This window comes from Coccinella septempunctata, chromosome 3, assembly GCF_907165205.1.
Source record: "Coccinella septempunctata chromosome 3, icCocSept1.1, whole genome shotgun sequence".
Taxonomy (NCBI): domain Eukaryota; kingdom Metazoa; phylum Arthropoda; class Insecta; order Coleoptera; family Coccinellidae; genus Coccinella; species Coccinella septempunctata.
The window spans coordinates 23771994-23916172 of NC_058191.1; the positions used below are offsets into that span (position 1 = coordinate 23771994).

General features: G+C 36.0%; 4 protein-coding genes and 1 long non-coding RNA gene across 5 annotated transcripts; 3 read left to right on the forward strand and 2 right to left on the reverse strand.

Moving 5' to 3' along the window:
• The first annotated feature begins 5465 nt into the window (after positions 1-5465).
• Positions 5466-7172, forward strand: LOC123310374 (zinc finger MYM-type protein 1-like). Its single transcript, XM_044893841.1, has one exon. It carries the CDS (start codon positions 5466-5468, stop codon positions 7170-7172), a length of 1707 nt encoding a protein of 568 aa, XP_044749776.1.
• Positions 7173-15504: 8332 nt separating this feature from the next.
• LOC123309690 (protein SPT2 homolog) lies at positions 15505-19282 on the reverse strand. Its single transcript, XM_044892915.1, has 4 exons — positions 19154-19282; positions 18898-19068; positions 17927-18407; positions 15505-16798 (listed from the first exon to the last, which is right to left on the reverse strand). The coding sequence occupies exons 1-4, from the start codon at positions 19208-19210 to the stop codon at positions 15765-15767; spliced, it is 1743 nt and encodes a 580-aa protein (XP_044748850.1). The 5' UTR covers positions 19211-19282; the 3' UTR covers positions 15505-15764.
• A 706-nt stretch (positions 19283-19988) lies between these two features.
• LOC123309697 lies at positions 19989-20700 on the reverse strand. Its single transcript, XR_006537279.1, has 2 exons — positions 20554-20700; positions 19989-20358 (listed from the first exon to the last, which is right to left on the reverse strand). It is a non-coding gene; the product is annotated as an uncharacterized LOC123309697 (long non-coding RNA).
• Positions 20701-54036: 33336 nt separating this feature from the next.
• On the forward strand, positions 54037-87864 carry LOC123309696 (serine/threonine-protein phosphatase rdgC). The gene is given in 14 exon segments (XM_044892921.1): positions 54037-54185; positions 54898-55135; positions 59938-60065; positions 63764-64045; positions 70500-70667; positions 71524-71690; positions 71778-71814; positions 79882-80031; positions 81142-81219; positions 81273-81458; positions 83901-84156; positions 84217-84377; positions 87012-87114; positions 87173-87864. Coding segments are annotated over 13 exon segments (2598 nt in total). The 5' UTR covers positions 54037-54185; the 3' UTR covers positions 87817-87864.
• A 7774-nt stretch (positions 87865-95638) lies between these two features.
• Positions 95639-110710, forward strand: LOC123310375. The gene is made up of 3 exons (XM_044893842.1): positions 95639-95978; positions 101718-101993; positions 110436-110710. The coding sequence occupies exons 1-3, from the start codon at positions 95639-95641 to the stop codon at positions 110708-110710; spliced, it is 891 nt and encodes a 296-aa protein (XP_044749777.1).
• Positions 110711-144179: the final 33469 nt, after the last annotated feature.

The window sequence follows — 144179 nt, forward strand, 5'->3', positions numbered from 1 at the left end:
ATATAAATTTCCATAAATTTTCTGCCCTAAGTCCCTATAAGTGCCCTAGATTATTTCCAAAAAGAAGCATTTTCATAGATATAGGCAACCAATGAATGGGAACGCTTGGTCCTATTGAGAGCAAGATCACAAATCGTTTCATTTTTCAATGGGGATATATTAAAACAGAATTTCAAGACTTCAGTTAAAAATAGGGCTGATTAAGAGCAGAGTCAGAAACGACATCAGAGACGTTTCTGCATTATGCTGTTGAATTCTGCTAGAAAAAGATTTCGAATTTGTTCGCAGAATGATGGTATTCAATTTGAGAACTTTTTATGAGTTATATTTATACATTGATTATGGAAATTCTGCTTGATATGTATTCAAATTGAGTATAACATGAATCACATGATTTTATTGAATTTATAGATGTTACAGCTAACAAATGAAATTCTAGTTTTAATCTTAGAACATATTCTAAGGTTTTAATTCGTATCATAGAGATGGAAATTTATTGTGAGTGGAAATTTTTGTGTTCAATGGTTTCATAGAATTCTGTCGAAAATGGGAATTTTGCTCTGAGTATAGAAGTAATATATGGACATATTATATATACAGGCTCTACCAAGTTTGAGGGCCTATTAGACGTTTCTGGAGAACTGGACCTATTTGAAATCTGAAAATTCGATTTATGATATTGTTCGACATAATCTACTGACCTTAAATATTCTTGAAGCCTAAGCACTTTCAGTTATATAGGGAATGGAAATAAATTTTTCCAAAATTTTTTTTCTCAGTTTTTTCGTTTTTGATATGATACAGTATTCAATTTTGAATATATTTCTGTTCAAATCGTTGCATTCGTCCAAATTGTTTTTTTTTATAATATTGAAAAAAATAGAAAAAAAAATAAAGATATGCTTATTCATTATCATTGTTCGATATCCCTATTCTAAATAATCTTAAGCACAAACCGTTTTCACATTTTTGAAGTCGAAGAATGTGGAAATATTGTGCATTTTCTGAATTTCGAAAAACTTTTCACAGAGTGTTCCGAATACTGTGTCAAAAATGGGAATCAAGATTTGCCCATATAACTTTCGTTTTTCAAATTAGAACCTTAATTTTTTATGATTGCGTTGGATTCTGCGAAGAAAAATAATGACAGTGTTCTAATATATATGTCAATGCTCTAAAAATGAATAATTCCTGATTTTCTGAATTTGTGTCGTACGTAGAGTTAAATTAATAAAATCTGTTTCATATCAATAATGCATGGTCATAGATGATCCAGTTCTCCAGAAACGTCTAATAGGCCCTCGAACTTGGTACACCCTGTATATTTTCGAAAAGCTATTTATTTTTTGCATAATAAAAAAAGATACCTTCCGTATTCAAAATAAAGAAGTTTTTTTTCAGCCTTAGTAGAAGATATAACAAAAAATTGAATATGGATCCGTATTCCCAGTGAAAAAGTTTTGATCTTCTTAAGATATTTTCGAAAATAAAGAAGTTATGACACTTTTTAAATCGACAAAATATCAAAATTTGGTTATATCTTCAAGACAAAGGAAGATATTGTTAAAATGTTTCCACTAATGGACTTTTCGCACAAATATGCAACACTGCAAACAGGCGCTTAATTATTTTATCTTTTCGAGGTTGTAGAGTTATAGCACCAATCCTTTCGATACTTGAATCTGTTTAAAAAATTATAGGTGAGTTTGGAGCAAAAATTGCCAAAATAGGAGAACTAGACGAATATTTCTTTCATTTCATTGAACGATTTTTCACAGGCATCCGTCCACTTGAATTCTATATTTTTTCTCAGTATATTTTGAAATGGTTCTAGAATTGTACACTGATTGGGAATATATTTATGATGAAAATATATTTTTCCAAGAAATTGCCCGATATTCTTTGTTTTTGGACTGAATAATTTTTCATGGCTTTCACGTTATCATAAATCGGACGAATGGTATTATTTTCTATATATCCCAGGTATTTTACTGAATTCAGAGTAAAAGCTATTTTATACCTATCTTTCATTCTGATAGGAATCAACGAGAAAGCCGAATTGATATCTAACGCTGAAAACTACTTACAATTTCTAGTTTTTTTTATCATCTCACCAATTAACAGAAAAGGTTGATTCATTTTCAGGGAGGTTGAGATTCCGGAACAACAATCTTGTTGAAATATCGGAAATCTATTGTAACGTTTTCTTCGCTTGATTAAAACGTCCAACTTATTAAAATTATTTATTTACACTTAATACACACTTATAACTGACAAACTAACTATCACACTACTATTTATTTCCACTCTTGTTTATTTACACTAGTCGCTTGCACCGTTACTGTACTTGTACTTGTCTACCTGCTCCTCCGCTGGGCTTATATAGGCGCCGGAAACATTCAGGTACCTTCGCGAACCTTTCTGGAATTTCTCGACCGCTCTGGTTCTCGAAAGGTCCGACCGCAAGGGCCGGACTGGTTACACTGTCCCCTCCTTAAGCCTGTTCTGTCCCAGAACAGATTTAGTGAATTCCTCCGAGGACCGTGGCGAAACTTGCAGTCATCACCATTCCTACAGTAGCCATTCTGATGGAAGTAGCACTCCACAGTTTTTCCAGGCTCCCTGCCCTGCTTTGGGTTGAAACTGCACACCAGGATCCTTATACCAGTCCCCTGAAATACCACCTCCAGCATGCTTCGCACAACTCGCCAATTTAGCTGGTCCAATCCACAACCGAGCTTGGGAACAGCTAATTTCCTAACCCCAAAGCGTTGAAGGTCTTCTTTCAAGCTATGCAGTGCCGTCCATAGATTCTGATAGGTTGGCTTCTGATAGGAATGTTGCTTCGTGACTAGGTGATAAATGAACCGACCTTCAGCCTTCAATTTCAAAACTTTTCCGATTCTTGGCTGCTGTCGCAATAGTTGTTCCTGACGTCCAAATTTATTTCTGAATACTCTTGCTATTCCTTTGCTCATACGAAGGTCCTCCGCTACGCAATGAGCGAGAGAGTATTCCTTAGACACGGTAAAGAGATCTTGATGTACTTCCTGTGTAACGCCGAACCGTGCAACGCGTGTCTCACCATAACAATCCATAAACTTCTGGTAATCACTGCTACCTTGCATCGGGGCTTCCACAAGTCGTACTTCTTCTTCGTCCTGCGCGTACGGGGCTAATCGGTTGAAATGGACAACCTTTGGTTTTCCTCTGGGGAGCTTCCTTATCCGGTAAACTACATCATTTATCCTCTTGATTATTTCATACGGTCCCTCCCACTGTCTCTGCAGCTTTGGTGAAAAACTTTTCTTCCTTTGTGGATTATGTAGCCACACCAGATCCCCAGTGGTGAATCCACCTTCAATAGCCTTGATGTCGTAGCGCATTTTCATTCGGTCACTTGCTTGCTGCATTTGATTGCGCACCTTGCCATGAATGTAATCCAGCTTGTTCCTTAATTTACTAACGTAGTCCTCCCCAGCTACGTCTTCTCCAGGCTTACATCCAAACTCTAAGTCGCAAGGCAGTCTTATTTCTCGGCCGAACATTATACTGGTTGGAGTTTCCTTGGTAGATTCTTGAACCGAAGATCTATATGCCATGGTGAATAGATGTAAATATTCATCCCAATCCCGCTGGTGATCAGAAACTACTTTGGCTAGATGTTTTCCCATGGTCCGATTCATTCGTTCGACCATGCCGTCTGATTGTGGATGAAGAGGTGTAGTCCTTGTTTTGTGAATTCCCAATTTGCTGCATACTTCTTGGAATAACTTCGATTCAAAATTTCGGCCTTGATCACAATGCAGCTCCAGAGGTATTCCAAATCTGCAGAAGAATTCTCTGACCAATTTATCAGCTACCGTACTTGCCTCTTGATTAGGAATACCGTAGGCTTCCACCCATTTCGTGAAATAGTCCATCGCTACCAAAATGTACTTGTTTCCATGGTCTGTTTCGGGAAAGGGGCCAGCGATGTCGATAGCTACTCGTTCCATGGGGGATCCGACGTTATATTGCCTCATTGGTGCTTTCCCTTTACCATAAGGTCCGTTAGCAGCAGCACAAACCTTGCATCTTCTACACCAATCTTTAACGTCTCTCTTACAATTTAGCCAATAAAATCGCTGCCTGACTTTTTCCAACGTCTTGGTTATCCCGAAATGTCCACCTGAAGTTCCATTATGTAGTCTGGTCAGAATGTCTGTCACACGGCTCTTTGGCACAATCAACTGAAGTCTCTGCTCAGTTCCATCTTCATTTTCCCAACAACGTTTCAGAAGACCTCCATCAATCTTCAATGTTTCCCATTGTGCCCAATACGACTTTACATTCTGGCTCAGTCTGGATACTTCTTCCCAAGTAGGTCGTCTACCGCTCTTCTTCCAACTCAGGATTACTTTCAAGTCGTTATCTTCCTCTTGTGCTCTTTGAATTTCTTCAGGTAGCCAGTCGTCTTCGATTACGGTGGTCCGCCTTAAATCGATCTTTTCTTCCAGGCGCGAACAATGGCTGCAATTCTCGGGACAAGGTCTTCTAGATAACGCGTCTGCATTGCGATGGCTAGCAGGGGCGGCTCCTGTACGAGAGCTGCAGAGCTGCAGCACCTGTTTCGAAAATTTGAGAAAAGAAAAATTTTTCAACTTTCCATAGTGTATTTTTTGCAGAACAAAAAATGATCAATTCTTATATTGCTATTCAAAGGAACCCTAATTGTGATAGCGATCGCAAAATAAGACAAGACGTGGTCGAACGCTTTCCGCAACTTACACTTCAATGCCCTGAAACAGATTTGTTTTTTGTGTTGCATACAATGCATGCTGCATGCATCGTATTGCTTCTAATGCGAGATACGCGTCATCATCTCGGGGCACAGCACGGTTGACCTTGGGCTGACCAATCAAAACTCAGATTTTTATTCAAGTTTGCAATTCCTAATACTTTCAACGAGGATGACGACGTACGCTTCCCGTGCTGCATTTGAATTTGCCCGGCCGTTTACGACTTGCGTATTTGCGTTTTGTGCAATTAGTTTTCGTCTTTTTGAAATCGAAGAAAGGAGAATGGATTTAATTTCCAAATTTATGAACTTCAGTAGATTGAATATCGATGAAAAATTAGAAATTAAACGTAAGGGACGTCCAACGCCAGATCTCAATTTCGAAGGAGCTTCTACAAGCAGAGGAAAAACTTATAAAAGAAAATTCAACAGACAGATTTATGAAAAATACGGGTGGATTTGTGGTTGTGCGATTAAAAACAAGTTATTTTGTTTTGTGTGTGTACTTTTTGGTGGCGAAAAACATTGGACAGTAAACGGTGTTGATGATTTAGCACATTTAGCTGAAAAAGCCAAACTGCATGGAAATTCCAAAGACCATTTGAAGAATCAAATGCATTTTACATTATTAGGTAAGGCTAATATACAAGAGCGGCTCGACACAGCATATTGGAAAAACATAGCAATGCATAATGAAAAGGTTGCTAGCAACAGATTCTTAGTCTCGAAAATTGTAGAAGCCATTAAATTTTGTGGTACATTTGAGCTCGCACTTCGAGGTCATGACGAAAGTGAAAATTCTGAAAATCCAGGTATTTTTCAAGGTCTTATCAATTATACTGCCGAAATAGATAAAACTTTGAAAGACCATTTAGAACGAGCAACAGTATTCAAAGGGACGTCGAAAGAAATCCAAAATGATTTATTGGATTGTATTTTTGAGGTGTATCAGGAAATTGTTTCGGCAGAAATAGATAATGCAGAATTTCTTGGAATCATGGCAGATGAAACTACAGACGTTTCCTCGAAGTTACAAACGGTTTTGATTTTTCGGTATTGCAAAGATGGAAAACCGGTGGAAAGATTTTGGGAATTTTTTAAAAGCGAGCAACAAACTGCTGAAGTTCTTAGCAACCTAATTTTAAAAGCACTTGAACCTTTGGTGGCTAAGAACCCTAATAAATTAATCGCGCAGTCTTATGATGGTGCAGCTGTAATGTCTGGAAAACAGAGTGGTGTTCAGGCTAGGATTAAAGAAAAATATCCTGTAGCCCATTTCGTACATTGCTATGCCCATCAATTGAATTTGATAATGAGCCAAGCATCTTCTCAAAATAATGATGTACGTTTATTTTTTGGAAATCTGAGTGAAATTCCAGCATTTTTCTCCAATTCTTGTCAACGCGTTGCTTTCCTAGATAGAATAGTGAAAAGAAAAATACCTAGGTCTGTTCCTACAAGATGGAATTTTAAAAGTAGAACAGTTAACGTAGTATTCGAATACAAAGAAGAACTCATAGAATGTATGGAGGAAATTGAAGAAAGTCCTGGTGTAAATGTATCAACCAAAACTCAAGCCGGTGCGATCAGAAGGCTTCTTCAAGAAAAATCATTCGTGTTTTGGCTCACATTTTTTCACTACGTCATGCCACATGTCGATATTTTTTTCAACGAACTACAGAGACGCTTAATTGACTCGGTACAAATAGGCAAATGTTTGAAAAAATTTAAAGAAAGCATAAGCAACATAAGAAATGAAAAACTATATGACATTTTGAATGAAGCCAAAGCTCTACAAGTTACTGAAACTAAGAGGAGAAAATTGAACGAGGACACTTGGAGAGCATCTGCGATAGAAGTTTGTGATGTCATAATCAATGTGGCAGAAGATCGCTTTGCTTATACCGATCAGTTGAATGCGGCAAACTTGTTTATTTGTGAGAGATTCGAATTATATGATCGTTCATTTCCAGATGATTATTTCAAAAGGACTATCGAATCGTACCCAATGCTTGAGAAGAACAGACTCAAGACAGAACTTACTCTTTTATATTCTAGTGCAGAATATCGGACTTTTTCATCATGTGCTGTGCTTCTTAGTTTCATAATCGACAGTAACCTTCAGGAAGTTTTTACCGAAACTATAAAATTGCTAAACATACTAGTAACAATGCCAATGACCACTGTAGAAGCAGAAAGAAATTTTTCCTCTTTAAAGAGAATCAAAACGTTCTTGAGAAGTACTATGTCACAAGATCGTCTCAATGCGTTAGCCTGCTTATCAATAGAGCAAAAATTAATTCGATCTATACCGGACTTTAACGAAAAAGTGATTGATAAGTTTGCTTTGAAGAAGGATAGACGTATCGACTTGGTATTCAAGAGAAAATAATATCTTATAATAAAAACCCTTCAATGAAAATTATGGAATTTAAAATAAAATATTTTATTTTTGCTTGATAATATTTCTCTGAATAAAAATTATAAATGCGGTGATATTTTGATTTAGTCTACATTTTGCAGCACTTGCATCTTGGTAAGTCACGAGCCGCCACTGATGGCTAGTCCCCGCTCTGTGTTCAGTGTCAAAGTCATACTCTTGCAGCCTCTCAATCCATCTAGCCACTTGTCCTTCCGGGTTCTTGAAACTCAGGAGCCATTTCAAAGCAGCATGGTCCGTTCTTAGTAAGAATTTCCTTCCGTACAAATATTTGTAGAAATGTTCTACGGACTTGATGACTGCTAAAAGTTCCCTCCTGGTCACGCAATAATTCCGTTCTGGTTTGGACAACACCTTGCTGAAGTACCCGATGACTCTTTCCTGTCCATCCTGGACTTGCGATAGAACGCCGCCAATGGCTGTATTACTGGCGTCGGTGTCGAGCACAAATTTACCTTCAGCCCTTGCGTAACTCAGAACTGGAGCTGTGACCAGAGCCTTTTTCAATCGTTCGAAGGCTTCAGCGCAATCATCGGACCATATGTACTCCTGTCCATCTTCCGTCAATTTCGTCAGTGGCTTGGCAACGTTGGCAAAATCAGATACAAATCTTCTATAATAAGTGCAAAGGCCTAAGAAACTCCGCAACTCACTTTTGTCTTTCGGTATAGGCCATTCCTGCACTGCCTTGATCTTATCCGGATCAACTTTCACACCTCCCCGTGAAACTACGTGTCCCAAATATTTCACTTCTGTTCGAAACAGATTACACTTTTTAGGACAAAGCTTTAGGTTGGCATCGCGAAGTCGCTGGAAAACCTCGGATAGGTTGTGTAGGTGATCTTGGAATGATTTTCCCACCACTATCACATCATCCAGATACACCAGACAAGTTTTCCAGGAGAGTCCTCTCAATATTGTCTCCATCAGACGTTCAAATGTGGCAGGAGCATTACATAGACCGAAAGGCATAACTTTAAACTGCCACAGACCTGTTCCAATACTGAAGGCAGTTTTTTCTTTATCCTTTGGATCCAAGCCAACCTGCCAATATCCACTCTTCAGATCCAAGGTGGAAAACCAACGTGATCCCGAGAGTGTGTCCAGGGTATCGTCAATTCTCGGTAAGGGATAGCTGTCCTTTTTCGTGGCCTGATTGAGCTGCCTGTAGTCTACGCAGAATCTAGTGGTTCCATCCTTCTTCTTCACTAATACAACGGGCGATGTCCAGGGGCTATCGGAGGGTTCAATTACACCTTCTCTCGCCATGTCTTCAATAATTCTTTCAGCTTCTTCTCTTTTTGCCAGAGGGAGACGTCTAGGATGCTGTCGGATAGGTTGTGCATCACCCGTATTGATTTTATGCTGCACAACATCGGTCTTCCCTGCTCTTCCGTCAGTGGCAAAAACGTCGGAGAAGGTTTGAACCAATTTTCTCACTTCGAGTAGTTGGTATCGGTCGAGCTCCTGACACTTTGAAGTGAGGAGAGACACCAGTTCTTCAGAATTCCTTTGTGACTTTGAGATTTCTGCAGTACTTATCCCACCCGAAATATGGTACACTGGTACACCACGTCCAATCAAGGTATCCTTCTTCAGAGTGACTGGAAACATGTTGACATTGAGCAATCGGATGGGAATGCTGTCTCTCACCCTTACCAAGGTCTTCCCAAGTAATAGTCCTTTAGCTAATGTTGTATCGTCACAGGGCTCAATTACTCTCACGCAGCCACTCCTCGTTACATCGTCACATCTACCAGTCACTATGCCTTCAGTTCGCCCTGGCAACGTGATGTCCTCGGTCAGTCGGATCCGATATATCTTGTCCTCCACATCATTGAATGGAATCTCTTCACTTCCTAGCCGAAGTACATCACTCTTCATATCCAATTGGCATCCAAGCTTCTTAACAAGGTCCAATCCCAGTATAACTTCTTCCGTGATTCCAGCTACCAGAACTTCGTGGCTAACCGTTGTGTTTCCTAATTCAATAGTGGAGACGATCGATCCATAAGTCGGTATTTCTTGTCCAGACGCAGTTCGAAGTTTGATCCTAACTGGGCGAGTCTTGAGTCCTTCAGCAATTTCTGGACGCACAATGGTTTTGGTCGAGCCAGTGTCTACCAGTATTTTCACATTTCGATCATTTATCTTTCCAGGGATAACTATGCTTGATAAATCCTTAGACATTATTCCTCGGATTATCACTTCGGGGGCATTTTTGGCTTGGGTCGATTTATGCCCCTTATCACCGACCCCTTTTAGTTTCCCTGCTGAGACTCTTTTTCCAATTCTGGACAGTTTCGCTTAAAATGCCCACTTTTGTTGCAGTTCCAGCACACAGCATCCTTTTTCTTTACTTGTGATATTCTGCGGATTTCTTCTCTGACAATGTCCTGAATAGATCGGTTTGTTTCTTGGACTTGTCTTACACGAAGGTGTCCTCTATGTGACGCTTGCTTTGCTGCCTCAATTTCTAAAGCCTGGGCTAAGGCATCATCAATGGTTCTAGGGCGTGCTAGTCTCAGGGCTTGTTGTATTTCACTATCCTTTATCCCATCCACGAATGTCTGGATTGATAGCTGTTCCAGGAAGCTATCTGGGGCAGATGGATAAGCTAGCCTGACTAATCTCGCCACATCAGCTTCAAACTCTTGGAGATTTTCCCCTGTTTTCTGCACTCGGTTCTTTATTTGTGCATGGTATACTTGTTGTAGATGAGCATCACCATATCTCATCTGAAGTTTCGATGTAAGAACTTCGTAACAGGCTTGTTGACTCTCCGGGATCGTCTGGAGGATGTTGAGTGCCTCTCCTCGTAGAGCTATAATTAATGCCGTGGCTTTTTCGTTGTCGTTCCAATTGTTTACCAGGGCAGCAGCTTCAAACTGTTTTTGATATGTCGACCAGGGTATTTTTCCATCAAACGTTGGAGGCTTGATCTTCATTCTACTACCTTCGCCGTCATTTTCCGCTTTCGCTGTGCTGTAGGGTGTTGAAGCCAGAATATCTGTTCTGTTTGACATTCTTTTCAAGGAATCTATCAACTTGGAATGATGTTCAATTATTCCTGCCATTTCTTCAAACTTTCCGTTAACCTTGTCAAACTTTTCATCAACTTCGTCAAATTTTCCACTCACTATATCGAATCTCTCGTCCACTTTATCGAATTTTCCATTTATGATTTCCAGTTTCTCGTCCAATTTGTCTGTAAGTTGACTCACCACATCATTACAATTTTCCTTAATCTCGTCCATTTTCTCATTCAACTTACAAGAGTTCTCCTCCATTTTCTCATTCAATTTTCGAGAATTTTCTTCCATTCTTTCGTTCATCTTACTCAAAAAGTCCATTACCGCTTGAGTCTCCATCGCGTTCTGCAGTCTTGTGGTCACTGGCATGAACTTCAAATATCCAAAATTATTTATTTAATTCGAGCGATGTTGAACCGCACACTTGACACCAATGTAACGTTTTCTTCGCTTGATTAAAACGTCCAACTTATTAAAATTATTTATTTACACTTAATACACACTTATAACTGACAAACTAACTATCACACTACTATTTATTTCCACTCTTGTTTATTTACACTAGTCGCTTGCACCGTTACTGTACTTGTACTTGTCTACCTGCTCCTCCGCTGGGCTTATATAGGCGCCGGAAACATTCAGGTACCTTCGCGAACCTTTCTGGAATTTCTCGACCGCTCTGGTTCTCGAAAGGTCCGACCGCAAGGGCCGGACTGGTTACACTATGCATAAACGTGATCTTCTGTTATCTTCTTCATTAAATTCATTAAAATTCATAAACTTCATATATTGTGGATCTATATAGTATATTTTCTTATTTATTTAATTTCTTCCTTTTTCTACAGAATTTTTAGGTTTTCATTTGGAGTTAAACAAAATTTTTCAATACGATCGAGACTGATCAACAGGTCATATTCAAAATACTTTTGTTTATAACAATAATTTCAATGAAATCCTCCACTATTAATAATCTTCCATTTTCAATCTTACAATACTATCTGTTTTATCGATACCACAAGTCGTTCTGAACGTGCTCCTATATTCTATCAATTCTTTGCCCAATTTTTTCGAAATTTTATAATTTACCATATTGCAATATCAGCTCCAGTATCATATATATACCTTCAATAATTTCTGGTTATTTACCAACACGTCGAATCAGTGGTATCTGATATCATTCCTATAGTTTTTTGAATTCGGTAATTCTGCATTATTAACTGCTTTTATTTTCTCTTTATTCCAACAAACGTCCTGTCTATGAAATCTGTTTGGTGAACCCAATTTTGCACAGATCTGACTAGCTTTTTTTTCCATATTCACTTTTTCTTCATCCCTACTGTCTTACGAAATTTTGTGTTCTCATCTTTAACTAATAACGTGTTTTTGAAAGGCAATGCAGCATTTCATTATTCAATTTATTCTGAATGAAAATTGGTAGACCAATAACGATTAGATCAATTAAAATATTCTCGAAATGAAGCTACGACAAACTTCCATGGATCTTGCCGACCAATTTTATATTGATCCATTATTAAAAAAATATACCATTTTATTACGAAATTTTGTTTTCAACTTGTTAAGAAAGGATCATAGAACACATTCCAACAGAAATAAATCTTAAGAAATTCGCTAAAATATCCGAAAACAGGAGAGAAGTACGCGGCATTTTTAGTCCCATAAGAAATGCATAGGGAATTCAGGGACCAGATCCACGGATGGATCGCGATTCAAATTTCCCGCCTAACCTCACTAATCTTCTAATATATAAAATTCCATTGAACTAAAGAAAGAAATGGAAGGGACTCTCGGGTCAGCAAAAGTGAGGCCGACTGAAATAGACAATTGGATGTATATCTTTCTCTCTCTGTTCTTGCGCAAGGGGAGATAACCTATTAAAGTTTGAATTTAAATTTTTGACGTTTCGTTTTTCTGATTTGAATCGTATTTTTTATCAAATCAGGACTTTTTCTGAGTTGATTATGCGATTATAGATAACCTCTATGCGATGTGAATTATATTTTTCATATTATTGTAGAAGGAATTTAATAATTTTTTTGCCAAACACCTGCAACAATGAGATGGGGATATCTGAAATTTTGGACCCGTTTCTCGAACTGTGATGATTGGAATCATATTTTTCATCAATTCAAGACGTTTTCTGAGTTAATTTTGCGACGTTGATCATATTTTTCAGAGCAGTGTAGACGGAATTTAATAAGTCTTTTTTTGTATGAAAAGAACAGAAATTTGTTCATTTTAACTAGATTAGTATATTATGAAAGAATGTAATCATGTGGAATTCATCAAGGTTTTAATCTACATGTTGAACATACATATTTTCCTTCTACTATAATGAATTTTAAGTTAATTAAGGAGCGTTGTCCAAAAAAAAACAAGTGTCAATTCTTTCTATATTTTTATTATATACAATATATAAAATAGTTTACATATATCTTCAGTAATAGTCTACAATGAAAAAGAAAATTATTGATTTCAAATAATTTAAATTCACTCGAAAACTTACATGTGCTCTGCTTCTCATCGGATTAGATTAGGTTAGAGGGATCTTCGTTTGCAATTAATATTACAAATGGTGCCGACAGTAATAAACAAATATAAAATATCACAGTGGTAACAACATGCATACAAACACAATAAAAATAAAAAACAAATCTCATCACATATTCTTTCTCGATAAGAACTTCTATAGAATATATAGTTTCATTTAAAAGCAACCTTTTCACTTCTCTCCTAAAGTTCATCTAGGACTTGTCATGAAACTCAGAAGAAAATTTATTATATAGTTTGGGGCCGCAGAAGTCCATGCCCTGGTGTATGCGCTTCAGATGGTGCACTGGAATCTGCAAGGAGTCTTTATTTCTTGTTTCATATGCATGATTTATAGAATTGGTCGGAAAGTTCTTCCAGTTCTGATGCACATAACACAGTGAGTTGTATATGAAGAGTGATGAAACTGTAAGTATTCCATGATCCTTGAATGTCTTGGGATATTATTGAATACACTTGGTACAGCATCAAGTTTCAATATTTTTCTTGTATAACTTGGATTATGAAGGTAATCTTCACATATTCTACTATACTTTGAGGGATACCAATTTTCCCTTCCTACAGCAGTAATCCAAAGTTCCAAAATATCTGGGCGTTTAAAAGGAAACCTAAAATAAAGTAACATATAATGCTTTAGAAGTCGCAAAAAGGGATCTCATAATGAAAATATTTAAAATAGACCTACCTGTGGAAACTCTTTGGCTCATTTTTGTTCGGCTCATTGGAGCATCCTTTAGCAACTTGTTACAACCATCGTTGTAACAAGAGTCTGAAATTTACCAATTTTGCGTGACTGCAAACAGTACTGATATTGATGGGGACAACAATGATTTGAGAAACACAAAAACCTATAAAATACTTTCTCTAAAACTTTATACCACAAATTTACAAACAACTTCAATTCTGAAGATTACTTACTTTGATTTTTTTTTAACTGTCCAGTTAATATCGAAAGAGGTCTTTTCAGACAGTTTCAACCCTTTTAATTCCCTCGGGTGGCCAGGTAAAGGTAATCTGTCCCTTCACTAGATCCATATTTCTCAGAAACCGAAAATCCAGATACTTAAAGGTTTTCGAGTGGGATTCAGAGATTCCCCGATTTATTTGAGTTTTTTCAAGTTTCAAGCGAATATTAATCGTGAGTTTTAGCATTCTGAACACTTTTAGATCTCTTTCCAATTGAACACAACCGAAATCATCCCAAAAACTAATTTAAACTGAATAATCAACAAAACCGTCAGCTGATTGATGTAAACAAAACATCTAAAAGAGAGAGAAGGGATACCCACCAATAGTCTTTCTCTCTCCCACACTTTTGGACACACTTTCGACCGATTTGCTGAACTGCGGGTCCCTTCCATTTCTTTCTTTAGTTCAATGTAAAATTCTCGTGTCATAGTTTTCGTTACCGTACTCCTCCGAAACGGCTTGACCGTTTTTGATGAAATTTTTTGTGCTTATCCGGTATCTATGAGAATCGGCCAACATCTATTTTTCATCCCCCTAAATGTTAGGGGTAGTCCACCCCTAAATTTTTTTTTGTATTTTTTAGACAAAATTTTTAATTTCTATTTTTTTATGATACAACATACAAAAATACATACAATCCTCAATTTTCACCCTTCTACGATCAACCCTTATTTTTTAATAGCCATTTTAGTAATTTAATCATTAGGAAATTATTTATATGGCAAAACAACGTTTGCCGGGTCAGCTATCTATGAGAATCGGCCAACATCTATTTTTCATCCCCCTAAATGTTAGGGGTAGTCCACCCCTAAATTTTTTTTTGTATTTTTTAGACAAAATTTTTAATTTCTATTTTTTTATGATACAACATACAAAAATACATACAATCCTCAATTTTCACCCTTCTACGATAAACCCTTATTTTTTATTAGCCATTTTAGTAATTTAATCATTAGGAAATTATTTATATGGCAAAACAACGTTTGCCGGGTCAGCTATCTATGAGAATCGGCCAACATCTATTTTTCATCCCCCTAAATGTTAGGGGTAGTCCACCCCTAAATTTTTTTTTTATTTTTTAGACAAAATTTTTAATTTCTATTTTTTTATGATACAACATGGAAATTATTTATATGGCAAAACAACGTTTGCCGGGTCAGCTAATATCTTATAGATAGAAAATATTCTGAGCGAAAATATCGTCATTATATTGCTCAGATTTTCTTTGGAACAGTCAGATAAGTAGTTTCCTCAATCTGGATGTCGTCAAAGAACAATATAGAGCAATCCGAACGGTCTGAGGTAATTGTCGAACAGGGTTTATAAAGAAATGAAAGACTTATGCAGTAAAATTTTTAAAATTTTGCTGCATACATTTTTTTGTTCTTTGATGGGACACAAAGAAGTTCATCAAGAAAAACTTGATGGTTGAAATATATACATATTATTTATTAAATAAAAACTAAGCACACGGATAATAAAAAAGTAGAGTTCAGTTATTAAGTATTTACAAGTTAGAAGACGATTTTAACAAACTGTACATCCCATAGATAGAAATATTCTGAACGAAAAGATCGTCATTATATTGCTCAGATTTTCTTTGGAACAGTCCAGATATGTAGTTTCCTCAATCTGGATGTCGTAAAAGAACAATATAGAGCAATCTGAACGGTCTGAGGTAATTGTCGAACAGGGTTTATAAAGAAATGAAAGACTTATGCAGTAAAATTTTTAAAATTTTATTTACAATATCACAATACAGCATGTGTTGATATCTACAATAAATATAACTATATATATTTATATATATATATATACATTAATATAAACTTTGCAAAGAATTCCCTCCAACTTTTTCAATGTGTTTCAGAGTAGTTGACTAAATTTCCATTGAATTTATATTGAATATTAGTGTAATATAAATGCAATGATTAAAACACTAAATGCATCTTGGTCACTGCGTGCGATCTTACTTTTAGCTACCGATTTTTTTCTTCATTAATGCTTTCCTTCGTTTGTGCTCTTCCTCTAGTCTCATATCTTCAAGATCTTCCATTATACCCAATTTTGTACTGATTTGCTCTTCTTTCATCTGCTGTGAAAATGAGGACTCCATAATATCATCATCTTCTTCATCGACTTCCACATATTTTGACTTGTTATAACCAAATATTTCTCTGATATATTTAGAGTAATCCTCTTCTTCTTCGGGACCATCATCAATGAAGTCATCCATTTCAGAATCATAATCTTCATCATCATCATCGATAATTCTTCGTTTTTTCATTTGCATTTGCATTTTATTAGACATGGGTTTTCTCCTCACATCAGCTGGAGGAAATTGTTTTGGCCTTAGATCATTTGGTGGGAACTGTTTTGGTTTAGACAATTCTCTTTGTGGCATTTCTTTCTCCTTAATCTTATCTAGCATTTTTTTGTCAGAGGGGCCTCTGCTGTTCACACTGATTTCTTTAGGATACCTTTTTATGTCCTTTGAAGGTAAGCCATTCTTAGTTGTTCCATTATTGCTTTTGGTGGCAATTTTTGTAGATTTTTCTGTATAATTTGATACAGATTTTCCCAAATCTTTCATGGGATTATTGGAGGCACTTGGGACTGGTTTTTTAATGTCAACTGGGGCCTTTGTTATGCTGTTCATTTTTCCAGCTGATGGATGTTTAGGACCCCAATCAATTTTTTTCCTAATTTCTGGTTCAGGATTTTGCATTTTATTATCAGCCTTATTAGAACTTTTTGTTAGGGCTGTTGCTAATATTGACTGATTTGGCACTTTTGCTATTTTCGATTTGGCAGTTTCTGCTTCTTTATTAATTTTCTGTTTGGGCTCGCTTGGGTCAGGCTTAAGTTTTTCTTTTTTTCTTTCCTGCCACTCCCTCATCCTTTCCATTTCTCTTCTCTGTTTCTTGGTAAGGGGACTTTCATCTTCTTTGCTTTTCTTCTCAATAATTATGGGTTCAAATTGTTTCTTTTCTGCTAGTTTGAGGAGCTCTGAAACAATGAAATCAATATTAGTTCTAGCAAATATAACATTATTCTTTTCTTATATACTAATCTACAAAACAGGTTATATGAGAGAAGAAACTACCCTGATCGGTTTTAAGAGACAGATCTTTCAACTGCTCCTGAGGCTAGAGCCATATTCAGTGAATGAATTTTTGCTGTAAAGTTTGACCCTATTTCACTTCGAGTATGTGTATGTACATTTTCTCTATTTGAAATAAAGACATATTATTATTATTATTATGATGAAACAAACGAGGCCTTTCTTTAGAAAGATCACTTACATTCCAGATATTTGAAAAGATGAAAAATTTTCCAATATGGTTCAGGAATGTGAAAAAAAACCATTTATATCAAAAAAATTGAAGTTAACACGTTGACTGTCCCCATTCTAATTTTTTTTTCACCCCCCACGTCCAACACATTTATCGAAAGAGAAGGGCTACTTTTGAGTGATAAAATATATATTCTATGAAAAATTAATTCTGCAGCCATTTAAGGAAGTGTTCTTGTTCAAAATATTCAAGTCCAATGGAAGGCTTGATGCTGACGTTTCTTGAATCACATATGATAAATTATGATTGAGGTTATCAATACATATTTCTACAAAATGTTAAGCCCATATGAACCGATCAAACTGCAGCGTTCATGAAAAGTAACCATATTTATCTTGAACGTCAAATGAATCAATGAATCACATACTACTCATGGACTCCTGGCGAAAATTTTTATGTATCATATGTGATTCATGGGACAGTCAACGTGTTAATATTACATCAATGAAGTGGCAGACTGAAAAAAATCTTTGACTATGCCACTGCAGTCTACATAAAAAAGTGCCTGTAAAATGTTACATATGTTTTTCAATATCATTGAAACTTTACAAAATAGGGGCACAAACTTAAGGAGCAGAAAAATGAGTTTTCAAAGGAAGATAAAGGGATGCGGTTTTTGCCATTATCCATCATCTGCAAATCGATGGCAAAAACCTGCCATCTATTTTGGTGATGCCATCTATATTTTTCTAGCTCTCATGCTTTCAGATTCAATATTATCGATTTTTTTCCACCCTTTGCCCCACTTCTTAATATAGAGATAAAAGTTGAAATGACTTACCATTGAAATTCATCGGTGGAGGCATTTTAGGTTTAGGTTTATCAATCTTCGGTTTCTTAGCATCAGGTCTCTCATCAGTAATTCTAGATGCCGTAGACGGGAAGTTGTCATCTGGAGATGAGAGGTCTTCTGGATCCTTATGTTTGCGTTTTCTCTTATGAGGCATCATTGCTTCTTCTTTCTCCTTTTCTAAAGCAGCTTTAACTCTATCTTTAGTTGAGCTCAGATTGGTATTAACTTTCTTTTTTTCTAACAAGAACTTTGGTGTCTTGTCTGGCATCTTACTGTACTTTTCCATCATTTTATTATAAAAAGCAGATGCTTCTTGTGAAACATATCCATAATCATCTTCATCAGGTTGTGCAGGCCCAACTAGAGTAACGGCAGTATTGTCGGAATCCACTGCATCTTGAATAACAGATTGATTTGCAGATTTGGTCCGCTTCAACATGACATTCACACGCTTGACAGCCTTTTTATCCTGTAAAAGATTCATAAGGAATTAGATATAAGCACAGTCAGGGGAAACTGAGAATAATTAAAAAAAAAAAACGAATCTTGTTATCTCAAGTTAATTTGGTTCTACATTGTAGTATAATTAAAAAAGCAACTATGAACCTTTTCTTTACTTAGTTTACAGCATAGGAAAAGCTTCGACAGGCCAACTGATAGGAACACTGTAACCTACCCAACACCTCATAAATCTTTCCCAATGATCAACAAAACATTAATGTAAGGAATTTTATTTATGTATCAAGCTAAAGCTTGGCAGGAAGAACTAGGTTGTTGGCCCTTCGAAACTTTGTTAAGTTCATCACTACTACTACTACTACAAGTTTAAAAGTGAAACAAAATGGCAATCTCAGTATTCACAGAGGTGCTGTAATTAGGGCACCATAAACTTCTACATTTTAAAACATATATTCATTAAATATTCAAACCAAATGAATGAGAGAAAATCATGTACTAACCTTCGATCTCAAAGCTAATAACTCTTCTTTTTTTCTTTGAGCTTCAAGCCTTTTTTGTCTCTCTTCTTCCTCCTTCTTTTCCAGAAACTTCCTTACATTGACTGATAACCGTGATTTATCTTTCTGCTCCTTTTTTGGTGGAGCAAACTTTGTGCTATAATATTTAATCGGCTGCAAAATTAAAAAGATATTCAGTATAAGATATTTAGCTCCTTTAATGGGAGAATAAACAATATGTTAATCTGTAATCACATACCTCCTTCTTAACTTCTTTATTCTTTTGAGCATTGTATAACAACGTTCCAAAATCCATCTTGACCGTAATTTTATAACACCAGAGGAAAACTGAAACTTTGGCCCAGAATAATTCAGAATATAAATATTCAATAACCCTGTTATGTGTGTTAAACACTGTGGTTAATCACGAACGACACGAACTGTCAACACATAGACCTAATAATACATGGACAGGCCTTCACGTGGTTTTCCCGTTCACCGCATCGAGGAATACCAACGAGAGAGAGGGGGGTGGTAGAAAAGAGAGATAACAGTAGTCCCTGGTAGTAAACGTCAAGCTGGTAGCTGGTAGAGAATAAATCAACGTTGCCGCTTCAACCAAGTTATCGAGTAAACTCGGGAATTCTACCAGTCCGCTGATCCTCCATGTTGCATTTTTGGGTGGTTGTCGGTAGATTTTCTATTAATTTGAAGCAATTTTTGTACTGACAACAGAGGTTGTCTCTGACTGAAATCAACTTCGAAAATGTTTTCAAATCAACTATATTTTTCTCGTATTTGAAACTTTCAAGTGCTGATAAAATAATAGATTCCGTATAAAAAAAATACTATCTGAAATTTTTTTTTCTGATTTTTATTGATGTAAAAAACTTGAGAGTTGTGTAAAACAACATTGTTATCTCATTCGCCAGGGTCTGATTTTATATACACTGAAATTACTCGTGATTTGGGAAGATAAAAGGACCCCTGCTTTGCGTTCTGGCTTCACAGAGAAAAATTAATCGTTTAAGTGAAATTTTCAAACATTTCACCTTCTCTGAGCAAAAACATGTGTGGTATAGAGAAAAGGGCAATAATTTTAAGTATGTTTATTGATACTTTCACAAATAATATGAAATTTCCTGCTGGGGAAATATTTATATGATGGATTAATCATTTACAATTTTTTTTTCAATTATTTTGATAGGTTTTGCATCAGGTGGTTTAGTTGCCCTTCTCTGGCACTCCTGGCAGTAATATTTTACCATAGAGAAAGGACACTGTATTTTACTGCTCCTGTTTCTTTATCGTGTGGCTTTCCAGTGTTAGATTTCTGTGACACTGATCAACAGAAAATATTGAGTTTTGAGTTTGCCGATGTGACACGGCTTACTGAATGATTTACATCTCTCCTCTTCCTAATATTGAATCCAGATTGGAGTTAAGTAATTTCTTCGGACATGCCTTGAAATAGAATGTGATGATACATATGTAACTACTTCGTTTAGAACAACATTCTTTATAATATTCAATAATATATCTACTATCTCGAAATTCAAGTCACCTCTACAAATTCTTGCTGTGGCCTTATGAAATATAGAAAATAGACTAGGTATATTCCTTGTAAATCTTTGTAAATCATGTCCTATATGTACATACATGAAATAAAAAAGAAACTCCTTTATTGGTCTATTATTTCCAAAAATAAATCACTTTCGCTTTATTAGCATGTAGCAGTCGATTCTAAAAACCTAGTTTTCTCTTAAATTGTTTGTGAGGAGAATGAAATATCGATTGAAAACACAGTAGCTGAACAGTAAACAATAAACATATGATTTTGACATTTTCTACCATATGTCCATCTCTTTCTAACCTACTACTCGTGACCTCTCTCTCTCAGGGCCTGTCCATATTTTATTAGGTCTATGTGTCAACACAAACACAAGAAAGTTCATAAACTGACAACTGACGTGACCACAGAACATAGATTATCTGTGGACGTGTCAATTTTGCAGTGTTGCTAACCGAGTGCCAAACCCAACTCAATTGAGTTCTTTTTCTTCTTCAACCTTATTTTTAGGCCATATTTTTTTAATCCTCTGTTCATTTATTTATTATTATTTATTATTATTATTAGTGTTTTTTCACAAGAACTGAAATGTCCTAAGCATTGAACTCTATGCAGAGATATATCTCTGACTCTATGGGAACATAGAGTTCAATGGTCCTTAGTAATCTGAGGTAACACCATAGACATATTAAACACATTAGTTTAATAGGGTGAATCTCCCTCTTCTATGGTCCAACCAAATAATTTTTTCTCTTGTCTCTGATCATAGACATAGAGACATGTCTCTATGTCTATGTCTCTGATGGCCGACATGAATTTCCGGTTGAAGTGACAGCGACGGTCAAAACCAAATTAACCTAATTCTTTTGGTTGACAACCTGTTGACGTTTTATAAATCATGTTTTTAAAAACATGATTTAGAGTTCAATGGTTGGAGCTTATAGACCATAGAAGAGAGAGTTTCACCTACATAATTCTATTGTCTTTATAGTTCTATGGTTTCACCCCCATGGATAAACCTAGGCTGTGGTCCGTATATACACTTTGGTTTCTTCTGGTTAGTAAGTGGGCGGTCCGTATATGCCGAATTCCGGACAATTCGGTTCAATATCGGTCACCAGAGTAACCGCTCTGGTAACTTTCGGTTACCAAATGTGTATATACGGACCATACGCCTAATCTGTATCATAGACCATAGAGTCTATGTCTCTCTATGTCTCTCTCTATGTCTATGTCCCTCTATGTCTCTGTCCTTGTGTCTCTATGACTACGTTCGGCCAGTAAACACCGGTCATAGACATAGAGACATGGACTGAGCAATGCCAGCATGAAATTGGCTATTTATTAGAAAGAGAGAAAAGCTCGTCGGGACATTACCTTTCCCTTTTTTGTTCACATAGAGGTGAGAGAGGTGAGTGTAGACCAATCAAAATTCTAGAAAAAGACAACTGCATTCCCGACGTGTTTTTCTCTCTGTCACTTTTTTTGACCGTATTTCATGCATAGATATGAAGGGAAGCATAGACATAGAGACATGGACTGAGCAATGCCAGCATGAAATTGGCTATTTATTAGAAAGAAAGAAAAGCTCGTCGGGATATACCTTTCTCTTTTTTGTTCACATAGAGGTGAGTGTAGACCAATCAAAATTCTAGAAAAAGACAACTGCATTCCCGACGTGTTTTTCTCTCTGTCACTTTTTTTGACCGTATTTCATGCATAGATATAAAGGGAAGGCACAGTCCATGTCTCTATGTCTATGACACCGGTACAGAGCGAGTAGAACTAGAGTTTTATCACAGATCAGCTAGGGCTAATGGAGCTTGTACAAATTGGCAATTTTTGAATGAACGAATGACAAATTTCAACCACAAAAATCATGGGAAAAATTTGAATTTGAATGCAATTTGTTCGAAAATGTATATGAATAGATAATTCTTAGTGTGGATTAAACGGAAATTCTACAGTTTTATGAATAGTTTGTTTATAAGTTGTTTTTTTATGGTTTGTCTCGTTTCATAACCCTACTTCTACACAAACTCCTTTCGCGCCCCACCTTGGGAGCTGGTGCTCATAGAGTTGATTCCGAAAACTCCACTCCGTCTAGAACGAACGACAACTACTGACACTTTTTGTTCTGAAACTGCGTGCCCGAACGACACGGAACAAAAAGTGCTTATAGAGTCTACTGGCCGAACGCGACATCTGAAACTTCGAGCCCGAACGACACGGAACAAAAAGTGCTTATAGAGTCTACTGGCTACTGGCCAAACGCTCCTTATGTCTCTGTCATAAAGTAAGTCAAGTGTCTGTTCTGTGGTCTCTGTCTATGTCTCTCTCTATGCCGCTCTCTATGTCTCTGTCTATGTCTCTGTCATAGACATAGAGAGTTAGTTAACTCTATAATCTTTGGCCAGCATGAAATTGGCTATTTTATAGAAAGAGAGAAATGATCGTCGGGTATTTACCAGGCCCGGATCTACGATTTTTTCTGACCGGGGCAAAAATTCATGATGGCGCCCCCCTCCCCCTCTAAGATTCTCAGGAAACATATAATTGCATATTCGTTATCGCGATTTCAACCCGAGATATTTTTTTCACTAATTCGAGGTCGTTGATTACGAATATGCAATTAGATTTTTCCTAAAATGAGTACTTTAGGAAAAAAATAACTCTTATTTTTTCCCGTTGTTCCATTAAAAGTTATTTTTTTCCCAAAGTACTCATCTTTGGGAAAATCTAATTGCTTATTCGTAATCTTCGATCACGAATCAGTAGAAAAAATGACTCGGGTTGAAATCGTTCGAAAAATAAAAAAGTTTGTTTTTACAAGAATGTCGTTTGCAACCCCCCCCCCCCTTCTAAGGTTCGTAGGAAAAATCTAATTGCATATTCGTCATCGCTTTCAACCCGAGTTATTTTTTTCACTAGTTCGAGGTCGTATAGATTATGCAATTCGATTTTTCCTAAGATGAGTACTTTGGGAAAAAAAACACTCTTATTTTTTTCCCATTGTTCCATCAGAAGATATTTTTTCTCATTATTCCTTTAAAAGTTATTCTTTTCCCAAAATACTCTCAAAAATTGCATATTCGTAATCTACGACCTCGAATTAGTAAAAAAAATGACTCGGGTTGCCATCGTTCGAAAAATAAAAAAGTTTGTATTTACAAGAATGTCGTTTGCAAATCGCCCTCGTCTATCGTTTTTACCCGCGCTTCATGAACGAAATTATTCCGAACAAAAATTTATTTTTTTAGCTATATATGTCGACCCGGATCATTTTACATATTAATTCAAGGTCGAAGATCACGAATATGCAATTAGATTTTTGGAGGATCTGTATTTTGAGAAATAAATCACTTTTAGTGCAAAATTTCGGAAATATTGGTCAACTTTGAGGAGCTGTAGCAGCTAGAAGAAAGGCACTAGTCATATGCTGTTTTTTTGGTGCTGAATTGGTTCTTTGCAAATATAAAAATCCACACTTCATTCATCTATCACGAACAGTTCAGATTTTATGAATTTTTCCGCGAAGGTCCAAAATTTCCGATTTTCCATCGACCATAACTTGAAAAATGATTTTTTTTTAAATATCTGTTTGCATATTCGTGTTCTACGCCCTCGAATTAGTGTACAGAATGAAGTCGGTTTTGATCGGAGACCAAAAATATTTTTCAAAAAATCGCCAACTCTGTATTTATTTCATTTTGTGACAAAATTTTAAAACACTCAATTTCGTGAAACTTTTGTATAAGACATTTTTTTGTACCTCTCTTAGTAACAAAGTTAAAGGGGGGCTCATATTATGGTGAAAAACTCGGTACATCTATGGAAAATTTGAAAAAATTTCAATCTTACCGATTTCCACCAAAATTGGTGTTTTTACTAAGGCATAGATTACGAATATGCAAACAGAATTATGCTGAAAGGATTAGTTTTCAAGTTATTGTCTATAGAAAATCGGAAATTTTGGCCCTTACTTCCAAATGAGAAGGCGATGAGTCGGCAGGCAAAGAAATTACTGCTTGCGACGCAGTGTGAACATATCAGATCTTTCAACCTATTTCACCCAAGTGTGGCGGTCATTCGTAGATGACTGAATAATATGCAGTTAATTGATCCCTCATTGATTTTAGGCATAGTGATGATATATCATGTTTCCATTCTACACTTTCCATTTTAGAACTAGGAAATTAATTTTTTCCGAGAAAATCAAAAGTAAAAAAATTTTAACCTCTGGTTGATTTTGGCGCCCCCTTGAGCTGGCGCCCGGGGCAAGCGCCCCGCTTGCCCCCCCCTAGATCCGGGCCTGACCTATCGTTTTTACCCGCGCTTTACGAACGAAATTATTCCAAACGAAAATTAATTTTTTCAGCGACATATATCGACCCGGGTCATTTTACTTATTAATTCGAAGTCGTAGATCACGAATATGCAATTTGATTTTTTGTAGGATCGGTATTTTGAGAAATAAATCACTTTATGTGCAAAATTTCGAAGAAATTGGTCAACTTTGAGGAGGTGTAGCAGCCAGAAAAAAAGCACTAGTCATATGCTGATTTTTTTGTGATAGATTGGTTCTTTGCGAATAGAAAAAACCACACTTCATTCATCTACCGCTACCAGTTTAGATTTAATAATTTTTTTCGCGAAGGTCAAAAATTTCCGATTTTCCATCGACCATAACTTGAAAACTTAATTTTTAAAAAATATCTGTTTGTATATTCGTGTTCTACGCCCTCGTATTAGTGTACACTACGAATTTGGTTTTGATCGGTCGGAGACCAAAAATATTTCTCAAAAAATCCATACAGTATGGAAAATTTGAAAAATTTTCGATCTCTACGATTTTCACCAATATTGTTGTATTTACTAAATCGAGGGCGTAGACTATGAATATGCGAACAGAATTTCGCTGAAAGGATTAGTTTTTAAGTTATGGTCCATGAAAAATCGGAAATTTTGGCCCTTAGTTCCAGTTGAAATGGGGATGAGTCGGTAATTCCCCAGGCAAAGAAATTACTGGCTCTATGTTTGCGACACATTGTAGACATATCCCATCTTTTAAGCTATTTCACCCAAGTGGCCCGGTCATTCCTAGATAACTGAATAATACATATACAGTTAATTGATCCCTCATTGATTTTGAAGATGTTTGGCATGGTGATGGTTTATCATGTTTCCATTCTACAGTTTCGATTTTAGCTCTAGGAAATTAATTTTTTCCGAGAAACTAAAAAAAAAATTTCAACCTCTGGCTGATTTTGGCGCCCCCTTAAGCTGACGCCCGGGGCAAGCGCCCCGCTTGCCCCTCCCCCCTAGATCCGGGCCTGGTATTTACCTTCTCTTTTTTGTTCACATGGAGGCGAGTATGGACTAATCAAAACTCTAGAAGAAGACAACTGCATGCCCGATGTTCAGTTTCTCTCCGTCATTTTTTTGACCGTATTTCATATATAGATAGAAAGGGAAGGCACAGTCATAGACATATTAAACACATGTTTAATAGGCCACAGTCCATGTCTATTTTTCTATGGTATATTAGTCTTCTAAAAAAGAAGTTCTTTCAGAGTTAAATGATGATAAAATGTATAATAGTGTTCTGTGGTAAAAACCATGGAGGTAAAAGACCTACCTACCTCCATGGTAAAAACGCACCATCGATGTCCCTTGGAACAGCCGAAAAAAAATTCGATAAAAGTAAGTAAATAAAAGTAAAGTAAAAGTAAGTATATAAAGATATATAGTCCATTCAGAATGATTGACATCTCGGGTGACTATGGAAAATCAAATTCAAGTTGGTAATAGCAAAGAGGAAGGACAGGAAGGTTAATCTTTGGTTATAGCCCTTAAGTTAAGATTTTGTGTTGCGGAATTTATGTTGGTATTGTGAATAAGCGGTGATCTGAAGACCTATTATATGTGAATCTATGCACCGATGATAATTTGATTTCTGTACTGCTGCTTATGTTCTCAATCTAATCGTACAAATTGTAAACATAATTGTATTAATTCTGAATGCCGATTAATATGCTCTGAATTCGAATATTTCTTCTTTTCAAATACCTTTCTGTGTTATATTTAAAGCCATATTTTGGCGATTAAGCGTCTTATGTCCAGTTTCATAATCATATTTAGGTAGAAATTTGATACATAAGTAGGACATTATTATTTGAAAGAGTATTATAGTTTATCAAATAATTTGATTATTTCTCTGCAGTGGCAATATGTATCATATTGTTTTCACTATACGTGTACCTCTTCATATTTAGTTTTCGAGATGTTTTTATCTGGGGAAGTACAGCGATTACATATATCAAATTTCGCATATGAGTCATTATTTACTGCTAATAAGGAACAAGTGATATCATAATAGAGCAGATTATTTATTATTCTTCAAGTGAGTATTTGTGGACGTGATAAGAATAAATTATCACTGTCTACCTCTGTATTAGAATAACTCACTGAAATTTCAACGACATTAATAAAGAGCCGTCTGTATATTTCCCTTCGGCCTTCGATAGTTTTGTTTTTATCACATCAAGAATTTGAGATTTTTCATTTACATGCATAGGCATAATTACCTCCAAAAACCTCCAAAAAATTTATTCATCTTCGGTAGTTAACAGCGAATTTATAGCCTTTTATGGAGAAAAAAGAAACATTATAGCATTTGCCACAGCCATCTAAAATACTATATTACTCTACTGCTGTGTTATTTATTTTAAAATAATTTTTGTCCAGTAATTATGTAACTGCAGAAGTTTATTTCCTTCACCGCTATCTGAAAAAAAAGACGGAAGATTTTTTTTTCAGCATTTAACCGTCGGTATTTATTTCTAACTATACAGGGTGTCCCAATGACCCAATGAAAAGGAGCCACCCCACCCATATCTCCCGACAATATATACCCATATTATAATGATTATTAGCATTCAGTACGATAGATAAGCAGTTCATAATTGTTGGTAGGAAATACATAGGATTATTATTTTTTGTAGTAAAAACAAAATTTGTGTATTTCACAGAATTGTTGTAATTAAGAGGTTAAGTAGAATAACTTTAGTTTTGGCTAAAGCACATTAGATAAGAAGTGGTTTATCTCACTTCTTTGGACTGAGGAAGCAGAAGCCAACTTCTGCGAAACGTCGCCACAGTTGATATAAAACCATAACACCTTCTATTTTTATTTTGTCCTATTTCCTGGGAAGAAAATTTCGATTATTTGATTATGGAGGACGCATTTTCTGGTATTTATTCTTTCCAATGTTTCATCTCATTATTGCGTGTAGAAATGTTTTCTTTCTATTCATTACAATTTATAGAAAAAAAAAAAAAAAAGAATTTCATGTTGGATTATAAAAAAACAAAGATGAAGAATAATACTAGTTATCTTATATAGGTAAGATCTCTTTGTTGCAATATTTCTCCAAAAAATTTTTCCCCACCAATACTGTATGTGTACAGGTAAATATAAAACAATATCTCTTAAATTACCACTCCAGTTCAGGCTTAACTAGTTCAGTTTGACTTTGTATGTCTTATATACATTAGTATGGCATGAATCATATGAATAAATGAAACAAAATCCATCATTCCCATATCGGAAAAAATATAACAATTTTACAAAGATTTTTATCCTGAAATTTTCTTTTTGAGCTCTTCTTCCAACTTTTTCCACGGATCTTCTACGAAAGAGGGATGTAAAAATGATGAAATATCGTCTGATTCTTTTGAATTATTCTGAAAGTAAAAAAAAAAACTATGTACCTACATTTTCAAAATATAAGTAGGTAATATAATGTATTTTTAATATTTGTATAGGTAAATGAATTCCTTCAATTCAATACTTACATGATTATTCTTTGCATTCTAGAAACAATTCGTGGTCATGACCACGAATTGTTTCTAGACTTATTGGAACTTCTATTGAAAGGACCTGAATACCAGAATTATTGTGGGACTGACTGAAACTAGAATTAAAGCTCTGATTCCATTAGAGAGATATGGAAGAAGCGTATAACGCCGACGTACGCTAATAACGTCTTGCGCTATCTGGCTCAGATTTTAGTCGTATGGAAGATACGAATTAACGTAATTAGCGTAGGTAACAGATGATCGGTAAATGTCGAAGTTTGTTGTCGATATAGGTTTCTAATGCTTTTTGAGTTGATTTTATGCTGTTTTTGTGGATTATGTGCGTTTATATGGATCCATATCAACAGGAATTTTTGTTTGTGGAGTTGGATTAAACTGTATTGAAAAATACCTGTTCACGGTGATGCTTTCATAATTTTAAAATTTATGGACATGGACCTATAAGTGGCCACTATAGTTACCAAGAAAGAATTGGAATATCACCTGCAGGATATGTAGAGATAACGTAGAATTATTTGTGTATGTGTACTGCTTTACTACCATCAAGCCATAAGCCAATGTCCAATCACATGTTTCTACTTTTATGAGTCTTATTAAAAAAAAACTCGAATTGAACACTTTTATTTCCTATTGAAAACAAGTTACATAGTTCATAATCATCAATATGGGATTGAAATAGGTACTCAGAATTAAACACTAGGATGGAAATTTCTATTTTCATTCGACTCTTCCTTTTATGTGACCCATTAAGTGAAGATATACACTTTTACCTTTGATTATGAGATTATTCTTGAGGAACTCATTGTAACGTTTATTGTTTTTATAAATTTTATTCATATATTTTTCGTTCCATAAAATGTTTGAGTCGACAATGGAATTGTGAAGCACCCTTTCTCATTTTGATTTTCGGCTGACTCGTATTCTTGTTCAATTCTTCTCGGTCCAATATTGAATATATTTCCATTTTCCGCCCCTCAAGTATAGGCAGTCAACAAAACTTCTCTTATCCGTTTTCACTAAACAAAAAAAACTTGTCCCATATTCCATCTGCATAAAACTAATGAAGTGAATTTAATTATTAGTATTTATCGAGTATAGCAGATAACTGTTTCCGATTAAGATTTTCTCTTCGACCTGTTGTGTTGGATAATTTGGAAAATTGTTGAATCAATTGGATTTTGCTGATTTTATTTTATATTGTTTTGGAAATCAAGTAAAATCTCCGTCTTGTACGGGATAAATCGACATACTTCGATAGAAAACTCTAGAAAAGCCGCCTTCCATCTTAGGTAACGAATAATTCATTATTCTTCATTTGCCTTCATTAGAGTTTATTGCAGGCTTCTTTTGATAAGCATACAATTTGGCGTGTTGGTTTGTGCAAACTGTTTCCTGAGACCTATAGGCACCCCCATACGAGGTGTTGGAACAACTTTTCTGGCTGGAAGCGGGAAGAAGTCAATCTTCATAATCATCTACGGGATCTCTTTCTCTGGATGAGTAGCATCTTTCACTTTCCTTATATAATTTCACAATCTGAACTATTTTTGTTGGACATTTTAGTTAAAATAATAATATTGGACCATATATCTATTGATTCGGAAATCTGAATATTCATATATTATAGTTATTTATCTTCTCTTGACATATAATAATAATAATAATAATAAATCCACTTTATTTACCCAACAGGAATACTCCCAATTATAGGGTAACATATATAGGTACATTTACAAGAAATCAAAACGAGATAAATTATTCAAAAAATAATATCAGTTCTCAAAAATAACCAACAATTATTACTAACTAAACATGCTAATCCTGAGTGTATCCACACTTTTACACATGCGAAATACCGGTGCACGAACCAACAAGTTTGTACGAGGTGTTGGCAGACGAAAAACATTTGCAGACCTGGAGGCCAGCCTTGGAACGGCAATACACATTTTAGACAATAAATACGATGAGTCGATGTCACCCACCAGTAGCCTCTGGGCGAACCTAGCACATTGGTATCTATGTCTTTCGGCCAACGACGATATTCGCAAATCCCTCATTACGGAGGAAAGATCAGCTCCACGTTCAGGATATATACCTGTTTGCCGAAATAGGACATACTTAAAAAACCTTCTATGGATTCGATCGAGCTGACTCAAGTGACATTCATACATGGGAAACCAAATGATACTTCCATATTCCAGCCTACTGACAACCAGTGTGAAGTAAAGACTTCTTAACACTTCCAGATCGTTGAATTCCTTAGAGCACCTGAATACAAATCCCAGCATTTTATAAGCGGAGGCACAAAGTTCCTCAATATGGGGTATGAAGCTCATTTTAGCGTCAAACAAAATGCCGAGATCGCGCATTTGATCCACACGGACGAGGAAATGGTCACCAATGCAGTAATTGCCAACTAAGGGATTCATCCCTCTCGTGAAAGAGATCTGAAAGCACTTATCCAAATTCAATGTTAGCCCATTCCTCAAACACCAATCCCATACCAAATGCAACCTGGACTGAAGGAGCCTTAAATCATTCACACTACGAATCCTCAAGAACAGCTTCAAATCATCAGCATACGCCAAGGCCATGTCCCCCAGGGAATTCAATAGGTCGTTTATGAATACTAAAAATAATAATGGACCAAGATTAGACCCTTGAGGAACTCCAGCTCCTAAAACATATTCAAAAGAAACAAAACCATTATAAAACACATAATTGATTCTATCATTCAAGTACGAACTAATTAACTTCAAGTAGGCAGGGCAAAAACCGAATGAAGAAAGTTTATTCAACAGGATGGTATGATTAACAGAATCGAAAGCTCTTGAAAAATCGGTATAAATCACATCAACCTGGCCACCATCATCCAAAGACTCGACAACAAACTGTGTTAGAGTAGCCAAATTGGTGATTGTCGACCTGCCCCTCACAAAACCATGCTGACTTGCAGACAAATGGGGGCGAATACCGTAATATAAACTTCTATACAGTACTTCCTCATAGACTTTTGCGAAATTGGAGAGTATAGATATGGGTCTATAGTTTTTGATTTCAGACTTATCACCCCTCTTGAAGACAGGGACAACACGTGCTCTTTTCCACAAACTCGGAAAATTAGAGGTTTTCAAACTCTTCGCTATGATGAGGTGAATAGGTTTAGCAAGAGCAGCGCTGCACCTTCTAACAAAAAAAGCAGGGAGTTGGTCATCACCGGTTGTGTTCTTATCAGGAAACGTTTCCATAATAGATTGAACCTCTTCTGCATTGATCCTGGGCAAGACAAAGGGGGAGGACCGAACGAATTCAGGCAGACCATCACCAGATGATGCGACATTCATTCCTTCAACATTAGAAAAGTGTACTGCAAATGAATCAACTATGGCTTTGGGATCTCTGTAATTGCAATTTTCATCCTGCATCATCCCAGGAATTCTAGTAACGCCTCTCTTCCGATTTATAAATCGCCAAAATGATGACGGGTCCGACCTGATCTCACCCTGTACCCCAGCCAAATAGTCTTCGTAGTCAGAAGAAACCTGAGACTTCACCAATGCCCTCAAACGCTTGAAATCTTCATAGTATCTACTGTTTCCAGTCAGACGCCACTTGGAACGATAAAAATTCTTCAAATGAATGTTTCGTTTAGTACTTGCATTGAACCACACCGGATATCTCCCTATCGAACCAGCCCTCCTAACAGGAACATGTTCCCCAATAATAGAAAAAAGTTTGTCATAAAAATGATCCAAGGCAGAATTAACATCAGTGAATGTATCCAAAATGCTCCAATCATAGGAAGAAAGAGACAGATTCAACTCAGAAAAATTGGCTCTTCTGAAGTCAAAAGATGATGTTCTGGAAACCCCCGGAAAATCCAATTGACGCGAATATGAGGATTGTACATATGTAATTATAATACACCTTTCTATAATTTTGAATACTTTTTGAAGATATTTTGATCACTGTGAAGATATTTGTACATGAACGCCGGCATTCATATATTCCATCCATTCACTTGTGGTGCACCTAATTAAAACTCATTCATAGATATATCTGAATTCAACTTCAAAATCATAACACTTTTTTCTTCAAAATCTTTCATTAAATTTGGTAGTTTTGGGAAATATAATAGAAAAGTAGGGACTGTTAATTGTATATTAAATATTTTTATTAAAACTATCTGGCGCCCCCCCTATTTTTGTTTGAGTTGATTATTTCAGAACATCGTGAAAAACTAAAGAAATCCACCCCTTCTTCACTAGAGCTAAGCCGCGAGCACCATATTCTCATTTTGTGTTACGATTTGAATTCATTTCTCTTGAGCAGAAAAAAAAAACGTAACATCATTTTGTCTCTTCTGCTACTATTCTCTTAAAAAAAATTCGTCATAGACATAATAGCTTTATTAAGTCTATGTCTCAATGTCAATTTAGAGGCCCCTGTTTCAAAACATAACCTATTTCTGTCAAAACAAACGGAAAAATAGTAATGCTTTCATATTAACGGTGTGAAAAATTGAATAATTTCCGTCACTAGACAATTTTGAAGGAATTTCCGAGAGAAGCTTTTAAAGACATTTTTTATACTTTTAATTTGAATTTATAGCAACATCATATTCAAAATTAGAAAAAATATTGTGTGAAACACGTTGGGAAACACTATTTTTCGTATTTCGCGTTTTTTTGCGCTCATTACGAAAAATAATTCTTTTCCCAACTGGTTGCACAAATAATTATTTCACCACTAGTAACAAGTAGAAAATATTCTTATTCAGTGGTGAAAAAACAATAGGTATGTAATATGAAATTTGGCTGCGGCACACTGCATGGAAATTCTAAATAAGAACTGCACCATAAATATTAAAAAAATATATATCATCTTAATGTTATTGGCGGAATCATTTACGGCAGTACGATAGTAGAATGAATAATGAATCTATAATTCACCTTAATTGAGTCTCAGTGTATACCACGATTTGCAGTTCAAATCTAAGTAGGATTCACGGTGCACTTTTCCTGGCGAATAACGTACGTCTGTTCGGCATTAGGGACGGCATTTTAAGTTTGGACGAAATAAATTCCCGTGTAAAAAAGTTCATAGCATCAAATGAATATCAATATCTAGTCGGAAAAAAAAAACTTATTAAGGATATAACTTATCAACGTTGTCGGCATTCTCTTTTATGAGCGTTATCCCATTACCGATCGTTTTTTGGTTTCGAGGTGGTTTCTTTGATATTTCTGAAAGGATTTTTATTTTCAATTCTCCAATATAATCACATCGTTGTTTTCCGAAAGGGGTGCAAGATACAACCAACTTTCCATATTCTTACTCTATATATATATATATATATATATATATATATATATATATATATATATATATATATATAGATTTGTTCGACCGCATATACAGACCCAAAACGGTATACTCGACCGACTTTTCAGTCCAAAAGTGACGTTGTCAGACCCGGCTCCGGGTCTGGTAACGTTCGACCATAGAATCGTTATAAGGGGGGTTAGGGGATGCTAGGGGTGAATTTTCAGGTGGGTCTGAAAAGTCGGTTATACTCGTTATTATATACAGAAAACTTCAGAGTTTGGCCAGTGCGAGGGCGCTTCGAGCGACATGAACTTGATGTATATAATCCGCATAGTTGACCGACGCATCTAGTCCAAAAATTTGGCAACGCTGCAGTTGAAGAGCTTGAGAATTTATTTTGTCATCTTTTCGATTTATACACCTCAAATGTACTATAAGAAAACTTATACGATCCCGGTATGATGAACAGTCGTCATGAGAAATATTCAATGACAATATTTTGAATTGAATTGAAGTGGTGTTATTGGATTCTTTTCGTATACGAACTATAATAGCACACGTATGGAAACTTATACAAGCCCGATTAAGTGAAGTGAGTCGACCTAATTTCAGGAGCACTGGCACGTTTAGGATCCTATGCACAAAAATTGTATTTTCACCACACCCTACTTAACCCTCTGTCGTGTTTACGAATTTACGAATTTCCTGAACATCATTGTAGTTATATTTGGTTGACTTGACAGGAGCTCTTTTCCAGAAATTTTTCAGAAGATCAATATACAAAAGCAATGGAGATTTTTTACTCCTACCACAGTGATAAAAAGGTTTTTTCAGTATGAAGTCCTTATATTCTTGAAAAACTATTCTTGAAAACTCTATCTCTGGTACAAGTATTCTTCAGCAACTTCATTTTTGTTTGAATCTTAGAGATGAAATATTGAAAATTACTAGAGTATCCCGAACTAAGAATTGGAAATTTTCAGTTCAGGAGGTGGAAGGGTATTCCTCAGTCAAACTTTCAATTTAATCATTTATAAAAATACACATAAAAATCATTATCAATTCAGAGGACTTTCAGTTACACGATTGGTTTTCGCCTATAGGTACAAGTTAATTCACAGAGTGATGTGATACCTAATATAAGTTTAATATAGATATTTGAATTAGCTTGAGCTGAAATGAACAGATGATATAATATACCAAAATAAATAAAAACACCTAAAAACTGTCTCTCACCAATTTATTCTAAAAGAACTACCGGTTTCGGGATGACTAAATCGCATCCCATCTTCAGGTTCCAACACCAGAAACGCTGTTAAGAGCCTCTGGACTTTAAAAACCTACTGGGATGTCAATAATTCTGGAAAAGACCATGGTGATTTTTCAAATTTTGACATTTAAATTGACATTTTCTGGAACTCATCTATGTCTTGAAATTTTTACTTCTCGTAACTACTAAATTATTTCGCAACTGTTGCTATAAACTAAAATTAAATACCTTCAGTGACGACTGAGACGATTTAAAAGGAATCTGCGAGGAACGTTTGACTATTGACGGCAGAGGGTAGAGTAGGGTAAAGTTAAAATTAATTTTTTTTTGGCGAAGATCCTGACTTCATCGGACGTTTATAGTTTTGCGGACGTGTGATAATCTAGTTTGCTTACGAAAAGAATTCGATAACACCACTCAGATTCTATTCAAAATATTGTGATAACTTTTTCTTTCAAGGTGTTCCAGACATAAAAATCCAAAAGCGTAAGGTCGGGGCTTCTTGTTGGCCATCTTACCGGACTGTACCTTCCAATCCATTGCACCCCAAAATATTGATTTATTTAGTCCCGTACATTCCGGCTATCATGAGCTGGGCAGCCATTCAGTTGAAACCAGACATTTTCTCCAATATGTCTGTCAAGATGCTTTGGATCAATCGGATCGGGAAATATTACTCGTCCGAAAAGTCCACCTCTCATGACTGCCAACCACACGTTGACCCTCAACCCATGTATGGAAAAGAGAAAACTCCCATGCGACCATGGTTTCTCATTTTCAACATGAGTTGAGGGTCAACGTAAGATGGCCACAAAGAGGCTCCGACCTTACGCCTTTGGATTTTTATGTCTGGAACACCTTGAAAGAAAAAGTTTATTAAATTAGCGTTCAGACTCGAGAGGTCCTGATCGAAAGAATAACATTGTGTTATGCTGAAATGCGTCAGAAACTTCGCAGGGTTGCAGATTCACTACAAAAACGATGTATAAAATGTATTGAACAAGGCGGTGGACATTTCGAGCAATTATTACGAGTATAAGTACTAGTAGTAATTTGTTTTCACTACATGTTTTCATAAAATCTATATCATTAAAATTTAGTTTATGCATTTGGGTTATTTGATTTTGCAGATAAATTCATGATTTCCATGTGAATAATTTTAATATTCAATCATTCAATCAAATTAAGGTTTGGAATGTGTCGAGTTTTTCGTTGTTATCTTGTTAGCCATTATATTCATATGTTAACACTTTCTCCTTAACCGTATATTTCACAACTGGAACCGTCTCCCTGAATGCGTAGTGCGATCGACCTCGGTAAACGGTTTCAAAAACAGTTATGACAGGTAGAAGTCCTCTCTGTGAGGAACTGTGGTGTTATATCTAATTTTTTTTTCTTTTTTGTATATGATATTTCAGTTTTGTATTTTTCGCTTTCATTTTCGTTTAACAAACACAGTTTATGTATGCATGTATGTAATCTATAACCTTCGAGTTTATAGGCTTGTCCTCTACTGGAAACAATTATGTAATAAATAAATATAATGGGAGAAGACTAGCAGCAAGAATAAAAGCTTATATGTCATTCGGAAGCAATCTAAATGGGGTATTTTTTGTTGAAAAGAAAACATATCCATAATTAATAATTTTTCATTGATAAAACCATTGGAAAAATAGGCTTGATTTTGTTCACTTCAGAATCGTGATATTCATCCCATACGCTTACCAAGTCCGCAATAAGAAATTTTTTCGTACACACGAATTCTCATCATGTAGCAGATTTATTGCTGTTTCCAGATATGTGGTCAGATTTAATTAGGCTACGAGATAACTGTAGTGTGATTGATACTATTAGAAAAACTGGGAATATTTCGTGAAATCAAAAAATGTTATTGTTGGGCAAAAGACTTGGATTTCAAAATGCGCGTTATTCCATGTGGTATCAGGAATCTAATTCGTTACTCCCCCCTCATCAAAAAGACAATTAGTCAGTAATGAATGACATTTCGCACAATCGACATATATACTGCTGCTTAACCGCTTATCGCTACGTTCTTAGTATTTCCTCGCTATTTTTCAAAACTATTTATTTTCACTGTGACTATAGTGAAAGTGCTGTGTTGCTAAGAATTCAACAGTGCTGTATTGCTGACTTCAAGAAGAGCTCAATCGACCGTTGGCACTGGCAAAATTGGAGCTACAACATCCAGGTGAGGTTTCTGATACCGCCGCCTTTTTTTTAATACAGTCCATTTTATCTCAACAACTTAAGAGCTATCATTTTCGCCAACATTTTGATCCTTCTGTAGCCGGATATAAACCATGTTTTCATCTTAAAATTCAAAATTTTCATTGCAGTTTCAGATTGATTGCATGTGCGTGGAGATCGCCAATCGCTCGTGTTCGGAAGGGTTACCGCTTTCAATAGAAGCTCGTCAGATTTTCCAATTATTTGATGCAGTTATTATAGTTCTAAGGGATATATTATCAATTTTATTGATTTTTAAATACAAACTCTGTAATTGAAATCGAACACCTGTTTCGCCATTTTCATAAGTTCTTCAGCATTTTGAAAACGCAGTGACCTTGATCCTGAAAATTCATCTCGCGCATCAACGCATGTCTGTTGACATCATTTTCCGATCAGCTGATTTCACTGTATTTCGTCTGAATAACGGAGCGCGATGGATAAATTAAAAAAGTCCAAAACATTTCGAAACAATTCGATTTCCGATATGAAGTCGCTTCATGTTCTAGCCCAGAAGGCTAAAACCGATAGAACTCAACACGTCTCATTCAAGGTACGCTATCAAGATATACAGACGATTCACGACGCATTTTTTGAACAATACAACAAGGTAATTTCCGCACTTTTGAATGATCCTGACTCCGATTTGGAACCGGAAAATTTGGTTCGAGAGAGTTTTCTTTCCGATTACTACGATGTGAAGACATGCTTTACCGAATTATTCGATGATTACGTAAGTTCGCCATCAGGACCAAGTCATAATAGTACAATGTTGGGTCCATCCACTAATCATGGAAATGTTCGATTACCTAAAATATCATTGATGAAGTTTAGTGGTGATTACAAAGACTTCACATCATTTCGAGATCAGTTTGATGCACTTGTGCACAACAATCCATTCTTAACTCCAATAGAAAAATTCACTTATTTGGTTAGTTCTGTTCAAGGCTCTGCACTTTCTTTAGTTAAAACGTTTAAAGAATGACCGATAACATTTCGATTATGTGTTATATGACATTTTTCGTTCCAAATCACTTGTATTATCTCATCATGAAGTTTGGCTCTTTTAAAAGTGGACACGCTGTATAAACCAACAATCAATTAGATTTCAACCTTGACAGTCGAAAATTAAATTTTCAACAGTATTCAATTGCAAAGCGCAGTATACAAGAGTTTCCTCTCCACATGCAGTATGTGGAATGTTCAGAACTTGGAGATAATATTCAACCTCGAATTTTTCAAATTGTATGGCCAATCACAAACCTTCTTTGTATATGAGAATCTGCAGTGATGATGATGATGCTCAGTTCACTGAAGATCATGCGTTTAATACTCCAGAGATCGAATAGTATCATCATGTGAAACCATAAGAAATACTACCGGGATATTCGAAAGAATACGAAGGTCTACGAGACAGAGGGTTGATGCATATATTTTAGCGAGAGGTAGTCATTTTGAACATTTATTATAGTTTTGCGTTATTGTATCTGAAATAAAATGAAAAGTACTGTTGTCAATTATGCTCATAATTCGAAAGAAATTTCAATTTGTTAAATTAAAATATTAGGGATATAATTTTCTTCCGGAAATTAGTAATTTAACCTTCAGAAAGATTCATAGAACATCTTTATCTCCCGTCATAGACATATAATATCTCAGAATATTCATTCTATGGAACACTTGTACGACGAAATGGAATGAACAGTAATCAGAACTGATTGCAAGTTCATATTTCTTCCGAGAAAGTATCGAATGTATCGAAACTTTGCAAGCGATTTTTTCTCCCGAATCGAATAGGAATCCATAAGAGAATTTTGTTTTTTGAATAGCTATCCCACGAAAACAATTTTTGAAGGAAAATCATAAAGGGTTGTTATGTTCAACCCTCAATAATGGAATTATGAGATCTAAAAAATTGTGTGAGTAATAATATATACTTAGTGCTTCATATTAAGAATAGTTTTATTGCTCAGTGTTTTTTAGAACCCGTAAAAAAATCAACTACTATAAACTCGTCATCGCCTTCCTAAGGCTGTATCTTGGATGGGAGGTCCATTTCGAAAAAAATTCATAGGAAATACCCCTGCTTATTTTCATCGAGGAATCATCTCCCTTAGTCCTTTGCATTTGTATAATATTAACTTTCCACAAAATATTTCTCCTGGCATGCCACAGGGCATGAAAATCGGAGAAACACATTTTCAAAGTAAGGAATGGCCTGGACAATACCTATCCAATTAAATGAATTGGTCCAGGAGGCCCAACTGGGAACCATGACCTTATAGATTACCAGATCTGTACCTTCTTTACAATTCCTTGTGGGTAAAATTGAAGGAGGTTCATGAGGAGGATATCCAGACGACGAGAAACCAATTGAATGCATTCAATTGAATGATGAATTTTTGTGATCTATTAAGAAACAATGGCAAAATGGATCGAAAGGCTTTATCGCATAGGAGAATTCAACGTGACAGATGTGTACAAACAAACGGTTCTCATTTCGCAAAACTTTCAAAATAATATTGACGGAATTTGAACGTCAGTAATCAATTTTTTCATTTTTGTTTGTGTTATTTCATTTCAGTGTTTCGCATTAATGAATGATTGTACCTATCGAGGAAAGCTTTTACGATTATTCTGGTCGTTTTAAAGCTTGTTATGGAATATTTCACATCTCATACCTATTCATTGACGCGATATTTATAGGAATTAATTAGATTTTGCTTCTTTTTTTATTTCAATTTGGAAAATACATTAGAGAAGGAATTCTGGGCTTGGCATGGACTTCTTGGAAAGTGAAACAATTATTTTCAATTCGACATATAGGATGATATGATAAAACTGAACACATTGAATTAGATGTGATGAGTCTATCTCTGGAATATTAAAACAATTCATATTTCGCTCTCTAGATATCAATTTTTTTCAACAGTGTTCTAATAAATTTTGTTGATTTTTGTCTCATTTTTATGATAGTTGGAGTACTTCCACGAATTTCAGGAACCCCCTTGTAGATTTCAGAAGGAAGCTAAAAATTAATTTTTCATATTTTATTACAATCATTTTATGTATACAGGCCTCCCAAGGTTATGTTATTAATGGATCAAAATTTGAGAAGAATCTGTTAAAAAGGAATTTGCTTCATGAGAATATTGAGAAAATACTTCTTTCCCAACAAACTCACACATATATGAATTTCTACCGTAACACCTACTTTTTCGCGTCATTTTATACATCGAAATTGTCGGCTCCAGTCCCGTCAAACTGGCAACAGCGCCGGGATCGTGAACGTTGGCCATATTTACCGCTGGAGTATATGTGGGATTGTAAAGTTGGTGCAATGTCTCGGGTTTGGAAAATATTATCGATTATGCTACTTTTTCAAATGAAGGAATTCTTTTCCCCTCTAAGTGTGCCTAAGGAGTTATTATTCTCATTAACGTTATTTCATCATATATACTCGAAGAAAACATTCGGATCATGTGGGTCTCAGGTCGCCTTAGAAACGTATCGGGGCTGGAAACGTCTATTAGACAAATATATATATATATATATATATATATATATATATATTCTTTTGAATGTCAGCAATACATTTTTAGGTATCAAACAATAAAGCATATGTATGAGTTTTAGCAAAGGTTAGTGTAACGGGGTACCATTCAATTTGGAGTATGATACAAGAGCTTAGGGAAAAACCTCAGTAAAAAAACCCTGTCTCCCCGTGAGAAGTCTAGTGATGAGAAATTTGTTCACAGAATAAGCTTTTAATACTGAAGGGCTTCCTTTCCATTGACATACAAATTTCTTTATCCTCTTTCCATTTCGAAATAATATCTGAAACAAAGAAATAGAGCAGAAAACGAGAAAAAAAGTGAATAATAAAACCTTCATCCAAACTTATTCCAAGACTTGATGATGACTGAAGAAAAAAAAATAATCATAGGTACATAACTTGTCCTTCAATTGCACTGGGAGGAATATCATCTCTACGTGAAAAATCTTCTGCTGATCTTGGTGGAGGATCACCCTCGTCGTTAGAAATGCCTTTAGTACTCAAATTATTAATAGCCAAATCTTGCTTTTGACTGGGAGGGTCTTTCGACCAGGTCCAGTCTTCCAAGTGATGATTCTTCTGTTCTTCAGTTGTTCGAGGAACGCTACAGGACCCTTATATTGGGGAATCATCTCCCATAGATATACCAGTGGTTATTCAGTAGAAAATTGAAAAAACAGGGAAGAAATATACGAGTGGCTCATAAATTTTCGAGATTCATATCATTTTATGCATTAATTATCAAAAAGAATTTTCGGATTTAATTATAATTGTTCGAAATTTATTTCTGGAATATGTTCCATGAAAGACACGTTTCTGTAATGCTACCGGGTCGCCTTAATGCTACCGGGTCGCCTGTGGCGCCCCTGGGCCTTGCCCATTCTGCCCCTGAGGGCGGCGCGGCCCTGATCATAGAGAAGATCTATCATCTAAGCACGATTTATTAATGTACTTAGAAAGTAATAAGTAATGGCTGGCCTCGACAACAGTGTTACGTCCCTTCGTTATCAATATTTTGTAAGCTTATGTTAATTGTTGGTGTCATTGTCATAAATGTGGAAATAATATCTGATAAGATAGATGTTTGCATTGTGTACCTGCCCTATAAATTTATGATATCTTTAAAATGTCTAAATGTTTTTAAGAAGTGCACAATATTGTTTATCGTAACTAGGTAATTTATTTTCATGGTGTGTCATATTGTATGTCTTATATGTAATATATTTTTGTATTTACTTTTAGCCTTGAAAAAGTAACGAATTTGTTTCGAAACGTCGGCATTGTCACGAAATAAACAATAGAAATCAAACAGTGTCCAATACTCCCAATAATTTTTTCTTACTCATTCTAACAACAATGGACGATAACCGAGTTATTATTAGTATTCAAATTATTTTCAAATATCTATTGACATTTCTCTGTCGAATTCATTGAACTCTAAAACACTTTTTCACTAGGTTGTATGATTTTCATTCCTTTCGTTTTCGGTTTTCGTATTTCTAATCATTGAGTATTAGGTAAAGTTGATAGATTTATGCTCAATAGTATAATAAAATGATGCATCCGAAGTATAAATCCCTGTCAATCAACGAAAAAGAAGGAGTAGAGAGAAGGGATTAGAAAATTAATAAATGTAAGTTTAGCATCCTGAGAGAAGGACGAGTACTACAAGGAAGGACAAGTACATACTACAAGAAAATTAATGTGGCAAAGCAGTTCGGAATTCCATTGAGTACGCTTTCTACTTTTTTTTAAAAACAAAGAGGAGATATGTTCTGCACAATCAAGTGCTGGAAGAAAGCGAACTACACGTGGGGAATTTCCACGACCCTTTTTTATCAACCAATATCATTCTCTCATTATTACGAATCTTTCTATAATTCGAAGTTTTTAACTTGTTATCGAGAGTACTCTGTATCTTGAAATTTCATCGAGCTCGGTGTAATCGTTCAGCTATGTGAAGCGGGCACCCCAAATGCGAGTTTTGAAATAAAAATTTCAGGTTCGTTTGTCCATCGTAGGTATATGTTTGTGCACCCTTTTTTTTTCATTTGTCCAGGTATCGTTCTAAAGATATCGAAAAAAAACCCAAATCGCAAAAACTTATTTTTGATGATACAGATCGTTTGTCCAACGTAAGTCCACTTTTGTCCACAGAACCATAGAAATTAATCTTTGAAAATTTTGGAAAGTGGAGGTTGGAACCCCAAATGAAAAATTTTGAACAAAAATTTCAGGATCGTTTGTCCATCGTAGGTCCATGGTTTGTCCACCTTTTATTTTCATTTGTCCAGGCACGGTTTGAGAGATATGGAAAAAGAAGTTGTTTAGGTGCATTTTCTGAGCGGCACATTCAAATTGCAGAAAAATATTTTTAATGGTATATAGAGCGTTTGTCCAACGTAAGTCCACTTTTGTCCACTAAATTTTTTCATTTGTCCACCCACAGAACCATAGAATTTAATCTTTGAAAATTTTGGAAGTTGGCACCCCCAAATGAAAATTTTTAAACCAAAATTTCAGGGTCGTTTGTCCATCGTAGGTCCATGATTGTCCACCTTTTATTTTCATTTGTCCAGGCAGCGTTTGAGAGATATGGAAAAAGAAGTTGTTTCGGTGCATTTTCTGAGCAGCTCAGCCAAATTTCGAAAACGATAGTAAATATAGTTTGTCCAACGTAAGTCCACTTTTGTCCACAGACCCATAGAAATTAATCTTTGAAAATTTTGGAAAGTGTGAAGTTGGCACCCGCAAATGAAAATTTCTGAACCAAAATTTTATTTTTATTTTTCCAGGCACCGTTTGAGAGATATGGAAAAATAAGTTTTTTCGGTGCATTTTCTGAGCAGGTCACCCAAATTGCGAAAACGATAGTAAATATCGTTTGTCCAACGTAAGTCCACCCAATTTTTTTATTTGTCCATCCACACAACCATTGATATCAATCTTTGAAACTTTCCGAAAGTGTAAAGGTGGAACCTCAAATGCGAATTTTGAAACCAAAGTTTCAGGATAGTTGGTCCATCGTAGGTCCATGATTGTCCACTTTTTTTTTTTAATTAATCCAGGCTGCGTATGGAAGATAATGGTGGGGTCAGTTGAAAATCCGTCAAGACCGAACGGTTGCACCTAGATGGATGAAATTTTCAGATTTAATATTCTGCAATTTGGGGGTGCTGCTCCAGAAAATGCACCTAAACAACTTTTTTTCCATATCTTCCAAACGGTGCCTGGACAAATAAAAATCAAAGGTGGACAAACATGGACCTACGATGAACAAACAATCCTGAAATTTTAATTCAAAAATTTTCATTTGGGGGTGCCAACTGCAAATTTTGAAAAGTTCAAACTTTTCAAAATTTTCAAAGATTGATATCTATGGTTCTGTGGATGGACAAATGAAAAAATTTGGTGAACAAAAGTGGACTTACGTTGGACAAAAGATCTGTAACCTACCATCAAAAATAAGTTTTTGCGATTTAGGGGTGCTGCTCAGAAAATGAACCGAAAAAAGTTCTTTTCCGATATCTCTAGAACGGTACTTGGACAAATGAAAAAAAAGGTGGACATACATGGACCTACGATGGACAAACGACCCTGAAATTTTTGTTTCAAAATTCTCATTTGGGGGTGCCAGCTTAATCGTTCGGTCTTAGCAAATTTTTAAGCGACACACCCCATTTTGTACCGGTGTGAACCTAGCAGACCGTTTCTAGCAAACCGTTCGACGGAAACAACCGAACGCGATGACCAGTGGCGTACAGCCGGAATCTAAAATTTATATGAAAATTACGTTGCAGCATGCTATAGATATCAATAGATAATGCATGCAGATCTCAGAGTTATTGAAATAAGAGTGTAATAATAGGAGGGGATAAAAAAATTTATCTTGGAAATTATTTCTAGGACTGGATGTTTTCATCCTCGAATGTACGTGTTTCACTATAACAGAAATTTCTAAGAGCAGAATCATATTTGGTATGTAGGATCGTTATATCGATGTGATTAACCACAAAAAAAATCAGCGACTCGCATAGGGATTCAGGGGGTGATTCGTCATCCCCTAAATTTCAAAATTTTATAACACGGAAAGTATTCGGCGGGGCATAACCATATTTGGTATGTAGGATCTTTATATCGATGTGATTAACCACAAAACAAAATCTCTGATAATGAAGTAGAGCATGACTTATGTCACTCCAAATAGATGCAGATTTCTAAACAGTTCAGTAACTCAACTTTGTGTAATACAAATACATATTGTAACGTCCGAATCCCCTGAATATACGCCCCTGCGTATATTCGCGACAGCTTTCGATGCTGCGGGGATGTTCTCGAACAGTGTCGTATCGATATAAAAGATACGCAAGGCGGATTGCAGGTCAGTTAGTGACCTGATGACAGTGCTGATGAGTTACAAAGTGCACTTTGCACTTTGTACATAAATTTATGTACGAGGACTTCCAATACTAATCAATAAGTGTAGTAGTTGTGTAAATAAATTAGAAGTTAGGAAAGGAGACAATTTAATTAACTCTGAGAACGTTACAATATGTACCTATAATTAAGCACATGCACGTGCAAGGATTGCATGCCTTATCAATAGTACTCCAGGCTACCTTCAATTTATCATTTAATCCATTTTCCTCCTTGTTACTTTAATTTCGTTATGTTCCCGAGAAAAACACATTAATAGAAATGGATACAATATTGGTTCTTTGTTTCTACTCTCACCTTTAGGTTTCGAGGTCACGCGGAAAAATAATCGATTATTAAACTTCTCCTGTATAGTTGGGGGTAATTGTATGTTATGAGCTCAACTACATTATTTTGAGCATGAAACATGAAAGAAGAATAATCCAAATCATTTGTAGGGACGATAATTGCAGCCTGAAGAATCCAGAGTGGCAACACTTGAACTAAAGAAACATGAAATTTAGTAAGTACAGGGTGTCCTATTTAAAGTGTCCCTATACCTTATTGTGGAAACTCTAGAAGAAAAAGCTAAATACAAAACTTGTCTGTAATAGATTGGACTTTTATTTTTTATAACCCACCTTAATACAGGGTGCCCCGTTTTTTCCCTGTTGGTATCAACTTTCTTATTTTGAATTGAACATTTCTGTATATTATTGCATTTTTTAATTTCCTGTAAAATTTTAAAGTAACTTTGGCATGGCATGACAACCATGGTCCTATATAGCACAGATTCTGAGATATTTGACTTTTTCCTAAAATTTTGCAGTTGTAGGTGCTCACTAAAATAGCTGATACTAGTTTTCTAATGAATATATCAAAACCAAATTTTGCCCAGCTCTTGTCAACATATTGGATCATACTTTACATCTCTATTTTTAGCAATCTCATATACAGGGTCTTCAATCAAGTTAAAAATTCATATAGAAGTTCAATCAAAACTTAATTTTTTCAAATGGCAAACTATTTTTTTCCTGTTCATCATGTAGAGCAGATTTTTTGCTCATTTTAACCTGCTCTTAGAGCAGGTTGTGAAAAATGTATTTGAACTTTTTCTGTGAAGTGAATAGTTTCAGAAAAATGGACGAAAAAGTTCATTTTTCAGTAAGAACCAACGATATTTAATTAATTAAGCTGATAGAATATGGTAACTATAGAAACCAGCACTTATTTAATTGTATTTTTTAGTTTTCTTTTGTGTTGTCAGAGAACTACTAGTTTATTTTGAGAAAAATGTATGTGTTAGTTGAGTCTCCCTTTAAAATTGACATAATTTAATTTTATTGGGATCGAGTATTGGTTATGAGTAAAATAGTTTTTTTATCTTCCTTTCGCAATCTAGTTAATTGAATTCATCAAAAAATCAAAGCCAACTATATACAAGCAATACTAATTAATAATTATCGTTGGTTCATACGGGAAAATGTACTTTTTCGTCCTTATTTCTGAAACTATTCTTTTTACAGAAAAAGTTTAATAACATTTTTTGCTCATTTTAACCTGCCCTTCATGATGAATAAGAAAAAACATAGGTTGCCATTGGAAAAAATATTAACTTTAATTTCTGACCCTGTAAATCAGATTGCTAAAAACAGAAACGTAACGTATGATCCGATATATTGACAAGAGCCGAGCAAAATTTGGATTTGATACATTCATTAGAACACTAGTATCAGCTATTTTAGTGAGCACCTACAGCGGTCAAAATTTTAGGAAAAACTCGAATATCTCAGAATCGGTGCTATATAGGACCATAGTTGTCATACCAAAGTTACCTTAAAATTTGACTAGAAATTCAAAATTGCAATAATATACAGGGTGTTCCATTTAAAATAAGAAAGTGGATACCAACAGGGAAAGAACGGAGCACCCTGTATTAAGATGGGTTATAAAAAATAAAAGTTCGATCGATTACAGACAAGTTTTATATTTAACTTTTTCTTCTTCGAGTTATACGATGTGGTGCAGCGCAGCCCGCCATAATATTTACAATCGTTTAGAATATACAGAGTGATTAAAAAGTAAAGCACAAAATCAATATCTTTGGTATTTAATATTTTGTAGAAAAATGCCTCAGAGACTGCTGCAGAGTATCAATTTCAAACAAGCAATTTTATGGGGGGGAAGGGTAAAGGGCTGTTGAGGTATTTTAAATGGCAAATCCATTCAACATAATATGTACTACATTTGCTGTATTATTCAGTTTGTTTTCGTGAGCTAAAATGTGAAGTTATGTAAAAAGAAATGGAGAGGTTAACTGAAAATGAGGATCCCTATTTAAATACATGTCAGTAAGCTGACAAGCTTCTGTGGAAGACATATCAAAAACAGTGAGCTGTAGACCGAAGAAAAAAATCACTTGATAACATTTCACTGTCATGTTTACGTTTCCTGGTGGATGGATCGCTAGAAAAGGACCTATAGAGTGGCTTGCTCGATCAGTTGATTCGATACTAGATTTTTCATGGGGATTTATAATAATTTCAACATAACCGTCTCATATTTGCTAAAGTTCATGAAGATCCTGTACTGGCATAAATTTTATTACATTTCATAGTCTTTCAGCGTTAAACTATCTTCATTATCCTTAAAGCAGTTCGACAGTCTGACTGAGTTCACATTCTGGTGCTTGTAATGTGAGTGCATGACATTATGTTAAGAGGAGAAGCAGAGGAATAGAAGAAAACTGGAAACTTTCACTCATCCTTGTTTTTGTTTTTGAAGACAAGTTTTACTAGCAGGTTGTTTCATTTTCATTCATATTATATATACATTAACCTACGGTATAGCTAACCTATAGAGGAGTCCAAAAAACGTCCTATACATATATGAATCTTATCACTTTTATCAACTCCATAGCCGAGATACCTGACGGCAACACGGATCTCATTCATTTATTCTGTTGTTTCATAGGGAGACTTGGGACAATGTCGAATAGATACAAACGGCGAATTGGCAGCAGGAAATATGCCGATTTTTCGCAGGATATTATCATTTACGTTTTTTCCACGAATAAATCACCAAAGAATGAAAGAAATCAAAGTTCCCTTGTTTTGTTGAGTTTTTTTACATTTGAGTTGCAATATATTTACTTTGGCTGTAATAGGGGTTTATCATTTACTTTCCTTACCGAATTTCAACTATATAATCACAAATTCTAATTTTTCAAAACTATACACCGTCCCAAAACTCACCTATTTCATTTGAGGGTTGAGAAATCAATAGATTTCAATTTGTGTCCCAAGCCTCCCAAATCGGTGGGTGACTTGGTATAAGTTTATTCTATTTTTTTCAAAATTTATATCCGAATTCTGAAGCATGGTTTATATCCTAATCAATAGTCTGAGTCTTCAAGCATATTCAAACCTCTTTTTCAGATAAAACTAGGTCACTATTTTGAAAATATGACAAGTTGAATTCAACAATCGTCCCAAGTCACTCGAATCTACGGTAATATGGATTTTGAGTAATTTTTCTCAAAATGACCAATCCTGATAAAATGAATAAACAAACAATTATCAAGACTGTAGGTAGGTGGATTTTCTTCAGTCTATATTCATGCAAATTTCTCAAATCGAACGCTCTATCCCTCGGAAATATGGCTTATCGTCATAGAAACCATGCACGAACGATATATCAGCATATTAGGTAACTCTGCTGCATCCCACTATAGTCTATCCAAATCCGAGAGGCCAGCGTAAACAAACTGACTAACGCGTGATCTTATTTGAGGTACTCCTATTATTGGTCAAAGCTTCAGGAACGCCATGTGTGCGGGCGGAAGTAAGAAGCACTCTCCGCAGAACCGCATTACGTTTGATTCATTGATTGTATGCGAATTGTTGTGCAGAACTGCAGAGGTCATTCATTGTTTTTTCTTTCGTAAATTGGTTTACAGTTGTAGCAAGTTATTCAAGTTACAAGCATTTAAGATAATGTCAAGTACTGATACTGCTGAGGAATCGCGTGTTGACTTAAGTCCTCCAAAAAAGAGACGTCTGAAACGACACTTCAGTGCCGAGATAAAAGAAATGATTTTAAATACTTATAAAATTGAGATTATTCAAAATGCAGGAATGTGTTTTAAGGACGTAGAAATCTGAGTTGCTGAGAGACTTGGCATTGAAGCTCGAAGTGTTAGGAGAATTATTTCCGAATACATAAATTCCAGTGTTCTATCACAGCCGGCAACAAATCAAAATCGGACCACCAAATGGGAGTCCTTATCAGATTTCGATAAAAATGTAATACGGCGAAAAGTTCACGAGTTTTTCTTCAGAAATGAACACTCGACTATAGAGAAAGTATTAAAAATAGTTAATGAAGACTCGAACTTGCCAAATTTTAAGAAGAGTACCTTCTCTATTATATTGAAAAAACTTAATTTCAAATATGGACGTCGCCAACGCAACAGTTTTTTAATGGATCGTGACGACATTAAATGTTGGAGAAGAAAGTATCTCACGAAAATTAGGGCCTTCCGTGATGAAAACAGGAAGATTTACTACTTGGATGAAACTTGGGTAAATTCCGGTCATACTAAATCCAAAGTGTGGACCGATGAAACGGTTACATCTTCTCGGCAAGCGTTACTTGCTGGACTATCTACTGGATTGAAAAATCCGTCTGGTAAGGTCTTGAATTTTGAGTTTAACCCTCGTTTCAACCTCGGTTTCATAAAGCTTGATCAGAGAATCAACGATAGATTGACGGCTGAACGTCAATTAGATTTCAGTCGATAAGTTGGTCATAAGCATTCTGAATATCATTCGTGCACCAAATAATTATCTATTCACGCCCATTTAATGATTCTCAACTGCTACTCCTCCAATATATTCGGAAATATGAAAGTTTCAATGATTTCCTTCGGGAAATCGAATGCCAAATCGTTGATCGAGCAATCAAAGTTTTGTGAAACAGGATGTAAGTACCTTTTTGGTGAAAAACAATTTCAACATTCTTTTTCAAATGAAGTGAATATATTTTTCCAGGCAAAGGGCAGAGAATTATAGTATGTCATATTGGCAGTGACACTGGTTTTTTAACTGGAGGACTCTGGACTTTCGAATCCAAAAAAACGAAAAGTGGTTTGAGGGTATACTTCCTAAATTGGAGGAAAATTCTATAGTAGTTTTAGATAATGCTCCTTACCATTCAAGGAAAATGGAAAAAATTCCTAACTCACAATTCAGAAAGAGTGATATCCAACAATGGTTGAGGGAAAAAAATATTGATTTCACCCCTGACCTCATAAAAGCGCAATTGTTGGACATAGTCAGGCAGAACAAAGAAAACTTTGAAAAATACATCGTGGATGAAACTGCAAAGGCCCAAAATATTACTGTTCTTAGATTACCGCCCTACCACTGCGAACTGAACCCTATTGAATTGATTTGGGCCGATGTCAAGAATTTTGTGGCAGATAAAAACACCACATTTAAAATGGCTGACGTCCAAAATCTTTTTCAAGAGGCTCTCTCACAGGTTACTTCCGAAAGATGGAGAAAGTGTGTGGAACATGTCAAACAAAAAGTTGAGGTGAACATGTGGAAATTGGATAATATTATGGATGATATAACACCAGTCATCGTCAACTTAGAAGAAAGTTCTGCATCTTCTGACGACACAACGGACTAGTCACTTTTACAAAAAATATTGTTACACATTTATATACATAGTATGTATTAAAGTGGGAACTTTAGATTAATTGTTCATTACTGAGACTCGTAGATAAGCATAGGTAGATATTTTTCACCGGAACTGGAACACATAAAAAGTTTTTAAATATAACGCTCTCCGAATAAAATTTATTAGTACACCTCTGCGTTATCACATTCTTGACGCGTGATCACTGCATGCTGCCATGTTTACGGTTGGCCTCTTGGATTTGGATATACTATAGTGTTAATTCAAATTCATGTGCCTGTATGAAAATTGCACGAATGTATTCCCTGCATAATGGGACTCTTAAGAGTTTCAGTGAGGAATTTCTTTGATGAGCATTTTCCAAATACATATGTGGATAGGCAGAGGTGGGCTGCATGCAAAGCACTCTAGATCACCAGATTTCAGTCCTGTTGATTATGTCGTTTGAGAATATTTGAGATTGTTAGCATCTGAGAATCGAGCTGCCTGCAATAATATAAGGTCCTTGATGATTCAGAAATGATAAGCTATAAGACATTTGAAGAGAGCAAAACCGTGGCTCTTTTAAGCATCTGTTATGATTTCTTTCAAATGTCTTACTTGATTATTTAAGTATTTTTCCACTGTTGATCATTTTGAATAGATTATCCTTAATCCATATTCTCATGGAAAATTCTTTAAATAATTCATTAGGATATCAAAAAATTCAAATTTTCAATTCAGTCTACGTAAAAAAGTGCCTATGGAAAGTTCAAGTTTCAGATTTGTAACTTCTGAGACAAAGAAGTTATGAGAACTTTACGAAATTGTCAAACTCAAAAACGAAGTATTGTAGGAGGCTGCGGTTTTCACCATTCTTTGTTTCTCCGAAAATGAGCTCGAAAATGTGTCATCCGTTTTCTTCTAGCTGCTTTAGTTCTCGAGATTCTCTCGGTAGACAACGAATTTAGCCCATCCTGTTCACATTCTCGAGCGTGGTGGATTTTTTCTTATTTTGAAGCTCATGATTCCAGAATATTGGAAAAAATATAATCGGACAGTTTAAGCAAGCCGAAACGCCCGAAACAATAAAAATTGGACATAAAGGTCTCAAAAATCAGGTTTCAACGTTTTTGAGATACTTATATGGCGATGAATGTATATTAGACTGGGTTTCTACATTGACCTTGGCCTTGGCCTTTCGCATGTGTGGCTAAGCTCCTCGCCCTTATCGCCCGCTTACTCGAAAACGGTTAGGAGTATGTAAAATTGCTTCAGACAATAGTTGTATAGAATTTTATTATTTACAACTTTAATGATGAATACAGAAACGATAAGAACAGGAAGGGGGATATGTATTTTAAAAAAATGCCTTGTTACCATCTTTAAACTGTCAGATTAGGAAAACCCCCTGATTAGTATCAGATTAATGGGACAACACGTCTGCAGAACCGAGATTAACCATCTGTATAAAAATCTGACACGCTCGAGTATGTACAAGTAATAGTTATTTTCCTATCAAGTGCGGAAAGTGATACTTGCCCGCACGAAACTGCCGTTGCCCGAACGATGCGAAGCAGAGTTCGGGTAAGCAGTTGAGTGCGGGCAAGACAATTTCCGCAAGAGTTAGGAACAATATTTTTTCTACAAGCGCTTGAAATATATAAATATATCCATTTCACGAAACAGATCATATCTCATTTGATTAATTCATATATAATGACAGACGTAATTCTGCATGTCATTACTATGGGTTTCTCATCGTTGACGTTCTATGCATAGAAACATGATAGAATTTAATTTACTCTATAATATTTGCGTGCGGGAAAAACCCCTGCTAATCCATTCCCGCACGCAAATGCGTGCGGGAAAGAAATAGCAGGCGTTTTTCCCGCACGTTTTGGGAAAGTGACTCTTTGCAACTTGGAATGCGTGCGGGAAAAAGGTTGAACGCGCACGCTTGTAGAAAAAGATTTTTTTTTGCATTTTCGAAGGACTGCTGTGACTTTGCGTCAAGTCCGAATTGTCAGTCTCTTGAAAAGTAGCTTCCTTTGGGTCCACTTAATATATTTTCTGAAACTTTTTAGGGTTTTCACTCCCAATCTCTGGAACAAAATCAATTAAAAAATTGAAATAAACGATTTGTTCCTGGGTAAATTCTTGCACTAATTTGTCAGGAGCAAATAAAATAGAAAAAAAATTGTTGCCTGACATGAAACCCTAAAAAGTTTCAGAAAATGCAGAATCATCCCAGAATGAATTTCAATCGATATCCAATTAAAATATCCTCAAAAAATCTGACACGCATGAAAATTTTTTTCAGCATTTTCAACTCTTCCGTACGACTGACGACTGGTCCCACCGCGCAAACTGTCAGATTAACAGGAATTTATTATCAGAGACACGTAGGGCATCTCGTACAGTATCTTAATCTGACAGGATCGAGGAAGTACACCTGACGATTTTTTTCACATCTTTGAAAACCTGCAGATGTTTTCCCCATCGCTGAAAGTGCACATATACATCATAAAACCTTTTTTTCTTTCTACCATATAATCTTCAAAATCTACTAGGTCTCCACAACGCTCGAGTAAATCACGATTTAGCATTGTCGACTCCCCAACTACTACCGATTCCTATAGAAAATTTTCTGCTCTTTGCGAATAATCTAATCAAATTCCAATATTCCGTCATACAGGACATTGAATACTAGCTTGTGAAAAGTCCTATCTTTTTCTAATACGCACAATTTTTTGATGGGTTCAAAGATTGATCGACTGACCAATGAAAGTGTATTTTACGTTTCAAATACCAATTCGAAAGTTATGAGCAATTGAAAATATGTATTGGTGAATACATGAATCACCCTGTACCTGGGCTATGCAGGTTAACATATTTACCAACGAAACTATAAATTCCTAGATTTGAAGAAATCTTGGCAAGTTCGTTATAATCCTCCAGTTAGAAGTGTCCCCAAATGGTTTTTGAAATTGAGCAGAGTTCGGTAAAATCAGTTATTATCAATAGAAGGAATCTTAGAGATAACACAAGAAAAGAGCGCAATTTCTGTTTCAATAATACTTAGGATGGACACTGGCAAAATCGGAGAGTACGTTCTATTGATTGATGCAGCTCGTCGGTCTGAAAATAATCGGTCCTTGTAGGTATTGCTGTGAGCGTCGCAACGCTTTCTCCATTCGACGCCAGTTGCGCATTGGCGCTTGTCGAGAAATGTTCACCAAAAAACAATAGTCCATGAACTCTGTTGCAATAACCTTGACCTTTGTTTACTACAACATTATTCAGGATGTCTTATAGGTGATAAACGTACAGATAAGGTAATACGTAGAAGACAGTAGAAAAAACTAAACCTATGAAAAATTAATGATCCCAAATAAGCGCATTTTAATTACTTCCTACAGCTATTAAAAATAAATACCATTAACAAAAGGTCAATTTGTAAGATTGACATGTGTCGCTATCTACTCGAGAGATCTAATATACTTCTTCAATATAATTGCGTTTATTTGGTATTTGTGAATATTCACAATTCCAGTTTGGTTCAGTTTTAGTAAATTTCATCAAACCATAATTAATCGTTTGTTTTAAAACGATTAATTTCAAGCAATCAATGTTTTGTCATTAAATGCACGAATTTTAAAATGGTATATCTATGAATATACCTTTAAAAATAACGTTTTCTTCATTCGCCTAAATTTCATATCCGCTATACACAACATTCTAAATATAACCGAAATACGTATTTTAGAGTTCCTTTCAATTGACTCTTCGGAATGTTATAACTGACAGTGGCACTGCATTTATATCTTACGTTCGAATGGTACTTCGAAAAGACCACTCAACCTCTCTTATTTATGATATGGACTCAGATTGACAAATTTGTATTTACAAATGTCCTGCACCTATCAATGAAAATTCTTTTTTTCAACAGAATGGTCTAACAGCTTGAAGAAAGCAGGCCATTCTCATGTTTTTATCTTCCTTCATTACATCAAAATATAATCTAACCAAAGTGAAATATTGTTTCAGATGCTCGCCAAGTGCAGGCTGTGTGCAGTACTGAAATGCTTCAGAAAAAACGATTCTTCCAAAGATATTTCTTTGTCGGATCTTGACATATCTAATAAGAATTCGGAAATGGATTTGCCTAAAACTACGGAAGGGAATATACGAAGAAAACGAATTAATTTATCCCTAGAAAAATCGAGATTTTGGGATATGTGTTGCTACTCTAGAAAAAAGTCAAAAATGGCTAAAATGGAGAGAAGTGAGTTTAATCCTTTATAAGAGTGATTGAATATAGTTTTTAAATAGTGAATAGATACATCTTTTGCTCAAATAATTTAAATGAAGGGTGAATGGGTATGCTGTTTTATTCGTGACAGTTCTTTGAATCGAAAATGATTCAATTGTAGCTAAACTATAAAAATTTCAACTTTGGATATAAATTTCCATCGTTCATCAATAGAATATGACGTTAAAATATCAGAATGCTTATAAGCTCAATTGAATTACGCATGAAGGGTTTCCATACCTGAGTCTTTGTAAAATATTAGATGTATTTTCCTCCGTAAGTATATTAGAAGACGAACTGATAAGCTTTGAGAAAATGTGACTGTTTTTTCCAGTACAAACATAAAATTGTTATGGAAACATTTAGAGATTTGGATTGCCTTTGCTGTTTATATTTTCTTTGTGTATTGTATGCTGAACTTTTTATCACGATTCTATACAGAGTGAGTCTTTGACTCTTACAAATATTTCAACTCTAAATTTTTGAGATATCGATTGAAATTTATTCTGGGAGGATTCTGCATCTCTTTATAAACGTTACAGAATTATAATTTCAACGTTATTTATTTTGAGTTCATTGTCAGGCAACAATTTTTTCTAGTTAATTTGCTCCTGACAAATTAGTGCAAGAATTTACGCAGGAGCAAATCGTTGATTTCATTTTTAATTGATTTTGTTTCAGAGATTGGGAGTGAAAACCCTAAAAACTAAATTTTTGAGGTCAAAAGAAACACTTTTTCTTAAACCATTTCTTCGGAATCGGCTCTGATAAAAAGATGTTGTATTCAGCCGGAGTACCCAAATTTTCCAAATATCACAGATAAGTACTTTTTAATTTTTGAGCATTAAATTACTCAAAACGGCATATTATACGAGAAAATATGAAAATACTTTTATTTTGAAAAACGTTCAAATATTCATTATAAATGGCGTCCAACTTAGTTTCAAGAGTTGGGTTCTTTGAATTTTTGGTATTTTTATGGTACGTAATGGTCACAATGGAAGACGTGGGTGATATCTTGTGTTCGAAAAAGATTCATGCAATAAATGAAAAACCATAATGATAAGGAAAAAAGTGTTTCTTTTGACCACAAGAATCTACTGTTGAAATATTTATACGAGTCAAAGACTCACCTGTATGTTACATTCTCCTTCGGTTGGTGATGGATAATATTATTTTCCTTTAGATATTTTACCAATATATGTTTCTGACACGGTGCAGTTTATCCTTCATTGTGTTGTCCGCCATAGTTTTTGTATTAGGGGAGACCGAGGCTTGTTGTGACAATTTTTACTTCAACTAACATATACAGGGTGTGGCGTAATGAATGGATAATATGGAGCCTGCGGGTAGAGGACTCTATGGCGGTTCAGAAAAATATATTTTACGTTTAGTAAAAGTGCCTTGGATTTCGAGATATTGGAGATTTTCGAAAATTCAAGAGCCACTCGTTTTGTAGGCAAGGCTCAAGGAATGAATTTTTTCAAACTGTTTTTTGGATAGTATTTCTGGATAGATGATCTATCGAATCTAATTAATTATTTTTGATGCGCATGAATAGTTCTTCATGAAAAAAAGATCTAACTCAACTTTTCCGTTTTGATTTTTTTTTTCAAGTTCAACCTAGTGCGGTGTAAAAAATAATATGGTTACCTGAGAGCCAATGCAAGAAAAAACATGCCCGTTTCATTGAGATTCCGAAATGGTATAGCTTTCTGTATTTTCAGCATTTAATACATAAAAAATTCCTATTGCAATCAGTTGAGGCCTAGTTTAATATGTGAACAATAGTTCCTGAAATTTTTAGCAACTAAAATGAGAAATGCAAGCAGAATAAATCTATAAGAAGGTATAGAGCATGTACTGAAGCTCATTCATAGTGGCCTCTTAAGGCATCTTTTGTGAAATTTAATTCAATGAAACGATACTCATTTTAAAATTGTTGATATGCAATAAAGCTATGTTTTATGTTTAGCACTTAGGTAACCGTATTATTTTTTACACTACGCTGGGTTGAACTTAGGAAACAAAATAAGCAAAACGGAAAATTTGAGTCAGATCTTTTTTTATGAAAAACTATTCATGCGGACCAAAAATAATAATTTACATTCGATAGCGCATCTATCCAGGAATACTATACAAAAAACAGTTTGAAAAAATTCCTTCATTTGGAGTCTTGCCTGCAAAACGAGTGGCGAAGGGTGTGATTTTCTTGAATTTTCGAAAATCTCCAATATCTTGAAAACTAAGGGACTTTTACAAAACATAAAATATATTTTTCTGAACCGCCCTAAGGTCCTCTACCTGCAAGCACCATATTATCCATTCATTACGCCACACCCTGTATAAAGAGTCATATGTAGCCCATATTTATTCTATCAGAAATAAATTAAGAATTTATTTGATCATTAAGGTTTCTGAGGAATTCTACAAAAAAATAAATTTACTCCCTTGTCACAACTCTCCTAAGGTTGTGGTAAGTGTGACAAATAAGGAGGTGAGTTATGACACCCATGTATTTGGTCTATTAGGTGTATAACAAAATAAACCAGTTTGTTACTGTTAAATAAATAACTCATTCCTTTCAAATAGAGTACTCTTATAAGTATTTAATATTACTGTAGGTACTTGAATATACATTATAACATTCAATCCAAAAATCGAAATTTTATTCGATTAACAATTATGTCAGATGTATAGAAGTTCGTCACCAACGCAAGGTTCGTCAGACCTGCCTTTGCACTTGAGCCCTGAGTACCCTTCTCATTCGATTTGCATAATGAGGTCTCAAGAAAAAAAATTCTGCTTCCTCTTCGTCATGAACTTTGCTTTTCTTTTTAGACTTAGTTTTTAGGCTTCTTATTTTTCTCTATCACAACAAACCTTTTCATATTTTTCATTTCATGTAGAAGTTCCTATTGCTGCAATTTTATTCCGAATAAGTGTGCCAGTAAGCACGACAGATTTCGTTGTACTTATATCTATTGGGTTGGTTCATTTTTCTTGGCGGAGCAAAAAATGTGCCAATTCATTTGCCGATTACGCACCCCAAGACAAAAGAAAACACTTTGCCAGAAAAATAGATCACAACTCACCTATTTCTTCATAAACTTTTTAGGGTTTTCACTCCCAATCACTGAAACAAAATCAATTAAAAATGAAATCAACGATTTGCTCCTGCGTAAATTCTTGCACTAATTTGTCAGGAGCAAATTAACTAGAAAATATTGTTGCCTGACAATGAACTGAAAATAAATAACGTAGAAATTATAATTCTAAGTGGTAACGTTTCGGAGTCTATATCAGACTCCTTCATCAGACGAAAAATCTATTTTCGAAAATCTTCTGAATTGTGGCTTTTGTTTGACATTAATTGTCAATACAACTCACCTAGGTGCAGAAAATCATGAACCAGCCAGAACAATAATTCGTTATGTCAAAATGAGATGTCAATACAAAATAACAGTACTAGGCTAGTGAACTTGAAAGACTGAAACATATGAGAAAAGATATAATAAAAATCCAAACATAATATGTAACCATGTAGATGAAATCAAGATCAAGATCTTATGCTTCTTAAAAAACGAGATTAATCGATTTGCTAATACTTTCTCGAATAGTTTTGCTCAGGATGACAGCATGCTTATTGGACGATAGTTATTTAGATCTTCTTTGCAACCTTTTTTTATATAGGTTTCACCGCTGCCATCTTGAGTGTCTCTGGGAAAATTCCTTCTGTGAATGCTTTATTCATTATGTTTGCTATTATGGGTGCAATTGGAGATATAGTTCTTCTTATTATATTCATCGGGATGTCATCGTAGCCTCTAGAGATTTTTCGACTCTCTTCATGTTAATATTACTATCACCATTGGGGAACTTATTGTTAATGCTTGGAGCTACACTGAAATCGATGGCCAGCTGTTTGGGATTAATCGATGATGAGGTGAGAGTTGAGGCATTATTTGTGTCTCTGCTGAGGTCCTTGATAAGTTGCCAGGAGCCAGGTTGTTTTGGATTTATTATGAGATTTTTCGATTCTTGCTGCATAATGCTTGTGTTTGAACTTGGACATGATATTTCTTCTTAACTTTCTTGCACTCTCTCAGTATTTCTGGTCGACTTAAGGAAGCTATGTACAGAATGTCCAACTCCTTTTTATACTCTGAAAACTGGGATCAAATGCATATATTTTATTGGGGGCAGTTCTGGTGATGAGAGTACTTACCTCTTATTTTTTGCCAGATCTCTAGATATATTGCATAATTTCTTTTTTTTTTTTGAGGCATTTAACGATTTGCCAAGGGTTTTGTTCTGCATCATCATCTCTACATAATTAAATCCTTTTTTGGTGGTGTTAATTTCTTCACCGCTTTTCGCCTCTATCTTATTTTAATCGGGGATATTTACGTCTTCAATAACCATACATCTTTCGCTTCCCTTATGTATTTAAGGGTAGCGATATAATTAAGTTGGTACTAGATAACGACAATGGCTTTATTAAGAAATGAGGTTTGATTATATTACAAATTCTAATCTAAATCGATTGAATTATTATTTTTTTCCCACTGTATTTATTTTACCACAGCAGATGTGAGCATTTTTGTTACTCGATTACGAATGGGATTTGATTTTCGAAAGTTTTCGTCCTATTTTGAGATGTTGGATATACAACTGATTAAACTGTTGAATCAAATTAAAATTAACCGACAGCATGTATAACACTCTTATCTTGACCCTCATTTCCTTTTTGTAAATTACTTCTTATATTTCAGCTGTTAAGGCTACCTTACTTATACAAAAATGGTTCAGAAGATATATGGCCAGATTGGAATTACGTCGTAGGTATACATGGAATATATTCCAAAGCCTTGAGTATGCCGGCGAACACGACCAAGTAAAGGTAATAACCATGAGGCAAGATCTACTCAACTCTCATATGGCCTGAAGCAGGAAATGAAAACTAGCGATAGTAGCGATATGATAACTTCGGTTCTCCTAACTAGAGACTAGAGTAGCATATATACAATGTGTCCCAGAATAAATGGAGAAGCCTGAAACACCTCATAGAAGAGCTGTTCAGTACGCTGAAAAGAAAAAACGAAAAAAATCTGTCCCCTCAGAAATTTCTTTATTTTCGAAAGAACGATTTTTTCAACACCGAGTTACGTTTTTTGAAACCACGGTAACAAACCAATAAAATATATCAGTTTTCTCGTGGTGAAATATTCTTCATAGAGTATGCGAAAAACTTCATAAATAACTTAACTGATGAGAGCTTCTTAAGAATTCCTTCGAAATAAATTGCAAACTTTCTTTTATTGGAAGAGATGCCGGAAGGTGTGAGAGAAAACTATTGGTTCCAAAATGATATATGTATGTATGTTCTGCACAATATGCAGTCAACATTTGTGCTTATTTGAACGCCATCTTCCCAGTTCCCAGTTCCAAGTTCCCCAGGTCTGAATCCGTCGGATTTTTTTCACTGGATTTGCCTTAAATACAAAATTATAAGAAAACTTGCGCAGATGTATAAAGCAGGCATCTTCAAAGATTTCCGATCATTGTCATGCGCGACTCCTGAGAAAACAGAATATGGAGCATGTCGAGTACGGGGAAGACATTTAAAATATTCATTATCAATTAGTAATGTGGATATTGTGAAGATTCTTGAATTATTTACTCAAAACAATATCAAGAAAAGAATACGAAATGATAATAAATCTAAATTATTTCAATTTTCAACTAAAGCTTAATTCCTGTTATGGTGTTTTCCTAATGCCTCAACAGTTCAGGAGAAGAAATTATTGATTATTTAATATTTCTGCATTGTCGCGAATTCACTCTTTCTCAAAATTAATAGCATTAACTTCGTAAGTTCGTAATTACGAGTTATAAAGATGCATTATTGCACCATTTTGAAATCTGCATGGAAGGAGCAAATTTTTTGAGTAGTTGGCCACTCAGGCCGCCATACATATTTTTTCACCACGAGCATAAAATTCCACGAAATGAACCATCTGTCACATTTCATCATGAAATTTCATGTTGCGATTTGTTACCCAAATAAAGACAAAAGCTATTCATAGGTTTTTGTGCGTATCTATCGCTATATTCCAGAAAAATTATTTCACCGGGAAATAACTGACTAATTTGACTTATTCATAACAGTGCTAGAGTGGTATGAAAAGAAATTTTTTTTTATAATTTTTCAGAGCACTCATTCTATGAGTATTATCCATTCATTCTGAGACTCCCTGTATAGTAATGGTTGTTTTGTTTTTCTAAACTAAAAAAGAGGAGACGATATTGAGGTTTGAGGTGCTTATTATTATTCTTAGTGAAAAAATTGGCTAACACTTTTCTTCTTTTGATGCAAGTATTAGCTATGTTCCACAGGAAAGCGAGAGTAGGTTTTTTATTTTCATAAACTTCTTATTGACGATACAATAGGTATATTTCGGTATGGAACTAGTGCCTACAAAACTTTGGCATCCTATACCCTTCGTACCGGAAAAAAAAACATTAAGCCCTGTATAGTTGTTTGAATAGAATCTGAAGAATACCACGAGATTGTGAAATGTGTGGTTTTCACTGCGGTACAATGTGGAACAGAACTATAGTACATATGCGAAGTAATTAAGACACATGACACCCGCTGATATGAAATCAAAAAATATCACGATCCGAATCAAACTAGTAAACCACCATCATTCAAAATATTAACAGAAGTACCATCTCGTAAAGAAATAGTAAATTATAAGCATGGTTTCTTACTCATTTGATCTCGTCAGAGGAACAAAACTCATACCTCGACAAAAATGGAACGACCTAGAGGTCTCTATATATTCGATATTTCAACAATAGATTCTTGAGATCAAAAGAAACACTTTTTTCCTAATATACCATTTTTTCCGATTCGGCAAAAAGATATAGCCATTTTAAATTTTCATAATGAGCAATGCTACCCCTGGAAAAACAAAATAACCTTCAGAATGACTAGTTGAATCTGCGACACTACACATCTGTGAATCTTTCAAACAGAGTTGTATTCATCCAAAGTACCCAATTTTTGAAATTCCACAGATACTTTTTAATTTTTGAACCGTTTGTGAAATTAAACTGAAAACAACATTTTTTTATGGTTTTTCAACAGCCTCTACCTTTTAAACCGAGCCGAACCGGAAAAATGGAAAAAAAGTGTTTCTTTTGACCTCAAGAATAAGAATCTACTGATAAAATATTTGTACGAGTTAAAGACTGGCCCTGTATTATGCTTTCTTAGAGTGAGTGACAGCAGTTTCCATTTGCTCCAACTCTCTGGTTGGAGGAATCGTATATATCACGATAATCAAGAAGTGAGAGAGAAGGCGCTGGAAACGTTCGAATTATTGGCAGCAGCCCTCGGAAATCATAATCATGAATAGAACTCGCCTTCTGGTAGGTAAACCATAAATGAAATTAATAATGATTCATGTTATGTTCTGAATGGAACTAGCAAAACGCCACAACTTAAATCACTTATTTATTAGCAGAAATACAATTTCGTCTCGAAAGAGTATGTAACTCAATCAAGAAGGCGAGATCCATTTATGATATTTGAACTTGAGAGGAGTTTAAACCACGGGACTTTCTCCGTATAAGGCGTAAAGGGGGAAAGCAAAGATTATAGAGTTAGGTCTAACTCTAACTCTATAATCTTTGGGGGAGAGACTACCAGAATGTGGGGTGTTGCCTGAACACTTGAACGATAAGTAGAAGTTACGAATATTACAATAGTTTCCACTTTCGTCGAAAAGATGGCAACACTTAACGAACGTCTTTTTTTAATTTCACCAGGATACGAATTGTAGCAAATGGCGAGTCTTTTCGAGAAATTTTTTCATGTGGAAATTCATAGAAGAGATAATTGCACCTCAGAAATAAGTTAATAACATGAATGAATATTTTTTCTTCAGTGGAATTTTTTTTATTTTTTTTCCATTTGACGAATGAAAACATTTCTGACTTTCCAAGGTGACCAACTTACTGAATTATAATGAAAACCCCATATAAATTAGTGGTTTCTGACTCAAGATATTCAGTTTCTCTTTTTGAACAGAGCACTAAAACGGTGTAGACCCCTCTTAAATATTATTATGTTTTTGTCTAGTTTTAGTAAGAAAAATCCCACCATTTTAAAAGTATGCCTTTTTCCTTAACAGTACATTTCGGTACGAAACTAGTATAAAATCTTGAAAAAAAGAAAATGTGGAATCGACTTTGCGCGATATAAGATCGATGGTAGTTAGTTCGAATTGTTCATTCACAATTTCTCAGGTATGTGGGACAACATAATGTACTCAAGCAACCACGATACAAATAGAAAAGGCTTTGAAAATACGTTCCAACATCTTTATGAATTCCTTTATAAATACATCGCACATCTCTTAACTATTTCGTGGTACATTCAACCAAGCTAACTACTTCAGAAATAAACTAGAAACTAAGTTGTCAATAATTCACCCAAGCCACTCAAAAATTACTATTCATTAGTTTCTGCTCCCAAAATATTATTGAAATAAGAGCGTTGATGTATGAAACAACTGTGTTAATTTACAGCTATATAATTTTTTCAATGCACTCCTAAGCCACATTCCTGTAAATAGAGAAGAAAGTACAAATACTACTGGAAACACTGCAACAAATGGTAAGTGAGATGAATCTGTAATCATATCAGATTTCTTTAGTTATTGTTTTTTCTCAGACGAGTATTTTACTGTACTCATTCAAGATGATTCCGAAGACGAAGACATGTCCGATGGCGATAAACAGTTCAGAATATCTTTTCCCTTGACGGAAGACATTGTACGTTCACTGATAGAAATGTACAAGACAAAACGAGTAAGTCTAATAAATTATTAATTTCTAAAATGGTAATCGCTCAAGTAGCAAGTTCAAATAATTTGGTTCCTGAAGTCTCATCTGTGGGCCGGCACAATTGATATTCTTTTACACTTGATGACTCAATGCTCAAAAATATATCACATTTCTACAAAATACATATACTCATATTAAATTACTTCCATCAAAATGAAATTTTTTGGCGCCAACGCAGGTGATCAAACTTATTTTATCATCATGTATTCCAAATTACAACAACCATTCGAAAAACATCTTTTGCGAAAGGAGAACAAATTATACAAATACCTCCCGATGAAAACTCAGTCAAGACAGTGCTCCCTTTGTGAATGACTTGAGTGGCAGAATATACCTACCCACTCTTTAATGTATTGCAAGAACTTTTAAGTCTCTTAAGTAGAGTAGATAGTAGTAGAGATAAATTGTTGATTCAGACTACAATCGGCTCAAGCCATCGTCTGTATATATATGCCCTCATTTTTGAGAGAATTCTGCTCATATTTCCAGCGGAATTGTGTCCGTATTTTTTGGGGAATTTTGCCGTATTTGACCTCAAACTTCATTTTAATGTTTTGAGGCGATATCGATAAATAGGCTTAACAATTTGAATTTCCCGTTAACCTTCATTGTAGTTTCGTTGGCGGCCGCATGAGGGCGGTATTAATAATAATAATAATAATAAGCTTCATTTCAAATTAAGTAGCAACATAATTATAATAATACATTACTTCTTGAAATGAAATAGTGTCAAGGTATGTAATTAACAGTTTGAGGTATCTCCCATCTCATACATCAGAAATTCATCAACAGTATAGGGTTCTATTTGTACCAACAGTTTGAAGATTTGTTTTTTGAAAATTTTAAGTGCTGTTGTTTCTCTTATGTGATCTGTAACCTTGTTGTAATATTTAATGCAACTGTATTCTGGTCCCTTTTCGGTCAGTGTTAGTCTATGTTTTGGATATTTCAACTTTGTTGTTCTAGTGTTGTACGTTGTTACCGATTTAGTTTGGAAGTAATGTTTATTTTTGAATACAAAAATAAGGCACTCCTGTATATGAATTGCAATTGCAGTCAGCAAGTTATTTTGTCTGAATATTCCTCTACACGATTCTCTGCTGGTCATTTGCATAATCGTCCGAATAGCTCTTTTCTGTATCATCAGAACACGACCCATGGTGCTTGCACTTCCATAGAATAAAATGCCATACTTTAGCTTGGATTCAAATGTCGCCTGATAAATCATTTTCATGGATGATAGGTCCAAGTAATTTCTTAAGACTCCTAGTGAGTAGCAGATGGAAGTAAGTTTCGTACATAGAATTGATATATGTTCTCTCCAGTTTACATTTTCATCTAGAGACCTAGAAAGCGTCCAGTATTTTGTAGAGTAACTTTGTTGTTATCGAGTTGGATGTGAAGCCTGAGCAGTCTTTAAAAGAATGGCACAAGTTTTTTCTACATTCATACATAGCCTGTTAGATTGGAACCATTGCATAGTTTGTTCTAGAACGTTTTTCACTAGGTCTAAAATTTCGGGGATGGTATTTGCACTCAAGGTTAAATTGAAATCATCAGCATAATTTATCATATGTTGCTGTATTCTGTTGGATAGGTCATTGATGAAGATGATAACGAGTATAGGACCCAAAATACTCCCCTGTGGTACACCAAGTTGTATGCATACCTCTTCCGATATAGTTTTTGTGCCATCAGCCTCAATAACTACCCGTTGTTTACGGTCAGATAGGTAGGATCTGAACCATTCATTCTCTATTCCTCTTATTCCATAGTAGTCCATTTTTGCCAGTATGTAATCATGTGTTAAGGTATCAAAGGCCTTAGATAGATCTAGCATCAGAGCCATTACGATTTTAGAGTCCTCTAAAGCATTCAATGCGTCTTGGATGAATTCGAATGCTGCTGTAGTTGTAGATTTTCCCTTAACATATCCGTGTTGTGCTGATTTCAAAATTTCCTCGTGGGTGAGGAAAGTAACTAGTTGTTCACAAATGGCTAGCTCCAATATTTTTGAAAAGGTAGGAAGCAGGCTAATTGGTCTATAACTTTCGGGGTTGGTCTCTTCTCCTTTCTTGTATATCGGCTTTATAAGTGCTTGCTTCAAAGATTCTGGAAATATACCATACTTCATGGAATTATTAATAAGGTAGGTAAGTGGAGCAGCTATTTCTTTCATACAGTACTTTACCGTTTTTATTGGGACGTCATCTATTCCTGAACTGTTCTTATTTTTGAGCCTTCCTATTAATTTCAATGTATCTTCCTCTGTTATTGGATGGAATCTGAAGGTATTATTATTTCTTTCAATTTCGTGTTGAAATGGCATTTTTTTCTGATGTTTAATTTTTTCTTCTGCTGCCGTCGCAAAGTGGACATTAAATTTGTTAGCTGTTTCTATGGGGTTTCCAGGGATGTCTGTATTATAATTTTTATTACCTTTTATTTTTCCTACTGTTCTCCAAAGTGTTTTCATTTTGTTGTCAGAATTTAGTATATGTTGCTTGAATTTATTGCCCTTCTCGTTTCTGAGCAATTCATCATACTCCTTTTTAACCTCCTTATATGCCTCCATAAAGACAGGATTAAAAGATTTACATGTGTGCAATAAATCAAGTCTGATTTTACAATTTGTTATTTTTTCATTGTTTGGTTTAGGGAGATTTTTTTTACTAGCTTGAATTTTTTTTATAGGACATGCTTGACTCAAGTGGCTTTTGAATGTATTTGTGAAGGTATTCCATTGTTCATTTATTTTATCCTCAGGTATGGTGTATAAGATGTTCCAGTCCTGAAGTTTTAGACTGTCAGCTAAAATTTGCATGTGATTTGGTGTTATAATTCTTCTATATTGACATTTTTGGCCTTGCTGCATCTGCTCGTTTATTGTTATGATTTGTGCTGTATAGTGATCTGAAATATGGGTTTTAATTACTTTTGATTTGAAGTCTTGTTGGTTAATGAGAATGTTATCTATGCAGGTTTTACTGAATAACTCAACTGTATTTTTCACCATAGAACCGGACATGCCCCATACTGACTTACTGAGTAATTCTTACAACTCTTTTACAACTTACAACTACGTATGTTACTAATACTTCGGGTAAGGCTCGCTCAGATTTAGAACTTTTATTTTTATTTTCAGTTTTTATTTGAAAAGAGTGAAATATTTCATGACTACTGTGTAAAAATCGGATCATTTTCGTTTTTGGCAATGAAATACGAGAGATATTACAGTTTATAAAAGTCAGAATAATACCACCAAACTTTGTATTCAGATCACATATTAATGATTGTTCTAAAATGCATTTTGTTCTGAAGTACAAAAGAATAAAATTTACTCTGAATTTTCGTTATACATATTACCATATATTCACGGAGAGCCCGTATCATTGATTTATTTCATGATTATTCTTTAAGATAATATTCAGGCAGATGCTGCCTGAACAAATGATGATATGATTGAACGAGATTGCGATATTGCCTGTTTTTGGCACAAAACCCTCTCTCGGCTTTGAATAATTTGGTTACATGGTATATTGTTATGCCATTAAGGGTGGAGAGTTGATTCTCTACTATGAAATGATGAGCCTCCTTATCCCTATGATATTGGATTTCTGGATAAAAAACAGAGAAACGGTTTCGGTCTGGGTTGGAGTATCGTCCTATAATGGGATAAATTAGTGCCTTGTCTGAAAAATGAAACCTCACAAAATGAAGGAATAATTCTTTGTGAAATTCCTATTACTAGTTCTTCTTCTTCTTTTTTTACGTGTAGTAGCGCACCGGGCTGAACTGAGTCTTACTGATTACTGGGTGTGTTGGACAGATAAACCAAACCTACCACTGCAACCAAGCGGTCTATTGTAGCACACAGCACACAGGCAAGCTCTTAGAGCTAGATCTCTCCCTCCAGTCCCATCCTGCTCAAAAAGGAGATGATGTCGGTGGGGGAGTGATTCTTGAATTCCTCTAGGACCAAATACTCCAAGTCTGACCCTGTCTGCCGCCGGGCAGACACAGATGTGCTCAATCGTTTCGTCTTCCTCTAAGCAGAGTCTGCAGAGCGGGCCATTGACGATGCTAAGTTTTTTAAGATATGCTCTGAGTCTACATTGTCTTGTGAAAACCGCCATGATAGATCTCAGATTGGTTCTAGAAAATCCTAGCCAGCGACTGGTGTATGGGCTGGGAGGCACTGAAATAGCCCTGTGCGAGTGACGCAGTCCAGGACGGTTGCGTCAGTACTCCAGGACCTTATGCCTTATCCAGCTGTTGTTCCGTTCCCTGATTAAGTAACTTGGTTCCGGGCCACTAAGCGCTGATGTTCCGCCTTTTCTGGCTAAAGCATCCGATACTTTGTTGCCACTGAGGCCAGAGTGTCCAGGTACCCAAATCAGTTGCAGTCTGTTTAAACTTCCCAATTTGGAGAGTTTAGATCCTCATTCAAATACCTGTGGAACTGAGTCTTACTGGCCCATTGTAGTTGGAGAAACTCAAACCCTGAAACTCGCTGACAAAAATGCTGCAAGTGGACAAAGAGGAGTCCTTCTCACCATAGGAATAGTGGGTCTTATGTTTCCTAGGTGTGTCATCCTCAACTCAAGGTTGCTGCAGATGAAGAGAATATGTTCAACAGTTTCATCATTGCTCCTGCACTAGCGGTACAGGGAGCAACCAGCCAGTCCCATTTTTTTTAAATGTTTATTAAACTGGCAATAAGTCATTTTTTTAGTCGCCAAACTCAGCTGTTTTCTCTCAAGAGCCAGGAGCTTTTGACCTGAGGTCTAGAGGATGGTCTCTCAATGAGAAGCCTCGACTGCCTCTGGTACCTCTCAACGTGCTCCATTCACATAATGGCCATCTGATGAAGAGTTCCTGATAGATGTACGGGCAGTGTTGTCCCAGACCAATAAAAACTGAGCTGCTCCCGATTAGCAAGTATGTCCGTCTTCTCGTTTTCCGGAAGCCATGCGTGCGTCAGAAACCAAATAACCTTCAAAACGTTAGCAGAGCCCAGCTTGCGCAGAGCTCCCCTGCATTTCTATACTAAGTATGAGTTAACCTTTTCCTTAGAAAGAGATCTCCTGACTGTCACAACATATATAGGTGTGTTTTCCGGAGTATGTTCAGCAGATATTCTCCAGTGTGGAGACCAGAACAGCATACAGTTCAGCCTGCACTATGGAACAATCATTCCCTAGGAAAATGGACAGGTTGAAACGAAGTCCCACATTTCCTACTCTCTGTGGACAGCACAGAGCCTTCGGTGAACCAAGTGGGACCTTCAGGTACAATAAGCCTGTTTGCTGTAGATCATAGGTCTCTATTAGGAACAATTACCCTATAGGGTTCGGCGAAGTATAAGCTGGTGGCCGCGGCGGTCCCTTCTATGAAAAAAGGATCCATTGGCATCCTCTACCATATTGAGAGCTCTCGCGTGCTCCCTAATCAGTCTACTATCACGCCATAGCCCCTGATCCCAGAAACTAAGAACTGTCTTCATATCCACCCCTGTAACTACAAGGTAAAAGGAGGTAAACCCAGCAGATATTCCATGGCTGTTCTAGGGTTGGATCTCAGAGCGTCCGTAATGCTTAGACACGTTTTTCTCTAGCATTTAGTTATAATGGTGTGGCCACAGTTCTTTCCAATGGAAGTCTATCACACCAGAGATGCGTAGATGAGGATAGGCTTCACCCCTACAGTATACAACCAGAGCATAATGTGTGGTCTGAATCCCCATCCCCGACCAAGCAGTCTCCGAGTAGACCAAAAAGATTCATTAGTCTAACTCGATTCTGTCTCAATGTGCTTGTTCCACATTCGTTTGCGGTCCAATATCAAACCGAGATATTGGAGCCCAAACAAGCTAGGAAGCTTGATGTTGCAGGGAACCCTCCGCCTAGTAAAAAGAACCATCTCCGTTTTACCATGATTGACCGAGAGCTCGTTCACAAAGCACCATCGCTCAATCGTACGCAGAGCATTCTGCATCAGATCGAGAATGACACTGATTATTACTTTACCTCTAATCAGAAGAAAAAGGTCCTCCGTATAGATCATATCATAACATGATATGATATGATAGGAACTCTTGTCCTTACCTGTCGTGTCCATGTCGTGGAATCCTTTCCACGATAAAACACCGCCCTGCGAACATCCCCTTCCCGGTGTTTACTATTTACTATGCTTTAGTGCGCTATCGATCAAAACCAATCATATTATGTAAATAAGCTGGCTGCTCCCCGGCACTCACTTCAATTGAAGGATATTTTCTGAAATCAACGTATATTTTCAATTCGATATTCGGTAGAAATTATAACCAGATGTTTCTAATTAAAATTCTTGAATACCTATCCCTATTCTTTCTGCGGAGTATTTAGTCAATTTCTTAAAAAATATAATTTGATAATAGCATTTCAGGCTTCCTGCAAAAGATCTTGGGGAGATATTGAAACGTTCAATAATAGGATTGAGGAAATTACCAAACTTGAATCCCGCATGTACAGCACTTGCGAAACAAATAACAGTGTGTGGGGATCTACATGGAAAGTTCGATGATCTTCTAACCATTTTTCATAAAGTGAGTACAAAGATGGATAGTTGATAAATTACAATTCGTCATGAAGAAATAATGATGAGTTTTCTATTATTCAACAACCCCGAAATAAATAAATATTTGCCATACTCGATCGCAGATCTTTAATAAAAGCTTCACTTTGGTAAAACATTCATTGTTTTCTTATATCTTGGGATGTTGATAATTCACAATTATTTTTATTTCTCAATATTCATATCGTTTCACAAAAATTGTTCGGTTCCCATTCAAGTAATTCTTTTACCATCTTTTCATGTCAAAGGGAAGAAAATTTCACTTCTGGATTCAATGACAACATTTGTTTTAAGATGTGATGGTAGTGTGAAACATATAATATATTGTCAGAATTTGTATGTATTTGATAGTTAGAATGAAGTTTTCTAGACAGAATCATTCTTTGAAAATATTTTGCCCATTTAACGATTATAAAGTTTAATTTCTTTCATTTTGAGAGCTCTGAGAGCTTATATGAAGGGACTATTTCTATTTATTCCGACTCAGATGGCAGCATCTTGAAGATCCGAGATAAGTAAGTCGGGATTAAACATAATATAATTCTGCGGCACTCCTACCTCTTCTTGGACTGTACTGGATGTGACTATTGAGGTCCTTGAGAACCTTAATAGTCACATCCAATAGTTCTCATCTTCACTAAACTTACGTGAGGCAGTAAAGGTTACAAAAGGAGACATCTTATAGTCATTAGAAAACTAGTTTCTACAAGAAATGTTTGCGACTTACTCTTGGTTCACAAACACTTGTAGTAACGGTATTTTTGAGATATTTTCAATAAACATTTTTTCACAGAACTGTGAGTATAATCTTGAGGAAATACTTTCAGAATGGCTTCCCTTCTCATGAAAACCCCTATGTATTCAACGGAGATTTCATTGATCGAGGACGTAGAGGTATTGAAGTTTTGACAGCCCTCTTGTGTCTATTCCTGCTCTATCCAGAGGCAATATTTTTGAATAGAGGGAATCACGAAGATGCGATCATGAATTCGAGGTAAGCAGATTGATGGGACATTATTGTTCCATAAAATTATCCTTCCACCATTTAATCATCATGACTTCAGTTGAACTTTTCCCTTAGGTATGGATTCATTAGAGAGGTCCAACAAAAATATCCTGTAAGTTTTTTAGTGTTCCCTTGTATTTAAGGAAACCTGTTCAGCTTAACTGAGGTGAAAGCGTATTTTATTACTAAAGCTTTGGACGATTGATATAGCGCTCCCAAATCAGCAAGACAGCGCCTGCGCCAGCAACGCTCCTGAAGTCATATTATTATTATTATGAAATGAAAGCACAAATTTGTCCTATAAGGCTTAATCCAGTCAGCGACGCATCAGGGGCGGCGCAAATATTAAAAACATGTTTAGTTTAGTGTTGTAAACGACTACCATTTAGTTATCTAGCGCCGGATGCAACTTATACGCCGCTGATCCCAGTACATAATTGCATTTGCCAGTCGAATTAATTCACAAAAAATCTTAGTTACTTGCTAACAAAAAATCACGGATTATAGAACTCCCCAGGGATATGATTTGTTCATGAAAAAAAGTTGCATTTTGTTAGGCGAGAAACAAACAAACAAACTATCTCGAGCGCAAACGATAGAAAGCTAATCGAGACAGCGTGGTAGTAGAAAGATCGCTGTTTGCCGGGCCTCTGCCTAATGTGTGTGAAGTTGGCTCAGCACTTGCCGTATATACTGATTTCCAGACAATCTACTGATTTTTCTGATATTCACTATGTGAAGGAAAAGTTGAAAGTTTTATCTGAAAATCTCAACGGTACAAATCAGCACAAATGTAGCACAACTATATAAAAAAAAACTAAACTGCAAAAACATGAAAGTGCTGGGCCGACTTTCTTCCAAAATCTCAATTTTTCGAAAAACTGGAATGATTTTCGTGAAAACTTCAACGGCACAATTTAGAACACGTGTAATACAATTGCTCACATATGATTTCATTGAAAAAAAACGAAAGTGCTGGACTAAATTTTTTTTTCATTTTCAAGATTTCCCGGAAGATCCGACGAAATTTCGAGAAAATATTTACGGCACGTGTCAGCACAAATGTAGCACAAATTTCAACACTAATTTTTGGAAAGGAAAAACAAAAGTGCTGGGCTAACTTTTTTCTTCATTTTCGATTTTCTGGGAGATAAGAGGGATGGATATTCGCAAAAATTCGAACGGCACAACACTGTACATGCATAGCACAACCTTTGGCAGTCGCCAAAACTCATTTTTTCGATAAGTGCTGGACTGGCCCATTCTATACGTTTTGTGAAATATTTTGAGAACCGTGTGGAATAAAAAAAAATTTCAACGGCACAAAGCAGCACAAACCTAGCACAATAAGGCACAAATTTTTTTTTTCCAAAATCGAAAAGTGCTGGGCCAACTTCACACACATCTCTGCCTACCCTGCGAAGTATCGAGCCAAGAATTAGATTTCAGTTTTGGCCACTTAGCATTTGATTGTTTTAAGCAACAACAATCTATGCAATTTGTTATGTGAAACTGAAACTATCGGATATTCCTAAAAAACAAAAGAGGCGCATCTAATTTTTATTGTGACCTGAATTAAATTCCAACATGAATTACTCAAGTTTATACAAATTACTCTCCATATGCTTATAGGGTCAGGCCGGCTAGGGCCGGCACATGGTACCTGAACGCGCTTTCGTCTTCGTATAGTTCGAGATGAGCGTATTTTGTCTACGTACTGAGTAGATGATGAAGCATTCGAATTGAAACAGCGTCTTTTAAAGAAGAGCGGAGAATGATTTTGAAAAGATCAAGAGTTGGTTTAGAGTACACAAGATCACAGTTAATTTGGCTAAAACGAAATTCTCACCCTTTGCCAGTTACACACCATCTTGCTGGAGATATAACACCCAGAACAAAGATTATAGAGTAGAAAGATAGGAAACGCCCTCATATCGCTAGTACTAAAAACCGACTATATTTTGGCCAGTGAAAACACGCGTGACAATGAGATGGCGCTAAAAACGCACTGTCAATACAGGAAAACTTTTTGATAACAGTTTTCTGTTTTTTGATTGAGGGGCGCGAAATTCGAATTCTATTTCTCGTATTGCATTCCAATATTGACTTTGTTTCTATCAGAAAACAAACATCCTGAGCGACACAACAAAAGTATGGTTTTGCTTTGTGATCAGGATGTTAGTTTTCATCTAAATATTGTTTGGAATCAATTGATATCAACGAAAAACGCTGTTGGATGTGCTATATGTTTATTTGCAATTCATAAAAAATTTACAGAAATTGAAATAGTGGGCAATAAATGAAGCTTTTCCTAGGACACTAAAGTATATGGTGACCTGCTATACGTCGAAGGTGTTGTTTCTGTACAATAGGTTGTTCTGAATTAATGAACTTAGTTGAATTTGTAAAATATACATATATCATAAATTAATATGAACCAATATTCAATAAACCATCATAGCATACATATTCCAGTTACTTACATATGTCGGTATTATTTAAAGAATTTTCAGAACCACATTTAAAAAAAAATCTTGCAGACATATGCAAGACCTGTATGTCAGTATAGTTTCTTGGTGCTTTTTTTATGATTTCCTTATGATATGGTCTCTTCATGACACAATATACAAATTGATTAATGAATGAACAAAACACTCACAGCAGGTTTCATAAAACTTTGACTTTCTAAACAACAATTTGACAGTCACTTGGTTCCCAAATGGAAATCAATAAAACCTCTGCATTTCTGAATATATTGAAAGAGTAGCAATTGAGAATCATTGAATAGACCTATAAAGATCATCATTTCCCCTTAATAGGCCGTTCATGCAAGGGATGCTTTCTGCATACAACGATTTTCGTCGATGAACAGTTCTCAATTGACCTGCAGTAAAATGTTCATTGCACATGGTGTAGTTTGTAGTGTTTGCTGAAGTAATTGTCTTCAAGCCCTGAGAATTTTATCCACTTCGGAGCACTGAAAATAAGAATCAATAAATGACCGATTCACATGTTACGACTTTTAATACTTACGCTTCCATTTTCCTTAGTTGAGTGAAAAACTTAATCATGTAAAAAACATTTTATTATTTGATCAACCGTTCTTCATTCAATAATTTTTGAACAATATTTTGATGTTTTCACCAAGAAATAAGACAAAAAACTCCAAAAATCAGCAACTAGAACGAGCCAGGTAAACAAAAAGCGGAATGAGAATCAAAACATTCAAAACCTCTTTGATCAAAACTGACGTCTGAAATCTTAAAAAATGTCATATATTTCTGCAAATGGCACTCAAATTAATATTTTAACCAGTCCTAGCGTTTTAAAAACACGCGTGACACACAGATGTCGCTCAAATCGCTTTAGTCGCCTCGTTTCCCATCTTTCTACTCTATAATCTTTGACCCAGAACATACAACATAAAATATCTGGGAATCCAAAATGAGATGTGCACATTGACTATGTCGTTAATAAAGTTAGGGAGATGATTTATAAGTTTCGGCATTTAGGAAAACACTTGGACCTAAAATACTTGAATACCATATACTGATATACTATTCACTTGTCCAATACTAACTTTCATATTATGTTATCTTGGGTTGGGGTGCGTCATACGATACGATAATATAATGAGGAAGCTTGAAACGTCAACTGTATGTCCTACAAATCTTGAAGAATATATACATATAAAATAAGATTGAAATTTATCAACTGGAACATAAGTATGAAATAGGAAATTATGAGAATCATCAAAGACCTGAAGCCTTCAAAAGAATAGGACAAAGATATGAATTGTATCTTGTGCCTATAATATATGATAAATTGCAAACTGCTAGCGCAAATACTTTATAAAGCAAATTAAACTTTGGATCCAAGAAAAAAAGATTGTTCTGCAGGAATTTATTTATTTATTTATTTATTAACAGTAAAGAGTCGAGGTAAAAACCTATAAATGACTCAGCATATAACAATAAAAAAAATGAACACAAAATTCTCAATAATCAACCGAAACAGCAAAACAATCAATAAAGTATGTCACTAAACTAAATCAGTTACCTTACAGTCCAAGAAGATCTAACCGATTCTTAAACACATTGACACTGGGAGAGTTCACTACTTCATTTGGTAGTTCATTCCAACCTTGAAAAACTCGGTTCGTAAGAAAACGCTGTCTTGGAGTCGTCCGGAAATTTTTCTTGCGGAGTTTGAAGTCATGTCCTCTCAGGTTGTTAACATTGAGTGAATATAGCTCGGACAAACTAAGACCAAGACCCTCGTGCAAAGCCCTGTAAGTGAAAATAAGATCACCTCTATTCCTGCGGTCGGTAAATCTTGGTAAATTCATGATCTTTAAGCGGTCATCATAGGTGGGTCTTATAAGTCCATATGGTATACGGGTGGCCCAGCGCTGAACCGACTCCAACAACTCAACATCACCCTTGAGAATGGGACACCAGACAGGACCGGCAAACTCAAGAATAGGACGGACATAGGTCTTATATATGTTGCTGCACACTCTGGGGTCGCAATAGCGAAATGATCTCGAGATGATGTATATTGTCTTTCGAGCCCTAGGACAAATATTCTGAATGTGTTCAGACCAACTCAAATCGCTGGAAACAATTACGCCAAGATCGTTGTGCGAGGAAGTTTGCCTCAGCTGGCGTCCAGCCAACACATAGCGAGTACGAGGATTCTTCCTACCAATGTGGAGAACGACACATTTGTCGAGGTTCAAAGGTAGCAGCCAATCATTACACCATCTGAGTAAAGCATTAAGATCTTCTTGCAATATTTTATGGTCTGTGGCAGGAGCAAAAAGCTTAGTGTCATCCGCAAACATCGAGCACAAAACCCTCAAGAAGGTAGGCATATCAGACGTATAAAGAAGAAATAACAGTGGTCCCAAAACGGACCCTTGAGGTACCCCACTAGCTACATGTCTAGTAGTGGAAGCAGATCCAGAAACCCTCACAAAGAACTCTCTTCCACTCAGGAAAGCTCGAATCCATTTTAGAAGTGCACCTCTTATCCCGAACCATCTCAGCTTCGCAATGAGTCTCCTCAACGGCACCCTGTCAAACGCTCTCGAGGAGTCCAGGTAAACAACATCAACAGGGATACCCGCATCATTACTCTTGGTCCAGTTATCCAGGCACCTGGACAGAGTTAGTGGTCCTGACAACGATGCTGCACAAGACCTCAAAAGTTGGGCCGTCAAGCCGTCAGGGCCCGGTGCCGACGATGTGCCGAGACCCTCAAGCTGCCTCTGAACAGTCTCCCGGTCGAATTTAACCTCGCATAAGGATTGACCTGTATAGGGAGAATTTATATCTGGTATAGGACCATCAGGTTCATCGGAGAAAGAAGCCGAGAAAACATCAGCCAAAACTTCAGAGGTCTCTCGAAGGCTTCCGCACATCGAACCAGAAGCATCTCTCACTAGTGGAGTTGAAACTTTAGAGTTGAGGGATGATCGCACATATTTGAAGAATTTTTTTCGGTCACTGCTCAATCCGATTTTGGACTCATATTGCCTCTTAGCCTTCCTTATCTCTTGATCCAGGACATTAGAGTAAGAACGGTGGATACGGTAGTCACAATCGAGTCCACTGCGCAGGAATCGTTGCCAAAGAGTTTTCTTTTGACGGATTCTCTTCACCAAGCCAAAGTCAATCCATGGTTTGCAGACATTATGTACAATTTCCTTGCGTGAGGTGTTCGTCGAAACGGCATGTCCAACAACTTCCAGGAACCTGACCCACATCGAATCCACATCCAGGTCTCCCAATTCATTCTCCCATTCAACATCAGACAAGCATTGTGACACAGACTCATAATCAATGGTTTCAATCGACCTCCTGTCAATGTTGGTTTTCTTCGATATAGTGAACTGTATTTTAGATTCAAGTGTTAAATGGTCAGATTTTCCAAATGGTGGTAGGTAGTTGATATCCGAGATGAGGTCCTCATCATTAACTAATATCAAATCCAACAGAGACGGAATCTGACCGGCACGGAATCTGGTTGGTCTGGTCACAAGTTGAACAAGACTCGAGTTGAGAACCATTTCCGCATAAAAAGATGAAGCCGATGATTTAGTAAATCAAACTTGATATCTCTAGGCATGAATAAACTCCAGTATTTCATTAATCGTTGATGACAATGACTTTGTTGATTTATAATATAAGGTTCATAATATGTGACTTTTGTGAGTATACCTGATAATGACGACACCCCTGTAAATGACGCAGCTCGACCTCAATCAACCTCTATATAAAATATATACTATATGAATGAACCATATCACATTGAAGAAGTATAGTCCTATAGGTTCAGCGTTATTATGAAATGATGGGAATTTTGCTGTCATCATAGTGTTTTGGCAACTTTTGAAAATCATTTAGGTATTTATTTACTGGGTAACAGACGGGGTAATTTCAGGACGGGGTAGATCGATATCATAGTCAAAATATAAATGAATGCAATTTCAGATCACTTTACACGATAATAAGGCAAAACTTAAGGTTTGTTCAGGAAATGGCAGAACCACTGGATTTGAATAAGAGAAGCAGTAAACTGAATATCAAAGCGCAGTAAAGAATCAAAAGCAAAGAAAATCAACGATAGCAAGAATAACTGACGAATTAATATAGAATAATGAATGAATCTAAAATCAATAATGAATAACTAAAGAATGAATATAGAATTTCAAATAAACCTCGTCCGGTGCAGCGGTTCTATTTATTAACTTTTCAACATTCATGAAAAAAACCCGGTCTTCTAGAATTTTCTCTCCCGAAAAAATATTCGCGGTGGCAGTTTATCTCTTATCGGTACAACGAAACGGCCTTTATCTGCACTACACGTTGTTTAATGCTGAATTTATCAATATAACGGCGTTTTTGTGGACGGAACCATAACGCCGAATGCAGAAATACACTTAATCTTTATTTTGAATAATTACGACGGATTAGGAAAGAAATTTCAATTGAAATTTTGAATTTAAGGATTCTAAAAAAGAAAAGAAATCTCCATCAGACAGGGTTGCATAGTTGCATTTGAGAAATCGAAGAAAACGGATGTGTAAAACGAGACTTAATTTTCATTGGAAAAAATCCAAGTTTCGTTACATCCTTCCCCTTTCGGAAAATTTCAGAAATTAGAAATTCGAAAAAGTTCATTGTATACGGTGCTTATAATCAATTCATCCCATAAAGAATTTAAGATTCATAACAGCTTAATGATCTCTACCTAATCCTTGCCGAGTTTTCATCCTATTCTAAACAACACAATATAGGTGAGATCGTAATCTGCTCGCAGATAACGCGTAGTTATCGTCGTATAGCTAGTGGGTCGTACTGTCCGTTCCATGATTTTATCAGGAAATAACGTTGAAATGGAATAAACAGGTTGGCACTTGGCCAACCCCTTACTCTATTTCAACATCATTTCCTGAGCGAATGTGGTCTTGCGAGCAAACCGTCTTGACTCACCGGCATTCGCTTGACGAATTGTTGTACATTCGTTCACTGCAGGTAGTAGTTAAATCTGGAAGCTATGGAATGCAGTAGGAGTCTGCAGAGAAATTGAGGTTTGGTTCAGTCCTTGCGGAACAGGTGGCGCATCGTGATGAGAATGGTAAATATTTCTCAAAGCGACATCCCGGTTTCGCTCCTCCAGTTGAAATATTTAACACTACACTGTACTGATGAGTGGACAATGATCCCGAAACTGGTCTACAGTTGTGTTTAGATGTTTCAACTTCTCTGGGATTTCCTACGCTCGTTTATGACTAGCTCGTATTATTGAAACGACAATTCTACGTAATTGTCGGCTCCGGTTTGAAACATGTTATGATTTTCGATGTTGACTGAAAGGATATGATGCGATATTTTCAAGTAAATCGAAGCAACTGCAGTTAAAACATGATTCAAACTGATCATTTCACAGATCTAGCGCCTTCTTAGAGATATATCGACTTGTTTTTGATCAGTCGAGTGTTTTAACTACGAGCGTTTGAAAACGTCGTTAGAGTCAAAGTGTATATGAGGCTTAGAAGTTTCCTTATATTTTATATTAAGATCTACAATATTTATTTGATGTTCATTTTGTTTTGCATATTTTTTCATCTACTGGTTAAGCCTCATTAGGTGTAATTTTTTTAATTCTACAGAGAACAAGTTCGCATATATTGAAACTCATCGAGGGTGTTTATAGATGGCTTCCTTTGGGAACTCTCATCAATAATAAAGTACTAGTGGTGCACGGTGGAATTTCTGATTCAACAGATTTGGAAATAATTAAGGAAATTGACCGCAGTAAGGTGAGCCTTCAATTGAATAGATTGAATTTTTGATGTGTATAAATATTGTTGTTGAAGTTCCAATTTCATACCTTATGTGCGTAGAAATCCCAGATTACCGACCAAAAACTCAGTATTCTACGATCGAAACTATTCGTGAAAATTCAATATTTTTCTTCATCAGTGTGGAATTTTTTTGCCTGAAATATCTTAAGTGGCATCGACTGATCAGAAGGCTATTTCTTAAAATTTTATCGCATGTGTTATATACACTAACCGAACAAAATATTGTTCGGTTATTGCGTTTTTCGGCTTCGGATCGATTTTTAGAGGTTATGTTCATTTTTGGAGTGTAGGTGAATGAGTGAATTTGACAGTGTCCTACTATAGTTCATTTGCATGAAAGTTGTTTGTTGTGAATAAATAAGTACCAGTGGTTATACGCCACTATCAAGCATAAACTAGAGGAAGTCGAATAGATCAAATAATATACAGGACCCCCATTTATGGCAACAGGACACTGATACTTCAGTAGCAGATATATTCCTGATCGATAGTCAGCTAAATAAGATCCTTAAATTCCTTGTGCGTGGATCCGCGGTCCTCCACATGTTTTTAGTTCTAACTTTCTCAAATCTTTTCAGCACAAAAAATTTAATAAAGAGTGTCCCATTTATATAAGTGTTTCAACACTTTTACCAAATTGAAAAGGTACTTCAGATAGAGTTCTTTGAACCTATTTGTATTAATCCACAGGTCCGTAATAGTAAATTTTCATAATCGAAGAGTACGTAACTGGAGCTTCTTGAGTATCGCTATCGAACAAGAGAACCTTCATTTGTCTTTTTTATTTATAAGAACGATAATGGACTAGTGGAATTCTAAATTGAAAACTGAACTGCAGGAAACGTACCGTTATAACTCAAATCAACGATGGCTACCAAAATGAAATGTAGAACTTATATGCAACATTCTGCATGTCATCATCGATTTGAGTTATGCGGTACTGATAACGGAAAATAAGCCGCCAGCAGGCACTAGTCCATTATCGTTGTTTTTATTACCGGTCCTTCTTTCAGGACGTAAGACTTTTCATTTGTTTGTTTATCAAATACAAAAACGTCTTTTCAGTACGTTTCGCTACTCCGTCCTCCCCTCTCTCATGGAAGTAAAGGTTCTGACAGCGTCGATAAAGCAGAATGGAAGCAGGTAAATATTTCTCCTGAAGAATTCTACAAGAGTTTATCAGTTTTTTCACAAAGGTTTTTGACTTGTTATGGTCCGATCCCATGACAGGAAATGGATGTGTCCCGAATACACTGCGAGGAGCTGGAACTTACTTCGGACCAAATGTTACGAGTACATTCCTGGAAAAGTATGATTTGCTTTTTCTCATCCGATCGCACGAGTGTAAATTGAACGGATATGAAATGTGTCATGATGATAAGGTATATTGAATAGAAATTATTATTTATTGACTAGTTTTGAAACACGGTTTAATCGGAATTTGTAAAATAATTAAAGCGATTCTCCTTCTCTTTGGGCACAACCTCATAAATTACTAATTCAGTTCGGACAATCATGCTTGAGCAATACGTCTGAGTGACATAAGAAGTGGTACACCCGGAAGGAATAATAATTTCCTCGATTTGATCTTTTGACAACAGAGACTTGATGAAGGAAGACTATTCTTTTCATAAACTTTTTAGGGTTTTCACTCCCAATCTCTGAAACAAAATCAATTAAAAATTAAATCAACGATTTGCTCCTGCGTAAATTCTTGCACTAATTTGTCAGGAGCAAATTAACTAGAAAAAATTGTTGCCTGACAATGAACTCAAAATAAATAACTTTACGGAACTCATAGAGGGAATCAAGCTTTAGCGATTTTGAGTTCAGTTTTGTTTATAACTGTTCCCAATCGTGATGGCCTGTCCTATCGCCAAATTGGCATCCCTGTTATTTTCCCTGCAATGACGTTAATCTATGATAAGTGTGTGCCATATAACCCGCGTTCAACAAAATTCCTCAGCAAGTAGGCTATGATCGCTATGGAATTTGAACTTCGATATTCCGTAGAGAAACCTACCTAATTCTTAGGTGTTGTTGTATTAAAATCATCAGAAAATTATAAAGATAGTTTTTACGAACGTGCAAAATGCCTCCTATTTCAAAATTGGGAAGAAATTTTGCAGGTATACTCTATTCACTTTTATTTTAGCAGTCGGTTGGCCATGGAAATTTGACACATTTCACTCTGTATAGTACGAAAATGTGGGGTTATGACGCTTGTCAAAACATTTTTGGGTTTTAAATCAACGCTATGTTGCCCGTTCTACGTAAAAGTTTCTCTTATTACGTATTTTATCACAATGTCGAATCTCTTCGGAAAATATGTGACGAACATAATTGAAGTTTATACAAACTGATTGAAGGCATACCAAATCTAGTTATTTGCATGGAAAATACAAAAGAACAGTATAATATCATAATATGCACTAGCTTGAGGAGAGTTAATGTTCGTTATCTTCTTTGGATAAAGTTTGAATACGTTACATCAGTTGTAGATTTCAAAAATATTAACCCGAAAATGAAATCCATATGATGCAGTGGTTGGGAATGGGCATCTCTCGAAGGAATTAACAGATAATTACAAGAATGTTAAATTCTTCAACAAAAATTATCTTGCATCAATATAAGTAAAAGGAATAAAAGGAAATTTCAAGTCAAGATGAACTTCACCTTTGAACAGAAATTTCACATGAATAAACAATTAAGAGGACAACTGGCGCGTATTTGTGGCTATACATTGATATAATAATAATAATAATAATTAGGTTTTTATTGGTAGGTACCCCAAGACATTTATAATGTATAGGACAAGTCAAATGAAAAATAGAAAAATTAATTTTCGGGAACTTATTCTACGATGACATTCATCGAAAATCCTGTAGTAAACTTTTCGCATTAATTCACTCAAACATAAAATTCTCAAATTCCACCACTTTTTTGGGTCTCCCAATAGAAGGAAATTCTTTGTCATCCTCTTCATTCACAATCTTTCTGATTGTTGAAATATTCAGCTGAAATATAATTCGTTTAGATTCAGGTGAACCATTAGGTCCTTTCGTTTGCATAAAAAGTGTAGCACTTTCCTACACTCGATTTTAGTATTCGTTTGCTGATTAAATTTACACCAGTGTAGAGGAGGTGTAGTTTACCTACATCTCCTTTTGACTATGTGTAGATAAAGTACACTTCCTCTACACTGGTGTAAATCAAATCGAGTGTAGAAAAGTGCTACACTTTTTTGCAAACGGAAGGACCTATAATATAAATTCTCTTACATTGAATATGTTCGCTACCGTCTGAAGTATTGTGGATTTTAGAATATCAGGGTATAACTATTTGAATGAGCGGACCTGAATTCTAAATAGCATTTCCTGAAACCCTGTCTCTTTTTCTCAATCACATTCGGCATTTTCGAAATAAAAATTGATATAAGTTGTGGCAACGCCGTTATGACATTAACGACATTTCATTAGTGCCAACCTTACTCCGTTCTAGTTATAAAAACTTGAGAAAATTATTTCATGGCCAACCGACTGCTAAAATAAATGTGAATGGAGTATACCTACCTACTCGCGTTTGTTTTTGAGGATGATGAGTTATAAGGACGATATTTCATAAATTATTGATTTTGGTGGGTTGTGTCTTTTTAAAAAAAAATTACCTTCTATAGAAATTTGTTCTACCTATATTGAAGATTTTAAATTTTCTTTCGTAATTTTCATCAAGCTTTGGTGTTTATTCTTCTAATTTTTGCGATTTATCCAAGAAATTACTATATGCCAAATGATTATCTTTTTTGTAGAAGTAGTACTTTTCAGGTGATAACTATTTTCTCCGCTTCGAATTACTATGAAATAGGATCAAATAAGGGAGCCTACTTGAATTTATTGGGCGATGAACTGACTCAACATTTTGTACAATTCAGTTCTGTGATAGGAAAGGCGAAAAATTTGAACTGCTTCCAAAGAATGAGTATCATAGAATCCTCCGTTGTTCGTGAAATACAAGGTCAGATTTTGAGGAACCAAACGAAATTAGAATCCAAATTTCGTTCACTGGACGAAGAGGATACGGGTATGTAATTTGAAAATTTCTTCATTCTATAACTTTGTGACGTTTGTGTGTATTTTCTAGGACTGATATCTATTGGAGATTGGTGCAAAGCTATGGAAATGGCTACAGGACTTGAGTTGCCGTGGAGGATGTTAAGAAATAAATTAGTTACGATAGATAATGAATCTCAATTGGTCATTTATCGGACGACATTTGATAATATAGGAAAAACTAATACAAACGTAAGTTCTATAACAATGGTTGCAGATAATTTTGCAAGAAATTTCTGTAACGAAAGTAACAATACTTTTATTCTATCGCTTCAAAACATTGCGGATTTGGGTATTTCAACATATTAACCTACTACATAACCGACAGTCCTGCCATGTATTTTGTTTTTTGCTCGAAATTTGACAAGAAGCACAATGCAGAAACAAATAAGTTCAAGAATCACTCGAAAAATTGGTTGGATTTATTAACAAATCTTATCCAGAGTTGTCACCCTTAAATTTATTTTCACAGATACTTTGACCACGAATAATGTTAGACCAGCTGTTTCCATCACGTGTCACAATTCTTCTTAACTTTCTTTTTGTTCGAACCCTCCAACCATGGTCTTAAAAATGTCTCGATTTTCTACACTTTTTTCAACCTAAATCGCAATGATGCAACTGATCAGACAGACTCGGAAGTACTGAACCATTCATTATCCAGCCATATGTTTATGTTTTGTTTTGTTTTTTCGATGCCGCAGCCGCCTGCCACATAGTACTTGAAATTTAATGGAATTTTGTCGAAATTCTAGGAGTTGTAGCTAAGCCATCTTGAATATTTTATATAGACAATTTATGGTGAAATGACCTTTGAAAATACCCTGTACATGACACAAATTGAAATTTGTGCTAAATACACTGCGCAAAAAAATTAACGCACATTATGGAAATCTCAAATTTATTCTACACTGAAGGTGTTTTCAATGATAATTATTTTTATCAGAATTATGCATGCATATGTTATCCACTTTCAACGGTTTTCTTCAATACAGATGTTTTTTCCCAGCAGGAATAGAAAAAGATGATATTATCAGTTTTTGAATTTATTGGCTCCATTCTAAAATCAGTTGTTCTCGATCAATTCTAGTGATCAATAGTTTTTCTTTCGTTTGATTTTCTACACTCGATCGCTATGCAACGCGAAACACGCAATTTGACCCAAGAGGAATGTGCCCAAGCGGTAGTTTTGCGAGAAGAAGGGTGGACATACACAAGAGTTGCAGAAAGGTTTGGAGTTTCCCATACAAGTGTGTCCAGAATGTTGCAGCGATTCAGGGAGACAGGTATGAATGTCCAAAGACCAGGACAGGGTAGACCACGGGTAACAACTGCCATTCAAGAACGTTACTTGAGAGTTTCTTCGTTGAGACAACGGTTTGCAACCGCTCGCCTCCTTCAAATTCAGCTTGAGCAAACTCATGAGGTGCAAATTAGCACTCAGACAATAAGAAATCGCCTCAGAGAATATGATTTAAGGCCTCGTGTCGCGGCAAGAGGCCCAGCTCTTACCCCAGCCCATCGAAGGGCGCGTTCGGATTTTGCGAGAGAGCATATCCATTGGGAAGAGGCCGATTGGGAAAGAGTTCTCTTCACAGATGAGTCTAGATTCTGCCACTACCATTGTGATCGACGTTCCCTTGTATACAGACGTCCACATGAAAGATATGCTCAGTGCAATTTTCTGAATTCTACTGGTTTCGGTGGAGGATCGATTATGGTACGAGGTGGAATATCTTTGACTGCTCGCACAGATCTAGTGGTCGTTTATAATGGAGCTATGAATGCTGATAAGTATATAAGGAACATTCTTGAAGAGCATGTAGTGCCATTTGCCCCATACATTGGTGAAAATTGCATTTTTATGGACGATAATGCCAGACCCCATCGTGCGCGCATCGTTCAGGAGTCCCTTGAAGAGGTTGAAGTCTCGCGAATGGAATGGCCAACAAGAAGTCCATATCTCAATCCGATTGAGCAGGTATGGGACAACCTCAATAGAAGGCTGAGAAGTTCAGAAAATCATCCAGCTACTCTTAATGACTTAGGAATCCAACTCGGAGAAATCTGGGAAGGATAAGATCAGAACATTTTAAGATCACTCATTTTGAGTATGAACCGTCGTTGCCGAGCTGTAATTAACGCAAGGGGTGGAAATACCTAGTATTAAATCTCTTATCAGCATTTCAGTATTTTGAAAATTGTTCATTTCTCTCTTTCACATAAGATTCGGTGAAATCCTGAATTTTTCTTCAATTTAATGTGTCTTGTTTCGTTCAAAACCTTCCCGAGAGAACATAAAAAAGTTTGATGTCAGAAGTTTTCTCCCTAAAAGTTCATTTTATGTTTGTCATTTTGGTTCATCTTTGTGGCAAACCGAATTATACGTGATGGAATAAACAGACTGTCCTGAAAGTAGACCGCCTTACGTCAATCATGGATTCAGAATCGAAAAATTATCCTATTTTCTAAACTATAGGCCAAAAAAGCTTCATTTCGGATTCACCCTGTAGTTTTATTGCAGCACAATTCAAAAAACAATACATTTTTGTTCTTCCGAACGTCTGAAAGCCGAGAGTAAAACTTGTAAAAAAGTTGCATGGATGTTACTATTCTTGATTGACTATTCGTGTTGAAAATTGCAATGACATAAATGGCACTCCTGAATTTTATGAACATTGCTGTGCTTAACTCAAAATTCTGTTTCTGTAGAATCCCCAACATTATTTCTACTCTCTACCTTATAACACGTTCCAATATTTCTTATAACGATTATTACTCATTATTTTCTATTAAACTTTTATCAATCCCGAATTCATTTTACAGTCTGTCCAAGGAGTGCAAGGTTACTCAACTGTGGTCGAAACTTTGTACAAGAATAGACAGAATCTGGAAGCAATATTTCGAATAATAGACAAAGATAATTCTGGTGAGTACCTATGGATTAAAAAACGAAATTGTCAATAAATGATCATATTTTCAATTAGGTTATATAAACAGGGAAGAATTCCACGAGGCTTGTGAACTCATAAAGGAATATTTACCGAATTCCAATAGCATGGAACAACTAGATGACATATGCCAATTGATGGATTTGAATAAGGACGGACTTGTTGATCTCAACGAATTTCTTGAATCGTTCAGAATGGTCGATAAAGATCGAAACAGAAACGACGATTCCTTGGAGGAGAAAGAAACTCTACCAGAAGTCAAAGTAACAGATAGTGGTAAATCAACTGATGAAGTTGTACCGAAGGAAGAGGCGCAGGCAGACGAAAATGCGAAAAAAGAAAGTCCAGATTCTGGATCACCTAGTTCCTTACCTCTTTTCACAGTTTCTCCTTTGAGTTCTGCATCTTTAGAAGTGGTGCTTTCAAAAGAAACCCCACAAGTTAAAACGAATAAGTTAACCGATTGTTGTAACCAGAAAAAAGAACATGTACCTTTCACTCCAAGTGATTCCATTCAATCTCTGAGTTACATCGAACTCGTCGAAAAACCAGATGTTATACAGAAATCGAACTCTTCCAGAGAACTAGCCGATTCTGATCTAGACACTGCGCCAATAACGGAAAAAACAACGCAAATCCAATCTCCTGTATTAAGTTCAAGGAGGGGAAGTCAGATTTGAATGTGTATGCGAAAAATATTGAAATTAATTAAAAAAAATATTGATTTATTTCAATGGATTTGATAATTTTGATAATGTATTTTATAAATCTTTGGTTTTTTCGATGAAGAAAACGATTATTTAAATAGAATGGAATACAATGGCTTAATCTGATGGGACTAGGGTTACCTAGGTAGTTTTTTAATACCAACATAACTGAAATAATTTTTTATTATATTCATTTTTTTTCGATTTTGAATCAGTTAGTTGTCGATCTCAAAGGTGAACCGACTTTCTTTTTCCTTGTTCAGATGTTTATAAAGCTTCAGTTTTTAAGGAACAAGAGTTTCTCAACTAATTTGGCGGCTTTTATGCCGTCAACAAGATTTGAGTGCCTCCTGTTTGAATGTTTTGCCTCGACTTCCAAATGTTCCAATAGTTACAAAATATAGAGAAATAACATTGATTGTATTTCGTTGGTCCCAGTTTTGATTAATCAAAAATTAGAATGTTTATATCCTTTATGTTTGACATTGCTATTTTATAACCCCAGTAAAAAGCATGAATGTTGCTTTAAAAACCTCCCCTTCGAAATTCATTTCATTTTGAAGAGCGCACTTCTGTTCTCCGACTCAATTTGAGTACATATTCCATCATTGAGTGAGTGTTTTTGTAAGTACCTATTGGCATGGAGTTTATAGAGTCTATTTTTTGATTCCTCAAAACCACATTTCAAGAAGAATTGTTGAATCGAAAATAAATCTGCAAATTTGGCAGTTTCAGTAATATTCTACTCCTGTTTAATTTTTATATACGTACATAATGACCAATGAACTAATTATATAGTTGAAATTTTCATTAATTCCAATGTCGATACCTATGAAAAAGAACTAATATAACTCATTTTGACTTCATTGAACTGAGTTGTCACTCTAGGGTGGTTTACTCAATAATAGTGGCCATTATCTGTTTGTCATATAATAATTTCAGTTATGCTCAACTGAACTAGAAAAATGAAAGTCATAACCTATTTTTATTTAACTTATTTGAATGTTCTCCAGTCCAAGAGCTAGCAACGACAGGAAAACGAAAATTTCAGCTAACCTGATTTTTTGATATACCTACTCTTGCCCTTGCCGAAGTAATGCACTGTTTTTGTAAGCTTTTTTGTAAGCGAAGTGTTATCGGTCCGCCTGTCTGATCAACAGTAAAATTATTATTATTACTATTAATTTCGGACCTTCTAAAAAATTTCTGCTATAAGTATGCAATTATAAATAAAAAAAAAAATTTTTACTCATATATATGAATATACTGTTGCTTTCCTAAGAGTCTCAACCTGCTTTCATAAAGAACACTCTATATTCTCTTGCCAAGCTTTCGGAATACTTAATTCCATCTTCAGGGCTACAACAAAGGTTTTTTAATAGTCATATATATTGATATACTTAAATAAAAACAACATAAACTTACAGAATATGAGATTCTTATAACTTCGTGGGGGTATTTTGAAGTTTAAATCACATTCACTTCGTCTTCTATTTACGCATTGATTTTTTTTGGTCCTCTCTCCTTCAATTTATCGATCTGACATTTGAAACTATCGTTTCGTCAATAACAATTTCTTTTGGACTCGTTTATGAAAAATTTTTAACCAGTTTGATGTACAATTTTATTTTTATCATTATCATCATTATCAAGTTGACGGGACAAGATGATTGTTTAATTGTCACAAAACAACTGAAAACAGATACAATCATCTTGTCCCGTCAACTTTCATCTAGGTCCTCCACGATATTGTTAGAGAACAATATCATGATCCAGATAGAGATCTGGGCATATGAATATACAGGATGTCCAAAAACTAGTGAATCAAACGTCACACCACTATAGTGTCAACCAAATCAGAAGAGGTTTATTCTGAGTAAAAAAAATTATGTAGAAAAAAAATACAATTATATTCACATTTTATGAGGTTTTCGATCAACTACTAAAAATAATTTTTATTGGAGGTGATGAAACCATAATCTAGGATTAATATAAGCTAAAATCGCTATTCTTAATGACAAACTGGCCCTGTGATTGAACAAAATAGTTCGAAAATCGGCAATTTTACGTATTTTCATTAAATTGTGATTATTTTGGTACATTTTCACTGAACTAATGTTGTTGTCATTCAATAGTATTTGTTCTACTCCTATGGTGGTGTAACGTTTGATTCACTAGTTTTGGGAAACCCTGTATATGGCGCACAATAATCAGAATGTCCCCAATTTATTCTTGCGAAAGCATCCTCTACCAGATACCTTTACCGCCGGTCAGATTATACCACTCTTGGTGAGAAATATGAATGATATGTCCGAAAAAGCTCACTTGATATTCTACCCTGAAAACGTTGCTAGCTCTTAGACTAATGAAAATAAACATTAATCCTATCTGATTACAATGGATATGAACTAATTTGTTGATATCATAGCCTTCGCATGAAATTTTGATGCGTTAAAAACTCGAATATGTACATGGACCAACCCTTTTACCAAGAAATAAAATATCATATATGTATATCTATACTCTACAAGTCTACAAGCTTCCGTGAAATGACCCTAGAAGTTGCAAAGAAATGAAACTGTGTAAGATTTATATTGTAGATTATGCCGTCATGTATTTATGAATATTATACATAAATACATTATGTAATTTATTATGGTATGTATATGAATGCAATGATATGATCAACTTAAAAAAAATCAAAATTTCACTCTGAAAAAATCACATATACCTCTACTATCTGTGAATATTAACTAAAGTATCTCAATATTAATAAAGAATATATTATGATCACTGAAATTTATTATTTCTCGTAGCACCTGACCTCAAAATGGATAAGTGTTCTATTTTCAGAGATATCTATTGAGTTCAGATAAATATACAGGTTTTTTTTCTGAATTGATGCGAAAAATTTTAAAGGTTGATTTTTCAGGGATTAAGGAAGTGAGTTTTTCATATAACTCCAGTAAAAAACTTTTTTCAAAGTGCAGAATATCACATCTCAAAGATTACCTCTATAATCTTTGATCACACCTAAAAGTATAAAAAAAAAATCATTCTTTGAACTGTTTTTTTCATATGAAATAAATTGAGGTATGAATATTAATTTTCAAACTCAATCTTGGATATTTGAAATGCAAGTTAACTTTAAAGTGTAAAATACTATCCGTTGAATATAATCTGAATTTTTTGGCATCATCATCATTACGCATCGATTTCAAGAAAGTTACTAGGATTTATCTCCATCATCTCTATCCACAATTGACAGTTTTCTTCTTTGTAAAAAGAGCAATTCAAGTTCACCAAAACTTGAAGACTTTATTTGAGGAGAAGTTAGATCAAATTTTGACGAGAACCGAAAAATAAAGCTTACTATAACAAGAGCTCCTTCCGGTAATGTCATTCTTTCTATGCTTTTTACCCGTTTTCACAAAATTTCAATCTAGATATATTTCATAAATGTTTATAATAATGAAAGAACTAATAGAAGAAGACTGTGGTGATCATACGATGCTACATTTTTCTATGCTCATGAAAAGTTGAAACCATAGAAATATTGAGAAAAAAGTTTTGGACCATTTTCTATTATTTATATTGATACAAACCATATGATGTTATATATTTCTGAAATCAGTAAAAATTAAGCAAAAAATTGCACAGAAATCTAATAATCCCCTTTAAAAAAACATAACTTCGAGTCATAGCTTCGTAATTGAAAATCCTGCTGAAAAGGCGAGCACGCCACTGGATTCTACGTGAAAAAGTGCTTGCATAATGTTTTAATTTCAGAGCTCTATCATCAGTATTAGCGGAGATATAAATTTATTTCGATATCGCCATTTTTCCAATTTTCGCTTATAACTCGAAAACAAAAGAAAGTGGCCAAAAATGACTACTACTCCTGTTAGTTTCTCACGAAAAGAGAATGAGAATGGGGTATCATATTTTGTCTATCTCCTCTGGATTGAGAGCTGTAGTGCTAAAACATCGAAATTTGCCCACCCTGTACAGGGTGATTCACCGCAATGGCCTATTAGATGTTTATGGAAAACAAATCACAAATTTGTACTGAAAATTTGCATCTAAGAATTTTCGACAATGAAGTTTCTCCCTAAAATATTTTCAGACCACTGTAATTTCCGCTTATACTGGAAACACCTTAGCTCTTCCTTATTTCAAGTGGCACATCCAGTTTATCTTTGCTTCGTGGGATAGCTGATTTGACAAATTCAATAGAACCTATGCTATTTTTTGGAAAAAACTCAATGGTTCATGGGTTATTGTAATTCTTATGAAAGAAATGGTGAAAACGGGAGGCCACACTTTTCGTGATATTTCTGTAGACTTCTGTAGGGTAGATTTTTCAAGAATTTTTTCACCAGTTTCAGTTTTACGTTTCTGTAGTGTTATGAACGCTGTTTGCTGTTTGGACCAGAAATGCGCAGTGTGTTCGTGAGAAAATCATGAACTTGAACGAAACGAATTCATAAAAACTCAAGATTTTCGAATAACAACCCACATTTTTAATTTTTTTTCGTCGATTCTATATTTATAGTACAAGGAGGTTGCCCAAATAAACCCAATAACTAAAATTGTAATTTTCAAAGGGCCAACTCGAAATAAGAAAAAACAGCAATTTCGAACTTGATCAGTCTGTGACTACCGGACACTACCGGTAACCATAGAAGAAACTAAAACTTGATGTTCCGATAAATAATTTTTACATTCTAAAACTCTTGATGGATTCTCAACGATCCCGACGAATAATTCATTAGATTCAATTTATGAAATGTCAAAATCATTTAGCGGAACATTTAGCTTTTTTCTGTGGTTTCCGCGGAAGTCACATACCATATATCTATTATATTAGATATTATATAATAGATATATGTCACATACTCATCAAGCAGTTCAAAATGGCTGTTTTCCCTTATTTCAACTTTATCCTTGATAACTCTATGTGTTTCCATTTTAGATATAAAATTTATTTAGGCAAACCCTATCTTTTTATACGTAGAATCAACTGAAACAATAGATAATATAGCTTGTAGTTTGAAAATTTTGAGTTTTGGTGAATTCGATTTGTTCAGCTTGATGTTTTTTTCATGGATACCCTGTACATTTCTGGTCCGAACACCAAACAGCTTTAGAACACTACAGAATTGCAAAATTGGTCAACAATTTTTGAAGAAAACGCCTGCAGCAATATCACGACAAGTGTGGCCTCCTGTTTTCACCAATTTTTTTATAAGTCTCTCAATAACTAACAAATCATTGAGTTTCTGCTATCAATTAGCTATCCAACGATGTAAAGATATACTGGGTGTGCCATCTCTGAGATAAGAGAGTGGTAGGCTGATTTCGGTATAATCAGAAGATACAGAGATCAAAAATATTTTAAGGAAAAGTTCATTGTCGAAATCCCAACATGCAAATTTTCAGCACAAAATTGTGATGAATTTTCCATGAACATCTAATAAGCCGCCGGTGAATCACCCTTAATATTTACTTGGCACCTTTTTCAGAATATCCACACACGACACACGAGTGATTATTCGTTCTTTAAGGCCGACAAATTGAAAAAAAAAAACTAAATTAAGACAGGCCAAAACTTAACTTTCCACAACATGTACAATTCAGGTAAATTGTAGCCTAAAGATATATTTTGAAAATTTCAGCTGACCTGTGGATGGTGTAATCCGAAGTCAATCATGAATAGAGTTTATTTTCTATAGAGACTGTCATATGAATCACTTATGACCTGTAATGAATCCCAGTTTTCTGAGGAAAATTGGAGTTCATTTCAGTGCATTCCTTTCGTTTTCATATTTCAGCCTTTGAAAATATTTAATTCTCCGATATTCAGTACATTCATTCCGATAGGCAGAGTAAATGTGAAAAACCGTTTATCTGTGTTTAACGTTGTTTTTCTTGCATGCCGTTGAAGATTTCGACGTTTTTCTGATGTTGACATGCGATAAACCGGAGCTGACGACGTTTTTCATTCTTGTCGCATTTTGGAATTTTCAGATTTTTAATGTGTGGGGGGATTTGCCTATAAAAGCAGATTTTTCCCCCGCGACGCTCTTTTACTTCAGTCTTTCACTTGGTGACTTCTACTTTTGACTTTTGATTCTGTTACTTCAGTCGCTGTTACTGCTCTTTTACTTCAGTTAGTTTATGCTCCATACTTTCTGCGATTCGACGTTCAAGAATAATTTTGTGTTGCTAGCATCAGTGATATTGAGAATTAATTTTTAGTTTTTTTTTTCTTTGATTTTCGCGAGTGCCTGAAACAAAGGAGGTAGGTCCCCGTCTTTACCGTTCAGTTTCTTTGTTAGACCTACACCGGTTACTTCTTTGACTTTGACACTGCTGTACTGTATCGTTTTCTGTTATATTTTATTGTTCTTTACCCTGTTTCGCGAGTCTGACTTTTCCCTTCGCTATCAGTCATGGCGCGTAAGCCCTTGGGGTACTGAAGTAAAAGTCCCGTCAACCCCCCATGCCCGCGTTCCGCGTCATAAGTGTTGAATCCGAAATCTCTTCTTTTCTATCAGTCATGGCGCGTTATAGCCCTTGGGGTAGAGAATAAGAGATACCGCTCGTCGTCAGTGAAATCCCGTAGTTGCGCTAAAAATAGACCTTTTCTTCGCTATCAGTCATGGAGCGTTATAGCCCTTGGGGTAGCGAATAAAGGCCTCGAATAGATCTGCCCTGGTTGTGTTTCATTTCTGGAGAAATACAATTACATCCCGATAGCGTATAGCAAGTCATTTCACTTCGCGAGGTCATCCTTAGTATTCATTTCGTCAGTTCTGGTTGGCGCCCGCGTACCCGGTATAAACTTTATAGAGTGCTCGTGACCGGATAGAATTTCCCGAATGTATGTTTGCTGATAGATTCGCTCATATTTCATACCTACACATATCTCCCTTGTACATATAATCAGTTTCCGAAGGTGTGAATAAACTAGTACATAATTTGATTTTGACTACTTCGTTATCGCTACCACCCTAGATAACAGCGAACTCTGTCTCCGACTAGCAGCTACTCTGGTAGGTTTGCTATTCTTCCTATTGAAAAGAATAGCTGGCGCTCGAGATGAGTTTTCTCCGAGGTAACCACGTTACAGACCATTTGCACCGTTTCAGTGAATAATGATTAGGGGCCAATTTCACCAAGGATATAAACCGAGATTAGACGAAATTGGCCAATTTATGTCGATTACGTATCTTAACTCAAATTAAAATGGAACGTCTTTGTGTTTCGAGGATTCTTTACCCTCCTCAGTTTACCATATAGACAAAGCAGATGTCAATCTCAGAAACAATTTGTTTGGATTTTGATCTGAGTTTGAGTTAAGCAGGGTTCAATCTAAATTTATGAGTTTGAGCTCAGCTTATCATTGACAATTCCGTATAATTTTGAAAGGTTAAACTAGGTTCAATGTTAAACCCGACTGGAATTTGAACTGTAAAACCGTTTGGTGAAATTGGCCCTAAATTCTTTAAGGATGTGTGATCATACAATTGACATAAAAGTGGTTTAATAATTTAATTATTGTTTACTGAAACGAAGCAGACGTCCGTTAATGGCGATATTATACACATAATATCCGACTTATTTCAGTTGATGCCATAAGTACTTAAGTATATTTTGAGTTGGCATTATGGATAAGGAATGAATTAAGTTTATCTACCAAGAGATATTATTCAAATTTAGTTTTAAATTATGAGAAATTTCTCCATTTATATATAATCTAACTCGCAATTCACCCAAACAGGTTCTTACTATGGAGACATACAAGTCATCAATATTAATTTTTTTGAGCGTCAGTAATGTTTTCTTTTTGTCAGTTGATTCCTTGGAATGTCAGTATTGCAGCAGCACAGAATATTCTTCAGACTGTCGCAAAGGAACCGTAAAGGATCGACAGACATGCACCATCAAGGGAGAGGATCGCTGTTATGTAGAGTATATAGTAAATGATGGAAGTAAGCCTTTATATCGCAGAGGATGTGCCCCTCGTGACTGGTGCAAACAACAGAGGCGAAATCAAGGTCCCGCATTGAAATTCTGCAATACTTGTCAAGATTCGAACTGCAATAATGACAGAATTAAGTCCGAATATTGTAAGTATTAATTTAAATTTGGCATAAATTAGCGGTTACTAACATTTTTCAGTCAGGTTGTTTGAATACATTTTTAGTTGAGTTAGTTTTGGCAGAATTTAGTGCTCTTCAACTTTTATATGTGTCAGGTTCATTATATAGGTAAACACTATTATTGAAGATTTTTCCAAAACACCAATGCTGAAACAAACATTTCGTAATGTCTGGATTTTGGCCTAATTTTGAGGTTCTCCTGGAAGAATTGGTTTGCAAAGGATTTGCGATCAATTTCCGATGATTATCATTGTAAATATTGAGCAATAGGTGATAATGCAATTACTTTTTCTAACGGGATGAAGAAGAAACCTAGGCGAATCTTCACAGGTCTGGTTGCAGAAAGGGAGTTCCAAAGAACTGACTTCACTTTTATACTTTGTCTCTTTCAAAGTTGCTCAATATCACTCTAAATATGGATGATTTCACGATAATAGAGATGACAATTGGTACGATTAATGCTGCGATATAGGTACCAGATGATTACTTTGTTCTTCAAAAAAACCTTTCGGAGCGTTCGACGTTGAAAGTATAGTTGCTGTGGAGCAGGCAATAAACGGCCAAGGTCATGAAAGTAGTTATGTGCGCCCACGAAGTTGATCCCGTTATCCGAAAAGATAACGGCAGGATGACTTTGGCCTGCAACGATGCTACGATAAGCAACAATGAAAACTGGGGTGGACAGCTCAGACGCCAATTTTAGGCGAACCGCTTTGGTGAGAAGCAGATGAAGACAACTAGATATGCCTTGGTGTAAACGGCTCTGCGCACTAATGCACTTGTCACTTGAAATGGGCAGGAGTAGACAACGCTAGTGGCAAGAAAAACTTTTGCCAGAGCCGCTCATAGCACGTCAGGTACCTTATCGAGTTCCCAAAAGCGCCGAAGGAGGTTGACAAGTTCCTGGTCAAAGATCAGTGACGGCAGAAGGACTTATCATATCAGATGGTAAGATTTGGGGAGATGCATCATAAGGTTTAGTCTTGTCAAAAGAAGAATAGCAGGTGTCACTGATAGAGGGGCACTAGGCTGAGAAGGTGATGGAGAAGTGTTCTGACGCAACCATTGCAAGTGTCAGAGATGAAAACGTGTTTGGCTTTCCACCTGGAAGCTCAGGGCACAAAGTGTCAGGAAGAATAAGATGAAGGAGCTCATCCGGGACAATCGACATTCCTATGGTACGAAGAATATAGAACAGTGGATCAGCTAGGTTGAGTTTCTGAAACCCTGGACACCGGCCATTGAACACTTGGACATGAAGGGGATCTTTGTAACGTAGGCTTTGATGATAAGATGAGGAGGATCTCCTTGGTGACGGGGGGTGACGTATACGTACCCCTGGATGCTAAACTGACGCTCGTTACTTAGGGTGCGAAGTTGAATGTGTAGACCATAGACTTATAATAACATGTGAGAGAGAGGTCGGTAGGTTGAATAAGATGGAGAGTTTGTGGGCAAGCTGTCAAAAGATTATAGAACACAAGTTTATGCGAAAATTTTCTTCAATAAATTTTCAACAAGCTTCCGAGAAGACACACAGGAATTCCAAAGCATTCCATCGAAATAAATTTTTGAAAAAATATGTGAGTTTTATTCAAGAATAGATGTGATGAGATTAATAATGAACGTATCAACACCTTGTGGGCAATGTCTGCGAAAATTGTAAAAAATTTCAATAATAAATGTTCAACAAGCTTCCGAGAAGGCAAACAGGACTTCCTTAACATTCCTTCGAAATGGAAAATATAAAAATTATGTGAGTTTCATTCAAGAATAAATATAATATGAATAATAACGTATGAACACCTTGTGGGCAACGTCTGCGTCACATATTTGTTTATATCCATCATATGATTTTGACATTGCCCACACGGAATCAGTTCATCTCTTTCTTATTCGATTAGAACGCATAAGCTCTTCTCTCTTTAATGCACCCAACCTCTCGATCTACTGAAAAGTCACGTGACAGTGAGTCCATGTATTATAAGTCTATGATGTAGACGAAGCTTGGAGGCCCACTCTTGGGAGATGAGGGTATGTTGGCAGCCTGAATCCAAAAGATTCACGGCAGAAAACCGTATGAGGTAGTCAGGATTATTAGTCTGACGCAAAGAAGACCGCGGAGATGAAAACAGATTACGAGAGATAACAGACGAAGACATATGTTTATTCGGCGGGGTTAGACGACCGCAAGATTGCAGCCACACTTGCAGTCATTCGGAACTACTTCCAGTGGGGTTTCAAGAATGAGGAGTGGACGGAGTTGGCGAAGCTCGAGAATGTGCTGAGTCTTCCGCTCTAGGGATCTTGCACGACACCTAGAGCGGAAGTTTATCACGGAACTTCAATATGCAGACGACTGTTCACTCATCGCTAGCAGCTCAGAGGATCTACAGATAATGATGGACACCTATAAACATATATACGAAGCTTTAGGCCTTAGACTCAACATCGACAAGACCAAAATCCTGGTAAGTCCGCCAGAAAGCCTTCAAACAGATATCAGCCTGGAGAATGAAACTCTAGAACAGGTCGAGCAGTTCAAATATTTGGGAAGCTTCATAAATACTAGGGCTAATCTAGACACGGAAATACAAAACCGTATCAATTCGGCATCACGGGCATTCTGGAAGCTAAAGGACAGAGTGTTTCAAAATCACGACCTCAATCTGAAGACCAAGACAGCTGTTTACAAAGCAGTGGTCCTCCCATCGCTTCTTTACGGAAGCGAAAGCTGGACGCCCTACAGGCGACATATTAAACAGCTTGAACAAACGCAACAACGTCATCTAAGACAGATAATGCACATCAGATGGTTTCACGAAGTTTCGAATGCAGAAGTCTTGCAACGGGCGAGTTGTACAACAATTGAGACTCAAATAACGAAGGCCCGACTCAGATGGAGCGGCCACATTCTGAGGATGCAAGACACAAGACTCCCCAAAATAGCTCTATATGGCGAATTCACTGAGGGAGCCCGGAAACCAGGAGGCCAGTATAAGCGGTTTAAGGATACACTACATCAATCCCTAAAATTAGTTAATGCCAATCATAACTGGGAACAACTAGCGTCAGACAGGTCACAGTGGAGGTCTTTGGTACACAGTTATAATGGAGAATCGAGAAGGATACAGCGGCGGCCAAATAGGGTTGGTGACTATCCATGCCCTGAGTGTGGAAGGATCTGCAGGTCACGGTTGGGTCTCTTTAGTCACAGGAGGGCACACTATCGCAACTAGCCCTAAGAAATTACAAGTCTGTTCGCAATTTTTTCTTTCTTCTTTTTGTAGATTTATTCCCGGTAACGGGATACAGCAATGGAATGGAATGGATGGCACGACACCATCTCGAGCCCCGCCGATCTACTCCTTACTGAGCTGCCTCAAGAGGTGAAAGCACGGATTGGCTGTTCCGATGATACAGAGGGTGAAGAAAAACGTTGATCCGTTGAACGGAATTCCTCCCTCCGAGTGGGATACGAAAGGGGATGTAGTGGCAGCAGATGTCAGAGTGCCATCTCCCGATGTGTGACAACGTTGATCCGAACCGCACTCGGCAGTGGCATGGAAATAGGTAATGCAATTTCTGAATTGCATAAAGATCCGCCACCCAACAAAGGTTTTGGTAACAGGAGTGAAGGGCTTGATTGGCCAGAGGATAACCGACCGAATTCAATTCGAAGCCAGAGTTGACAGGAGCTGCCTCACCGGAAAGATCAGACGTTATGAGGTGAAACTTCTGAACAGGCGAATTGTTCTGATATCCTAGGGAATCGAATAGATCTATGAACCCGGCCATTTCTCGATTTTGCCATGAAAGCAGGACAGCTCAACCAGAGGAATTGGTAGATCAATCGATGAGGAGGAAGGCGCTGCAACAGAAGCAGGGATTCCCCAATTAATTTATTCGAATGAAAATTGAATGATGAATTCCTATTCAAATAATCAGATGAAGAGAAATATACTGAATTTAGGGAATTTTAAATTTAACTTCTGCCGGATTACCGGTATCAATACTTGGTACACAAAGGGTTTGCGATCAATTTCCAATGATTATTATTATGAATATTGAGAAACTGAACAGATGAAAATTCAATTACTTACCCAAACAGACTGAATAAGAAACCTAGGCGAATCTACAATGGTCTGATAGCAGGAAAGGAAACAGGGAAAGGAAACTAACCTTTCTTCTGTACAAGCTTCGTTGCTATCACCTTGCTGATGAAGAAATTACAAGGCGTTTTACTCAAAGTTGCTCAATATCACTCAAAGTTGCTCAATATGACTCTGATTTACTTAATATAATAGATGATTTCGCAATAAGAGAGATGACAAATTGTGCGATAACTGCGGCGATATATCCGAGGATTACTTTGTTTCTCAAATACTTTATTTTGGTGATGCTCAATCGAAGAAATTGTTTTCTGCCGCAAGGCGTCGCCAGCAAACGGGACAATGAAAGAAATTATTTCACGGAACATAGACGTTCATTTTTTTCTGTAATTTCCAAGAGACTGATCAAGAAGTTCGAAATGAATGTTTTCTCTCATTTCAAGTTTTTCTCTGATACTTCTGTAAGTTAATATTCTAGATATACTGTATTTTTAGGCAACCCTCTTCATACGTATAATCGTCTGAAACAATAGATAATATAGCTTGTATTTTGACAATCTTTAGCTCTGATGAATTTGATTTGTTCAGCATGACACTCTGTACATTTTTAGTACAAACATCAAACAGCGTTATAATACTACAGAATAGCAAAATTGAAACTGGTTAAAAATTTCTGGAGAAAACTCGTCTGCAGTACTATCACGACAAGTGTGCCCTCCTGTTTTTACTAATGTTTTCATAAGAATCCCAAAAACTCATAAACCATTGAGTTTTTGCTTAAGATATGGCATATATGGCATACTGTTGAAATAGCTATCGAATTAGCTATCCAATGATGCAATGTGCAATTTGAAATAAATGGTAGGCTGTTTCCTGTATAACTAGTTGATGAGGTCTAAAAATATTTCATGGAGAAGATTAATTATCGCAAACTTCAACATGCAAATTTCAAGCACAACATTTTGATCACCTTTCAATAAACCTCTAATGATCCATCGCCGTCCAAATAATGTTGAATTCATACCTCTAACAGTCTAATCTACAGCCTGTAAAAAACTAAATTAAATACAAGTCAAAACTGCAAATTCCACAATATGTATCTTAGTAATTGTAGCCTGAAGATGTAAGATATATTTTGTAATTTTCAGATGACTTTATGAGAATTGTGTAAACGGAAATCGGTTATGAATAGAGTTTATTTTGTATAGTGGCTGGCATATAATATAAACCTACTCCCGGCTAAGACACTGATGAACATTTGGCCCGTAACAATAAAGGATGATTAATTTCTTAAACCATGTTGGATTATAAATGGAGTAACATGTAAACGGAGTTAACAGCCGCTGTTATACCCATAATATCGGACATCGCATTTGAGTTAATAACATATTAAAAAAGTATATTGGATTGGCGTTATATAGATAAGGAAAAATTTAAGTTTATTTACCAGGAGCTATTAATACAAATTTATTTTTAAACTTTGAGAAATTTCTTCATTTACATGTACCTACCTTGCAATTTACCCATTCATGTTCTTACCATGAAGGCATACAAGTCGTCAATATTAGTATCAGTAATGTTTTATTTTTGTCAGTCCTTTCCAAGAAATGCCGGTATTGCAGCAGCTCAGAATATTCTTCTGACTGTCGCAAAGGAACCGTAAAGGATCTACAGACATGCACCATCAAGGGAGAGGATCACTGTTATGAAGAGTATATATTAAATGATGGTGAGAAGCCTTTGTATCGCAGAGGATGTGCCCCTGGTGACTGGTGTAAGCAGCAGATGGGAAAACATGGTGCCGCACTGAAATTCTGCAATACTTGTCAAAGTGCGAAATGCAATAATGACATAATTGGGTCCCAGAATGGTAAGTATTAATTTAAATTTGGCGTTAATTAGAGGTTTCTAACATTTTTGAGGCCATTACGCATAAATCGTGCTAGTATTTTATTTCGAGAAAATTACATATCTCTGGAAATTGTCCTTATTTGAGGTCCTCCAGCATAGAAAGTATCAATCATGAATTGTCAAAATTATTTGTGGAACATAGAATTCTAGTTTTTTTCTGTGGATTCCGGACGTCCCGACTGATGAAGCAGTTCGAAATGGCTCTTTTCTCATATTTCAAGTTTTTACGTCCAAAATGCAGACATCGTTATAATACTGCAAAACCGCAAAATTGAAGAGGAAAATTGGTTCTCAAAATTCGAAAAATCATGTAAAAGCCGAACTTGGGAATGCTGATTTCAAAAACTCAGCAAAAAGGATCCTCCAATGATTTTGTTTTGAAGTATCTTGATTTGTGGTCTGCAGCGGGAAATCTTGGAGTTTCTAGGAATTTTTTTATCGGAGTAACTAACGGGCTTAGGTAGGATATGGACGAAACGAATCAACGCTAATCGTTTCCGACGGAAAAGTGCGGAAAATTCGGTTGAGCAGAGTAGTGAATAAAAGAATCCGCCGATTTTGTGAGTGGAAAGTCGAAAAAGTTCTCCGTCAAGCATTTTTTTTAACATACACAATCGATTCTAACATAAATCATAGCAACAAATAACTTATTTACAATAAAATTGAAAGTTCGTAGTAACCATAGATTAATAATCTATGGTAGTAACACTCCCTCCCAGTGATGAGCTATCATTAGTTCTTTTCATAATTTCCTTCCAGATCAAGTAAACATAATTTGGTGAGAGGTCGTCTGTAGGTTCCAATAGATGTTTTAACATCGACCACTCTAATGTTTCCATCTGCACCGGGATATACTGCAGGGACAATACCTTTAGGTCATGTGTTTCTCGAAAATTGCGAGTCGATAATGATGACTACATCGCCAATACCAATTTTTCTTTTAGAAGATGAAAACCACTTCGTTCTTTTTGTTAGGACAGGAAGATATTCCTTGATCCAGCCAGAAATGATCAGCCAAAAGTTGTGATTTTCTCCACTGTTTTCTCGTGACTAAATCATTCTCGTCAAATTTTCCTGGGATCTGAGCTGCGCTGGAAGTACCTATCAAAAAATGGTTCGGTGTGCATTGTCCAGTGAAACGTGAACTAAAGGCCGACTATTCACTAAACTTTCCGCTTCAATCAATAAAGTTTGTAAAACTTCTTCTTGTGGAGATTTATCTTTTGAGATGATACTCAGTGTTATCTTTATCGATTTAACAAAACGATCACAGCTGCCACCCATGTGAGGAGCAGAAGGAGGTATGAAGTTAAATTCAATATTATTTGTTGTCATGCTTGATGTCATTCTGTTTTGGTCAAAATTTTCTATTGCATTTTTCAGCTCTCTTTCTGCTCCTCGTAGATTTGTGCCATTATCTGAAAATATTCTCTTGGAGCATCCTGTTCGGCCGATTAATCTTCTGATTGCCATTATCGCCGAATCTGTGGTCAATGAATGAGCTATTTCCAGATGAACTGCACGGGTGCTCATGCAAGTGAAGAGTACCCCATATCTCTTTTCACGTCTACGGCCAATTGAAACTTGCATAGGTCCAAAATAGTCCATACCGGTCGTAGTGAAAGGTCTTACGAACGAACCTAGTCGGGATTCTGGCAGCGGGGCCATCTCTGGAATTTCAGGTTTTGCTCTTCTGTTTTTGCAGAACTGACATTCTGTCCAAGAATTTCTGACCGCTGACCTCATATTCAGAATCCAATATCGTTGGCGTAGTTCGTTGGCGACAAATTCTTGTCCACTATGTGCTGCTTTGTTGTGATAATAACGAATTAGTAATTTTGCGAAATAATTTTTTGGCTCGAGTATGATGGGAAATTTTGCATCATCCGTTAAATCGTTGGAATATATTATTCTGCTCCGGACCCGTATAATATCTTCGGGATCTAAAATTGGAGACAATTTGGACAATTTGCTGTATGATTCAACCATTCCACTTGACTTAAGAGACTGAAATTCTTCTGAAAAATCTTCACTTTGATCACATCTTATCCATAGTTTTTCGGCTATTTCCACTTCGCTCGTCGTCAGTTCTCCATCTATGGGTGATTTCTGTTTTACGAATGAGTTTTAACCACCTTGAGAATCTGGTAATTTTTGGCGAGGCTTCTGTTATATTCACCTTAACGGTTACACCTACAAAACATTTTTTATTTTCCGAAGTATCCAAATCGGGAATCTGATACTGGGGCCATTCTTCAGTTTTATTCTTAAGGAAAGGAGGCCCTTCCAACCATCTACCACCAGTTTTCCATTCATTTTGATAATTTTTCCTCGTGGCATCATCGGCAACATTTTCTTTTGTCGATATCCAATTCCATTCTCTAGCATCGGTATTTTCTACAATTTCAGACACTCGATGGGCTACAAATGGCTTGAAAATAGTTGGATTAGCTTTTATCCATCCAGCTACTGTTTTGGAATCAGTCTAATAGAAACATTTGTGGATATTCAAACTATGGTTCTCTTTTATAGTCACTGCTAATAGACGGAGAGCCAGAGCCAAAAAAACTCTCTGAATTTCTTGAGCCTGGTTTTTTCTCAGGTGATTACATTCATAATATACAATAAAATGATGCGTTCAGTCAAGTGGATGTTAGAACATGTGCCTCTGGTGCGCGATCAAACATGTCGTGATCACCGACATAATAAAATCAATTTCTTAAGGCTGAAACTTTATTAACTTTTGTTTTTTGGTATGTAAAATATTATGATAGTCAGTCAACGTCTAATCGGGACACAGCTGGTCAGTCAGCTTTAATGTGCGTAGAGCGAGGCGTAGCGTCGTTTAGAAGGCGTAGCGTCGTTTATTGAGCGTGAAAATTTTTTGTAACTACTACTGACTATATTATTAGTGAATAAAATGGTCAATCAGCTATTCCGTAGAACAACGCCCGTCAGTCAGTGGATAAAAAATTAAATTGTTTTCGCTCTCTATAGATATTACATCATAATCATTCAAAGTAACAAATTTATTTTAATAAGGCACTTTCATTTCGCAATTGTGCCTTCAAATCACAGAAATAAAATTCGTTCGAAATCAACAGTGCACTCAACTAACGCAGGTATACGCACAGGTAAGAACTCCTTGATTTTCAAACATTTTTAAAATATTCATTTAATTCATTAGGGATAACAAGCTATAAATAATCATCACATAATTCATCATCTGAATCTTTCATATCATTATTCTCACTATCGTGATCTGACACGTCAAGCTCAGGTGTTGCAGAATCTAAAAAATAAATAAATTTGTGATTGTTCAATTCAGATAAAGATATTTCTATACCTGTATTTCTTGCAAAGGTTGAATAATATCATCCTGTACAAGTTCTGGTAATTGATCGCCTTTGAACCAATCACACTCATATTTCTCATCCACCAATTTCCAGCCGTAGTCAGTAGGAGATAGCTCCGTTGGAATTTGACGGTGAGCATTATGCCAAATTGCCAAATATTTGTAATGAATCTCGCTCTTAAGAACTGCTGCATCAATTCTGATTGGCATGGTGGCATACTCGACCCATCTATAATACATTAATTATTTTAATTTTAAAACGATCGTTTGTGGTACTAAGACATTTATACGTCTTCGAAAATAAAACGAATCTTGCCTCGTCAATTGATTTAATTTTTTTCAAGACATACAAATGGGAAACAAATCCTTGAACCCTATTTAACATATTATTCTGGTTGCTTTCATCTGCAAGTCCAAGGTCAGCGAATGTTTTTTGAAAATCTTCGCTCTGCTTCATTATCTGCAGAGGTTTTTTTTTAACTTTCTCAAAAAAAGCTGGGTTAAAATCACTTCCAATTAGAGCATGCAGTCCAGGAAGAGCATTGCAAACAGAATTTCACATTTTTGATGCATTCTACGGATATTAATCATCCTTTGATGATTCGTAGTCCCAACTTCTATCTACGCTTATTAATGCTGACTGACCAGCTGTGTCCCGAATGGACGTTGACTGACTATCATAATTTTGATTTAGATACCAAAATACAAAAGTTTATAAAGTTTCAGCCTTAAGAAATTGATTTTATTATGTCGGTAATCACGACATGTTTGACCGCGCACCAGAGGCACATGTTCTAACATCTACTTGACTGACCGCAGCATTTTATTGTATAATATGATTGTAATCACCTGAGAAAAAACCAGGCTTAAGAAATTCAGAGACTTTTTTTGGCTCTGGCTCTTGGACTATAATCTGCTACCCAGAACTGCAGCTTGAAGTTCAAGTCTAGGAATCGAAACGATGTTCTTGATAGGTGAAACTCTTGATTTTGCCATTACGAAAGAAGTTTCTATCGAATTTTTTTTTGTGATTCGAAAGTATGCAACTGCGGCATAAGCCTGGGCACTCGCATCGCAAAAAATGTGGAGTTGAATTTCTTGTGCTTCAAATAAATTCAGAACGTAGCACCTTGGAATACTCAGATTAGTCAGTCTTTCGATATTTCGTACCCATTTTTTCCATTTAAGTTCCAACTCTAAAATTAACTCGTCATCCCAGAGTTTGCTTCTATATTTAGGAGACTGATTCAACGATATCATTCACAATAATTACAAGCAACATGTGGAGCCCATGGCTTGTTTTGATTCCAAACGGGAAAGTCAAAATATGCTTCATAGACTTCAGAGAGAACGTGAGATGTCTTTAATTCGTATTTCACGTCACGAATTATAATAAATTGACCACATATAAAACAAAATGCATCAGTATCGTATTTATACTTTCTTGACGATGTTTGAAGTTTGTCTGGGCTTGTAAACAACACTTGATCGTTGTTTATGACTCGAGTGCCCTCTAGCGGCACCTTGTAAACGTAAACACACCACTCTCATCGCGCGGTGTTTTTGAATAATTAAAAATTATTAAAAAAATGAAGAATGAGTATTAATACTATAACTATCACAAAAGCAGGCTTTATACCAAAAAAAGGTATTTTCTTTTCGTTTTTGTGCATAATTAACCGGAAAATCCTAGTATAAACGTTAGGACAAAGAACGAAATTTTTTTTGTAGAGTCGTGTAATTAATGAAATTCAGTCGTCTGTTCCGGTTTATTCTTGTTTCCTGTAGGGCTATAATATCAGGTTGTCTCTCTGATATTATTTCTTCCATCTAGGCTTTCCGATTGTCGGAAAATCGGCTGATTCAGATATTTTTTTTTCTTGTTGACTGTTCACAGTCGGTTTTAATTGAGGATTCTTTTGTTCCTCTTTCTTCTGTATAAGCTTGGAAGTTTTTTTCTTCTTTTCCTGTTCTGTAGGTTTGGTTTTTACAGTTTCCCGAACTTTTCGTGCAGGTGTTCGCTACATCCCTTGTAGCTTGCTGGAAGGCCTTCTTCACCACATAAAACGCATGTAGCCTTTCTTTCTACACCTTTCCTGGTGAGTTCGTAATCTTTGCTGCTATGGTTTCTCGAACACTTCTCACATCTCCACGGAAAGGAGCATTTATTTTGTGCGTGTCCGTACTTTTGGCATCTGAAGCATTGGCTTGGACTTTCTGCCTTCTTTTTTGGTTCTACTACAATACAGAAGTTGTAGAGTCGTTGGATGTCGAATATCTCCTTCTTTTGCATTTCAGCCAGATATAATGGTAAAGGCTTTCTCGTTTTGTTTGATGTCATTCTAGACACCTCATCAAAGAAAACTGATTTTTGTGACCTTTAGGGCCAATTTTTATTGTTTCGGCTTGCTGACACTGTTAGATTATATTTTTTCCATTATTCTTGAATCATTAGCTTCAAATTATGAAAAACCACATATATCTTATTCTGACACGCTCTAGAAAATACCATGATCGTTTTTTGTTACCATTCTGACAGGCTGCCCTAGATAATTCCACCTATATACAGGTCTAATTTTTGGTAGAGATACTCTACACTACAGGTTCCAAGATATCTCCCCTTATATTCATCTGACACGCTCGAGTTAATCCCGAATTTCCCTCTTGGGCTCCCCAACTATATGACTTTCGATAATTTATCATTTGTGATAAAATTATTCACGCACTGGGCGATTGCATTTGTAGTCCTCTTCTCTCTCATGGCATTTTCCTCATGTCCGGCTTTGAATTTTCGTAATTCTGTATAGAAAGGCCACGATCATTTCGATTTGGACTACTAGAGGAATAAGTGATAACGTCGTCGTAGGCCGTAGCATTGAGTATTATATACTCAATGGCAATTGGAATTGTACAGTTTTTCTTTACAGGAAGGTTGCGCGATTCTTTCGGTAATAATTGAAGTTTGTTTTCAGTTTTCTTCATCGCGAGGGTCCTCATTACATGCTTATTAATTTTTCATGCTGATTATCAATTATTATTTCTTTTCGAATTGATTTTTTATAGTGAGGTTTGTTGATTTTTGCCATTTTCTTCCTTGAATTATTCTAATTATATCTTAGTACGAGATCCCGCTGCAGATTCACTACGTTCATTACGTATAGAGTCAAACACACATTTTTACATACGTGTATGGATAGGAGAATACACTAATAACACCGCAGCCTGTCAAAAGTGGCCGCTAGTAATTTTAATTAAATTAATGTTAATCAATATATAAGAAAAATTTTGTTCACTCCGTTTTGAAATAAAATATCATCCACATCATAACAATGCATGTAAAGAATACTAAAATCCATAGCTGCCGTTGCACACTCGGCCGCAACTACCTCGCAGCCAGGTTTAAGCAGGTAACATTTCGATGTATTTCTACGTTCATGACGTACATGGATGTTTTTGATATCGAATGAAAGATAATTTGTTCTCGAATATAATGATGTATGGCTGCTTGTGAAAAAATAGCCGCAAGTAAGGTCTGACATCTGTTAAATTAGCGAGATATCCGAAATAAAGGGAAAGAGATGGCGCGGCGCAACACCACTTGTTGAAGGAGGATGGTGGATGCCAGCCGTGTGAGTATTTAAAGCCATTGCGCACGCGTCGATAGATAGGGTTCTTAGCCGGTGGCTCAAACAATAGTAGAAACGACTACTCGAAAATTATAATTACGTAATGAATATGATGAAAAAACTTGAAGTATTAAGAGATTTATTTATGATAAAAATAGTTTATTCATCAAGTACAAATGTAATTGAATCTCAAGAATTTTTTTTTGGGTGGACAAACATGGACCTACGATGGACAAACGACCCTGAAATTTTGGTTCAAAAATTTTCATTTGGGGGTGCCAACTTCACTCTTTCCAAAATTTTAAAAGGTTGATTTCTACGGTTCTGTGGGTGGACAAATGAAAAAATTGGGTGGCAAAAGTGGACTTACGTTGGACAAACGATCTGTACCATCAAAAAAACGTTTTTGCAATTTGGGGGTGCTGCTCAGAAAATGCACCGAAAAAAGTTTTTTCCCATATCTCTCAAACGGTGCCTGGACAATTAAAAAAAAAAGGTGGACAAACATGGACCTACGATGGACAAACGATTCTGGAATTTTGGTTCAAAAATTTTCATTTGGGGGTGCCAGCTTCACATAGCTGAATAATTCAGCTGCACTGTTGAGATCCCTAAGACTTCTTTCACACCACGGGTTTTTACCGTCGAGTTTTTACCGTAAAACAACCGAATGAAAAATTATTCATCGGGTTTTATCCGTACGGTGGGCACATCCAGCTCTCGAATATCGTGGCGATAAGCACCTCCGAAAGTGCAATCCGGTTGTTTTCCAGTGCGAAACTAAACGGATACACGTGTGAAATTCCCATTATATCAATGTTCGGAACATCGAGTAAAAACCCGATGCTGTGAAATGAGTCTAACTCTCTCTTACTTTATTTCGGATATGTCGCTATTTTAATAGATGGCACACATAACTTGCGGCTATTTTTTCACAGGCAGCCATACATCATCATATTCGAAAACAAATTATCTTTCATTCGATATCAAAAACATCCGTGTACGTCATGAACGTAGAAATACATCGAAATGTTACCTGCTTACACCTGGCTGCGAGGTAGTTGCGGCCGAGTGTGCAACGGCAGCTATGGATTTAAGTATTCTTTACATGCATTGTTATGATGTGGATGATCAACATTAATTTAATTTAAATTACTTGCGGCCACTTCAGACAGGCTGCGGTGTTATCAGTGTATTCTCCTATCCATAAACGCATGAAGAAATGTGTGTTTGTCTCTGTACGTAGTGAACGTAGTTATTCTGCCGTGGGATCTTAGACTATAAGTAGCGTTTTACTATGAAATATTACGCGAGCGAAGTTTAAGCTAGTGAGTTTTGGAAGCTCAATCCACAAATAGTTTTTGATGAAAGTTTCTTGACATCTTCAATGAAAATAATATATCTCTCTCGTTTTTTTCAGCATCCTCCTTATTGTGTAGAAATTGTGAGAGTGATTATCACGACAGTGCCTGCAAAAACGGCACAGTCAACACATACGACGAATGTGGAGAACGTTCCATGTGCATACAATATCATTTTTCGACCAACAAAAAGGACATATGGAAGAGAGGATGCGGTGACAGAGATTCGTGTGCCGATCTTAGGGAAAAATATGGAAAAAACTTATTAGAATGCAAGAAATGTAAATACGAATTGTGTAACAATTATCCGATGAAAAAATCCTCCAAACTGTGAAACTGTTATCTACTTCACTCACAGGGATTGAACAAATGAACTTTCTATTCCTTAATTACACCGAAAAATTGCGCATTCTGGTTAACCGTATAACATACACAAACACACATAAACACTATACTAGTATTACTAGTACATATAGGATATGGCTCTAAGGAGGTTACCCCGAATCTGTAACTAGTGTAGCGCATGCATGTACATAGAGATGGGCAAAAAACGTGAATCATTTCGCCTACGACTCACGTGACTGTGCGTGAGTCGTGAGTGGGTCGTGAGTTTGGTACGCTTCATGCGTGAGGTAGGAAACTACGGGTATCTTCACTTTATGTCTAACGTTGTTATCCGATATACATCATAATTATGGCGTCGTGTATAGTGGTTCGTTGTCTCATCACAAACTCTAATCTGTGGAGGTAGCAGTGCTGCGAGTATTAGGACTACGGGTCAATTCGTCAATCATATTCGGCAGTTGGAAGATGATTAAATCGAAAGAACAATATATCTCAATAAAAATCCTGATGACGAGCTGTATAATTTTTATACCTATGCTAAGGAGAAAAGCTACATATGTATAAGAGTGAATTTTGTTTAAATATGTTCAATGGTACAACTGAGGATTTCGGTAAGTCTATCAGGGTGAATCTATATTAAAGTTCAATCTTAAAAGTGAAACCGGTAAGCCTTCAAGTCTTTCAAGGTACTCTTCAAATGAATAAAAAAAATAACTGACATATGTAGGGAAATATGAAAATACAAAATTTTGGGAAATTTTTTTTTATATGATTATTTGCCTTGAATTCAGTCGTTTCATAGATTTCAAACTATTTAGAATTTGTAATATTTACTGAAGGTTCTTTCGTCTTTGTGTAGTGTAATCTACACTGCTTTTTGAATCAGCTGATTTTCGTTGTAATTGCGCAAACGAATGAAAAAAACACTGACGTTAGGTTGTCACGCTCATTGACTATTGATTCGGATTCGAAATATGGTAACGTTTCTCAGAAGATTCGTTACTTTTTCATCCTGTTGTAAAGTGATGAACTTATCGCAAATTTTAAACTCCGTCCGTAACATTAATATCAAATCATCATGGGTACCCAATAAACACAAGGACATCCGATGGATGTCCAATGGATATCCAAATCATGCAATACGGATATCCATTGGACGTCCTTCGACGGACAAAGGACGTTCATTGGATATCCCATGGATATCACGTTGTCAATGAATGAATGTCCATGTTTGGTCCGATATAAACGCATTTTGGACATGAATCGTACCAAAATGAACAGGGGCGGATGGGCTACCTCGAACCGGCCCGGGAATTTTCTTCCAGACCCGCCCACTTCAAGAACGAAAAAAGTAGTTTTAAGGTGGGGGTTCAGTGGAGTAGCTACCATGAGTTGCCATGAAAAAAAAAATTTGATGAGCAGCCCCTAAAGATGGCACCTTAAAAGCAATTTTCAAATATTTTTTTACAATTCAGAAAACTGTCAAAATGTTGAGCAGTCATTTTGTGGGAGCGAGAAGGCGATGAAAAAATTGGGCCATGTTCCCATATAATTGCAAGAGATATTAAAAAACACCTCTAAAATCGCTTCGCGAGAATTTTTTTTCTTATTCATATAATACTTTCGAGAAATTAATTTTTGATTTCCTGCTTTAAGTGAGGTTTGCATGCAGACATTATAGGGAAACACCCAAAATTTTTTTATTGCCTATATAGAACAACTACTCAATTTGATTTTTGTCCCCTTTCTGGTTTCTAAGAAAAAAATTAAACATTTCTTTTCATATGCTTTCTTCAGGAAGCTGTATATAAACATGGGCTCAAAAAAAATATATTATATGAAAGACCCACTGTTTTTCGACTATAAATCGTCCCTTAAATTAGCTACTTCTTTACAATCTGCATTATGTTAGTTTTATATTTATTTCAATCCATTTTATTCGAAACAACTCTGAGTAAATAGAATCAACGAAAAATGTATCTATGTTGTCTATGGGTATGGTTGCAAAATGAAAATTTTCAAATTTTCTCACATTTGACATCAAGTATTTTTTGAACCATACACAACATGGTTGCATAGTTTCCAAATTTCGATTTCAAATTTCCTTAGGGTAATTTTAAATGAAATTGGTGGAATCTTAAATGAAAAAAAAAAGGGTTAGAAATAGTCTCTATGTACCATAAATTTCTAAGCCAGTCGACACTGAAGAATTTTTACTAATTTGAAAAATGGTTTTTTAGTTTTTTACCATAATACCTTTCCATGATTATGTTAGATAGTTTTTTCGATATAATATTTTTATATACCTTGAAATATCATCATATTGATTATTCACTTCAAGATTTTGCAAACCAGTGACCCACTTACGTAAGATACCCACTGTACCTACATAAATTTTGAAGAAACACTCATACATATTATTCAAAACTTGAATAAAATCTATAAACTATTGATACTGCAACTAATTAAGCTAAACACGCCTAATGTTGCTAGTTTCATGATGTGGAAAACACAAAAATTTATAATAATGATAATTTTGACTGTAGAAACAAGAAAATTGAGTTGTAGGAGTTTTTTTTGAGAAATAAGAATACTTATATAACTCGTTTCAGTGTAGATTATATAAGGAGCTAGATCTCAAAGAAGAGACCTATCCTGTCAGAAAATATATATTTTCTCAATAACCTTAACCTTTTTTAGGAGATTTTCGTTTTATATAATTGAATTGCAATCTATGCATCTTCAAATACTAAGTTGACCGACATAGATTTTGTTTTTCCTATAGCGAGCAAGCTTCTGACAAATAATATTAAATAAAGTAATAAAGTAAAGTTTGGTATTGTGATATTGAAAACAGAGGTTTAATATCACATAACTAAACTTAACTTTCACACCCCGTGTTCCATGGACTGGCAACTTAAAACATTCGTATAAGGCAAGTTCAGCATAATAATCATACAATCACGTGTAGAGTTTTTTGCAACTTCTGTACTTCATTACGTTTCCAGCCACCCTGTTTATGCCAGTTGTTCAGGAATAATTTATTTTTATCAATATTATTTTCAAAACTTATTGAAACATATATTTATTGGTAGTTTTCCCAACATTCATTTTGAATTGGTTTTCAATATTTGTAAAAATAAAAATATGTTCCACCGAAGACAAAAAAATGACCAGCCCTCTGGCCAAACAATCGACCGGCCCACCGGGAATCTTCCTGGTTTCCCGGTGGTCCCATCCGCCCCTGAAAATGGACAGACAATGGACATTCGATGGACGTTGCCTGGACAGCTGTTGGATATTAACTGGACCTTTTCAGATGAAATTTGGGCTAGTTATGAACCTCATGTCGACGCAGAATCAGTTGAATGAACTCATATATTAGTTCATTTGAAACCGATATGAGGTCCATAACTATAGTATATCCAAATCCAAGAGGCCAGCTGTAAACATTGCAGCATGCAGTGATCACGCGTCAAGAATGTGATAACGCAGAGGTGTACTAATAAATTTTATTCCGAGAGCGTTATATTTTAAAACTTTTTATGTGTTCCAATTCCGGTGAAAAATATGTACCTATGCTTGTCTACGAGTCTCAGTAATGAACAATTAATCTAAAGTTCCCACTTTAATACATACTATGTATATAAATGTGTAACAATATTTTTTGTAAAAGTGACTAGTCCGTAGTGTCGTCAGAAGATGCAGAACTTTCTTCTAAGTTGACGATGACTGGTGTTATATCATCCATAATATTATCCAATTTCCACATGTTCACCTCAACTTTTTGTTTGACATGTTCCACACACTTTCTCCATCTTTCGGAAGTAACCCGTGAGAGAGCCTCTTGAAAAAGATTTTGGACGTCAGCCATTTTAAATGTGGTGTTTTTATCTGCCACAAAATTCTTGACCATAAAGTAAGTCAAGGGGGTGTGTTCTGTGTTCTTGACATCGGCCCAAATCAATTCAATAGGGTTCAGTTCGCAGTGGTAGGGCGGTAATCTAAGAACAGTAATATTTTGGGCCTTTGCAGTTTCATCCACGATGTATTTTTCAAAGTTTTCTTTGTTTTGCCTGACTATGTCCAACAATTGCGCTTTTATGAGGTCAGGGGTGAAATCAATATTTTTTTCCCTCAACCATTGTTGGATATCACTCTTTCTGAATTGTGAGTTAGGAATTTTTTCCATTTTCCTTGAATGGTAAGGAGCATTATCTAAAACTACTATAGAATTTTCCTCCAATTTAGGAAGTATACCCTCAAACCACTTTTCGAAGGACTGACCATCCATTTCTTCATGGTAGTCACCAGTTTTTTCGGATTGGAAAGTCCAGAGTCCTCCAGTTAAAAAACCAGTGTCACTGCCAATATGACATACTATAATTCTCTGCCCTTTGCCTGGAAAAATATATTCACTTCATTTGAAAAAGAATGTTGAAATCGTTTTTCACCAAAAAGGTACTTACATAAAGTTTCACAAAACTTTGATTGCTCGATCAACGATTTGGCATTCGATTTTCCGAAGGAAATCATTGAAACTTTCATATTTCCGAATATATTGGAGGAGTAGCAGTTGAGAATCATTAAATGGGCGTGAATAGATAATTATTTGTTGCAAGAATGATATTCAGAATGCTTATGACCAACTTATCGACTGAAAACTAATTGACGTTCATCCGTCAATCCATCGTTGATTCTCTGATCAAGCTTTATGAAACCAAGGTTTAAACGAGGGTTAAACTCAAAATTCAAGACCTTACCAGACGGATTTTTCAATCCAGTAGATAGTCCAGCAAGTAACGCTTGCCGAGAAGATGTAACCGTTTCATCGGTCCACACTTTGGATTTAGTATGACCGGCATTTACCCAAGTTTCATCCAAGTAGTAAATCTTCCTGTTTTCATCACGGAAGGCCCTAATTTTCGTGAGATACTTTCTTCTCCAACATTTAATGTCGTCACGATCCATTAAAAAACTGTTGCGTTGGCGACGTCCATATTTGAAATTAAGTTTTTTCAATATAATAGAGAAGGTACTCTTCTTTAAATTTGGCAAGTTCGAGTCTTCATTAACTATTTTTAATACTTTTTCTATAGTCGGGTGTCCATTTCAGAAGAAAAACTCGTGAACTTTTCGCCGTATTACATTTTTATCGAAATCTGATAAGGACTCCCATTTGGTGGTCCGATTTTGATTTGTTGCCGGCTGTGATAGAACACCGGAATTTATGTATTCGGAAATAATTCTCCTAACACTTCGAGCTCCAATGCCAAGTCTCTCAGCAACTCGGAGTTCTACGTCCTTTAAACACATTCCTGCATTTTGAATAATCTCAATTTTATAAGTATTCAAAATCATTTCTTTTATCTCGGCACTGAAGTGTCTTTTCAGACGTCTCTTTTTTGGAGGACTTAAGTCAACACGCGATTCCTCAGCAGTATTAGTACTTGACATTATCTAAAATGCTTGTAACTTGAATAACTTGCTACAACTGTAAACCAATTTACGAAAGAAAAAACAATGAATGACCTCTGCAGTTCTGCACAACAATTCGCATACAATCAATAAATCAAACGTAATGCGGTTCTGCGGAGAGTGCTTCTTATTACTTCCGCCTGCACACATGGCGTTCCTGAAGCTTTGACCAATAAGAGGAGTACCTCAAATAAGATCACGCGTTAGTCAGTTTGTTTACGTTGGCCTCTCGGATTTGGATAGACTATAGCTCAGTTTACATCCATTTGGAAAGGTTCAGTTAATCGCCCTATCAGGTGTCCAGGCAACGTCCACCAAATATCCAATGTTCGTCCTGGTCTTAACAGAATTCAATTCCTATATGGACACATTGAATGAACCCATTCATGAAATAAAAATCGATTCCTATGAAAAACATATAATGCAAACAATGTATATAAAATTGAAAACTCAAACGAAAAAATATCACACTCTTCGTTACCAAAAGTATATTCTAAAAAGTCATTTTTTCTTCCCGTGTTTACCTACTCCTTTCCTTGGCTCTTCCAAGCCACTTGTTTACTAGGTGATTGCATCACAACAACACACTAAACAAGAAATTCTTAAGGGCCTTGATGAATGAAAGAAACTTTATACGTTATTATTTATCAGTCTTCAACAATAATGAATGACAATTGACATACTGTCAAATTCCTGCATCCTCCGACAGCATTGAACTCCAAAAGTTCTTTTAGAAGAATGGCCGACAGTCAGTAATGCCAACCACAGATCTACCAAAGCTATTCAGGGTAGATATATTCATTTATTATCCATCATTGAGTATGAGGGTTTGATACTAAATAAAAAATAGAATGATATTTTGACTATATGGAGATATCATTTCCACGTGATGAATGAAGACATACTGCAGAACATACGCAAGAATACGAAATATTCTCAAAGTATTTTCTGTTCATTGATATTCGGCAAGATATGGATATCCATTTGAGCTAATAAAATACTTCAATAATTAAGAACAGATCATTCTCCCTAGTACGTCCATGAATGAGTGCACAATGGATATCCATGATTGTTTAACTAAAGTACGAGTAGGTACGTCCATGAATGGATGTATAATGGATGTCCATTATTGGATGTCTACAGTACGTCCATAAATGGATGTACAATGGATGTCCAAAGGATGTCCATGTCCATGTCCATGTGTACCAATTATGGACCTCTTATGGATGTCCAGTGGATGTCCTGTGTTTACTGGGTAGAAGGCTTGGAAATTTACCCAGCCCCCACAGACTTTGGCGGCTCTGAGACTTGAAGTACATGTAGCTTGGGATAGTATACCCCAAGAAGAAATAGACCATCTTCTTGCATCAATGCCAAGACGTGTTGGGGAGTGTATAGATAACCGCGATGGACAAACACGTTTTAAACAAATTGAATTAAACAAATTGTAAACCCTTCGTTTCATTTCTCAAAATTTCAATCATTTACTCCTTGCTATACTATCTACGTTTTACCAAAACAAATTTTAAATTTAAACAGCTCCTTCTGGGTGTTGCAGTTTCTTTGTCTGTTAGTATATACAGGGTCTTTCACGAGGAACCTCACCCATATTTATACGGGAAACTACTGAACGTATTTTCATGAAATTCAGCACTTATAAGTATTTCACGATACTGATGAAATCTAAAATATTTTCAAGGTATGAGCACCTCCGGCTTTTCCGGAAATGGCGTCAACTTCCGTTTTTCAAATTAGAACACCTTTTTTTTATTGCAGAAATAGATTCCCTAGAAAATTTCAAGTTATTTTGATGTAACATTTTTCAGTTTTGGTTGGAAAATTCTCTCTGAGCGGGAAAATTCGAAAAAAAAATCGAAAATAGAGCTCCGCTGAAACAAGAATAACTTCGAGGTTTTTGGATGGAAAATTTTCATTTTTGGGATTTTTCAAGATGTAAGATTGATGTATCCACTTTAAAAATCGAAATCGCGATTCATGATACAGGGGGTGAAAAAATCGCTTTCAAAGTTAGGGATGACTAAATCGTGAAAAATCAATTTTTTCAAATTAGAACCCCATTTTTTTATGGCAGATATTGAATCTACGTTAAAAAATAATGTGAGTGTATGCATCACACCCTTGCCCTAAAATGGATATTTTCCGAGTTATTCACAAAAAACTGTTTTTCGTCTTGAATTTTCAGCTATTTCTTTTCCCTTCACGCCAAAAAGATGAAATTTTCAGGAACTGTTATTTGAAACATGCTGTAGATTTTTCACCCCTTCTTGAAACCGACTTCGAATTACTATTAGGAGAACCATGCCAAACTCTCGCAGTTATAACTAGAGAAGTTTTGACCGTTAATTTCTAGACATTTATTTATACGTCTCAGGAATGCTTCGTGCGTTGCTCTTCTTATTTCATCGGGAGGAAGAGATCTGCAAAAGTGTTTAAAAACCAAATTGAGTTTCAAAACTATGAATCTAAAAATCTAAACAAACCTGAACGCATTTCTGACTCGTTCTATGCAGTCCTCTTTATCAGTCAGGGGAGTTGAGTAGACAATATTTTTTATCCTACCCCAAACATAATAGTCTAAAGGAGTTAAATCGGGAGAACGTGGTGGCCAAAGATGTGGACCATTGTTCGCCAACCATCGATCTTCAAATAGCCTGTAGAGGATATTTGACACATTGAGTGAATTGTGTGGAGGCGCGCCATCTTGTTGATACCATAAGTCATTATGGTTCTGTACTAGCGGCTCAATTATTTGAGTCAATATGTCAGAATATCTATCTCCTAAGGGAGAACATTCTTTAAATAATGCAAACATGTGTAGTGTTCTATCTTACCAGTTAAAGTCCCATCATAAATGTGAACATCGAGAATTGCATTATTTTTGATGACGCAAAAAACATTGAAACTCCAGGTCTCTTGAAAGTTCCATTGTCTGAAGTGGTAGTTGTTCTCTTCATCCCAATAATGACTGTTATGCCTATTGAAAGAACCATTCTTTGTGAATTTAGATTCATCTGTCCAAATTATACAGTCCAAAAAGTTTTCATTCTCTTGAAATCGAATCATCATAGCTTCGCAAAACTCTGTTCTTCTGACGAAATCAGTTTCCTTCAAAAGGTGTACCCTATTGAATTTATGTGGGTGCATTTTATGTTTTTTTTAATATTCTCCAAACACTCGATTGAGATAATCCCAGATCAATCTCGGCATCTTTGAGAGAATTTTGAGGATTCACACGAAAATATGCAAGAACTGTAATTTCGTTGTTCTCATCTTCTACTACACTTTTTTCTCTGTGTATAGTTTTCTTAACGAAAGATCCGACATTTCTCAAGTTTGTCATGGTTCTGTTAATGGTATCTCTCGTTGGTCTGGGTCGGTCAGGAAACCTCTCAATGAACAGTCGAATCGTTCTATCTACAACTTTATTACATTCTCCATGAAGTAGAATGAGATTTAAATAATCTTCATTGGTAAAATTAGGCATAGTGATCGATTTTATAACTTAATACGAATTATCACCAAATTAATAGTAAACACAAAATGCTACTGAATAAGGAATTTGGCAGATGTAATTAATGATATCGAATTAATTCAGATGCATAACATCCGCAGATAATTAAATCAACGAATGTTACGATCTAAATCGAACTAACAAACTACCATCGCTCGAAGTATTACCAGAATTTTCATTTCGTCGACAAAGAGTAGATGCGGATGTTATGCATCTGAATTAATTCGTTTATTATTTACCTGCCTTACTGTGAAGGCGTCATCCATTTCTTATTAATGATATCTATCATTAAAAAAAAAAGAATGTAAAACATGGTAAGTTTTTGCATATGGTTCATAAGGAATTATTTATTTATCACTGGAGAGAAAACCGATGGCCGATTAGTTGAAATAAAGAGGTTTCCGATACAAATTCGAATCAAAATTCGCCATCTATTTAGGAACAACCTGTAACTTTTTTCTCTTGCATATTAGGGTAGTAAAATCTAAAACATGGTTTAAGTAACAGTTCCTGAAAATTTCATCTTTTTGGCGTGAAGGGAAAAGAAATAGCTGAAAATTCAAGACGAAAAACAGTTTTTTGTGAATAACTCAGAAAATATCCACTTTAGGGCAAGGGTGTGATGCATACACTCACATTATTTTTTAACGTAGATTCAATATCTGCCATAAAAAAATGGGGTTCTAATTTGAAAAAATTGATTTTTCACGATTTTGTCATCCCTAACTTTGAAAGCGATTTTTTCACCCCCTGTATCATGAATCGCGATTTCGATTTTTAAAGTGGATACATCAATCTTACATCTTGAAAAATCCCAAAAATGAAAATTTTCCATCCACAAACCTCGAAGTTATTCTTGTTTCAGCGGAGCTCTATTTTCGATTTTTCTTTCGAATTTTCCCACTCAGAGAGAATTTTCCAACCAAAACTGAAAAATGTTACGTCAAAATAACTTGAAATTTTCTAAGGAATCTATTTCTGCAATAAAAAAATGGTGTTCTAATTTGAAAAACGGAAGTTGACGTCATTTCCGGAAAAACCGGAGGTGCTCATGCCTTGAAAATATTTTAGATTCCATCAGCATCGTGAAATACTTATAAGTGCTGAATTTCATGAAAATACGTTCAGTGGTTTCCCGTATAAATATGGGTGAGGTTCTTCGTGAAAGACCCTGTATAGAGGATTAAATTTTGCATCAATTGAAAGCACGAGTTAATTCTAGTGAGCACCATAGTAGAGAATCCCTTAATTTGGACTAATTGAGGAGGCAAAGTTTTTCATTAATATTTCAGATTTGAAATGTCATAGAACATTTCTTGGTCATGGACAGTCAACGACAATATCTCTGAAAATTGGCCCAACTTTGATGTACTCTAATATGGAAACAGGTTGAGGAACGTGCTTTATTCGAGAATTTAGTGAACTGCAATAAAAAAAATAGAGCTTTATTTATATTCAGATTTGCAGGGAAGATACAACCGAAAAAAAACACGAAAACACATTTTTTACCACAAATAGTTTAGCTTAACTCTCTCACTCTCTCAGGAGGAAACCCTATAGGTAATAGTTTTACTGGATAATTCAATCAAACAATTAAAGCCTTATTGGACGAATTATTTCACGTAGTTTACATCGTATTAAAAAAAAATTAATTCGATTCATCCAGTTCATACTCTGCATAACTCTGCTACACTTTTGTCGATTTGCTCAATGCTACGATCTGTGTTGTCTGTTAGAAACAATATTGACATCAACCAATAGTGAAATAGGATATGAAAACCCTCAATTGCAATTGATCAAGAAAACGTGAGAAAACTGCATTAGGCGCGGTTCTCACTGGAGCGATACGATAAACGATGCGACAGGTGATTCGATAAGCAACCCGATCCTGATTCGACACCGATCTCTTAGGCGCGGTTCTCACTGGAGCGATACGATAAGCGATGCAACATCAGCAGTCTTTTATCGCCCGATGCAACTTTTATCTTCGCAACACACCAGTGCACACTGAAGCGATACGATAGCCAAATCAAGCGCTTAATTGTCAATCAATTACGAAATTCTATGCTACTTTTTCCGATTTGATTCTCAATCACTTTTCTGTCGCTGAAGCGACCCGGCATCTGTATCCCTCAAGCCGACGCGATTTCGATATTTATCGGTGTAGTATCGCGATCGCTTCAGTGTGCACTGAATTAGTTGCTTCCATTACGTTTGCACGGTTATAAGAGATCGATGTCGAATCAGGGTCGGGTTGCTTATCGAATCACCTGTCGCATCGTTTACCGTATCGCTCCAGTGAGAACCGCGCCTATCAAAATAAGCGATTCTACAAAGACGTATGGTGACTGTTAGCAGAAGCGTTGGATATAATAAACCCATGATGGAAATAGCTCAATAAATCCTTTTTCACTTACGACTGTTTCCAAAGAGCTAAAGGCGCGGTTCTCACTAGAGCGATACGATAAACGATGCGACAGGTGATTCGATAAGCAACCCGACCCTGATTCGACACCGATCTGTTATAACCGTGCAAACGTAATGGAAGCAACTAATTCAGTTCACACTGAAGCGATCGCGATACTACACCGATAAATATCGAAATCGCGTCGGTTTGGGGGACACAGCTGCCAGGTCGCTTCAGCGACAGAAAGGTGATTGGGAATCAAATCGGAAAAAGTAGCATAGAATTTCGTAATTGAGTGACGATTAAGCGCTTGATTTGGCTATCGTATCGCTTCAGTGTGCACTGGAGTGTTGCGAAGATAAAAGTTGCATCGGGCGATAAAAGATTGCTCATGTCGCATCGCTTATCGTATCGCTCCAGTGAGAACCGCGCCTTACGTTTGCACGGTTATAAGAGATCGGTGTCGAATCAGGGTCGGGTTGCTTATCGAATCACCTGTCGCATCGTTTATCGTATCGCTCCAGTGAGAACCGCGCCTTATAACCGTGCAAACGTAATGGAAGCAACTAATTCAGTGGACACTGAAGCGATCGCGATACTACACCGATAAATATCGTAATCGCGTCGGTTTGGGGGACACAGCTGCCAGGTCGTTTCAGCGACAGAAAGGTGATTGGGAATCAAATCGGAAAAAGTAGCATAGAATTTCGTAATTGAGTGACAATCAAGCGCTTGATTTGGCTATCGTATCGCTTCAGTGTGCACTGGAGTGTTGCGAAGATAAAAGTTGCATCGGGCGATAAAAGATTGCTCATGTTGCCGCGCCTTAATCGTAGTTTCGTCACTAGACGAAATCACTTTGGTCCACATTATTTCGGATAATCGAGACTGTACTGTAATCGATTGCTGCAAAACCTTGCATCATCTACGAAAATACAAAAGAATTATTCTTTCAATAAGAGACATGCCTGTCCATTAACTATTTAAGAATTCGAAAGAAAGTACTACCTCATTGTATCTGAATTAACAAGGGACTATAAATGCAGTCAGTAAGTTGATTGTGTATTAATATGTGCTGTGTATGTGCAAGAGTTGATACTCTTAGGTATGTGTATGTGCCATTTCCGAGCATCAGACATAAATAAGAAAGTAAAGTAAAGTTCATTTATTTTTTGTGCAGCTTCAAAACGTCTGGCAAGAGTTTGCCCGGTGGAAAGTGTCTGTCACTTATAATATAACTTCAGAATAATATTCTTCAAAATATATATAAAAATCAGCCATGTGAAAATAAGTTAAGTAACACTTATTTTTAGTTACCTTTGCCACCTGGTATCTGCCCAGGTGTCACTATAGGCAAGCTCCACAAGTTCGCAGGTATTCAAAGCACATGAGACTCTACTGAGATCCTAAAGTTTCATCTGTGTGAAAATAAGTTATGTCTTGTCGCTCTGGGATCTTACTCTACTAGTTCAAGCGAAGAAAATCATGATCGTAACCACAGTTTCATTAAACAATGATTTAATTCTCAAACCATGTTTACCTAATCATAGAATTGAATTAAACGTGGTGTATAATAATTTAATCATTTTCAACTGAAACGGAGCAAACTCTTATTATACCTACCCATAATTTCACACTTTCCGTTTAGGTTAATGCCATAATTAAAAAAGGATATTTGATTGGCGTTTTGGATGAGGAATAAATTAAGTTTATCTACCACGAGATATTAATGCAAATTTATCTTCGAAATTGGAAAAAATTTATATTTATATATAATCTACCTTACAATTAACCCATTCAGCGTCTTACCATGAAGACCTACAAGTCAATAATATCAATTTTTTTGGGCGTCAGTAACGTATTCTTTTTGTCAGTTGATTCTTTGGAATGTCGGTATTGCAGCGGCTCAGGATATGCCAATGACTGTCGCAAAGGAAACGTTACGGGTCTTAAGACATGCACCATCAAGGGAGAGGATCACTGTTATGTAGAGTATATATTAAATGATGGAAGTAAGCCTTTATATCGCAGAGGATGTGCCCCTGGAGACTGGTGCAAAAAACAAATGGGAAATCATGGTGCCGCATTGAAATTCTGCAATACTTGTCAAGGTTCGAAATGCAATAACGAAATAATTGGGTCCAAGGATCGTAAGTAGATATTAATTTTGAATTGGTATAAATAAGCGGTTTCTAACCTTTTCGAAACCATGACGCATAAATCGAGTTAGTTCAAAAAATATTATGCGATAGGTATCTCCGAAAATTGTCCCCTTCATCTTTTGTATGAGTCACTTTCATCATATAAGATCTGTTCTCGAAAATTTTTTCAAAACATCAACGTTGAAAACAACATTTTACAATGACTGAAGATTGGCTCAATTTTGAGGTTCTCTTGAGTGACATCCAGTGGTTCAAATAGTACACGCTTAGGTTCTCTCAAGAATTTAAAGATTTATGGGCGTCACTTCGATCAAAATAATAATAAAAGTTTATGAGGAGGAGAAGTGTGACCTCTCATGACAAGACTGTCTTTGGTAATTGAAGGTGCGCCATGAATATTCACTTTTCCACCGAACATATATATTTTTTTTTTATAAGCGTACGTAAAGGCATACGTGTTCAACTCTTTTCTAGTACACACATTTCAAGTCGCAAAGAGTCATTTTCCTAAACGGTGCGGAAAAAACCGCTGCACGCATTTCCCAATCCAATTGTTAAAGAGTAAATCAAATTCTGTCATGTCTCTATGCAACGAACGCCAGCTATGAGATTATAGAGAGTAGAGAGAAGGAGAACGATCGACGTACTAAAAATGTGTCCCCGAAAATGGGAAACGTAGGATAGGTGTCGCTGCGATTGCAGCGAGTATCGATAAGGGGTGGGGATTCAAGCATCAATTTGAAATGAACAGCCTTCATTTTATTTTAGGTTATGTGTCATCGTGGTTTTTCTGATGATTTTTCAAATACCCTTCCTCAAATCTATATTAAATATGAATTATATGCAATAAAATACAAGTCGAAATCAATGAAATTCAAAAGAAATCACTGATCAAAAAAATTGTACCTACTTCTGTTTATCATTGTTTATTGAAAGCAGGTATGCTAGTTGGTTTACCGTAATCTTCAAAATTATATAAATCCGTAGTGAGGAGTAGTACACATCAAGACAACAAAAGGTAGCAATCTCAGATTTATCACTTAGGTATTAGAGTAGATTATGTTGCCAATACTCAGCTGAGAACCGATATAAACCATATATTATGTTATGCCAACAAAATTCTTCAAGAATATTTACTTCTGAACCATGTAGTTTTATTGGTAAGATATTCTTATTCAGAAGAGTCAACTTCTCACGAGGGATGACAATTTTGATTTCGTTTATAATGAATCCATCATCTTTTTGATATCTTCATCGCAAAAGTGCTCTTGACACACAAATTGATTCGGAGTCGATTCTTGAGGTAAGGTTTTTTTTCCAATTTTCTCTCAAAAATGCTCTCGGAAATTTTATCTCTTCTCCTTTTCTTTCAAATGCCAAAAAACTCTTACACTATCGCACGCTTCAATATTTCACTATGGTCATATGTTGTTCTCTTATCAAAAATCGAAAATAATAATCATAGATTAATCTATGATAATAATATTCCCATCAACTGTCACCAGGGAAACAGTTCACTCAGCTAACTACAATTTGTTTAAATCAAAATTTCGCACTCTCGTGATGGCCAGCGCGCCTGTTGGCAAAAGCATGAACTACCCTATTGGTACATATTTTAGGGGACAAAAAATCTGTGGTCTCAAAGCAGCGATCGTTCTCCTTCTCTCTACTCTCCATATATGAGATAACCATGATAACGACATTCAGATTAACGATTTACGTCTGTCATTATACTGGGTGTATTTAAAGGTAAGGCTGTTTTGTAACACAAAACCACCAAAAATCACCTATACGAAACTTTCAAAATGACAAAGTTGAAAAAACAATTGATTATTGAAATAGATCCTAATACTACCCAACATCATTTGTTATCCGAATTATTGCGAAGAAATTGAAAAAACTCATCTCGTCATGTCTGACTCAATCATATGGTTTCGTTAAGGGTAATGACACGTTCGATTTTCACGTGGGAATGAAAATGAAAATGAAAACTTAGAATTGCGGATTTTTTCTCATTATTGAGAAACTTAAACTATTTTAGGAAATGGCTCATTTCGATACCAACTGACAGAAAAATACTTAGGACAAGTTTAAAAATATTGAATATCAATTCGGAATCTGACCAATAAAATTCCTCTCAATTATTCACAAATATTTTCGCAATGGTCATCGAGCCCTCCAACAATCGCCCTAGAAAAGGTATGAAAATAGGGTAACAACTAGTATGCCCAACGATCTATTTTTACGGTGGACAATAATTGCTTTATTGTCCAACAGTTTAACCTGTTTACAGGACAATACAAGTTTAAATTATAAAATGGAAAAATAACATGAAAAGCGAAGAAACAAAAAATTTATGTGATCTTCGATATATTCGATACATTCTACATTCTCCAAAAAATGATAGATTGCCCACTCGAACATACTTCCTCTTGATAAGGGATCCTGGCCAAAACAAAATGAATTGAAGCTCTCACTCATCTTCACTATAGGTTTTTATCTCTGTTTTTTCATGTATCATACGAAGATATGTATGGTACCCCGTTGACATTTTTCCTCTGCTTACACTGAGATCTGGAACGAGGAACAGATTTTCAGGATCTGTCTCTTGTTGCCATTTCTTTACACCCGCTTCATTGTTTTTCAGATTGTAAAAGTTTGTAACACTCTTTTTCAAAAGAATATATATATATACAGGGTGTTTCATCATAAACTGGACAAACTCATATGACGTGTAGAGAACATCGGGAGAATCATTTTTTTCTTATGAAATATTTCCCGTTTTCGAAGCATAAGGGAGATACACGGTGTTTAATGTCATTTTCGAGCGGTATTATATTGAGTGTGGTCGGTTATGTATAAGACTGGAAGTAATGGTTTCTTGTCATATCGTAGTATTTTTGGATGCTTCATTCAGAAATGGTGTAGAGCACCGAAAAAAAAATTACAAAATGGCGGAAAACCTGCAATGTTCGTGATTTTTTTTTTCGGTTGCCAAATTGATTTTCATTTCCTAAATTAAAATAATTTTTAAAGGATATCTGTGAAAAAATTTTTTCAGAAATCGAACACAACTTTTTTTTTACATGTCTACAGCGAAAAAAAAATTTCACTCGAAATTGATGAAATTTTTCACGATTGTACTTACTTTCATACCTAACATGAATATCAAAACAGAATCGAAAAATATCAAACGGTTTCGTTTTTACAGCCATTCAAATGTCCCGTTCGAATATCTGAAATAATAAAAAAACATGACACAGCTTGTGTTCTTAGGCCCATAATTTTTGAATTTGTATGTCGAAACATTTCAGATTGCAAAATGAATTTAAAAAAAATCAGTGAAACTTCATTGAGAGTCGAACTCCCTGCTCTGAGTTAAGTACCTATTAAAATAAATGTGGAATCTGAATTGAGACTGTTCAAAGGTTTTTAATTTTCGTTGCCAAGCAATGGCAGCTCATAGAATTTGACAGAGTATTTGAATTTAACTGAATATAATATTGCAACTATCTTGAAACCAATTTATGCAGTTTGAGTAGAAATTGGCGGTTAATACTTCCCAGATATTAATGGCATGGCATTATTGCGGAAATTTCTACGAATAATTCCACAATTTCACAAACGCAACAAAAAAAAACCTATTAGTATAAAATTTATTCATAATTCGTTCTCAAAAATATTGCTATTTTTCAGGATACACTTTCTCGCCCTTTTCGCCACACTATCCACCGCTGAACGAACCATTTCCGGGTTTCGGCGAATCTCTTCGGCGGCTGATTCGATTCTTTGAATCAGTTCTTCTCTCGAAGTCACTGGAGAGCTCGCTTATCATAAACAAGACTCTTCATATGACCCCAGAAATAAAAATCCATAGATGTAAGATCTGGAGAACGAGGAGGCCATGCGACAGGTCCCAATCGGCCGATCCATCGGCGAGGGTATTGAGTGTCTAAAAATTCTCGTACACTCCTCACTGTGTGAGCAGGGCAACCATCATGCTGGTACCATATTCCTTGAAAGTGACTCAAAGGAATATCTTCCAATAGATCGGGCAGAGTTTCCCTCAAAAATTGATTATAGCCATTTCCAGTCAATGTTTCAGGAAGAATGTACGGTCCTATAATGAATCCATCCTTCATTCCCGCCCAAACAATGACAGAAAATCTCTTCTGGCTATTTTTTGCTACTGTTGCATGTGGATTTTCCCTTTGCCATATTATATTATTTTTTTTGTTGAAGAAACCATCTCTGTGGAATGTTGCTTTATCCGTAAACAGTATGAGACGTAGGAAATTCCTATTCTCACGTGTCCTTCTTAAAATAAATTCACAGAATTCTTTCCTCTTCTCAAAATCACCTTCTTCTAAGGTTTGACATGAATGGAAATGGTACGGATGGTAGCGATTTCTTTTCAAAACTCTCCATACAGTGGATTTACTCTTATTCACTTTTGGATGATTTGTTAGAGTTCTCGTTGATACCATCGAATTTTCACTCACTAAATCCAGGATACGTTCTTCGTTATTTCGGATTGTTTCCTTCTTCTTGCGGTGAAGAATACCTTCTTCACGTAATTTACGCACTGTTTCTATGAAAGTTTTAAAATTAGGAACGTTTCGGCTTGGAAATCTGCGAGCGTAAATTTCCCTTGCTTTCTCCCTGAGGAATTCGCTTCATAATAAGCCTGAACCATATCATTTTTTTCTAAAAGTGAATATTTCATTTTCGTTTGCATACAAATCGTTTCAATATACTCGAATTATTCAGTAAAATTCAAATACCCTGTCAAATTCTATCAGCTACTGTTGCTCGGCAACGAAAATTAATATGTATACTCATATTTCACATTAATACTTAACTCAGAGTAGGGAGTTCGACTCTCAATGAAGTTTCACTGATTTTTTTAAATTCATTTTGCAATCTGGAATGTTTCGACATACAAATTCAAAAATTATGGGCCTAAGAACACAAGCTGTGTCATGTTTTTTTATTATTTCAGATATTCGAACGGGACATTTGAATGGCTGTAAAAACGAAACCGTTTGATATTTTTCGATTCTGTTTTGATATTCATGTTAGGTATGAAAGTAAGTACAATCGTGAAAAATTTCATCAATTTCGAGTGAAATTTTTTTTTCGCTGTAGACATGTAAAAAAAAAGTTGTGTTCGATTTCTGAAAAAATTTTTTCACAGATATCCTTTAAAAATTGTGTTAATTTAGGAAATGAAAATCAATTTGGCAACCGAAAAAAAAAATCACGAACATTGCAGGTTTTCCGCCATTTTGTAATTTTTTTTTCGTTGCTCTACACCATTTCTGAATGAAGGATCCAAAAATACTACGATATGACAAGAAACCATTACTTCCAGTCTTATACATAACCGACCACACTCAATATAATAACGCTCGAAAATGACATTAAACACCGAGTATCTCCCTTATGCTTCGAAAACGGGAAATATTTCATAAGAAAAAAATGATTCTCCCGATGTTCTCTACACGTCATATGAGTTTGTCCAGTTTATGATGAAACACCCTGTATATACTATAGGTGCCATCATCAGGATGTTCGTTCGAGCTCTATCTGGCTATTCTTGTGTTGAAATTTCGAAAGCTGAAGTAAATTTTAGACACTATCTCTGAGCAATCAATATTATAATGGATCACATTGCTAAGGAATGATTAAGAAGCAATTACTCTCCTCATTTCTAAACTGAAATATCCAGTTCGCCCACACACGATTTCATTGTCACATACTTGAAGTGGATATGTCGTAGTCTTATTGTAAAATCAGTCATATTATAATACGCCTAGGCTTTTTCACTACGACTAGGCATATTTTAATATCACAGCAATAATCCAGGATCTCACAGTTAATAATAATACGTCTGCTGCTCATTAGGCTTATTATTGTCAAAATTCAAAAACGCGCGAATACTTTGGATTCTGATTGATTATACTCGTCGTATGGTAAAGGGACTGACGGCTTGTCAAGCTAATTGTGCAATTTATGCAAAAATGAAGAAATAGTGATAATGACCAAAAAAAAGAGTAGTAGTAGTAGTAGTGTAATGTAATGGGCCAAAAAAGACTGCAGAAAAAATGCTGAACGTGAGTAATAAGAAATTGAAACTTCTTGAGATAGGTCAAACCGTAGCAATCGAAGTTCCTAGATAGAGGACTTCTGGATTCAAAAAATATCTTAGGAACCATAGTAAAAATCTCCAATGATGTTCACCAAATTGGTACCATCCATGGATTGTTAAACCGATCGTTTCGAGGGATGAGATTGCCACAGTAATGGGGTGATTAATGTTCCAGAGACTAGGGTAATTTCCTCAAGGGAAGCTTTAAGATTATTTCCAAAATTCGAATGACAGGGATTCAAAGAATTCAAAGAGTGTTCTCAAATCAAATCCCATATGAAATATACAAGTAAATGTGATAAGGGTGGACCATGTTGTAATAAATAATCAAAATCGATAATTATTTATTTTTTTGTCCTATAAGGGATTTCTATGATTCGACTGGTACACTGCCAGTTGTATTATAATACGACGTATTTTATACAGTCAAATTCTAAAAACATCACGCACAATAACAATAAGACTAAGAATCGTCAGGCGTATTATAACACGTCTTAAATAATCAGTCATATTGTCCGATTCTCATTTACCTACTTTATTAGTTTTACAATTCGCCTAGTCATATTGAAAAAGCCTAGGCGTATTATAAAAAGACTGATATTATGATAAGCCTGTGACAGATATACTCCATCAGTCTTAAACAGAATGAACTTCATGAACTTTCTTTGGACACACAAATCTTCTCTTATGACACTCATATATAGGACTCCACACCACACTTGTACATTAAACCGCATTAAATAAGACCTTAGGACACTTTTTCTTGATGAAATCCCTACAACTCCTCACGATGAATCCATATACTTTAGCAGCATCTGAAACCACTTGCGAAATGTGCTCAGCAAATGACAGCCTCGCAGCAAAAATAAAACCCAAATCCCTGATAACCCTATGCCTTCCAAACCTTTCACTATTACATTCGTACTCGTAAGAACATATTTGAGTCCTTCTGAAGAAACTCATAATTTTGCATTTATCGACGACCAGTCTTAATTTATTTTGCTGACACCAACTCAATACCAGCATCAACTGGACCTGAAGGTAGACGCAATCGAGTTCCTTATAATAGGAAATAATTTTGAGTAATAATAATAATAATAATTTTATTTAATCCTTTGAGACATGGTTCATGTATAGGACAAGTCATTTTACAACCAAAAGAAAGAAAAAACAATATATTTCATTCAATAACAGAGCTCAAAAATTCACTTTTGCTGTAGAAACATTTCTCCAGCAGAAGCTCCTTGAGTTCCCTCTTAAATCTATAGTATTCTAAATTTTTTAGCCTATTTGGCGGATTGTTATAAAGTTTAATTCCACTATACATAGGTGTATTCTCAAATTTTGATGTTCTATGCAGAGGGATTGAGATAGTGTTCTTATGCCTTGTATTATATTCATATGAGAGCATTTCATGAGAGACTGAGTATTGTTGTGAATATGTAATAAAGATCTTAAAATATAAATACATGGAAAGCTCATTATTCTATGTTCCAAAAACATTGGCTTGCAGGACTCCTGGGGTTTGAGACCGAAGATCAGTCGAATTATTCTCTTCTGAGCAATAAAAACCTCCCTACCGCCTGATGACCCTCCCCATAGAATGACGTTGTAATTCATATGTGAGAATGCCATTGAGTAATGAATACTAATCAACACATCTGGCGGAAATATATTTTTTCTACAAGCGTGCGCGTTCAACCTTTTTCCCGCACGCATTTCAAGTTGCAAAGAGTCACTTTTCCAAAACGTGCGGGAAAAACGCCTGCTATTTCTTTCCCGCACGCATTTGCGTGCGGGAATGGATTAGCAGGGGTTTTTCCCGCACGCAAATCTTATAGAATAAATTAAATTCTATCATGTCTCTATGCACCGAACGTCAACGATGAGATAGGCGCGGTTCTCACTGGAGCGATACGACAAGCGATGCAACATGAGCAATCTTTTATCGCCCGATGCAACTTTTATCTTCGCAACACTCCAGTGCACACTGAAGCGATACGATATCCAAATTAAGCGCTTAATTGTCAATCAATTACGAAATTCTATGCTACTTTTTCCGATTTGATTCTCAATCACCTTTCTGTCGCTGAAGCGACACGGCAGCTGTGTCGCCCAAACCGACGCGATTTCGATATTTATCGATGTAGTATCGCGATCGCTTCAGTGTGCACTGAATTAGTTGCTTCCATTACGTTTGCACGGTTATAAGAGAGCCGTGTCGAATCAGGGTCGGGTTGCTTATCGAATCACCTGTCGCATCGTTTATCGTATCGCTCCAGTGAGAACCGCGCCTAACCCATAGTAACGACATGCAGAATTACGTCTGTCATTTTATATGAATTAATCAAATGAGATATGATCTGTATCGTGCAATTGATATATTTATATATTTCAAGCGCTTGTAGAAAAAATATTGTTCCTAACTCTTGCGGAAAGTGTCTTGCCCGCACTCAACTGCTTACCCGAACTCTGCTTCGCATCGTTCGGGCAACGGCAGTTTCGTGCGGGCAAGTATCACTTTCCGCACTTGATAGGAAAATAACTATTTTAAACGTTTCAGTGCAAAAAAGGCACTGCTGAGCTTTTTACAGACAGACTCGATATGACTCTGCCAATTTAAGTTTTTGTTAACCTTCAGGCCCAAAAACTTCACACACTCAGAAGATTCTAATCTTCCCAGAGGAAGATCAAGAACCAGCTTTTCAACAGATTCGCGTATCTGAAAGTGAACTAGATTTGTTTTATCAACGTTTAGTATCGGAGAATTTTTCCGGAACCAGTCCGAAAAATACTCTACCAACATCTCGCATCTACTTTTTAGTTCCCGTAAGCTTGATGCTGTTATCAAGAAGGACGTGTCGTCCGCCAACAATAAGATTCTAAAATCATTTACAAATAAAATAAACAAAAGTGGCCCCAACACAGATCCCTGTGGTACACCCAGTTGAATAGGATAATCTTTAGAACTTTTTTGATTACTGTAAACAAACATTTTTCTATCCGCAAGATAACTTTTAACTCATTCGAGAAAAATTCCCCTGAATGCTATATGGTATAGTTTTTCCGAGATGAATTCAAAATTCAGACAATCGAACGCCCGGGATTCGTCCAAAAACAACCCTGCCACAAAAAGTCCACTATCCAGGCAGCCATGTACATAGTCTACAAGTTGACATGCCGCGGTCTCAGTTGACCTACCAACTCGAAATCCATGCTGGCAACTTGTTATTGTTGAGAACTTATTGAGGTAATTCATCATCCTTTCATATACTAGCCTCTCCATCACCTTCGCCAAAGAGCTCAATATAGATATCGGACGATAATTAGCTACATCGTCAATTGCATTTTTCTTTTTATAAATGGGGATAACCTTAGCCGTCTTAAGAACAGAAGGAAACCTTCCGGATGTTATTGAAACATTGATGAGCTGGGCAAGATGCTCTGAGATCTGAGGAGCTATCGCCTTTAAGGCACTCATTGAAATTATATCTCTTGCGCAACTAACTTTGTTCTTTAAGTTTCTGATGACGCTCACAACATCATCGGGCAAAAGTGGTAAGAAAAAAAGGCGTTATCTGATAGAACCTGTGTCGAAATCTTGAAGGATGAGTAAACTTCAGGTCTTTTGGATGTTAGTTTTTCACACAGTACATTAGAATAACTGGGGCCAAAAAAATCTAGGAGTTCTTGTTCAGTCGTTGAAGGAGCCGAGTGGTCAGCCAAACGAAGCCTTCCGCACTGGATCAACTCTAGTTGATCAAATTGATTAAAAATGGTTCTAGATTTGATCCCTGTGGTATACCGGAAGATGGGAAGTAACTGACTGACTGTTGTAACGGCGTTTCCTGGGTTATCTCGAGCGCTAGCTATTCTTTAAAGGGGAAAATAGCAAACCTACCCTGGTGACTTCGAGTCTAAAGCCCGTTTGCAACAGCCGAGAATTCTCTGGAGAATTCTCTACAAAATTCTCGCAAGAAAAGGGCGGAGCCTATTTAGTACGCAACTGAACAGAGAATTCTACCGAAAGTGCGTATGTAACGGTACATAATTCACGGCGCATGAAATCTCGAGTAAATTTTCTAGAGAATTCTCGGCTGTTGCAAACGGGCTTAAGACAAGTTTCCGTGTTATCTGGGGTGTTAGCGATAACCAGTGAAAGTCAAAATAAAATTTATTCGTTGACTCGTCCTAGGTAACACAACAGGCGCAATTATACTTTCAGTTGAGTTAAAAAGCGTTATACAATAGAGAGAATAAAAAATACAAATATGCAAAAGTGGTGAATTCACGGAGTGAATCGAACAGAAGAAAAATTGGGATCTCACACGCGCCACGGGTGTTACGGATTCGTTCGCCAGCTAGAAGCAAAGACACCCTTATGCGGCAATGTAGTCGGGGCTCAGTTTCAAACTACGGGATTGAAAGATGGGGGAAACAAAGCAAGGGGTTGGGAACCGGTTCTCTACTCTGTTTTCTGCTCCTGACGTGTTTTCACTCCGGCCAGAAAGTCGTACTTTCTGTGCAGAAAAACCCAAAAGGCTAAGGGGAAAAGGTGCCCAATAGTTTAACACTCTGGTTCTTGCTACTGAAGTGTTTTCACTCATGCCAGAAATCGTATTCCTAGAAATGATGGCACTAGATAGGATAACGGGATTGAAACTTAGGTTCCCAAGAAAAATATGGAGTGCTGTCTTACCTCTGGGTTCGGTACTCGGAGTTTCCAGTGGTTGCTCTGGCACTAGCTACTAGCTACTACTAAAATCGGTAAAATTCGAGTCGATGAAGATCTCTTTATCGAGCAAACAGAAACTAGGTTATCTCCCAATTCAGGATGTTTTTCAGAACTGAAAAAGGCATAAAAACGGTGCGGAATTTTTAGGGTTTTGAACGATATCGGAATCCTGGAAATATTCCAATTATAAATTGAAACGAAAAACGAAATTGTTTCTTTTCTGCTAAAATGAGGGTGCATTTTTCAAAAAAAAATGCAACAAATCATCACGCTAAATCCTGTCGAAGGACTTAGCAAAATTAGTGTAGACAACGTCAACTTGGCCATTGTTATCTAATACTTCCGAGACAAATTTTGACAAGATTTGTAACCGTTGATTTCTTACGAACAAAACCAAACCATGTTGGAAGGGTGATGAAAGACTGCATAGAACCGAAAATTCTATTATATAACACAATCTCAAAAACCTTGGAAAGGTGCTTTAATATGTAGATATTTGGAAATTTTTTACATTATGCAACAAGTTTTTGAAGCACAATTCAGAAATAGTTTTTGAAGAAAGCTCTTTTATATCTACTCTAGAAATAATTATATCTGTTTTGTTTTTTCAGCATCCTCCTTCTTGTGTAGAAGTTGTGAGAGTAATTATTGGGACAGTGACTGCAAGAAAGGCACAGTCAACACATACGACGAATGTGAAAAAGGTGCCATGTGTATACAATATCATTTTTCGACGAAAAAATGGGGTAGCTGGAATAGGGGATGTGGTGACAGAAATTCCTGTAAGGAACTCAAGAAAAAATACGGGAATAACCTATTAGGATGCAAGAGATGTAAAAGCGAATTGTGTAACAATTATCCAATGAAAATTGCCTCCTAACTGTGGAACTGTAACCTTCTTGCACTTACGAAATTGAAAGAGATTGAACATATGAACTTCTTTTTATTCCTCAACTAAACCAAAACTGCGCATTCTCGTTAACCGCATAACATACATACAGATCTTTTCTAAAATCTTAAGAAATAAGGACAATCACCTGTATTGTAGCTTGCACATTTCTAGAGTTCTTCTCTACTACTTGTACTCCAGTTCCAGAATAATAATATACAAACTCCTGTATGCAATAAAGCTCGAGGGTTAGTCCAAATTTATCGTCAAAAGCATATTTTGAGTTGGCTTCCAATGACGAGGCATTCCGTCACCAGATTATTCGCAGTTTCTTCACTGAGAGATAAGGGCCAATGAGAAAGGTTTACCGAGAATATTTTAATTACTGTTGCTATATTTCTCACTCTCTGATTCAAACAACCCTATAGGTATTGTGATTCAAGTTACTATACCAGTCAGAAAATTTTCTGAGTACATATTACTACAGGAGTATTACAGTTGAAAGTCTAAAATATCTATTGTATTTTTAAATGCAACACTAAACTTAACACAACATTATGGTATTCATATAATATTGATATAATAGTAAAATTCGATAAAAAGAAAGCTGAAATTTTCTCAGTTCAATAGCAATACCATTAATATTGTGCACTGTGTGCACATAACAAACATCATTTATGAAAAACATTCAATGGACTGTGCACGTACTCTACAATACATATCACTATTTTACAATTTCAATATCATACTTTCTCAATAGTATTGTTTGTTAAAATAAAAGCCATGAAATGTAACAAGGGAAATAAATTCGTTGAGTTAACAGCAAAAATGATTGTTTCGAAGAACATATGACTGCGTTTTCAACACACTTTGGATTGTTTACGGAGGGGTGTAACTTTTACAGGGGGAGGTTTTTCAGAAAATTTTATACCAAATACCTACCTTTTTTTAAGTCATATTAGTGAGATATCCAGTACCTTCCTCCTCGCCGGTTAAAATGAGATTTGGTAAGATTTTACTGAACCACCCCATAAGCCAAGCGTCTTCTGAGTGAGTCACCTTTAGGTATTCTTATAAATTCCATACTGGTCTCAAAAATGTATATCGATTGAAATTTATTTTGGGAGGATTTTGCATCTCTTCATAAACTTTTTAGGGTTTTCACTCCCAATCTCTGAAACAAAATCAATTAAAAATGAAATCAACGATTTGCTCCTGCGTAAATTCTTGCACTAATTTGTCAGGAGCAAATTAACTAGAAAAAATTGTTGCCTGACAATGAACTCAAAATAAAAAACGTTGAAATTATAATTCTTTGTGACGTTTCGGAGTCTATATCAGACTCCTTCATCAGACGAAAAAATCTACTTTTTAAAAAATCTTCTGAATTGTCGCGACATTTTGACAGTTATTTCTGAATCTGAAGAAGGTGCCGAAAAAATTAAGAATTCATCAAACTAAGTGTATATGAAAGAGAAAGAGACTGAAGAGAGATGGGAAGAGTTTTATGAAAAGAAAACCGTATTTGGTTGAAGAGGGCAGTAAAAATTCAGCAAATATTTCAATGAACATAGCCTCTGTATATATACACCCACTGGGACGCACTTTGGTAAATTTTTCACTTTTTTTTCTGCAATAACAATTATCGTTGTATTTTTTATAGATGGTAATTTTCAAGTATTTGTTCTGAGATAGCAATGTATTTCAAATATTTATTTCCTGGTGCTAGCAGTATATACAAGTATGTACTTGAATTGGTATAATAGTTATTTGTAAATGTAGCTTCACAGATGTTTCCGAAAGAAAAAATAAAGGGGAACAAATGTTTGTAACTTCTGGAACAATTGAAAACACAAAAAAATTTTTTTGTTTGTTGACCCCAAATTCATTGGTTATTATTTTTATAATCGTTGTTGCGCTATGTTGGGAAGTAGAATTTAACGGAAGAATTTGTTGATGAAAAAATATTGTTTATTGTTTTGCGCACCTTACATATGTTTTTAGGAATTGAAGATTTGAGTTGTCGTCATCGACCAAGGGAGTGTATGTAGAGGAGTTCTGTTTTTTTTTTCAATAATAATAATAATGTACTAGTCTTCAAATGAAAGCAGCAGATTGCTCCATTACAACAGGACCTATTCCAATAAGACGCGGAATTTTCCAAGGAGATTCGCTGAGCCCTCTGTGGTTCTCCATGGACCTGAATCCCTTGTCTCATAAGCCCGTTTGCAACAGCCGAGAATTCTCTGGAGAATTCTCTACAAAATTCTCGCAAGAAAAGGGCGGAGACTATTTAGTACGCAACTGAACAGAGAATTCTACCGAAAGTGCGTATGTAACGGTACATAATTCACGGCGCATGAAATCTCGAGTAAATTTTCTAGAGAATTCTCGGCTGTTGCAAACGGGCTATAGATTGAATTCTACGAACTACGGATTTTCCATCAAGAGCGGTAGTAGAACTATAATGAAACTGAATCATCTCTTTTACATGGACGATTTGAAACTCTTCGCATCTACCAAAAAACAAATGCAACAGATGCTGAAAATGGTAGAAGGATTCTCGGAAGACATCAAAATGAAGTTTGGTTTAGAAAAATGTCGACTGCTGAACATAACGAGAGGGAAAATAGAAGATGGTACGTTCAAATTCAAGGATGGTGCAGAAATTCAAGGAAACAGACACATACAAGTGTCTAGGCATAAAACAGGCAAGAAAAATCAATCAGAGCCGGATGAAGAAAGATTTAACGGAGGAGTTCACCCGAAGATTGAGAAGGATAATGAGAACTGGTCTTAACAGCAAGAATCTGATAAAAGCTATTGATACCTACGCTTGCTCGCTGAGCTATTCATTCGGTATCATCTCTTGGACGACCACCGATTTAGCAGCTTTACAGAGAAAAATAAGGACGATGCTGACTAAACACAATAAACATGACCCCAAAAGCTCAATAGAACGGACAGAGCTGCCACGACATCTTGAGGGTAGAGGAATTGTTGATTTGTCCAACCGTATGTCCCAGGAAATTGAAAGACTTCGAAAATATTTCCTGAGCAAAGCTGCTTCGTCAGAACTCCATCGAGTAGATTGTGTTGCTGATAGTTCTACGCCGTTAAAGCTACAACATGATCACTTGGAAGCCGTCGAACATTCTGCAGAAAGGAAAATGCAGAAACTGATTGGCAAACTTTTGCATAGAAGGCACCAGAACGAGGTCAACCATGATTACGTCGACATATCTGGGTCGAAGTACTGGTTGTTTCTTGAGACAGAGGACTTCATCCTCGCCATCCAAGATCAGGTGATTCCAACAAGAAATTACATGAAATATATCGCCAAGGCTGCCTCAGTGGCGGACGATAACTGTCGTTATAGCTGTGCGACACATGAAACTATCCAGCACATCACCGGGGGAGGTTCGCGGGTATGGAGTATAAAAATAGACATGATGCTGTTGCCAAGATTCTTCATCAAGAATTGGCACTAAAACACCAACTTCTAAGTTCGAAAAAGGTTCATTATTACAATTACCATCCGGATGCTTTATTGGAAAGAACATCACAAGCTTTACTGGGATCGCGCGGTTCTCACAGACCGGAAAATAACCCACAATAGACCAGACCTCATATTGCTCAATAAGGATGAGGACAGCACTATTCATCGATGTGGCGATTCCAAATTATAACCATCTTCTAGATAGGCACACTGAAAAAATTTCAAAATACAGAGATCTCGAGGAACAAACCAGAAGACAGTGGAAGCTGAAAGATATCAAGACCATCCCTATTGTCATTTCATCTACAGGCCTGATACCGAAGAAACTACTGGAGAACTTGAGGAAACTTCAGTTGGACGCAAATATCTATAGATCATGCAGAAGGCGGTACTGCTCGGAACGGCGAGAACTGTACGCAAGTACATTGGGAATGCAGAGGAACACCGTCTGCACCGACAGGAAGTGCGGGTGGAGCAGGAATCCAACCTACAGCAGGGAGGCGAGGAGCGACCCGGACCCGACCACCACCACGAGCCCGAAAACCTGGAAAGGTCTCCAACAGAGCTTAATCCTTTTGATATCTGAGATATCTGGGATAAGTGAATTTTCCTCTGGAGAGGAGTGTGAAAGCCGCAAAGCTTAAGTCATAATAAACTTTTTATTTTAATAGATTCAATTATTAATTTTATTCAGGAGTTTCATGCGAACCTTGTCCCCAGATAAATACAGAAATTAAAATCATGATCTGCCTTTGCGCGCGACGGGCCGAATCCACACATTTTTCCCTTTCAGAGGGCCTTCAATTTTTGTGTTTTTATATTATAAAAATGATCCACTCTCGTCTAGTGGAGAGCCGCTCTCTCATTGAGAAATATACGGGGTGCATTATTACACAACGCATTATCGCCTTCAAAGCTGTAGATCTGAAAAAGCTGTGGAAAATGTAACTTAGAATTAAGTTTAATTTTTCAATCATATATTCCTTTATGTCGAAATTATAGCTAGTCAAACTAGCTAGGCAATTTTTTAGGTGTCCCACTTCATTTGCTGCCTAGTTTATTTTATGATTATAATTTTCATGTCACAACAAAGTAGGTATTATCATGAAAATTTCTATTTCTGTAATACAGAAGAAATAATCTATTTATTATATTTGTTTATACCGAGTTAGTAATCTTGAGGTTATGCACTTATTATTCACTAATATCACTGTAGAAGAAGAAAATAATCCTGTGTTGATTTTGTAGTCAAACTCTTCGTCCCCCCTCAAGAGATAGAGAAGAAGACACTTCCTACTCGAATATTAAAACCTCCACGGCCCCAATAACGACGAACACCTTCGGTACTGTCACAGTTAGTCCTATTGGTTTAAACAAGTGCTTGCCGTTTATTCCAAAGTGTCAGCTATGTGAAGCTATCACCCCATAAATGCGAATTTTGAAACAAAAATTTCAGGGTCGTTTGTCCATCGTAGGTTCATGTTTGAACCCTTTTTTTTCATTTGTCCAGGCACCGTTTGAGGGATATGGAAAAATAAGTTTTTTCGGTGCATTTTCTGAGCAGCTCAGCGAAATTGCGAAAACGATGGTAAATATCGATTGCCCAACGTTAGTCCACTTTTGTCCACCCACAGAACCATGCAACTCTTCTTGTAATAAAGATGAGAATTTCATCCATCTAGGTGCAACCGTTCGGTCTTGACGAATTTTTAACTGGACTCAACCTTTTCAGGATTTTTCGAAGGTCAGCTTTCGAGTCGTTTATCTCTCCATAAAAGTAACCGTACATGGAAATGTGATACATAATCTGAAAGGGCAACTCTTCTAGTAATGAATCATAGAATTTCATCCATTTAGGTGCAACAATATTCGGTCTTGACGAATTTTTAAATGAACCCGGCTTTTTAAGGATTTTTTGAAGGTCAGTTCTCAAGTCGTTAACCTCTCAATAAAAGTAACCGTAGATGGAAGTGTGATACATATTCTGAAAGAGCAACTCTTCTAGTAATAAATCTGAGAATTTCATCCATCTAGATGCAACCGTTCGGTCTTGACGAATTTCTGCTCAGAAAATGCACCGAAAAAACTTATTATATATCTCTGAAACGGTGCCTGGACAAATGGTGGACAAACATGGACCTACGATGGACAAACAATCCTGAAATTTTGTTTTGAAATTTTTCATTTGGGGGTGCCAACTTCACCCTTAACAAAATTTGCATAGAAGGATTTGTATGGTTCTGTGGGTGGACAAATGAAAAAATTTGGTGGACAAAAGTGGACTTACGTTGGACAAACGATTTGTACCATCCAAAATAAGTTTTTGTGATTTGGGGGTGCTGCTTAGAAAATGAACCGAAAAAAGTTCTTTTCCGATATCTCTAACGGCCGTTTTCAATAATCCTATCTATCCATTGTTTCAGTTACTGAAGACAGAAAATGCATGTGATTTCGTTTCTGTGATCTATCTGTAGATATATTTTAGAATGGTTACCAATGGTTACTAATCGTCAGTAAGTGAAACGATGGATAGATAGATGGGTAGATGGATAGATAGATAGATAGGTTTATTGAAAACGGCCGTAAAACGGTGCCTGGACAAATGGAAAAAAAGGATGGACAAACATGGACCTACGATGGACAAACAACCCTGAAATTTTTGTTTCAAAATTCGCATTTGGGGGTGCCAGCTTAACATGGCTCAAAGAGTCCTCGGAATCGGTCCATCCTTTTTGGTTGCAACTCCCAGAATACCAACAAATTCTCAAGTTCGTGTACCGAATTAAACAAGGTAGGTGATGGTTAGTACACATAATATAATCATAGAAATCCTTTTTTGATTAAGTTATTTACTTCCAAAAGTTACCTCTTTTGGATTACGAACTTATGTCCAACTTCAAAATTATTATGATAACAGAACATTCCTTATATTCAATAAGGTTTCCTGTAATGGGATAGATAACAAAAGTACTTTTGTAAATTCAACAGAATTTCAGATTGACCAAATAGGGATCTTCATGTTACTATCGTAATGTAATATCGGGAATATCGTTAAAATGGAGGAAAAGATTAATAAAATGGAGGAAAACATGAAGATTCTTTGGAATATAAATTCACATCTAAGCAACACGAGTTAAGGAGCAATTACTCTGAGCTGGACAATTGAAAACTTGGAAGAAAAGATTGGAAAAGATTAGGTGATATAGAAGAAGAAATGAAGGAAAAATTTGAAGAATATGTGAAAACCATGGAATAGCAGCTCAGCAGGAAATTCAGCAAGACAACAATCGTTCAAAAGCGATAACTCATTGGGACAAAAAAATACGTCCAGATGTATTGGAAGTATTTATTTTCAATATGTTTCAGGGTATGTGAATTTGCATTCACAGTTGTACAAAAAATGTTGTATTTCGTGTGTTGAACCTGTTCGGTATTCACGTAAGAGGTTCAAATAATTCTCGAACGACCCACGTACTTGCACCGTTCTTTACCTGAAACCAGCATATGCACGGAACATTTTGTTATAAAGAAAAAAAGACTAAAAAGACATTTCCATGAACAGTATGATTTTGGATGCCAAAGAGTGAACTTAGTAATTGCCGCCGTCGCATTATATTAATCGTTCTCATCCAAACTCAGTGTCTCAGTCACCATAATATTATAGACGAATTTTCTTGTACTTTAACAACCATCAGTTGGTATTTACATTTAGTGCTTAGTGCATAAGTGTTAGTTTTGGACTCTTCGGAGCATCCCTTCAACGTGGCCAGCAGCTGTCATCTTCAAAGGGGCCCCTTCAGCAGTCCACCACAGTCACCTCGTCGTGCAACAAAGCATCAGAAATCAGTAAGTCTGGTGCAAGTATTTCATTCACATACTCAAATAGAGTCGTTTTTCTCATATATACTTACAGTCCAACTAGTGAACCACTCACGAACTATCGTTCATTACTTGAAAATTTTCCTCCGGTAAAAGACAGAACTAGTGTTCAGGGCCATTTAAAACACTCACTTGATACAAAAATAACAATTTTATATTTGTCCGTTAAAATAAAGGGACCTCTGTTGAAGATCCGAATCAAATTTGGCATCCTGGTATCTAGATAATCGTAAGAAATAAAACTGAAAATTGTTGTTAGTGCGTTGAGAGTTTTGTCGAATATTGTCCTAGTGTGTTCTAATTAGTGTACATTTTTGGCAGCAACGATTTCCTGAAACATTCAACAGGTTCTGTCAGAGCGTCCGAGTTGTTTATTTAATCCATTTGAACATTGGTATTTCTGGGATATTATTTCTTGAAACATTGTTTCAAAACATTGCTGCTAACAAATTATGTATAACTCCTAAGGCGAAAGCAATTTCTTCAGACAACTGTTTTTAGTAGAATTATACCACCACCGGCTGATATGAATATAAACAAGTGTTACAATCTAAAAAACTATCAAATTTCTCATTGTCGGAACGAGGAAGGGAGGAAATCGATTCATATTATTGCATTCATAGGAGTTATTTTTAGGTACTGTCATTCCTAGTGATCCGTATTTTAAAACAAAGACCCATAGCACGTTCAAAAACGAATTGATCCAATAGTGTACGAGTGAGAAGA

Bases quoted from the DNA above. Each gene is read 5' to 3' on its own strand.
- LOC123310374 (XM_044893841.1), top strand. From the start codon at position 5,466: ATGCATAATGAAAAGGTTGCTAGCAACAGATTCTTAGTCTCGAAAATT.
- LOC123309690 (XM_044892915.1), bottom strand. From the start codon at position 19,210: ATGGATTTTGGAACGTTGTTATACAATGCTCAAAAGAATAAAGAAGTT. The intron at 18,408-18,897 runs GTTAGTACATGA...AATCTTTTACAG, and splicing joins TATTAGCTTTGAGATCGAAG to GATAAAAAGGCTGTCAAGCG. The intron at 16,799-17,926 runs GTAAGTCATTTC...TCATTGTTTCAG, and splicing joins TCCACCGATGAATTTCAATG to AGCTCCTCAAACTAGCAGAA.
- LOC123310375 (XM_044893842.1), top strand. From the start codon at position 95,639: ATGGAGACATACAAGTCATCAATATTAATTTTTTTGAGCGTCAGTAAT. The intron at 95,979-101,717 runs GTAAGTATTAAT...TATTTTTGTCAG, and splicing joins CAGAATTAAGTCCGAATATT to TCCTTTCCAAGAAATGCCGG. The intron at 101,994-110,435 runs GTAAGTATTAAT...CGTTTTTTTCAG, and splicing joins CATAATTGGGTCCCAGAATG to CATCCTCCTTATTGTGTAGA.